At 34.8% G+C, this 144,179-nt stretch overlaps 8 protein-coding genes and 2 long non-coding RNA genes across 14 annotated transcripts in view; 6 read left to right on the top strand and 4 right to left on the bottom strand.

Annotated features, from left to right (window-relative positions):
• Positions 1-2,663: 2,663 nt before the first annotated feature.
• On the bottom strand, positions 2,664-5,166 carry LOC109052680 (GTPase IMAP family member 7-like). The gene is made up of 2 exons (XM_019070099.2): positions 5,160-5,166; positions 2,664-3,775 (listed from the first exon to the last, which is right to left on the bottom strand). The coding sequence occupies exons 1-2, from the start codon at positions 5,164-5,166 to the stop codon at positions 2,664-2,666; spliced, it is 1,119 nt and encodes a 372-aa protein (XP_018925644.2).
• Positions 5,167-24,292: 19,126 nt separating this feature from the next.
• Positions 24,293-39,757, bottom strand: LOC109053418 (hippocampus abundant transcript 1 protein-like). Of its 3 annotated transcripts, none has more exons than XM_042733297.1 (12): positions 39,458-39,757; positions 37,458-37,556; positions 36,096-36,158; positions 35,883-36,010; positions 34,510-34,624; positions 34,179-34,397; positions 29,806-29,922; positions 28,779-28,850; positions 26,930-27,042; positions 26,675-26,772; positions 26,260-26,420; positions 24,293-25,299 (listed from the first exon to the last, which is right to left on the bottom strand). In XM_042733297.1, the coding sequence occupies exons 1-12, from the start codon at positions 39,542-39,544 to the stop codon at positions 25,087-25,089; spliced, it is 1,485 nt and encodes a 494-aa protein (XP_042589231.1). In that variant the 5' UTR covers positions 39,545-39,757; the 3' UTR covers positions 24,293-25,086. The 3 variants fall into 3 exon arrangements, with proteins under 3 accessions (XP_042589231.1, XP_042589232.1, XP_042589230.1); XM_042733298.1 differs by having other exon boundaries at positions 24,293-25,302; positions 26,266-26,420; XM_042733296.1 differs by having other exon boundaries at positions 24,293-25,302; positions 39,458-39,739.
• On the top strand, positions 39,694-45,827 carry LOC109089546. 2 transcript variants are annotated; one of them, XR_006155787.1, is made up of 4 exons: positions 39,694-39,831; positions 40,471-40,543; positions 40,801-40,858; positions 42,684-43,205. It is a non-coding gene; the product is annotated as an uncharacterized LOC109089546 (long non-coding RNA). The 2 variants fall into 2 exon arrangements; XR_006155786.1 differs by lacking the exons at positions 40,801-40,858; positions 42,684-43,205 and adding an exon at positions 45,522-45,827.
• Positions 45,828-49,745: 3,918 nt separating this feature from the next.
• On the top strand, positions 49,746-64,275 carry LOC109065171 (spindlin-Z). 2 transcript variants are annotated; one of them, XM_019082183.2, is made up of 6 exons: positions 49,746-49,902; positions 55,358-55,628; positions 55,725-55,773; positions 57,995-58,248; positions 60,165-60,398; positions 62,171-64,275. In XM_019082183.2, exons 2-6 carry the CDS (start codon positions 55,577-55,579, stop codon positions 62,368-62,370), a joined length of 789 nt encoding a protein of 262 aa, XP_018937728.1. In that variant the 5' UTR covers positions 49,746-49,902; positions 55,358-55,576; the 3' UTR covers positions 62,371-64,275. The 2 variants fall into 2 exon arrangements, with proteins under 2 accessions (XP_018937728.1, XP_042589229.1); XM_042733295.1 differs by lacking the exon at positions 49,746-49,902 and adding an exon at positions 50,025-50,260.
• A 2,062-nt stretch (positions 64,276-66,337) lies between these two features.
• LOC109065167 (nucleoredoxin-like protein 2) lies at positions 66,338-68,841 on the top strand. Its single transcript, XM_019082181.2, has 2 exons — positions 66,338-66,908; positions 68,360-68,841. The coding sequence occupies exons 1-2, from the start codon at positions 66,619-66,621 to the stop codon at positions 68,445-68,447; spliced, it is 378 nt and encodes a 125-aa protein (XP_018937726.1). The 5' UTR covers positions 66,338-66,618; the 3' UTR covers positions 68,448-68,841.
• A 3,792-nt stretch (positions 68,842-72,633) lies between these two features.
• Positions 72,634-77,102, top strand: LOC109065168 (BPTI/Kunitz domain-containing protein-like). Its single transcript, XM_042733294.1, has 6 exons — positions 72,634-72,793; positions 74,506-74,700; positions 74,785-74,949; positions 76,313-76,378; positions 76,543-76,621; positions 76,739-77,102. Exons 1-6 carry the CDS (start codon positions 72,721-72,723, stop codon positions 76,794-76,796), a joined length of 636 nt encoding a protein of 211 aa, XP_042589228.1. The 5' UTR covers positions 72,634-72,720; the 3' UTR covers positions 76,797-77,102.
• A 3,222-nt stretch (positions 77,103-80,324) lies between these two features.
• LOC109054637 (myosin-IIIb-like) lies at positions 80,325-120,001 on the top strand. Its single transcript, XM_042732045.1, has 19 exons — positions 80,325-80,582; positions 80,788-80,853; positions 80,927-81,057; positions 84,602-84,704; positions 96,617-96,719; positions 96,866-97,022; positions 98,182-98,284; positions 99,227-99,352; positions 106,245-106,353; positions 106,431-106,547; positions 114,170-114,270; positions 114,842-114,928; positions 115,433-115,498; positions 116,673-116,786; positions 116,992-117,103; positions 117,344-117,387; positions 117,595-117,657; positions 118,712-118,831; positions 119,891-120,001. The coding sequence occupies exons 1-19, from the start codon at positions 80,481-80,483 to the stop codon at positions 119,999-120,001; spliced, it is 1,935 nt and encodes a 644-aa protein (XP_042587979.1). The 5' UTR covers positions 80,325-80,480.
• A 262-nt stretch (positions 120,002-120,263) lies between these two features.
• LOC122138763 (SH2 domain-containing protein 4A-like) lies at positions 120,264-129,953 on the top strand. The gene is made up of 7 exons (XM_042733293.1): positions 120,264-120,409; positions 121,520-121,611; positions 123,368-123,538; positions 123,618-123,736; positions 124,971-125,152; positions 125,934-126,023; positions 129,716-129,953. Exons 1-7 carry the CDS (start codon positions 120,366-120,368, stop codon positions 129,936-129,938), a joined length of 921 nt encoding a protein of 306 aa, XP_042589227.1. The 5' UTR covers positions 120,264-120,365; the 3' UTR covers positions 129,939-129,953.
• Positions 129,954-142,270: 12,317 nt separating this feature from the next.
• On the bottom strand, positions 142,271-143,327 carry LOC122138616. The gene is made up of 2 exons (XR_006155700.1): positions 143,270-143,327; positions 142,271-142,571 (listed from the first exon to the last, which is right to left on the bottom strand). It is a non-coding gene; the product is annotated as an uncharacterized LOC122138616 (long non-coding RNA).
• A 295-nt stretch (positions 143,328-143,622) lies between these two features.
• LOC109054646 (chronophin-like) overlaps positions 143,623-144,179 on the bottom strand; it is a 4,123-nt gene continuing 3,566 nt past the window's right edge. Inside the window, exon 2 of the mRNA XM_042733291.1 lies at positions 143,623-144,101. Coding sequence (XP_042589225.1) covers positions 143,776-144,101 — 326 coding nt within the window. The 3' untranslated portion in view covers positions 143,623-143,775. The remainder of the gene's footprint in view (positions 144,102-144,179) is intronic.

The raw sequence follows: 144,179 nt of genomic DNA, 5'->3' as shown, positions 1-144,179 counted from the left end.
GGTCTCTTGTTTCTCATTTACCTCTTGACAATACCCCATGGATTCTCTATGGCATTCAGGTCTGGTGAGTTTGCTGGCCAGTCAAGCACACCAACACCATGGTCATTTAACCAACTGTTGGTGCTTTTGGCAGTGTGGGCAGGTGTAAAATTCTGCTGGAAAATGAAATCAGCATCTTCAAAAAGCTGGTCAGCAGAAGGAAGCATGAAGTGCTCCAAATTTCTGGGTAAATGGGTGCAGTGACTTTGGTTTCAAAAAACACAATGGACCAACACCAGCAGATGACATTGCACCCCAAATCATCACAGACTGTGGAAACTTAACACTGGACTTCAAGCAACTTGGGCTATGAACTTCTCCACCCTTCCTCTGGACTCTAGGACCTTGGTTTCCAAATGAAATACAAAACTTGCTCTCATCTGAAAAGAGGACTTTGGACCACTGGGCAACAGTCCAGTTCTTCTTCTCCTTAGCCCAGGTAAGACGCCTCTGACGTTGTCTGTGGTTCAGGAGTGGCTTAATAAGAGGAATACGACAACTGTAGCCAAATTCCTTGACATATCTGTGTGTGGTGGCTCTTGATGCCTTGACCCCAGCCTTAGTCCATTCCTTGTGAAGTTCACTCAAATTCTTGAATCGATTTTGCTTACAATCCTCATAAGGCTGCGGTTCTCTCAGTTGGCTGTGCATCTTTTTCTTCCACACTTTTTACTTCCACTCAACTTTCTGTAAACATGCTTGGATACAGCTTCTTTGGCAATGAATGTTTGTGGCTTACCCCTTTTGAAGGGTGTCAATGATTGTCTTCTGGACAACTGTCAGATCAGCAGTCTTCCCCATGATTGTGTAGCCTAGTGAACCAAACTGAGAGACCATTTTGAAGGCTCAGGAAACCTTTGCAGGTGTTTTGAGTTGATTAGCTGATTGGCATGTCACCATATTCTAATTTGTTGAGATAGTGAATTGGCGGGTGTTGGTTAAATGTGAGCCAAAATCATCACAGTTAAAAGAACCAAAGACTTAAACTACTTCAGTCTGTGTGCATTGAATTTATTTAATACACGAGTTTCACAATTTGAGTTGAATGACTGAAATAAATTATGTGTGTGTGTGTGTGTGTATATATATATATATATATATATATATATATATATAGATATATATAATATCTATATATATATATATATATATATATATATATATATATATACACACACATACATACTGTGTGTGTCAGTGTGTGTGTTTATAAAGAATCAGAGTCAGAGTATATATATAATGAATATTAAGAAGTGTGTGTGTGTGTGTGGAATATGAAGAACTTTTTTATTCATATTTAAATCATCTGAATTGTCATATTTTCCATGGCGATGAATGCAAATGTTACAGGAGAACTCCAGTAAAGACCTCTTTGAGTTGAGTGAACGACATCTACTGGACAAAGTACATCCAGGTTGTGAAGAAAATAATATAATTCACAATAACTCAGAAACATACTAACATCAAACTCACCACAGATAAAACAAACCTAGTAACAATAAACAAAATGCCCATGAAAAAAATATGGAAAAAATTTATTTAAATTTTTATTTTTAACTAAACACACTTTTTCATGAAATTGATGCAGAATATTGCACTGTTTAAAACAAATGTAAAACAAAAAATAAACACAATGTGCACTGTTGCAGAATATCATTTTATCATCATATTTCACCCCTAATGCAATGCATGCTCCCAGAAGAGCACCGATCACCACTCCTGTTGATGAACAATTTTCTCTTTGCTCTTTCTCGTTGCTCTGCTGGAGGCACATTCTAATTCTTTTTAATTTCCTCTTGATTCTCTTTCTCCAACATCTGAAGAAGCTCATTGCTGCAGCAGCCATTCTCTTCCACCATCTTGTCAATGGTCTTCAGCAGATTTTTCAACTGAACTCTGTTGCTCTTGTTCTCCCATATACAGTTATTCCAGTATTTGTTGTCGATGATGTGACAGTGACCTCCACATTTATCAACCAGCTCCTGTACTCTGCAGGACTATGGCTCTCCAGGACAGATGTTGGTCACCCTGGAATAGTCAATGGTGGCATAGGGGGTGAATTCGAACACATCTTGGGATTTACGGTAGTCAATTTACTGGTACTTGCGCCATTATTTAACACTCACAAAACCCAATCTTGTGTCTGTGTTGATTATCATCGGCTCTTGTCTGCAACCTTGTGCTAATTTGTGCTGCTTTTGGTAGATTGCGTTGGTCATTACGGAAATGTGCTGTATGATGCTGTAGATCAGCAGAACTTTCCACTCCCATCTGAGCTTTTATTATGTTTGTGCATTCATGCTAATTTGCCCTGATTAGCAAATCTTGCCCATAGTGTTAGAATAGAATACCATCAAACTACTTGTAGCCTAATAAAGGAATACATGGAACAGCAGTATACAGTGTGTGTGAAAAGAGATAATATAGTCTAGTTAATATAATATAACGTATCTGGACCCAGGATTTTTACAAACAAATTAAACAAAAATGTGACTTTTAAACTAATAATTTTCAGAGACAGATATAGGTTTTAATTAGTTATACCAACTGAGTCAAGAAAAAAATCTATACAAATAAATAAGGAAAAAAGCAAACCGTGAAAGACAACATGACAGATTTTCACATCAATTTGCCTTTATGTCTTTAGAAGCAACAGAGACTAAATCTTGTACCTTCTCATTTACATGTAAGGCCTTTGCATATGTGTCTGCTACTGCTCTCGTCACTGAATCATTGACTGAATCAGCTTCCTCTGCTGCTTTGTATCCAGTAACTCCTCCTACAACAGCTCCAACAGCTCCTGCAAGACACAAAGCTCCACCTGCTGCAGTGATTCCAGCCCTCAGATAAGACCCTATTTCACACTCTTGTGTCATATTTTGTGCTGCTGCCCTGACTATTTGTATCACTGCTTGAGGGTTCTCTGGCGTAAGTAAAGTCACAACTGATCTCACTACAACATCAATGCCTAGAAAAGCACCCATCAGTGTTCCTGTAGCCACTCCAGCAAGCCTTTTTACATATTCTTCATGAACCATCTCCTTAGCTTTTTCTCGTATCTCTTCTGGAGACAGATTGACCGCAGATATATTCTTCTCATCCTCTTGAATGTGTTTCTCCAGCTTTTGAAGAAACTCATTTGTGCAGCAGCCGTTCTCTTCCACCATCTTGTCAATGGTCTTCAGCAGATTTTTCACCTGAACTCTGTTGCTCTTGTTCCCCCATATACGTTTTTTCCAGTATTTGTTGTCGATGACGTGACAGCGACCTCCACATTTATCAACCAGCTCCTGAAGCTGTGAACTGTCCTTCACAAACTCTTTGATGGTCTTGCCTTCTAGTTGTTCACCAAAAGTGAATAAGATCACTGCGTGTTTTAAGGCGTCCTTATGCAATGTGTTCAGGAATTTCTGTACCACTTCATTATCGTGTCTTCCGACCTTTAGAACAATGATAAAGGCATCAACCACAGGAGCGCATTCAATCAAAGATTTAACTATCTCAGATTTTGTCTCCGCGTCATTATGATCCATGTCAAAGAATCCAGGTGTGTCAATCACTGTGATCTTTCTGCCATGAACCTTCCTCTGCCTTCTTTCACAGTGAGCTGTAACAGAATTCGCTGAAACTTTAGGGATAAACATTTTTTCTCTGAGAATTGTATTTCCAGCTGTGCTTTTGCCATCTCCAGTTTTCCCCAAAAGCACAATTTTTCTCTCTGGCTTAGACACCTTTGCTGTTTGAAAAAGAAAAATATTACTTACACAAGACTTTAATTTGGCTTTTGATACTTTTTTTTTATTGACAGTTTATGTGTGTATGTCACTCTAAAAAAAATGCTGGGTTAGTTTTTTTCTAACCAACTGCTGGGTTGAGTCTGTTGGGTCATATGTTGTGTTGTTTTTTCCAGAGCTGGGTAGTTTTTGTGTTAAATGGTTGGGTCAATCTCACTGACTGCTGAAACTATACACCCCTTCCCCCTCCCACGAAAATACCCAGCTGCTGAGTTACATTCAGAGCATGGGCTTTTTGCGTCCTCTTCAGGAGAGAGATGTTCTCAGTTCTGACGATTTTTTGCACTTCTTCAGTGAAATAAAGGTTTGCATAAGTTGTATTCAATCTATAAAGTCTTTACTGTGCTGTAAATTATATTATTTTACACAACACAACATACAGGGACTAGATGTCATTTCACAGGACAGAATTGCCTTTTGCCTTGCATAACATAAACAGATTTTATCATAATACTGAATTTAATTTATTTTGATGTTAAAATGTGTTCTTTAATCTCTATACTATAGCAACCACCCCGAGTACCTTAGCAATTGCATAGCAACACCCTAACAACTGTCCCGGAGACCCTAGCAAATGCAAAGCAACACCCTAACAACCACCCCAAGTACCCTAGAAACCATATAGCAACACCCTAGCATTCACACCAGGAACCATAGCAACCACATAGCAACACCCCCAAGTATCCTAGCAACCACATAGCAAAACCTTAGCAACCACCCTGATTACCATAGCAACCATATAGCAATACCCTAGCAACCTACCTAGGAACTATAGCAACTACATTACAACACCTTAGCAACAACCATGATTACCCTAACAACTTTGTAGCAACCCTAGAATAAATCAAACAGTCTGTTTTTCTGTCTGTCTGTCTTTCTAATAGACTGTATTGTCTTCAAAACATTCAGACTTCAATCTTTAAAACTATTTCAAACTGAAAATAATTTCAAAATGAAAACCATCAAACTTTTAAAACTTTCTTCTTTGGCTTTCTCAAGCGAACTTCAAAGTTTGTTTTGACAAACGTTTTTATCTATTATGAATGTTCATATATTGATTATTGCTGCTGCCTCTAATAAATCTGTTTTTGAATTATTTATTTATTTATTTTTATTTTCAGCCCATTTTAAACCAGCAATACATTTATTTTTAAATAATAGTTGAGTTAAATAAAACAACCCAGCATGTTGGGTAAAAACATTTAACCCAAACAGCTGGGACAAAACAACCCAGCATGTGTTAACCCTGTAGTTTCTGTCAATATAAATGCTTGTACATTTATTTGTACATGCACTGTATATTGCTACACAATGATATGAACTTACATCCCATTGTCCTTAATATCTGCTTATGATGTCAGTGTCTGTAAGGCAAATAATATTTAGGTTATTCTTGACTTTGGGCCCACAACACATACACCACATTTTCCGTCACTTGTCAAAACTGTGTAAATGCAATGAAAACTCAAATGCCAATAAAATGTTTCCATTTAATTTATAATCTCATAAATGTAATCTACAAATAATTAAATACCTCCAGATATGTATGGTCTGTAAAAGTTTTGTGTGTGTGTAGTACTTATTTTGTCTTATAGAAAGAGTTTGGCAAACTAAGTCAATTAGAAGCAACTAGTGTCATTCTCCTTTTTTAGCATATATGCATAAGTATTAAAACTACCTAAATTAATTTAAAATTAACCTATTATGAAACTGAAGTTCCAGGTGGTATAAGACGTTAACAATTTAGCCCAACTCACTGGCCATTTAATTTCCTAACAGCTGTGATTTGTAGGCTATAACCACAAATAAAAAAAAATAAAAAAATTAAATGAATTAATTAATAATTAATTAAAAACAAATGTTGCAAGTCATGTATAACTGTTTCAGAGAAAATGTACACACTATTTAGCACTGATCACTTTACATTTAAAATTAAAATCGATATTGATAACTAACTAACTAACTACAGTGGGCATAGAGTGGCTTTAGTACAACTGCGAGCATGATTTCACCAAGTACAACATGTTCACAACATGTTCAAACAACAGTCCAATCAACCAATCAGAACTGAGGGATACCTTTTCAGGAAATACCTGTTTTAGGCTTATGAGGTTAGGTGCTGCTACACCCTTGTTAATCAGCTATCATTTCATACCAATTTTAGAAATAAATGATGGGTAGGGTTAGGTTTTGGGGTAGGAATTGGGTTAAGTCTGTATTTTTGGACAATAATGTTGATCCAGGATCAACCAAAGATGTTGGTCCAGGAACATGTCATGTCTTATGGCGACCTTAGTACAACACAGACCCTCCCTGGATCTGACGTCGCTCCAAACTCTGATTCTTATTTGTTTCATATTTGCTTTAGGCCTCTTGGTCGCCTCTCTGAGCAGTTTCCTATTTCATCCAATCAGAAGAGCTTTACTGCCAAGTATGCTTGCACATACAAGGAATTTGTTTTAGTGACATAAGCTTCCAGTACACAGAGACAAAAAGACACAGACCAAAAAATAAAAAAAATAAAAAATTCCCCTATGTAAATATAAATAGACAAATATTGAAAAAAACAATCAAAAAAAGAAATAAATTGCATGTACAGTTGTGCTATAGATGACCGAATGGAATAGAACAGAATGAGATGCAGGGATGTATTAGGATGGAGGTGGTGACTAATAAATATAAGATTATTGGTAATTTTTATTGCATAAGTGGGGAACATTTAACTGTTCATAACGTAGATTGCCTGGGGGAAGAAGCTGTTCTTGTGACTGGCTGTCCTGTTATTTGCGACTCTGAAGCACCGGCCAGATGGCAAAAGTTCAAAAAGGGGATAACTTGGATATGAGGTTTCTAGAGTGATTTTCTGAGCCTTTTTCCTCACTCTGGATGTATACAGTTCTTGAAGGGTAGGCAGGGGAGCACCAATAATCCTTTCAAGATAGATTATTGTTCTAAGGATGGATTATTGGATTATTGTACTAAAATGGATTATTGTACTAAGGTCGCGATAAGACATGACACGTTCCTGCACCAACATCTTTTGTTGATCCTGGATCAACATTACTGTCCAAAAATACAGACTTAACCCAATCCCTTATTATTCTACCTTCTCAAGATGGTGGCGCGTCCACACGCAGCGACTTCTCTCGCTCCCCACAGAATGGTGTTTTTGTGTTTTTTGTATTGTGATTCGTAGTGTTTTTGTACATCTTCATCGCATCTACTTGTCTTTAAGCGCACATACAGCGGTGCGTTTCTGCTGGATGTCGGCAGAACCACATTTTTAGAGTTAAACTCCGCGAACCCGGAAGAGCTGCGGGACCTCTATCTGCTCCGGAGGCCTACACCATCACCGACCCCCACTACTGCATCTCGCCCACAGCGGAAGCGCCACAAGCGGCGTGAGAGGAAGCAGAAGAGGGGTAACGGCTAACCCACACAAGCCAGCTATCCCCACCATCGTACTGGCTAATGTATGCTCTTTGGACAATAAACTGGACTACAACCAATTACTACGTTCAACTCAGAGGACTGTAAGAGACTGCTGTGTTTTTGTGTTCATGGAAACATGGCTTAGCAACAGTGTTCAAGACGCTATTATAATGAAGTGCTTTGAATAGCTAGTCATGCACCATATCAAGTCTGATACCCCCCCCCCCCCCCCCGGACCTCTTCCAGTTTGCATATCAGTCCAACCGTTCGACCGATGATGCCATCGCAACTGCTCTCCACTCAACACTCACACATATAGACAGAAAGGACTCATACGTCAGAATGCTGTTCATAGACTTCAGTTCAGCACTCAACACTATAATCCCTCAATAGCTCATTCACATACTGGTCCAGCTGGGGCTCAACACTTCACTGTGCAACTGGCTGTTGGACTTTCTGACTGGAATACCTCAGGCAGTACGGGTCGGCAGCAACACATCCAGCACCATCATACTGAACACTGGGCCTGCAACGCGTCCTGCTGGAAGACTCTACAATGGATAGTGAGAGCAGCTGAGAAGATCATTGGTGTCTCTCTCCCCTCCCTCCAGGACATTTACGGAACCCGTCTCACCCGCAAAGCCCTATGCATTGCAGGTGATCCCACACACCCGTCACACAGCTTCTTCAGTCAGCTGCCATCAAGGTGGAGACTGCGGAGTCTCCAGGCCAGGACCAGCAGATTGAAGGACAGCTTCATTCATCAGGCTGCCAGGAAGCTGAACTTGCTACCGAACTTTTTTTGCACTACAGTCTTTTTATCTGCACTGTTTGTTCACTTCACTGGTTTGCACTCTATCTGCCATGTGCCTTCCGCTGCTTTATTTAACTTTATTTTTATTTTTATTATTTTTTTACATGCCCTTATTGTATAGTTGTATTTTATATTTTATATTTGATCTAGGTTTTTAGGCTCTACTGTTAGTGTTATCTGTATGCACCATGGGTCTGAGAGTTACGCAATTTCAATTCTCTGTATATATGTACTCTACATGTGGACGAATTGACAAAGCAGACTTGACTTGACTTGACTTGACTTCAGCAGTCCAAACCATACTCTGTAGTCTTCTGATGTCTGATTTTGTAGCTGAGCCAAACCAGACAGTTATTGAAGTGCACAGGACAGACTCAGTGGCAGGTTAAACTTCCTCAGCTGGCGAAGGAAGTACAACCTTTGTTGGGCCTTTTTCCACAATGGAGTCAATGTGATTGTCCCACTTCAGGTCATGAGAGATGGTGGTTCCCAGGAATCCGAATGACTCCACTGCAGCCACAGTGCTGTCTATGATGGTGAGTAGGGGTAGTGCAGGGGGGGTTCTCCTGAAGTCCACTATCATCTCCACTGTTTTGAGCATGTTCAGCTCCAGGTTGTTAAGACCAGACAGCCATCAGCTCAACCTCCTAGATGAGACCGATGACTGAAGTGTCATCTGCGAACTTCAGGAGCTTGACAGAGGGGTCTTTAGAGGTGCAGTTGTTGGTGTACAGGGAGAAGAGCAGTGGGGAGAGAACACATCCCTGAGGAGCACCAGTGTTGGTAGAGCGACTGTTTGACATGAATTTCCCCAGTCTCACTAGTTGTTGCCTATCTGTCAGAAAGCTGGTGATCCACTGACAGATAGAGCTAGGAAGAGAGAGCTTGGTCAGTTTGATCTGGAAGGCTTTTGGGATGATGGTTTTGAAAGCCGAACTAAAGTCTGCAAACAGGATCCTCACAAGTCCCTGTTTTGTCCAGATGTTGCAGGATGAAGTCATCCACGGATATGTTTGCTCGGTAAGCAAACTGCAGGGGGTCCAGTAAGGGTCCAACACTTCATGATGACAGTCGGTAGAGCCACAGGTCTGTAGTCATTAAGTTCTGTTATCTTGGGTTTCTTTGGAACAGGGATAATGGTGAAGCATTTGAAGCAGGAAGGGACTTCACACAACTGAAGAGATCTGTTGAAAATCTGTGAAAAGATGGGGGCCAGATGGTCAGCACAGGTTTTCAGACAGGCTGGTGTAACGCCATCTGGGCCTGGTGCCTTTCTTATTTTGTTCTTCCTGAAGACCTGGCGCACATCATCCTCACTGATTTGAAGTGCAGGAGGGGTGAGGGGGATTACAGGAGGTGTTAACAGTCGTGTAAAGAGATGGTCAGAACGGGTGTGGGGGGTTTCAAATCTACAATAAAACTCATTCAGGTCATTAACAAGTAGTTGATTTGCCTCAGTGCAGGGGGATGGTGTCTTGTAGTTTGTGATGGCTTTCAGACCTTTCCACACTGAAGCTGAGTCACTGGAAGTGAACTGATCTTCCGACTTTTTAGCGTAGCTCCTCTTAGCCACTCTAATCTCTTTATTCAGTGTGTTCCTGGCATGATTGTACAAGACTCTGTCCCCATTTCTATAGGCATCCTCTTTGGCCTGACGAAGATGTCTGAGTTTTGCTGTAAACCATGGCTTATCATTGTTAAAGGTTAAATATGTCCTGGTAGGAATGCATATAACCTCACAAAAACTAATATATTATGTTACAGTCTCGATGAGTTCGTCCAGATCGGTGGCCGTAGCTTCAAAAGCAGTCCAATCAGTGAGGTCCAAACAGGCTTTTAAAACCCACTCCTTCTCTTTACAGTCTTTACTACAGGTTTAGCAGATTTAAGTTATTGCCTGTAGGATGGTATAAGATGAACCAGGAAGTGATCAGAGAGCCCCAAATCTGCTCGTGGAACAGAGTGATATGCATCCTTTATTGTGGTGTAACAGTCATCCAGTATATTACTCTCTCTGGTGGGATATGGGAGATATCATCAGGAAACACTTTCACTGTTGTGCTGATGCAGTGTTGGGGTAGTTACTCAAAAAATGTAATTAGTTACTAGTTACTTCTGTAAACTGTAATGAGATTACTTTACTAGTTACTGCATTTGAAAAGTAACTTCACTACTTATGACTTTACTTTACTTTTTTAGGGCCCTATGAAATCCGTTTTATTTTTTCCCAAATTCCGTTTTTTTTTTTTTTTTCAAAATTCCGTTTTTCTGTTTAAATTTTTTCTGGGTTCCATTTTTTTCTGTTTTATTTTTTCTCAACTCCTTTTTAATGGTTCAATTTAATTGTATTAATCAAAAAGCATGTCTAATTAATTTAAATCATAACACCTATACATTTTCACAACAGTTTATTAAAAGTTTAACAAAAATTACATGTTTAAGGCCCTATGAAATGTTTTATTTTTTCTTTATATGTTTTATTGTTACCAAATTCTGTGTTTTAGCATGTCTAATTATTTAAATGCATGAAAACAATTTATACATTTTTTTCTTAAAATGGCCTTATTTTAATGCATGTAAATATGTCGATGACTTGCTGAAGTGCACGAAAACCAGCTATCTATGTATTAGACCCGGAAATAATTTCTCTCTCTCTCTCTCTCTCTCTCTACTGTATAAAAAGTACATTATATATTATTATGTAAAGTATAATATAATACACTATTATATAATATAATATGATATAATATAATATCGGCCCTATTTTAACGATCTAAATGCAAAGTGTGAAGCGCACGGTGCAGGTGTACTCAGGGCGTGTCCAAATCCACTTTTGCTATTTTAACGACAACCAGTTTAGACCATGCCCCCGGGCGCGCCAACTGTTTGTCCCTATTCTCTTAATGAGTAATGGGTGTTTCTTGGGCGTAACGTGCAATAAACCAATCAGAGTCTCATCTTCCATTCCCTTTAAGAGCCAGTTGCACTCGTGCCATGACCGATTTGCTATTTACACGGTGGAATTTGGCAAACGCAAAGACAGAACGCGTCTCCGAGATGAAACGGAGCTGCTGGTGTGCGAGCAAATAGATAACCTAATTCTGATACATGCGATGGCTATCCATTATGACATGTAGGCATTTTTATATTTAATTAGCCTACAAAAAATTCTTATGCATTGCAATCCTTTAATTGTTAATATTTGGCATGTTTGTGTGCTGCTGTGCATCCCTGTGTTTAATAAGCAGTGTGTACGCGCGTTGTTGACCCGCCTATACTAACGTGCTCTTTAAATAACAAGCATCGCATTGTGCCGGGTGTATTATAGGGCCCATAATATTGTATTGTATTATAGTTATTATATCCAAGTTGTCTGTCTTGAACGCAGCATTAGGTTAATGTCAATAAACTATCATTTACTACAATTAAGAGCCATTCTTTAAGGTGACATTTCAGCACTTGACAAACGGATAGCGTCTCCTAAGTAGCACTTAAAGCACAGCTACGTGCGATTGCTTTATGTGCATTGTTGGGAAACGCACGTGAAACAATAACGAACGATCGTAAAATTACTCGTAGATAACGTTCTTAAGCCCTAAGATCAATCTTTATCGAGAAACCCGGCCCAGGACTTTACACACAGGCAAACACAGCTTGTGTAACGCAGGAAAGTGCGTTCCTATAGTCTAGTAAAGTAGTGTAGTTACCAGTATTATTAGTGTAATTCGTTACTTTACTTCATTACCCAAAAAAGTAATATACAGGTCCTTCTCAAAAAATTAGCATATTGTGAAAAAGTTCATTATTTTCCATTAATGTAATGATAAAAATTAAACTTTCATATATTTTAGATTCATTGCACACCAACTGAAATATTTCAGGTCTTTTATTGTTTCAATACTGATGATTTTGGCATACAGCTCATGAAAACCCAAAATTCCTATCTCAAAAAATTAGCATATTTCATCCGACCAATAAAAAAAAAGTGTTTTTAATACAAAAAAAGTCAACCTTCAAATAATTATGTTCAGTTATGCACTCAATACTTGGTCGGGAATCCTTTTGCAGAAATGACTGCTTCAATGCAGCGTGGCATGGAGGCAATCAGCCTGTGGCACTGCTGAGGTGTTATGGAGGCCCAGGATGCTTCGATAGCGGCCTTAAGCTCATCCAGAGTGTTGGGTCTTGCGTCTCTCAACTTTCTCTTCACAATATCCCACAGATTCTCTATGGGGTTCAGGCCAGGAGAGTTGGCAGGCCAATTGAGCACAGTAAATACCATGGTCAGTAAACCATTTACCAGTGGTTTTGGCACTGTGAGCAGGTGCCAGGTCGTGCTGAAAAACGAAATCTTCATCTCCATAAAGCTTTTCAGCAGATGGAAGCATGAAGTGCTCCAAAATCTCCTGATAGCTAGCTGCATTGACCCTGCCCTTGATAAAACACAGTGGACCAACACCAGCAGCTGACATGGCACCCCAGACCATCACTGACTGTGGGTACTTGACACCGGACTTCAGGCATTTTGGCATTTCCTTCTCCCCCCAGTCTTCCTCCAGACTCTGGCACCTTGATTTCCGAATGACATGCAAAATTTGCTTTCATCCGAAAAAAAGTACTTTGGACCACTGAGAAACAGTCCAGTGCTGCTTCTCTGTAGCCCAGGTCAGGCGCTTCTGCCGCTGTTTCTGGTTCAAAAGCACACGCCTGTGCACGGTGGCTCTGGATGTTTCTACTCCAGACTCAGTCCACTGCTTCCACAGGTCCCCCCAAGGTCTGGAATCGGTCCCTTCTCCACAATCTTCCTCAGGGTCCGGTCACCTCTTCTCGTTGTGCAGCGTTTTTTTGCCACACTTTTTCCCTTCCCACAGACTTCCCACTGAGGTGCCTTGATACAGCACTCTGGGAGCAGCCTATTCGTTCAGAAATTTCTTTCTGTGTCTTACCCTCCCGCTTTGAGGGTGTCAATGATGGCCTTCTAGACAGCAGTCAGGTCGGCAGTCTTACCCATGATTGCGGCTTTGAGTAATGAACCAGGCTGGGAGTTTTTTAAAAGCCTCAGGAATCTTTTGCAGGTGTTTAGAGTTAATTAGTTGATTCAGATGATTAGGTTAATAGCTCGTTTAGAGAACCTTTTCATGATATGCTAATTTTTTGAGATAGGAATTTTGGATTTTCATGAGCTGTATGCCAAAATCATCAGTATTAAAACAATAAAAGACCTGAAATATTTCAGTTGGTGTGCAATGAATCTAAAATATATGAAAGTTTAATTTTTATCATTACATTATGGAAAATAATGAACTTTTTCACAATATGCTAATTTTTTGAGAAGGACCTGTAGTTACTGTAATCCGTTACTTTGTAACTCGTTACCCCCAACACTGTGCTGATGATACTCAGCTCTATATTTCTTCGCGGCCCGATGAAACATACCAATTTGAAAAACTATAAGAATACATAGTCGATATAAAAAACTGGATGACGAGTAATTTCTTACTGCTAAATTCTGAAAAAACAGAGGTGTTAATTATAGGACCTAAAAAACTCTGCATGTAATAGCCTAGAAAGCTGTCTAAGAATTGAAGGCTGCTCTGTCAATTCTTCGTCATCAGTTAGGAACGTAGGTGTGCTATTTGATAGCAACCTTTCCTTAGAAAGCCACGTTTCTAGCATTTGTAAAACTGCATTTTTCCATCTCAAAAATATATCTAAATTACGGCCTATGCTCTCAATGTCAAATGTAAAAATGTTAATCCATGCGTTTATGACCTCAAGGTTAGATTATTGTAATGCTTTATTGAATGGTTGGTTCTGCACGCTTAATAAAAAAAAAAATCCAGTTAGTCCAAAATGCAGCAGCTAGAGTTCTTACTAGAACCAGGAAGTATAACCATATTAGCCCAGTTCTGTCAACATTGCACTGGCTCCCTATCAAACATTGTATAGATTTTAAAATCATGCTTATTACTTATAAAGCCCTGAATGTTTTAGCACCTCAGTATTTGAACAAGCTCTTGTTACATTATAGTCCTCCACGTCCGCTGCATTCTCAAAACTCTGGCAATTGGATAATACCTAGAATATCAAAATCAACTGCGGGCAGCAGATCCTTTTCCTATTTGGCGCCTAAACTCTGGAATAACCTACCTAACATTGTTCGGGAGGCAGACACACTCTTGCAGTTTAAATCGAGATTAAAAGACCCATCTCTTTAACCTGGCTAACACATTACACACTAATACGCTTCTAAAACACAAAAACAATAAAATATATTCAAACATCATTAATTATCTAAACTGGAACCGGGAACACTTCCCATAAAACCCGATGTACTTGCTACATCATTAGAAGAATGGGATCTATGCTAATATTAGTCTGTTTCTCTCTTATTCTGAGGTCACCGTAGCCACCAGATCCAGTCTGTATCCAGATCAGATGGTCACTGCAGTCACCCGGATCCAGTATGTATCCAGCCCAGAGGGTGGATTAGCACCTAGAAAAGACATCTACAGCCCTGAAAGACAGCAGAGACCAGGACAACTAGATGAGCCCCAGATACAGATCCCGTGTAAAGACCTTGTCTCAGACGACCACCAGGACAAGACCACAGGAAACAGATGATTCTTCTGCACAATCTTTGCTGCAGCCTGGAATTGAACTGCTGGTTTCATCTGGTCAGAGGAGAAATGGCCCCCCGACTGAGCCTGGTTTCTCCCAAGGTTTTTTCCTCCATTCTGTCACCGATGGAGTTTTGGTTACTTGCCGCGTCGCATCTGGCTTGCTTAGCTGGGGGCACTTAATTTACAGCGATATCATTTACTTGATTGCAAATTATTGCACAGATACTATTTAAACTGAACTGAGATGATGACATCACTGAATTCAGTGATGAACTGCTCTTAACTGTTATTTTGCATTATTGACACACTGTTTTCCTGATTAATGTTGTTCAGTTGCTTTGACACAATCTGTTTTGTTTAAAGTGCTATTTAAATAAAGGTGTCTTGACTTGACTTGACTTGACATGTAACATGCTGTCTGAATTTTGGCAGTTTAAGGAAAAGATTTGCTTTATTAAAGTCCCTGAGAATGATTAAAACAGAGTCCGGGTGTTGTTGTTCTGTCTCTGTGATCTGATCAGTGAGTTTCTTTAAAGCTGAGCTCACGTGCTCTTGCGGAGGTATGTAAACACTCACAAGAATGAACAAGTGAAACTCCCGCAGCGAATAGAATGGTTTACAGTTAATGAAGAGTGCTTCTAGATCAGGACAGCACATCTTCAACACAGTTACATCTGTAAACCACCTTTCATTGATGTAAAAGCATGTCTCGTCACACATGATTTCCCCGTTGATTCTTCATCACATTCTGCTCTGAACGGCTGGAAACTCGGCAGATGGAGTGCGTTGCCCGTTATGGCATCATTCAGCCAGGTTTCCGCGAAACACAGAACAGCAGAGTGTGAGAAATCTTTATTTGTCCGAGAGAGCAGAAGTTTGTTAGTTTTGTTGGGTAGAGAGTGGATATTCGCTAGACGGATGCTAGGCAACGGCATTCGAAATCCGAGCTTCCTGTGCTTCACAAGAGTGCCGGCTTGCTTCCCCCGCCTGCATGTCCTGAAGCATTTGATCAGCGCCGCTGCTCCACCAACTACAATGTTCAGCAAAACATTAAAATAATCGAAAAATGGTAGGATATTTTGTGGTGTGTTCTGCCGAATGTACAGCAGTTCATCCAACTTAAAACTTAAAAAGAAAAAAAAAAAAAAAAAAAACACTAAAACAACTGCAGAGCAAAGCACCATGGCTGCCATGTGCGGCACCATCTTGAACTAGTGATTTGAACAGCTGATTTTGGAAAATGACAAAGAGTGGTCATTGTGTGGATGTGACAACAACATCACAAATTCTCCACAAATGTGGCTTTTATGGGAGGGTTGTGAGAAAAAAAAGACACTCCTCAAAAAAGGCCACATGCAGTCAGACTGAGCTTTGCCAAAACACACCTTGAAGATTCTTAGGCAGGCGGTCCACAAACATTCACCATTAAATTGAACTGAACTCAAGCAGTTCTGCAAAGAAGAGTGGGCAAATACTGCAAAGTCGATATGTGCAAAGTTAGTAGAGACAAATCCTAACAGACTAAAGGCTGTAATTAAAGCAAAAGGTGGTTCAACAAAATACTGACACAAAGGGGTGATCCTTTGTCCAACTGTTTTTTCTTTTCTGACATGTTGGTGTTATATCTTTCACTTGGATGTTAGAAGTTGGACTGAGTAAATACAGCTGAATAAAACAAAAACTGTGTCCGTCTACATTTCAGGCTGCAAAGCAGCGAAATGTGATTATTTAAAAGGGGGGGCGATTCTTTTCCATACCCACTGTAAATAAATAAATAAACTTTAATTAATTAACAGATCATTTTTCCTCTTTAAAGCACAGGAGCAGTGGTTGAAGGATGTTTGTCAAATCATGAGCCTTTTTGATGCTTTTGGTCTCCACAAAAGGGCTGACAAATTACACCAGGCTTATGTAATGCGTGTGACTAAGACATATGGCTAATATTCAAATATTGTTTCCAAATAACTAATGACATCTAAACCTGCATCACTGAACAGAGAAAACAAGCAGTAGTAGATACAAACAGAAGAGTGGACATGATATACAAAAATCAGTGCAGTGGTGTACACAACAAAAACACCAAAACAAAAACAAAATAAAAAAACATGTAATAGACTCATGAATATGCTGAGCAGGTAAAAATGATTACTGTATGCTTAACAATAATGTTACAGTAAAGTGCCTGACTAAGACTCTAAGACTAAGAAATCACATGAAATGCAGAGAAAATAGTTAATAACTTCATACAGTTTCCTTTTTCATGTGTTGACTACAACTTCTCATTAAAATAACTTAAATTGATTCCTGAATTAGTTTGTTGTGGTTCTTTGCTGGAATGACAAATGGTAAAAAAGGTCTGATAGTAAAAAATATTAAATTGAGGTGGTGTTAAATATTAAATGTGAAGTACTCACATTGATCAGAGTCAGCTCAGCAGTTGTCAGAGCGTCAGTGGGCATCAACTGAGTTTTACATTTAGTTTCTTTTGAGTTTTTGTATGTTTTGCCTGCATGCAAAAGATGTTACTTCAGGAAGGAGCTTTTCTGACCTGTTAAGTGTTCAATGACAGAATTAAAGAGATAGTTCACCCAAAAATGAAAATTGTCATCAATTACTCACCCTCATGTTGTTCCAATCCCCTTAGACTTTCATTCACCTTTAAAATACAATTAAAGATATTTTAAATTATGTTTTATTAACAAGGTTCAGGAGGAGCATGATCAGATAATCAATGAGTCTGACCCAGCTGGAGCTCGTCAGCTAATTACCTTCACACAATACGGGTACATATACAGCCAACTTACCTCTCTTCCACGACGGTCTTCCAGCATGATATAAAATGTAGGTCGCGGTGCATGGCTAACCAAAGTAGACATTACTTCTGCTTTTCAAGGTGATGCCTATCCACCCAGACTTTTGGCATTTATTTGGAATTTGCTGGCAAGGTAAACTGTATTTTTCAGAAGGCCTTACTTTTGGATGCAAAACAGCCCCAAAATTTTCGATACGTTATCAGAAGCCATTTGCTGGATTCTCTCAAACAATTACTCCATTCACCATGTCATTCATCTGCTCAACGATTCCCTAATCATCTCACCTCACAACACGACCCCAGCCGCAAATATCTTGATGGTCCAAAAAGTTTTTGCCAAGCTGGGGATTACCATCGCTCAGGAGAAAACGTCTGGGCCAACAAAATCCATTGAATTTTTGGGCATCAGTTTAGATTGTGCCAAATTCCAGGCCTCTCTGCCAAAAAAAAAAAAAAAAAAAAAAAAATCGACATAATAATTCTAGTGGCTTCAGCCTTAGTAGAAAGCCGAAATTGTTCTAAACGTGAGCTTCTCTCTATGATCGGTCACCTCAATTTCGCCCTGTGCATAATTCCCCAAGGCCACCCTTTATCTCGCATCTCCTCACACTCGCATCGTCAGCACAGGGTCTAGAAGAACAAATTACCTTAACTCACGCATGTCGCCACAAACTTAGCTTATGGTTAACCTTCCTTAAACAATGGAACAGCATTTTTTTTTTTTTTTTACAATGACCTTGTTTCTTCCCCCAATGACATTCAACTGTTCACCGATGTGGCTCCCTCCGTTGCTTTCGGGGGGTTTCATCAAGGTCGTTGGTTCACGTCTTCTAGGCCCCCTCAGCTGTTAGATGCTCCTCAGTCCTCAGCACTATATGAGCTCTATCCATTGGTAGTCGCCGTTTTACTGTGGGGGAAAGATTGTTTGCAAGCAGCATCTTAGTTCACTGCGATAATGAAGCAGCTGTCCACTGCTTAAAGGCCTTTCTCAATCCCCTGCTCATTTGATACTGCTGCTGCAGTGCCCTACTGTTTTGATACTGCTGCCGCAGTGCCCTGCTTAAATTGATAGCCGTGCTCTCTTCAGTCACAGTGAGAGTCCCTCACCTGGCCTCCCATTGTGCTCCTTATTCGGCCCTTCGTGCACACTCCACTTTTTCTTCACAACATGCATATTTTTGGAGGGCCACTCACAATTTCTATCTGGCTCATACCATTAGCTTCTTTTGGGGACTTCTCTGGGTTCGGGCTCCATCCCGAGCTCGGAGCCCTCCCTTCAGACAGCACACCAAATATGCTACTAATTGTTCTACCATACTATGTAATTGTGAACTAGTGAAATTATGTTTTATTAACAAGGTTCGGGAGGAGCACGATCAGATAATCAATCAGTCTGACCCAGCTGGAGCTCGTCAGCTAATTACCTTAACAAGCACAATGCAGATACATATACAGCCAACTTGCCTCTCTGCCATGACAGTCTTCTAGCATCCTGCCTCCAGTCCAAAACCTCACTCTTAATCTAATTTCATCCCATTCTTAGGATGTGGGGGGGGGGTTCTCTGGGTTCGGGCTCCACACAAGGCTGGGTATGGACTGGGCCATCCAGAAGTTCTGTGATATATGATGGTATATGATGATGCTGTCTGCTTAATAACAAATGTTATGCATCTGAGACTTTAATAATGTGACTCAAATGGCTTGTTTCATCTCCAGCTCCAGTCTGAAGTCTAGCCTCACAAACCGAAACCTTTTCAGTCAGGTGTGTGTGTGTGTTTCTGCAATGGGGATGTTAATTTGAGTGTGTGTGTGTATGTGTATATGTATATGTATATGTGTAGTTTATTTTTATATATATATATATATATATATGTGTGTGTGTGTCAGAGGGATTCTGAACACCCTGAAGATTATCTTTCTGATAATGACTGTACATTATCATGCTTCTTCTATAACTACTTACCAAATAGATTAATTAAATAAATAAATACATGGTCATGAGATAAATTGATATAACATAAATGTTCATGGTCCCTTTAGAAGATGTTTTGAAGCTAACGATTTATACCAAATGTGGGCAGCTGTGACCTAATGGTTAGAGATTTGGACTTGTAACCCAAAGGTCACAGGTTTGAGTCTCGGTGCTGGCAGGAGTTGTAGGTGGGTGGGGAGTGAATGAACAGCGCTCTCTTCCACCCTCAGTACCCATGGCTGAAGTGCCCTTGAGCAAGGCACTGAACCCCCAGTTGCTCCCCGGGCGCTGGATATAGCTGCCCACTGCTCCGAGTGTGTGTTCACGGTGTGTTCACTTCTCACTGCTGTGTGTGTGTGTGCACTTGGATGGGTTAAATGCAGAGCACCAATTCCGAGTATGGGTTAGCATACTTGGCAAATGTCACAACTTTCAAATGTAATGGTCAAACGAAATCCACATTTTGGACATTTTTACTGTAGTACTGTAGTTCTTTTCACTCTCGGCTTCATGTAGATCACAGTTCCTGCAAGTGTTTTCAATGGCAGTAGTGTACATGCGGTCAAGAGGAAATCTGGGTTTTGTGGTGCCAGTATTCCTCTGTAAGGTTGTGCTTTAAAAGCGGGACCGTCCCGCGCCGTATCTTCCTCCAGCGTGGTGTCCTGACACGGCAGATAAACACACAGCTTTCAGGAAACAGCGAGAGGGCTTCATCTGCTCAGCTTTAAGACAACGTGAACTGAACGCCTTCAGGAGCAGCAGTCCTCCCAGAATGCACTGCACACACTATCAAACATACTGCAGATCCTCATTGTCCTTCACAGGCGTTAAAGGGCTTTGTGTCACCATTTACCCCCCTCATGTAATTTCAAACCTCTGTGAACCTTCATCCCATGCTGTTCTTTCCACACTATGTATGACCCTGCACAAAACCAGTCTTAAGGGTCCATTTCTTGAAATTTGTGTTGTATACATCATCTGAAAGCAGAATAAATAATCTCTCCATTGATGTATGGTTTGTTAGGAGGACAATATTTGGCCGAGATACAACTATTTGAAAAATCTGGAATCTGAGGGTGCAAAAAAATCTAAATATTGAGAAAATCATCTTTAAAATTGTCTAAATGAATTCTTAGCAATGCATATTACTAATCAAAAATTAGGTTTTGATATATTTACAGTAGGACATTTACAAAATATTTTCATGGAACATGATCTTTACTTAATATCCTAATGATTTTTGGCATAAAAGAAAAATCGATAATTTTGACCCATACAATGTATTGTTGACTATTGCTACAAATATACCCCAGCGACTTAAGACTGCTTTTGTGCTCCAGGGTCACATTTAATATGACTTATTCGCTGTGTTCCCAGTCTTCTGAAACCACGCCGTATTGTTTTGATAATTGGTTGATTAGCATCTCATCACCTTTTTTAAAGAAACTAGGATTAAAATTCCTTCTCATAGGCTATTTACTGAACAAAAGTGTTTCTATTTGTAGTTTTAGTCACATGATCGGCGTGCAAAACGTCCAGCACTGGAGCATTTTAGATCACCTTTCAAAAGAAGAAAATCTCTTTAAAAAAAGCAAGTTTGCCATTTAATTGCAATCCATATATGCATATAATAGTATTTAAATCACCGTAAAAAGAGGGGTATTTTAATATATAATGAGTTTCTATGTGTTTTCATGATTTCATGGTGCTTTTTCATATTTGTAATCAGTCCATTTTCATTGCATTTAAAAGAATGTGACGTTCTGCTGTTAACTTTGAATTCTGCTGAAGTTCTTCTTTTGTGTTTCACAGAAGGATGAGATTCATACAGGTTTGAAACGACGTGATGGTGAGTAAAAGATGACAGAATGACCATGGGGTTGGCTGAACTAACCCTTTAACCGCTCATATAGTGTGGCTCATCATAAAAGACCATTATAAACCAGTAACCAGAGGTGATTCAGCTGTGAAGTGTAATTGCATCGTCAGACCTGAGAATCCCGCTCAGTATAGTGTGCACTAGAAGCACACAAGGGTGAGAGTGAGAACATTCTCCAAAAGAATCACACATTGATGTGACCTCTGTGTTGGACACATGCAGCTGATGCATAAAAATACATGATGTAATCCATTCACTGCTCCCGAGAGAAAGAGCATGTCAAAACTACTACTATAAATATTAATTAACTACACAGATGTGTAATAGCATGCACAGTGTCTAAAAATGTTCTTGTGTGCATTTGAGCTTGACTTCACAATCTCAAAGACGTCTGTAAAAACAGGGGCCAATATATGAAGGAATTTTCTGTATTGATTTTGCACAGGTGTTTCTGCAGAATTTTGAATTGTGCTGTGTTCAGGGTTTTATTTTTATTATATTATTTTTTTTCTCTCGTGGTGCAGGATACTTTAAGGCCCATTTACACCAAGGGTGAAAATTATAAAGTTTAAATAGCTAATTCAGATCTTTCAGAATGACTTTTCCAGCTGATAAACAATCAAACATTGCGGCACATGATTATAATAAACAAAATGGTATCGTTATGTTCTTGCTCTAGAATAATAAAATAACCTTTAGAATAAAGTGTATATAGGCATAATGTTCTATCTTTTGATACATTTATGGTTTTATTGTCATATTCTAACCTTTACAGTCTCTGCATGTACATGGAGAAAGAACATTTTGCATATGCTGCTTAACATCTTTGGAGGTCCATGAAGAAACAACTGATCTGAATAAACGCAAGTAAACAAGTTGATGTTGCATTGTTCGTTTAGATGGGTACAACACTGATCTAATAAATAGTGATGACAGTGCTAGTACTTTATCAATGTGAAAACTAAACCAATAGAGTTTTGCTGGTAATTTCCTAATTAAGTGAGTGTTTTTTTGGACGGTAGCATTTACATCATCACTAAACAGAACTGCATCTGAGGTATTTAGATACTGTGCTGAGGTTATTCTGATGAGATCTCAAGGGTTCAGCATGATCTCTGAGACATCAACACTGCCATCCAGAGGAAATCTGAGGACTCGAGTGATGATTTCATATGCATTAAAACACCAAGGAACCTTTGATGACTTTGCATCTGTGTTTTATTGGGCAGGAATTTATTGCACTTTGATTTGACGACATTTTGAAATTAACTCCTCATCTGATTTACAATAAATGATCACACATTTGGAATATTTATAGGTGTGAAAATATTTCCATGCATGGTCATTTACATGTCATTTAAATGTTTGTGGCTAAAGACTGCAAACAAGTTGATAACATGGCGCTCAATGTGATTTTGAGAGAATTGCCTTGGTACACCTAGACACTTCAAGAAATTCCAATCACCACATACAAACATAATCATACAACAACCTTTCAACACTTCAAAAAATATCAAAAACCAAATAAATCAAAATCATGTTACACTCAGTGATTCTCAGAATTCCCAGAATGCAAGTAGCGCGACAGCGCCATCTAACGGTCAAGAGAAATAATGCAGAAGAAACGCATCACGCATGACTTAGTATTATTCAGTTCCCCCTTTTTAATAGATTCCCACAATACATGACAATAAATAGGCTACATAAGGATCCCTGTACAGTTCATCTTCATCAGCTGCTCAATGTATTCAGACTACAAATGAACATGTTTTACACTTGAGGCACCTTGTGTATCCCATTGAAAGACACACAAATACTTAAGTTCAGAAATGAAAAGCGAAAGTTATTCTAGTGAACGTGCGCAACGCTTCTGACGATCGGTTGATCTTATTTGGAGCGGCACGTTAATTGTTCCAAAAATATTGCAGGTCTGGCAACATGTACAATACTAAAAAAACCAAAAATAACTAATATATAATACACGCTAAAACACACGTTAAAAACTGCCGTCACAAACTCAAAACCAAAAAAAAACCCAAAAAAATACACAAAAACTACGGCTGAGCCGTTACACACGTTCCGGAATCGCGCCATAAATACACAACAGCGCAATTTCAAGCATAAAGTTTCACGTCGCTGCATTATAAATATGACTGAAATAATGCAAACACATGGAAAAAGACTCAAGGGTGGAGAATAAATGATGGAAAGCAAATATTCAGATACGTTCACGATCTCTGATTGACAGGTCACCGGGTTCTGAATGGAATATCTGCCGTATTTGTATGGAATACAGCAAGTGGAGGAAATGATGCGCACGTGGAACAGGAAATGAGCACGGGTCAGTCTGATGATGACCTCAAACTCTAATGAGATGCTCTACAGTGTTCTTCGCACAAAATAAAGAAAGAGGCTTCGGAAATATAAAGCATCACTCTGGAAATTCATACGGGTGTTCGTGCAAAACAAATCATCAGCTTGGAAAACGTTCACTGTGTGAGAAGATATGGAATTCGTGAACGAAATAATGATTTTTTTGTATGAATCTTGGAAAAATCCTGTATTCAAAATGGATTGTGGCTATAAAAACAAAACAAAAAAAATGCAGATAAAAATATAGTCAGGTCGAATCTAACCTCCACAAATGAGGTAGTTGGTACTTAGATTATGTTGGCTGATTTTTAATAAATACGAATTATTCTTAAGGAAATATATAAATATGGTTGAGTAAAATAGCTTAACAACTGCACTTTGCCATTTCTGTTTTCCAAAGTAAAAATGAAGGTAAAATTTCAATTGTACAAATGTAATATTTTAAGCAATACTGTCATTTTAAACAGCCATGTTTCTCAACATGAAATGGCATTCGCAGTCCATTTTACTTCTAAATTCAATGCCATTTTTGATCTCTACTGCATAGAACCTTTACACACACACACACACATACACACACACACACAGTTCAAGAATTTCACAATCAAGCCGTGTCCGAAACAACTAACTAGCCTAGAAGAACTACGTTAGCCTCAGTAACCGCGCCACAGCGCTGGTGCTCTAGTGTTTCGGGTTTGGTTAACATCGCCACAAATACTGTTCATGCAACCAGATGCATCTCTAATCTATTAAAACCTTGTCATACGCCACAGGATATGTGACTTTAAGGCTTCAGTCGCTGCAGTATAAAAATACTGTGTATTAATTCGGGTGAATTATTTGAAATCTGTTTAAAATCACAGGAAATGTGATTATTTTTCTTCATGCAAATAAAGCCTGTTTTTAGGAGGGAGAAAATGTGCTTGAAAATAATGTCTAAAAACAGGCTTTATTTTCTTCTTCAGGTTGTAATGGCGTAAACCATGTTTTCATGAAGTTCACCCAGTTTTTCTTCAATCTCACGACAGCAACGATAAGCGTCAAGCCAAACTTTACTGCACTTTGCCCAAATATCTATATACGTAAAGAGCTTTGCGTTTAAGCTCAATCAAACCGAACGCATCCCACCTCACTGATCGAGCCCTTAGTGTGTTGAGTCATGTTAAACACTGTAAAAACGCTTAATAAAAAAGCTTCTGAGTTCAAAACCAATAACCGTTTTGTCATAAACAACCAAAAAAAAAAAAGAAACACTGCACGCTCTCAAATGTTAGTCGCTGACAGGTGGAGGGTTTGCGATGTGTTGACGCCCTTTTCATTTTTTTCCAAATGTGATTCAGTCTCAGAGTCAGACGTTGCTGTCCTCCAGCAGCGGTTCGAAGTCCTCGTCGCTCCCCGGCAGCGGTGTGTTGGTGTGAGCGCCGGCCAGGCTCGCGCTGCTCTTACGGGTTTGGCAGGGCGTTGCTGGGGGCGTGGGGTGGTCCGGGATGAAGAGAGCGACTACAAACGCCACCACCACAGTACAGGCGCCCAGGAGGAACGGAGGACCGGGGATTAAGGTCTTCTACACAAAAAAACAGGCAGAAAGTAAGTGGCATTAGAGGAAGTCATCAAGGATTTATGACACTGTTTGAGCTACTGAGTGAGTATTTACTTAGATATATAGATCATACATATATTAAATGAATATATCAAGTATTTTCAGCAATGTAAGTAACGTTTTTGATGAGTCTAGTTTATTTGCACAGTGTATTTTCAGTTTAAATAAACATTCTAATAAATGTTGTTTTCCACTATAATTAACGTTTGTTTTTTTACTTACATTTTTCATTCTTGTTCTGAAAAACATTTATGATCGTTATAAGATTTTACTTATATGCTGATGCGAAATTAGATATTTTTATAATTAGAATTTATAAGCGTTCAAAAAATTTTTTTACAGTAAAAGTTTTTTGCAAATATGGCAAATGTTATATTTTTATTATATATGATTTTACATTACATTATAAAGCAAAAGTTTTGCACAAAATAGATAATGTATAGTGAATCTATAGTAGATATGTTATTTTTACACATACACATACACAGATATATACTTTGTACTTTAGAAAAAAACACACATACGTATACATAATTTTTATTTGTATTTTTATATTTATACCTTAAAGTGATTAATTGAAATTTACATTTAAATTTAGTCATTTAGCATAATAAATCACCAAAATAAACTTAAAATGAACACAAAAAAAGAAAAAAAAATAAAAAAAACACATAAAAAGTCAATCAACAGATTAAAAATAAAAAGCTTTTATAACATCATTTATTTGCTCTTAAGTCACCTCAAAAGTAAATCTTTTATCATTTCAACCAAAGTTACTGTAACCAAATAGGTTAAAAAATTCTATTAGAAAAACATTTTAAGCATTAAAATTGCTGTGCGTGGAGTGCCTTTGAGTCATGATGCAAATGAATCACTGAATCAATATTTTGAACTGATTCACTAAACCAATTTGAAACTCACCTGTACCTCTGGTGAGGTCTGTAGAGGGATGGCGTAGTCGGGCTGGATGGAGGTGATCCCGCTCAACTCCACATTAAAGAGGAAGAAAATGAAGCCGTACAGCGCCGGACCCAGACCGTTACAGAGCCCCCGAATCCCTGTTATCATGCCCTGAACCAGACCTGAGGTAACACAGCACACACAGATGGAAAAATGGCTTTAAATTACTAGAAAAGTGCTATATAAATGCAACAAATTATTATTATTATTATTTAAATGCCTCAGATTTTCACTTAGAAGGCAACATGAAACAAAAATGTGTACTTTCTGAATACAAGTTCCTGCTCTCATAGTGCACAGTTCATTAATGGTTTTTCTTCAATCCTTAAAGTTTTGAACATTTAAAATCTTGAAGTTATCGCATGTAAGAGATTACCCTGTTTATCTGGATCTGCGCTGCGCGACACTAAAGTGCTCACTGCAGGGAACGTTATGCTGGACATGGCTGCCACCGCGCCGGCCGCCCACATCATCCTAAACAAATATAACATCAGACATCAACAAAAAAAACACACACCTCTACACAATAAAAACAAAAAACAAGTAACTCACTCTCCCTAAACAAAACAGACCATTGTTCTGTAATGTTTGCAAAAGCAGGTCACTTCTCCTGATCTCGATGTTAACTCACCACGGCTCGGACCCCAAACCGTACCAGGCCAGCTGGAGAATCTGGAAACCCAGACCCAGAAGAACCGTGTTCTTGTTCCCGATGGTCCTCATTAATAAAGTCAGAAACAGCGTCTGTAGGGAACATAAGAATAAATAAGCGTATTTGCTGAACAAATAGTCGTTTCATACCAATTTTGGGTCCAAATTCTTGAGCACGTCACACTTTCTCACAAAATATAATGCATTTTGTTGCATTTTTGTTTTTGACGGCCAATTGCCGTCCAAATCATTCTTCATTTACAAATTAAAGCCTTAAAAAAGGCAGAAAATCTTACGTTTATAGTCATGGCATTAAATGTTGCATGCACTGCACTGCAACCAAAAAAACATCTTCAGTGTTTTTGTTTTGTTTTCCAGTAGAAACATCCTTAAATCAGGGGACATTTACTTTAGATGCAAAATTAAGATATGCACTTTTGTTTTCTGAGAAACTAAAAAGTGATTGCAAGCTTAAAACGAGAACAAATATCTGTGGATGGAGAATGAGAACTTGTTTTCCCTTTAAATTAAGTGAATTTTTCCGAGCCCACTGGCAGATATTTGTTCTTGCTGTAATTTCATTTTGATCAATTTCTCAGAAATCATGACTTGTAAGTTGAATTGTGTCATTTTGCATCTGTTTTCATTTAAGAATCGTTAAGACATTTGCCCTGAAAACAAGACAAAGATACTCAGGAAGAACAGCTTTGTTTGCAGTGTCATCCGAAGGTAGAATAAAAGATATTCCCATAATAGTTAAGCTTTATAATCAAAAAAAAATAAACAAAAAGTAAAAAATATCTATATAAAACTTCTAGTTATCAAATATTACAACTCATTATTGCCAGCACAAACAATTACATCCAAATAGACATTTACATCTAAAGATCATATTGACAAATGATGTTCCCTTTAATTTATTCATTAAACTTGTGTCCTAAAAAGGTCTTAGATTTATCTTCATGAAGCCTGCAGAAACCCTGCTGTGCAATTATCAGCCCATTTTCACATGTATGACATTAATTCATGCCTACTTCTGATTTTAGTGGCCAGAAAATGCAAACATAAGCATGTGTTTTGGGTGTTTTACTAAATCCAAACAGGAAAAAAGCTTATTTATTCATAAACTTGTGTTTATGTAAAGTTCTTTGACATTAATTGGAGTATTTGAATATATTTTCCACTCTTTTGCAGATCTTAAGTTAAAATATACATTATTTTTTTAACATTAAAACCAAAACGTTTAACATTCAACCGCTTTTGTTATTTTGATAAGTGCATCAAAGCTGATACATATGTATCATTTAAAAAAAAAAAAAAAACTTAATTCTTATTTTGTGGAAATAAAATGTGTTCTTTAATATTCAAATAAAATAAATATATATTAAATATAAACACACACAAAAATTAAATATATATAATACACAAACACACAAAAAAAATCATATTTATAAAAATCAACCCAACATCACAAATCAGCCGACATTCATCAACACTCATTTGCAAATCAGCAGACATTGGCTGTTATTGTTTTTATACTGAAACATCGTGTTTATTGCTGTGTCGTACTGAATCAGAGCAAAGCTGCTAGAATTCAACTAGCTTGTTGTGGGGCTAAAAATAAAACCCCTCCACTTAAATAAACCAGCTAACACCATGCTATCTGCTCATTACAGCCCTGCCTATATTTCATTACATTTACCACTGAACTTTTAAAGGAATTAAATTCAATTAGAAAGCGTTTGCGAGAGCCACTTTCACGAGACGCCTCGCCGGCTCAACGACACGAGTAATAAGGCAGAGTCAAGAATATTGCCTCAATTAAATACCTGCGCCAGGATGGAGAGGATTCCCACCACGCCGATGAACACCGCGATCGTTTTGGGCGAGAAGTTAATGACCTGAGAGACAGAGAGAAAGAGCCGCATCACCATCAGTCTGCACCAGCGCACCTGGATCCAGTGAACTCTGTTATATCCAGTAATGAACCGTCACTGAACTCAACTCAACGCTCAGACAGGGACAAAACTAACAATCAAACCGACGAGTGTGTGAAATAAATCCAAGCTATTATAAGTAAATCCAAAAACTAAAAAAAAATAAGGAAAAAAAAAGGAAAAGGTAAAACTACTATTATTAATAAAGGTCCATAACATCACAAATGGTGCATTAACTTCATTGATTATCTATTCATCAAAGAATCCTGAAAAATAAAATGTATCAGTTTCCAGAAAAATATTGTGCAGCACAACTGTTTTCAACATTGATAATAATCTAAAAAAAAAAAAAGAAAAAAACTACAGTTTATATTTTAAAATGTAATTTCAGAATATTACTCTTTTTAATTTTAGTCGTACAAATTCCTATTTCAGCCCTATCTGACTCTTTTTTCCCATTTTACTGTACTGTTTTTACTGCAAACCCCCTAACACACTGCAGCAAAACTTTTAGAATGATATTTAAAAGAATTTACAAAAAATAAAAAAAAAATAAAAAATTACAACTACATTAAATAAAGCAAACTTTGTTGGTCATCATGCAGAAGCAGTATGATTAGTATGATAGTTGTTTTTATTACTGATTCTTCTTGTTTAGTTAATTAGAAGCATGCTGCAGCTAAAAACCTTCCAGTCATTTAGTTAATTAGAAGCATGCTCAAGCTAAAAACCTTCCAGTCATCACTATGCACAACAAAACAAGACACTAAAAAACAACACAAAAACAGAAAAAACTCAACAAAAAAAAAGCACCCTGCAGCATAAACCGCTAATGACAGTTTAATGGAAGCTTTAATCGGAAACATTAAATATAGAACCTTTACATTTGTTCATTAAAAACCAAGAATAAACAGCTTACCTGTCGCAGGTAGAGGAAAAAGCTGGAGTACTGGCCCGCCTCGGGCAGATAGGACAGAGAAATGACTGTGATACAGATGAGCAGAACGGTCGTGTCCTGTCCGACTTTCCGCAAAGACTGTGAAGAAACACAAAAAGCATCAATAAAACATTCAGTAGCTCATAAAACTGAAATGAAAAAAGTTGTTTTGTATAGTAGTGTTTTATTTTAATCATCAGTACGAAGCAGATATTATTTTTCCCATTTAAACTACTGATATATTCCATCCTGATATATTTAAATCAGGATGAATGAGAGGTAAAACTGAGTGTCATCAGCATAGCAGTGATATGAAAAGCCATGTTCCTGAATGACAGAACCTAGTGATGCTATGATAATTATATTATATAAGTGGTCCAAGAACAGAGCCCTGAGGCACATCAGTAGTTAGATGTTGCAATTTGGACACTTCACCTCTCCAAGATACCTTGAATGGCTTCAATAACTGAGAGCAAGGCAATATGTATATAATTATATTATATGTGACCCTGGACCACAAAACCATGGGCTGGGGTATATTTTTAGCAATACCCAAAAAAAACATTGTATGGGTTAAAATTACCAATTTTTCTTTCATGCCAAAAATCATTAGGATATTAAGTAAAGATCATGTTTCATGAAGATATTTTGTAAATTTCCTACCATAAATATATCAAAACTTTAATTTTTTTTGATAGTATATGCATTGTTTAAGAATTCATTTGGACAACTTTAAAGATGATTTTCTCAATATTTAGATTTTTTTGCACCCTCAGATTCCAGATTTTCAAATAGCATATTTGATATTTGAAATATTAGCATATTTCATCCGACCAATAAAAGAAAAGTGTTTTTAATACAAAAAAAGTCAACCTTCAAATAATTATGTTCAGTTATGCACTCAATAACTTGGTCGGGAATCCTTTTGCAGAAATGACTGCTTCAATGCGGCGTGGCATGGAGGCAATCAGCCTGTGGCACTGCTGAGGTGTTTATGGAGGCCCAGGATGCTTCGATAGCGGCCTTAAGCTCATCCCAGAGTGTTTGGTCTTGCGTCTCTCAACTTTCTCTTCACAATATCCCACAGATTCTCTATGGGGTTCAGGGCCAGGAGAGAGTTGGCAGGCCAATTGAGCACAGTAATACCATGGGTCAGTAAACCATTTTACCAGTGGTTTTGGCACTGTGAGCAGGTGCCAGGTCGTGCTGAAAACGAAATCTTCATCTCCATAAAGCTTTTCAGCGATGGAAGCATGAAGTGTGCTCCAAAATCTCCTGATAGCTAGCTGCATTGACCCTGCCCTTGATAAAACACAGTGGACCAACACCAGCAGCTGACATGGCACCCCAGACCATCAATGACTGTGGTACTTGAACACTGGGACTTCAGGCATTTTGGCATTTCCTTCTCCCCAGTCTTCCTCCAGACTCTGGCACCTGGGATTTCCGAATGACATGCAAAATTTGGCTTTCATCCGAAAAAAAAGTACTTTGGACCACTGAGCAACAGTCCAGTGCTGCTTCTCTGTAGCCCAGGGTCAGGCGCTTCTGCCGCTGTGTTCTGGTTCAAAAGCACACGCCTGTGCACGGTGGCTCTGGATGTTTCTACTCCAGACTCAGTCCACTGCTTCGCAGGTCCCCCAAGGTCTGGAATCGGTCCTTCTACCACAATCTTCCCCAGGGTCCGGTCACCTCTTCTCGTTGTGTGCAGCGTTTTTTTTGCCACACTTTTTTTTCTTCCCACAGACTTCCCACTGAGGGTGCCTTGATACAGCACTCTGGGAACAGCCTATTCGTTTCAGAAATTTCTTTCTGTGTCTTACCCTCTCGCGCTTGAGGGTGTCAATGATGGCCTTCTGGACAGCAGTCAGGTCGGTAGTCTTACCATGATTGCGGTTTTGAGTAATGAACCAGGCTGGGAGTTTTTAAAAAGCCTCAGGAAATCTTTTGCAGGTGTTTAGAGTTAATTAGTTGATTCAGATGATTAGGTTAATAGCTCGTTTAGAAGAACCTTTTCATGATATGCTAATTTTTTGAGATAGGAATTTTGGGTTTTCATGAGCTGTATGCCAAAATCATCAGTATTAAAACAATAAAAGACCCTGAAAAATTTCAGTGGTGTGCAATGAATCTAAAATATATGAAAGTTTAATTTTTATCATTACATTATGGAAAATAATGAACTTTTTCACAATATGCTAATTTTTTGAGAAGGACCTGTATAAATGAAATCAGTTAAGGAAAAGTCAAACAATAGTCATCTATAACAATAGTCATCAAATAAATAAACATATATATATATATATATATATATATATATATCTAGTATATATATATATATATATATATATTTTGAGACTATTGTTATAGATGACTATTGTTTTGACTTTTCCTTAACTGATTTCACAATTATTGAAGGGCACTATACTTTTTAAAATGTATAATTATGATGTTGAATACATATATCTATTTTTTTTTATTTTTTTACATAACATCATAGTAAAAATAAATAAATAAATTCTTTAAAGGGATAGTTCACCCAAAAAAATTTAACTATGTCATCATTCAGCCTACTCAAACCTAAATGACTTACTTTCTTTTGTGGAACATAAAAGAAGGTATTTTGAAAACTGTTGGTAACAAAGCTGTTTTGGTTACTAATGACTTCCATTGTATGAATAAAATGATCTTCTTTTATGTTTCATAGTTTATGTTAGGTCGTTGTAGCATAAACATTTACAACGGGTAAAATAAGTATTGAACACATCACCATTTTTCTCACTAAATATATTTCTAAAGGTGCTGTTGACATGAAATTTTCTCCAGATGTTGGTAACAACCCAAATAATCCATACACACAAAGAAAACAATACAAATAAGTTCAGAAATTAAGTACTGTGTAATAAAAAGGAATGACCCAGGGAAAAAGTATTGAACACGCTTACTGAAATTTATGTAATATGTCATACGAAAGCCTTTGTTGTTAATGACAGCTTCAAGATGCCTCCTGTAGGAGAAAGTAGTCGCATGCATTGCTCAGGTGTGATTTCACCCCATTCTTTCACACAAACAGTCTTCAGATTTTGAAGGTTCCATGGGCCTCTTCTATAAACTCTAATCTTTAGTTCTTTCCATAGATTTTCTATTGATTTCAAGTCAGCCATTCTAGCAGCTTTACTTTCTTTCTCTGAAACCAGTTGAGAGTTTCCTTGGCTGTGTGTATCATATCATTGTCTTAATGAATTTAACATCCCACCCTCCATTCATATAAATTAATCCAGCCACACACAAACATATTATGTTTTGATGTGACCATCCAACTTCAAAACAAAACATGTAGTTAATTATGGCATCCAAAGAGCACAATTTTGGTCTCATCTCACCAGACTCCAATCTCCCACACATTCACATCCAAATTATGAAAAGAAAACCATAAAAATCTTAAACATGCTTCAACATTCCATCAATACAGCAATACATCCTTGAGTGCTTAACATTTTTTTACAGGCCACAGCGATTGAGTGCATTACTTACTGTTTTCTTTGAAACAATTGTACCTGCTAATTTCCAGGTACTTTCTGAAGCACTCCACAAGTGATCCTTGGCTCTTAGAAAACTCTTCTGATCATTTTTTTTCACTGCTCTGGCAGAAATCTTGCGAGGAGCACCTGGTCGTGGCCGGTTTATGACCCCAACAGTGCTCACTGAAACATTCAGAAGTATAGAAATCCTTCTGTAGCCAATGCCAGCAGTATGTTTTGCACCAATAAGGTTGTGTAGGTCTTGAGAAAGCTCTTTGCTTTTACCCATCATGCATTGTTTCTTGTGTGACACGTTGGTAATGAGACACCTTTTTATAGGGCATCAGTTGGGACTAAATCAGCTAATATTAATTTCCACTGACTAGTGGCAGTATTGCTTTCTAATTACTGATAGATTTCAGCTGGTGTCTTGGCTTCCCATGCCACTTTGCACCTCCCTTTCTTCATGTGTTCATGTTCAATACTTTTCCCCTGGGTCATTCTACATAATCTGAATTTATTTGTATGTATGGATTACTTGGGTTGTTACCGACATCTGGTGAAAATTTCATATCAACAGCACCTTGAGAAATATATTTACTGAGAAAAATGGTGATGTGTTCAATACTTCTTTTACCCGCTGTATGTGTAATAAATTTTATGTTGACTCAAATAAAATATTCTAAATAAACTATTCTAAATGTAAAAATATAAAAACAAAAAAAAAAAAAAAATAAAATTTAAAGTTATCTTTTCATAATGCTTACATATCATTATACCAAATAATAAAAAAAAAAAAATAAACAAGTGGAGAATGCTCCTTTAAATCCTTACAGTGAAGGGGTCGGCCTGCTCCCAGGAGATGGGTGCTCCCAATGTGTTGAGTCTCATCTTGTCTGGCAGGGACTCTGGGACGGCCAGCAGGATGAAGCAGATGTCGGCCAGAGAGATGAGAGTCGCCAGCAGCACCACCAGATTATCTCCGTAGCTGGCCGACAGGTACGCGCCGATGGCCGGGCTGGTGACCAGACTCGCTGCGAACGTCGCCGAAACCTGGAAGCGTATAGAAATATAACTCGCCCATCAATCCTCACAAACAAAACCGAAAACACTTCAAGAAACTCACTTCACTGAGACTCTGAGATCTGTCCAAAGAGACACTTACGAGTCCGTACGCCGTACTCCTCTCACGCACGTCCGTAATGTCTGCGATGTACGCGAAGATTACAGAGAAGGTGACGGAAAATGTGCCGGACACTGATATCATGGCAAAGTACCACCTGAAAACAAGTGAAATATAAGATGAACTAAGAGATCCCTAAATGTTTTCCAATGAATTTCCATAAACTTTTCGGTATTGGATTATTGGATAAAACATAAAAACAACAAAACATAAAACAAGCATAAAGATTTCAACATCACCACCACTGGTGAGAAAAAATATATTTAAAAATATATATAATTTTTTTGTATTATATTTATATATAATATATTTTAAATACATTAAGATAATTCTTAATGTTATATAATTTAATAAAAATAAAGTTATCAATTATTACAAATATTATATTAAATATATATTATATATTAAATATATATTATGAAAATATAAAGTATAAAGAAAACATTAAATATTGTATAAAATACACAAAAATAAAAAATATATGTTAATGATTTAATATATTGAATTTTAAGTATAATATTTACTTAATATTTAAAGTATATATATAAAATATTATATTTATATATAAATATAGATTTTTTATATTATATATATTTTTTAAATACATTAAGATTAATAAGAATAACTATTACAAATGTATTAAATAATATATAATAATTATTAATGTTATATAATTCAATAAAAATAAAGTAATAAATTATAACAAATATATATTATATATTTAATATATATATTATAAAAATATAAAGTATAAAGAAAACATTAAATATTGTATAAAATACACAATAATAAAAAATATATGTTAATGATTTAATATATTGAATTTTAATTATAATATATACTTAATATTTAAGGTATATATAAAGTATATAGAGGTATTTAAAGTGTATATATATATATATATATATATATATATATATATATATATATAGCAAAAAGTAAATGTTATACAATCATAATTAAAATATATAACTTTTATAATGATTTTTATAAGTCAAATAAGTCACTGTATGAAATATACAATCCAAATAAATTTGTTAATTTAAGTTTAAATATTATTTTGTATATAATATACATTATTATTATATATTAATTACGATGTATATAATATATATATATATATATATATATATATATATATATATATATATATATATATATATATATACACACATTTATTTAGTAACTTTTCAAGTATAAAGTAAAAATTATTACAAATATTTTACAATCATAACTTAAATATATCACAGTATAAAAATCCCTGATATTTTCATGTCTTCCATGTTTTCTCTGCAAGTCACATCATCTGAACCCAAGGTATTGCATCGTCTGAGGTCACGTGAGGACACTCTTACCATGGACTGAGTCTCATGAGCGGGATGGGCGCACACGTGAAGAACACGGTAACCAATAGAAACGATCGTCTGCCCCACACGTCTGACAGAGCGCCAATTAACGGAGCGCTCATAAACGACAGCAGACCCTGACGAACCAAAGCAGAAACATCTCCGTGACAATAAAACCAACACAGACGAACTAAACCAGTCCAAAACATTCACATCACGTACCTTCACTCCCTGAATCAGGCCGTTTATTAAGAACGTGTGTTTGGGGAACGTTTCATGCAAAACCTACAAATGAAAAATTCACATTTCAACAGACAGATCAAATATAATACATATATTTCTCAAAATTAAAGGTGCACTGATGTGTATTTTTCCCTGGTTCTTATGTGCCTTCACAAATAACCAGCATTATTTAATGTATATACTACTATATATTATTTATTTATTAATATCTATCATTCACACACATATATTTATTCATCAAAAAAATTATTAATAATATTTACCTTTGCCATTTCAATTATATTATTTTTTTTTTTTTTTTTCATTCTATGTAGTGTAAATGTATTTTTATTTTTTACTTTTCGTTTGTCATTCGACCTAAAATGATTTATTTTAGTTAACTGCCAAGGCCACATTTACAATTTGAAGTTAACTTTTTTTGAAGTTTTAGAAGTAATGTTTTCAACTAATATTTATATTTTATTTCAACTTTATTCCAATTATCAAAACATATATTTAATTGTTTTGTTTTCTGTAATAACGCTAAAAGCCAGCGTGCTTTTGTCATTTCTGTCATTTTTTTTTTAAAAATCTAAAAGCTTAAATTTACTTTTTATTTCAATTTAATTTTAGTACTTCAACTTAAACTTATTTTATTTCAATTAGCTGCAAAATCAAATTTTCACATTTTAATTTTTTTTTAAATTTAAAGTAAAGTTTTTTTTTACTTCAGTTTTATTTAAGTTACTGGAAATGATTTTTAATAGTTTAGTTTTAGTTAATATAACACTGCTAACTGATAGTGATATGCTTTGTCATGTTTTAATTATATTTTTATATTTCTATATAGATTTAATTAATTTTTTATTTCAGTTTAGGTTTTAGTAATTTTAGTACTTTAAGCTTATTTTATTTCAGTTAGCTACAAAATCATTTTTTTATTTTTTTAAGTTTAAGGTAAAGGTTTTTTTTACTTCAGTTTTATTTCAATTAATGGAAATGATTTTTAATAATTTAGTTTTAGTTAATTTCAGCTTGCTGCAAGGCTAATTTTGTATGAATACGTTTTTTATCCTATATTTATATTTTATTTAGTTCAGTTTTACTTAAAATACTAAAAAGGTTTTTAATAGTTTTAGTTAACAGAATTCTTAAATTTTGTTCTTATTTAAAAAAAATGTAAAAGTTCAGTTCTTTATAAAATGTTCCAGAAATATTACCAAAACAAAACAATGTTCACTAGTCTCAACCCTAGATTGAATAGTGGTCTTACACCTTACACTGACACCTTCTGGTGCCAAAAATAAAATAGTGCAACTATAATTGAAGCATTAATCCTGAAACGTAATTGAAGTAACTCACGGTGAGCATCGGCGTGGTCAGGAGACCCCAGGCGAAAAACTCCAGGAAGATGACCACAACAGCATGATAGACGCTCGGCTTCCCGATGCCCTGCTGGACCTGCGGCATCACACACATAAACAGCTCTTTATTAATAATGCTAAGCATAACAGTGAATGACCGACTCCTCGGCTTTCAGTGGGACTCGTCTCATTGCTATTCCTCCGGGACGTTTGGACACAGAAGACGAAAGAGATTCAGCCGTGCCAAACTCTGTTCACAGCCTAATCTCTCAAAGAATCCACTGTGATGCTTAATATGCACTCGCAAGAATGTCTTATGAATGAAAACGTGAGTTATTAATGTCATTTAATCTCATTTATACATGAAGCAGGAAACACAGAGACGTTATTTGGCTGAAAACAGGACACTTGTTTCTCAGCAGATAGTTTGGGACAGACGTTATGTAACGGACAACATTTACCTCTCACTGGAGTGCTCTGAATCTTTCATGGATCTGTGAAGCTTTTTAAGGCTCTATGAGCACTTCTTGGGTAATGTGATAGAAAAGCTTCAAATATACATCAATAATGTAAACAAAAAACAAAAGTAATATGTGAGTTGCATGTATGAATTTTAAACAACATCATGTGCTGGTTTATGTATATCCTCTTTTAATTATTTTAGTTGTTTTGCATGACTGTGTTTAGAAAAAGAGTAGAAAATTGCATTTTGTAAAAATACATTTCAAAATCTTTATTTATTTTTTTTGTACTTCCAGAATAATTCAATTTATTATTAAATACATATACATGCATTTATAAAAAATAAAATAAAATACAAATTATATATATATATATATATATATATATATATATATATATATATATTATCTGTGTGTTTGTGTGTGTATTTTATATTTTGTGTGTGTGTGTATATACACAAAAAACATTTTTGTTTATTTTATGCATAAATATATATTTAAATGTGTTATATATATATATAACTTTATAATTAAGATATTTATTTTAGATTTTATTATAAATGCATGTATATATAATTATTATATAATTATTATAGATATATACTTTACTTATATGTGATAGATATATAGATATATATATATCTGGTGTTTGTGTGTATGTTATATTGTGTGTGTGTATATATATACAAAATACATTTTGTTTATTTTATGCATAAATATATATTTATGTTTATAGTTATTATAGATAAATAACTGTATGTGCATACACACACACACACACACACACACCACACACACATATATATATATATATATATATATATATATATATATATATATATATATATATATATATATTTATAAAAATAATATATATTTATATATTGATAAACTACACATATATAGCTGAGCAAACAATCAAATTAGTAAATAAATATTTGTAAATCCATTAAATGTCTTTCTGGAAGAATTAGTTCTGTCTGAAGCTCAACAGGATGCGCAAATGACATCACAGACAGTAAGTGATGAATGAATGAATGAAGATTCCGGCGTCCCCATGACAACAGACTGCGCGCGCGCGTCAGATATAGGTGTTGTGTCCGCGCGCTCGCGTCAGTTACGTAATAACCAACAGCGTCGCTTCATTATAGCATTAGCGTCACCTCACCCTGCTAAAAACCATCGATATCGCGCATGACACCTATCCATACACTGTGAGAAATGATATAACGACCTTGTTATAAAGAAAATTCAATCGCAGTTAAAAAATACCGAAATGATGTGATTGTCAGCTAACGTCGGCCGAGGCGCTAAGAGCGCTCCCGCGCACGTATGTAATACATTTTTGCTCATACATGCGTACTATAACGCAATAAGCCATATTAATACACATTAAATTACTGTAAATGTTTTACGGGTGTCACCGTAGCTGTTATCAACAGAAAAACACAGGCGCTCCGGTGAATGAATGAATGAATGAATTAGTCTCAACGGCGCGGTGAACTCGACATGTTTGCGTCATGCGTGTTATTCTCACCGGATTGTCATGCTTCATTATGATCCTCTTGACCAGCACAACTCGGCTGGTGTGTTTAGGGTCTTTCTCGCCCATCTTCTTCATCATCTCATCACATCTCACGTGAGGAACGTAAAATCCGTCCTGCTGCGTGCATATCTGCGCTCCGCCGCCTCCTTCCAGCTTTACCGATGAGTACAGCCGTCCAACCGGACAAAAGAATCAGTTCTGATCGGTTATTTTCATGCAGTATCAAGCAGACTGTAGACGGATGAAATGGTGCCGCTGAGCCGTGTGTTACGTGATCGCAGTGCGCAGAACAGCGCCGCCGCGCGGTCAGACTGAGAACAGCGAGCAGCTTCAGGTGATGCTGTAATACAGAGAGAAAAAAAAAGGTCTGTTTTTATCAGATCATGCTTTCCCTTTTCAGAGAATGTTACCTAGGCTTAGACCAGTTACTAAAAACTAATAATATAAATAAAGTCTGTTTGTTCACATATGAAGAGTTCAGATACAAAAGTGAACTCCTGAAATTTCAAAAATAAAAATAACACATACAAAAGTGCAGTATGAAATTTTGTTCTAAAATGAGCATTTTTTTTTGTCAGGCTCCTGGAGGTCCAGTAATTTCACTTTAATGGCAATGATTCTTTTCATTGCCGTTAGTGCAAGTGCAAGTGCAAGCAATTTCTGCATATAAATAGTATGCCACATAGAAATAGAAAACCATGTTTCAAATCTATTCCATATTTTTATTTTTTATTTAAAAGTGTCTTTGCTGTGTAGCCTGTGATAAAGACCTTTTATCAAATGTAAAGACAGATTAGTGGTTCCAAAATATAGTTTTATAGTTATCAAGTCAGAAATCAGTCTAGTCAGTTTAATATGAATAGGTTCAAACTTAACTATTTTAATGGCTTGCATCAATTAAGTTGGTAGCAGATCTTTAGCATGATGAGGTGAGTTCATTCTGCTTGCAGATGTTTATGTAATGCCCTAAGGAGAAAAATAAACATTACACTTATCATTTACAGATGTGGCCATGCGACGACTGAAGCTGGAAATATCGCTTTCTTGTTTGGAGGAGCTTCCAGCGTGATCACAGAGGTGTGTGAATCCAATAAACCGCTGCAAACTGTTTTATTTCATTATTTATGATTTTAAACATAGTGCCTGTGCAACTGTTTTTTATGCTTAGGACGATCCTCCAGTATATCTGAATGGCTTTTACATGATTACAGATACCTTTGGTGAAATATTTCACTGCTGACACATACGTGAATGTTTGTTGCTGATGCATTATTGATTTCATGGTAGTCTGCATCTGTATTTATAAGTGTATTTAGCTTCTAGTTATCTTTTAGTTTCACCTGATCAAGTTACATGCGAGCTGATGCCTCAGAAAGAAGGACACACTTTATGGTAATAAGAGAGTTCATATATTAATATTTAAGACTAAAACCTCCACTGTTCAAAATTTGGGGTCAGTAAAATGTTTATTTTTTTTTTTTAAAGAAGTCTCCTGCTCACCAGGGCGGCATTTATTTTTGATCAAGGATACAGTAAAAATAGCGTAATATTATTACAATTTAAACTGCATGGTTTCTATGTGAATATATGTTAAAATGTAATTTATTCCTGTGATCAAAGCTGAATTTTCAGCCTCATTACTCCAGTCTTCAGTGTCACATGATCCTTCAGAAATCATCCTGATTTTTCTTTTTTCTAATTTCTTTATTATATTTTACATGTATGTTTTATTTAAATATTTCAACATTTATTTAATGATGTAATTTCTAGTATTTTTCCCCTCCAGATGATGCATAGTGATGCATTTTTAAATTTAAGCTAACCTGAAATACCACAAATACAAGAAACAGAGAGCAAATTATAAACAATAATAACAATAATAAATTTTTTAATCATATGAAATATCATTGCAATTTCAAATAACTTTTTTCTATTCTAATACGCTGATTTGCTGCTCAAGAAACATTTCTGATTATTATCAATATTGAAAACAGTTGTGCTGCACAATATTTTCGTGGAAACTGTGATACATTTGATTTTTCAGGATTCACAGATGAATAGAAAGTTCAAAAGAACAGCTTTTATTTAAAATAGAACTCTTTTTTTAACATTATATGATCAATGTAATGCACTGTAGTGTCTGTGTTGATTGTAAACTGTCCCTTTTAATCATTTTAATGCATCCTTGCTTAATAAAAATATAATTTCCTTTACAAAAACTTCAACAGTAGTGTGTATGTACATTAAAAAACACTTCATTTTGATAATAAATCAGAAGTGCATCATCAAAACACACTTTTCTCTTTTAACTACAGGAGCTCTGCCTTCAGCAAGGTCAATACTGAGCCCACTGTAGATTAAACTGTGTAGAAAAACATCTAAAAGAGCTTATAATGTAACTTAAGTGGACTGAGTGATTGTTGGAAATGAAGCGGTAATAGAGCTGTGTTTATTGTGTGCTTTTCCTCTTTCCTCTTCTTCTTCTGCTTCTCTTCTGTAGATGTGGTTTTATTTTATTCTTTCTTTCTTCCTTTTTTTTGAAAGAACTGAATACTTTTAATCAGCAAGGATGCATTGATCTTATCAGAAGTGAGAGTAAAGACATTTATAACGTTACTACAGATTTCTGTTTCACACAAATGCTGTTCTTTTGAACTTTCTATCTATCTGTGAATCCTGAAAAATAAAATGTGCCACTATTTTCACAAACATATGAACTGTTTTCAACATTGATAATCAGAAATGTTTCTTGAGCATATTAGAATGATTTCTGAAGATCATGTGACACTGAAGACTGGAGTAATGATGCTGAAAATACAAAAACAAAATGCGCATCACAGAAAGCGGCATCAAATTACGTTATTTAACAGATATTCACATAGAGAACATGCTATTTAAATTGTAATAAATTTTCACAATTTTTATATTCATTCATTGTTCACCCTGGTGATAATTACAACACAAAAAAAACACAAAAAAAAAAAAAAAAAAAAAAAAACCCAAACAACTTAACTCAAAAATTTTGAACATTTGAGCAAAATAAATAATCAATTAAAAAAAATGTGAATAAGTGGAATAATCAGCACATAAATGCCACAGTTGCAAACTTAGTTTTGAAGTTTAATTAATTTAATTTAGAAAAAAGTTCAAGTATGAGCAAAAGTAATAATGAAGTTTTACTTAAAAATGATCTCACTTTTAAAATTTTTTGATTCAGGATATTTACTTCGGAGGAACCATCACTAATCCAGATGGAGTGATGTCATCAACAAATGAAATTCACAAATTATGCATCTGTGTGTGTGTGTGTGTGTGTGTGTGTAATGTTGGTTGGTTTTACATACAGTACCTTTCAAACGCTTAGACTCTCGACTGTTTCTGATCATCACAAAAAATCTAAAGGCTTTTGCTTAAATGACTGACATTTATATGATCATTTTTAAAAGGAGAAGATATTGAACGGAAGCATCATAAATGCTCATGTTCCTCCTTCAATAGTGTTTAAAGCATCCCATGATGCACCTCGTGAAGTTGAATGAGCAGAGCTGGAATATAGACAAAGTAAAAGTTCATTTTTATTTTTGTCACATTTTAATCACAGATTTATTCCCAGACTAACGTTTGTGTGATTACAGCGTTTCCAGCACTTTACTATGGAAGCCCATTTCCACTAGGGATAAAAAAAAAATTAAAAATAATTGTGACTGTAATTGTGTAATTGTAATTGTGACTGTTTTTAAATGTGAGATTATGTCACATAATTTTGACTTTATAACTCACAAATGCAAGTTTATATCTCATAATTCTGACTTTTTAACAGACAATTGCGTGTTCATATATCGCAATTCTGAGAAAAAAGAAGTCTGAAAAATTGAATTGTGAGATAAAAGTCTCAATTAACTTAAAATAACTTTTTTATTCAGTGGCAGAAAAAAGAGTCCATGTTACTAATATTAAATATATATATAAAAAATAATCAGATGAAGAATGAGTTAATGTATTCAAATATTTGAATGCAGTGTTATTTTAGTATTATTTATATTCTACTATTGTATTTATTCATATAATATTTATGTCTAGTTTTCATTTTCATTTTAATTAATTTTTTTATTCATTTTGTTATGGGCTTTTTTTTTTTTTTTTTTTTTTTTTTTTACATCTTAAACTTATTTATTTATTTTTATTTATTTGTTTTTATTTTATTTAATTTTTAGGTTAGTTGCGACATTTCACATTTTCTTTTTCTTTCTTTCTTTTTTTTTTTTTTTTACATTTTTGAATTAAAAAAATATATATATTTCAGCTTCATGATCATTACCAAAAACAATTTTTAATAGCTTTACTTTTAGTTTATGATAAACATAAGTGTTCAATGTCTCAAATATAACTTTATTGCTTTTAAGTGAGTGTCTTTCTTCTTGGCTGCAGTTTTATGTGTTTGGAGGCAAAATGAAGAGCAAGATTTTAATGACTTGAAAATAATGAAATGAATAAACCAGGCCAGGTAAATACTGTAAATACAGTCATCTGTATTCAGCTCTTCTGAGTCTGATCCATGATTGCTGTGCAGTGATGAAGGAGATTTTGTCAGAGTTTGGACTGCAGGGTGTTTCTCTGACTAAAATAGTTTTCATTAGCAGTTTCTCATGAAAGTAACATTCTGCTATTCAAATCATTTCCACTTGATCAGCTTCGCCCCGACAAAGATTCTCATCATGAAATAGGAGCTGAGTCAGTCTCCAGTGACAGTGAAGAGCTACAGGAGTGAAAACATTCAGGGGATTGACGTCACACACCTCCATCACAATCAACACAGACACTGCAGTCACATACACTGATCACAAGTGACAGAAAAGACAGTTAGCATGTTACAGGTTTCAGTTTCAAATAAGTGCTGTTCTCTTGAACTGTCTATTCATCAGAGAATCCTGAAAATAAAAGAATCATGGTTTCCACAAAAATATTGGGCAGCACAACTGTGTTCAACATTGATAGTATTCAGGAATGTTTCTTGAGCAGCAAATCAGCATATAAGAATGATTTCTGAAGATCATGTGACACTGAAGACCAGCACTGGGTAGAGTACTTACTTAAAAAATAAAATAGAGTACTTAAATTTTTTTTTTTTAAAAGCATTAAAAAATGTATTTCATTATTTGATGTCAACATCATGCCATGCAATAAAAGATTACATTACTCCAGGGATTTTATTTTATTTCATTTATTTAAAAATTAGGGAAAATCAATAAATTATGATTGATTTACTGCCATTGTGGGAATAATTTTCAATCATGTAATCCATAAAAAAAGGAACTGTAATCTGATTATAAGCATTTTAAAATTTAATTTTGATTTCTTAATTATTGAATTCTGATTAATTAATTTTATCCAGATTATATGTTACTACCCAGATGCTGAAGAATGGAGTAACAATGCTGAAAACTCAGTTTTGATCACATGAATAAATTACATTTTAACATATATTCACATAGAAGACACTTATTTCAAATTATAATAATAGTTCAGAATTTTACTGTGTATTTGAGCAAATAAATGCAGCCCTGGAGAGCATTAGAGACTTCTTTCAAAAGCATTTAAAAATCTTACCAACCCTAAACTTTAAACAGTGGAGATTTTAGCTTTAAATATGAATGAATATATGACTCTTTAGATGCATCATTTCTTTATATGTAAGGAAATATATGATTTTGGAACCAGTGCATCAAACTCATGTGGTTTTCATCCAGGCGAGCGTTCATTAACAAGATCCACAAAGCTTTTGCCATGTTAGATGAGGAATTACAAAAAACTAAGGTAGAGATTATGCCTGGTTGTTTATTTCACATTAACTGTCTGAAAAAATCATCTTATTAAGCAAAACTGAATCTTCTCTCATCTGAAGCAGAGAAAAGGAAGCGCTTGCTCAAAACCAGCATCTGCTGAGAAGGAAACAGGTGCTGCTGGTCAAACTGATGTCATGCGACTGCGTTTCTTGGACGTGTTTGTTCTTGTTCTTCACAATGACTAACGAAAGCTTGCGGTTGTGATTGGACAGGAACTTCAGGACGTGCTGAAACGACACAGGTCTCAGAACGAGGCGAGAACCACAGCGAGAGGAAGGAGCTTGTAAACTGAAGGCGTGTGACCGCAAACATTCACTTCAGACACTTCAGACACCAGCTTCTTTAGCTTCCAGCAAATAATTTTAGTGCTTTCATCTTTGAACAACTGTTTTCATACTGATTACATTCACTGATTGTTGATTTATTTGTTGAACGATTTTTTTTTTTTTTTTTACTTTTTGCATGAATTATTACTTTAAATAAAATGACATGAATTCATGTAAATACACACACACACACACACACACATATACATATGTGTGTGTGTGTGTGTGTGTGTGTGTGTGTGTGTGTGTGTGTGTGTGTGTGTGTGTGTGTGTGTGTTTTCAGTGCTTTTTATTGTTGGTAGTTAAATAAAATGTCAAATAGACTATAGTGCATGTCATATATTATATGTTATATTATTTGCATAGTATACTATTTATTAATATTTTCAGGTTTTATTTTTAGATTTTTAGTTTGCATTTTACTTTCAGTTCAGGTTTTAGTTATTTTGTTATGTGCTTCATGTAATTTTTAGTTTTTTAACATTTCTATTTAGCTTTATTTCAGTTTTTGTAATTTTAGTACTTCAACTTATTTCAGTTAGTTGGCTGAAATAAAAAATATTATTTTTAATATTTTTGTTTTTTATATAATTTTTCTGATTTCTCTTTTATGTTATTTCTCACTCTGTATTCTCTGTATATATATAAGAAATTGTCATAGCGCATATATATATATATATATATATATTTACATTACATTTACATTTAGTCATTTAGCAGACGCTTTTATCCAAAGCGACTTACAAATGAGGACAATGGAAGCAATCAAAAAACAACAAAAGAGCAATGATATATAAGTGCTATAACAAGTCTCAGTTAGCCTAAACACAGTATACGTAGCAAGGGCTTTTAAATAATATAATAAATAAAAAGAAAACAGATAGAATAGAAAAGAGATAGAGCAGCTAGTGTTAGAGGTCTTTTTTTATAATTGTATAATAAATGAAAAGAAAATAGATAGAATACAAAAAGATTAGAAAGGTAGTTTTTTTTTTTTTAATAGAATTAGAATAGTGAGTGAAAAAGTTTAGAGGGTCAAATAAAGATGGAAGAGATGTGTTTTAAGCCGATTCTTGAAGATGGCTAAGGACTCAGCTGCTCGGATTGAGTCGTGCAGGTCATTCCACCCAGGAGGGAACATTTAATTTAAAAGTCCGTAAAAGTGACTTTGTGCTTCTTTGGGATGGCACAATCAAGCGACGTTCACTTGGCAGAACGCAAGCTTCTAGAGGGCACATAAGTCTGAAGTAATGAATTTAGGTAAAGGGGTGCAGAGCCAGTGGTGGTTTTGTATGCAAATATCAATGCCTTGAATTTTATGCGAGCAGCAATAATAAGCCAGTCAAAAATTAAAAAAATATGTATTAAATGTATTCTTTTCGGCTCATTAAAAATTAATCTTGCTGCCACATTCTGGATTAATTGTAGAGGTTTGATAGAACTGGCTGGAAGACCTGCCAAGAGAGCGTTGCAATAGTCCTGCCCGGACAGAACAAGAGCTTGAACAAGGAGTTGTGCAGCATGTTCGGAAAGAAAGGGCCTGATCTTCCTGATGTTGAATAAAGCGCCTAAATGTGCCTAACTTGATGGTGAAATTGTGATGAAACGATGGGTTTGCTGGAACCACAAGCAGTTCTGTCTTGGCAAGGTTGAGTTGAGAGTGATGGTCCTTCATCCAGCAAGAAATGTCTGTTAGACAAGCTGAGATGCGAGCAGCTACCAATGGATCATCAGGATGGAATGAGAGGTAGAGTTGAGTTTCATCAGCATAGCAATGGTATGAAAAGCCATGTTTCTGAATGACAGAACCTAATGATGCTATGTAGACAGAGAAGAGAAGTGGTCCAAGAACTGAGCCCTGAGGCACCCCAGTAGTTAGATGTTGTGACTTGGACACTCACCTCTCCAAGATACTTTGAAGGACCTATCTGGTAGGTAGATAAGTATTGAAGATTTGGATTCCGCTCTTGCCAGTCTTAGGGCTTCAACAACTGAGAGCAAGGCAGTCTCAGTTGAATGTCAACTTCTGATTATATATATATATAATGTTTAAAAAAAAAAAAATCTAGAAATACACTTTTTATCTGATTTTTGAGCCAAAAGCTAAAATGCATTTTTGCATGAAATACTCCTTTAAAAGTCGATTTCGAGTGAGCCGTACCTGAACGAACAGTGATTTTCTCACACTGTAATGAATGAAATCGTCTCATACTGAACTGATTTTATGCGTGGAGAGACTGACAGCTGTTTAACATTTCAACATGCAGGTCTTTATTTACTGACTGGGTGTGAATCTTCCAGGAGCAGGAGAGGCAGAAAGAGGAGCAGCGTAATATCCAAAAACGCAGTGAGCAGCTCCTGTCCATTATTCAGCAGCTCAAAGGCATGTGAAGACACTGTCTCCATGGCAACCGCAGAGAGAGGCGGCCCGAGTTTAGTTTGGAAACAGTGAGATTATTGATGCCACTCCCTTACAGAGAGAGATTTGTGTTCATCTGTGGGATGATGATTTGCTTATTCCACTGTGTGTGTGTGTGTGTGTGTGTGTGTGTGTGTGTGTGTGTGTGTGTGTGTGTGTGTGTGTCTGTGTCTGTGTCTGTGTTCTTTTTCTTTTTTTGCGTGTTATCTTTATCTTTTTCTTTTTATGCATCATAATAAATGCATCATAATAAATGTGTGTGTGTGTGTGTGTGTGTGTGTTAATGAACGTCACACACATTAGATGACCTCATTACCAGAGATACCTGTAGAGCACAGGATGACTTGTGACGCGTGTGAAAAGATAAACTGAGGTTTAACAGCAAGCTCCATGTCGTTTATTTTCATGTTTCTCCACAAGCTTGTGTTTAATATCAGATGAGAGAAACTCAGGTCACTGCCCAGATATCAGTTATGAAAATATGGTTGTCCAGAATTTATTTATTATGTAATAACATTAAACTTTTTTTTTTCCTTTCATAAGATGCTGCTATTCAAAGCAACTTTCAAAACAGGTAATTTTAATTACAGACTAAAATATTAAAGTAATTAATATTAATTACAGAAAAAAATGACTTTATGTCAATTTAATGAAAATGTATTGCATAATAAACATATAATATGCGAACCTTATACAGTCAGTCCCAAATATTTATAATCTTTTATATTTTTAATGATTCTAGAAATAAACTTTTATCTAACCTTTCACAGTGAAACGTCTATAAAAATAAAACACAAATACAAAATAAATATATAATATGACTTTAATATGCATTTATATATTTATAAATATAGAAAAATAATAACTGGCTACACTGAATTCTTATATATATATATATATATATATATATATATATATATATATATATATATATATATATATATATATATAAACTATATGACAATTTTACAAAAAAATTACATAAATATACTTTTAAATTTTTAAATTTTAAATTAAATTCATAATATACAAACTTTATACAGTCAATCCAAAATATAAATAATTGTATAAAATATAAATAATTGTATATAATTATGTATATTATTAACATAATTACTTATAATTAATAATTATGTTTCATTTTTCAAGTACACGTTTTATCTGATGTTGTCATCTTAATATTCGTATTTCGTGTTTTTAAGATCTCTTACAAAAGGCAAAAATAAAAAAGCAAAAATCTGAAATCCTGGTGTATGAAAATATTCATAAAATCAATTAAAGTAAATCTTAATAACAAATCTTAATAAATATCTTGATACGTAATATTTCATCATACATAGGATTTACCTATTTATCAAAGAAATATTATTTGAGTGAATATTTCTTTATTTTTAAAAACCACACGAAACTTTATGCTATATAAAACAGATTACGTAGGCTATTGGTGAATTCATAAAGTAATTTTCATTTCAAGTATAGCACCGTGCAGGCCTTCAAATTACAGACTTTATTGTTTATTGTCAGTGGGTTTTTGAGGGGGACAGTCATGTCTCCCTACTCATGTCGCAGTGCTTGCGCATGCGCACACATCCTCGCCCAGCCGCGCCGAACGCGGCCGAAGAAAGCCGATGAGAAACGGTCGGTGGCGCACTATTTGGCAGGAAGGCTTCGCGCACAGCGCCAGCGGAGCACTATTTGGCAGCAGAGGAGGGGAGGGCGAGAGCTCGGCCGCATTCGGGGCCGCCTGCGCTCATCAAACGCTGCTCATTGAACACACAGTGAGGCAGAGCTGGAGTGGAAATATTTTTTTATGCCGCAATATGCGTGAATTTCTAAAATAAACCCGGGGTAAGCGAGCATCCACGCCACAAATGCCACATTTATGCATTGCACTTGAATAAAAAAGCGAAATGCGACCAGATTGAGCTAAGAGCTGCAGTGCAGGGAGTGAAGGGGGTTTCGGGGCGACGCTTGATCCAGACGTTTCTGCTGAAAATGTGTTTCTTGTGCTTCCTTTGTTTCTGCTGCGGGATTGTAAATAAGAGCTTGAGCCAAAATGGCGGCCGCAGCCGTTGAGCTAGGAGCTACTGCGCCGCGTTTATCCACACGCTTTTATAATTCAGCGCTCTTTTATGCCTTTATCTCCCTCTTGGATGATTTGTATGCAGTCGTAGCATTTAAGATGAGATCCCTGGCTACCTCGGAGGTGAATATGTAGCGTTAAATGAAGAGAGCTAGCGAGATGGAGTCACTTAGCCAAACAGATTTGAATGTTTCTAACGACAAATTGCGATGTTGTGTTCACGAAAAGCGCGCTAATTGCTCTTTTCTGTTTTGTTTTGATCCCTAAATGGCTAAATACGGTCTGTATGCAATGTAATGCCCTCTTTAGTCCTCCATGTTAGCTGGTGTCTCTCTCTAATGCCTTTTTTCTTCAAAAAGGATGCTTTTGTACACATGCAGGCTGTTATTAATGTGTGTATATTTGGTCGTTTTCACCAAAACCAGGCAACTTGCAGTGCTGCTTGTCATCTTGGCTGTTAATGGCATCCCTGAAACCCAACCTGGCCAACTGATCCCACTGCATTGTTGAAGGATCTGGCCAAGGTCTTGTATTCATCAGTCCGATCTGATGCTCAGTGAGAAACTCTGGGGAGCAGTTTCATTTACGCCTTTCTTTAGCTTCTGAATTGCACTCTTATTGTAAACCAACCGCTCCAGATAAAGCGAAACACAACCATATATATGTAGTTTAAATGTATAATGCATGTGCAATTTTATTTGTATATCTTCACGTATCATTATGGCATTTATAATTTGCCTTTTGCATCCTTTCCTCGGTTTCAATCGGTCAGTTCCACGTTTTGAATACTGTTCAATAACACCGTTTTTCTGCATCATTGAGCTGTAAATTCCCTGCTTTAACCCCTTAACTGTCACCCCCCATTTTTTAAAATAGGCATTAAAGTGCACTATCCAAACTTAAATTGTTGTATTTTATGAACACTTTGGAATATAGACCTAAGGTTGGTGTCTTTTTAAAGAAGAAAATTAGCAGATTTTGTCAAGAATTAAAGTATCAAAAAGTTATAGAAGTTTAAATGTACTGTAAATAAAATGCGCTATATTCGTTTTATTTTATTTATTATAAATATTTTACATAACAGGTTTTACTCTAAAATTGGTATAAAATTAAAGCCTTGTGTCTAAATAAGTTATGTTCCAAATTTGAAGTTGATATGAAAAAAATTGAGATTCCTGTGAGATTTTATTTCGGGCGTCATACCACAAACAGCCACTGGGAGCCATCAAAACTCCTTTGAATTTTGTTTAATGAATTTTTCCCAAGATTTCTATGTGAATTTTACTTCAATACTCAAAATAACCACCAAATATGGAATCCTGAGACTCAGACCTTTCCAATGATATGTTTGTTGCCAAGATTATAAAACGTTTTGATTCTAAAAGACTGCATTTTGTAATATGACACTTGACTCCGCCCACTAAGGGGGAGGAGACCGCCATAAGATTTTAAAGTACCATTTCCATGGTAACGCAATGTCTGATTTCAAAATGGTTTTCACAGGATGAATCTTGAGCTTCTAAGCTTTCAAATGATATATAATTTATGATGATTACTAAAAGTTAAGGGGTTGATTACTTAACAGATAAGGGGTTAATTGCATTCAGGACTGTCAGATGGCGTCATTATAGCAGCCACTGGCCAACATTTGATACAGCTCAGTACTTTTGCCTCTACAGCCGAAATCTATTAGATTCTCATACGCTGGAAAATGCATTTATTGCATATACAGAATTGCTCCATCATCCACGCGCAGGTCTTTAACACAACACCATCGAGTTCAGTTATAGTTATGAATTAGACAGCATTGGAGATTCGTTATTATGAGTGTAGGTTTATGTAAAATATAGTTAACTTCAACCACAATATATTAGCCAGGAAAAAGTGTAGGCCAAACCTTTCTGGGTCTAGTTTCTCCTCAGAAAATAAGAATTATTTTGCTTAAAATGATTGCAGTTTTACTCTAGGTTTTAATGTAAAAACACAGAACATTTAGCGTATTTGTGCATGCCTTTAATTGATGTTGCATTGAAGTAAAACAATGTAATCCAGGAAAAATACTGTAATTTAGCGCAAGAACCTAAAGAGAGCCACCATTCAAAATAATATACTCGTGCGGATACACTTGAAAGCAAAACTTAATACTATTTTTTTTTTAATTATTGTATGTTGGGCTGAAATGTCTTTGTGTTTTTGTCAATTTCACCCAATGTTATGAAAAATACAACAGCGGAAACTGAAATAAGAGTTGATTTACAAGATGCATTTTAAATATATTGAGGACAAAACATTACAAAAATACTCTGGTCAGGTGTCTTAATAACTCTGGCATCATCTCTAAAAGTAACATGGCAGGATGTCTTAAAAAAGGAGGACTGACCTTGAGTTAATGTTCCTGTCTAGCTTGTTATTTTTAATGGCAGTTGCAGACTGTAAAAGTGAAAATGGAAGAAGTCTTATTTGAGTCCCGTTGTGCCAATAAATGCATGTTCTGGTGTATTTTTATGCATTTTAGACATTTTTAAAAAATATTGCAGTTGGATTGCACTAGGTCATGTTCATGTGCAATGGACTGTTTTCTAAAACATGTTATGGTTTTGATTCTGTTGGATGGTCTGGCAGAATAAATGAGTTTGCTGATGTGGTGTAAGGAAGCCCTGAGCTCCTGCGCTCGTAGCGTACTCCTGTTGTGTTGTATAACGGCGTCTGCTTGGCTTCCTGAATAATGCAAGTCTCATGTCATGGCTCATCTGCTCTGCTTTCTTTGGTGTTTTGAGTGTTGGGACATCAGGTGGGTGCAGTTTTTCATCAGCGGTCACATATGAGCCTATTTACCATGTCTTCCTTTTTACGTTTCAGGATTCAGCTTTTTAAGGATTAGGTTATTGTCTGAAATAGGATTCACAGGAATGGTTCACCATCCAGAAATGAACATTCTGTCATTGTTTTCTCACCTTCATGTCGTTCCAAACCTGAGTGACTTTCTTTGTTCTGTGGAACATAGAAGAAGATAATTTGAAGAATGTTGGCAAGCGAACAGTTTGGATTTCCATTGACTTCCATTGCATGGATGAACAATACAAATGTGACCCTGGAGCACAAAACCAGTCATACGTGTTTGAAATTGAGATTTATGCATCACCCGAAAGCTGAATAAATAATCTCTCCATTGATGTATGGTTTGTTAGGAGGACAATATTGGATATAAGAATGGAGATACAACTATTTGAAAATCTGGAATCTGAGGGTGCAAAAAAAAAACAAAATATTGAGAAAATCATCTTTAAAGTTGTTCAAATGAAGTTCTTAGCAATGCATATTACTAATCAAACATTACGTTTTGATATATTTACAGTAGGAGATTTACTAAATATCTTAATTGAAAATGATCTTAATATCCTAATGATTTTTGGCATAAAAGAAAAATCTATAACCCATACAATGTATTGTTGGCTATTGCTACAAATATACCCCAGAGACTGAAGACTAAGTTTGTGCTCTAGGGTCACAAATGTCTTGTTTGTTGTTCTCCTCATCTACAAAGCGCTTTGAAAAAATGCATGTAATTTGACACATGTGGCTCATTAACATGAAGGTTCTTCATTATAATTAAATGGATAATTAAAGCGTGACTTTGCATTCCCTGAGCATTTTATAAACGCTTAAGGCAAGACACCACAGGTGAATAGAAAACTAATAGATGTTACCATTCTTACACAAACAATTGCAAACAATTTTGTGTTACAAGTTTTCTGAAACGTTACATTTAAATATGAAAAAAAAATATATATATATTTGAATGTGCACTAATTTGAATAAATCTGAACATTGGATAAAGCCAGGTTCAGAATTCTTGTTTGATTTTGCTGAAATCTTTTTATCACTCCATAAATCAGAAAATACTGTGAACAGCCAGGTACATGTACAAATACAATTTTACAATGTTTTTAGGAATGAAATGTTATATAAACCATTGTGAATGATATACGAACAAACCCCTTTATAAAAACCTTCAGAAATAAAATAGATATGAATAAAACTCAACATTTTGGTGTAAGTGTTACTGACGAGGATAAACAAACTCATAGTGTGAAAATTACATAAAAAGAAATAAAATAAAAACTTGAAAGTGTAACGTCCAATTATAAAATGAGGCGAATGAAATATGAACAAACCCCTTAGTAAAAACCTTCAGAATATAGATATGATTTAAACTGTAAAAGTTGGTGTGTGTAATGCTGCTGAAATGGAGAAAAAAAACTCATTATGAGAAAATATCTCTTAAAGATATATATATATATATATATATATATATATATATATATATATATATATATATATATATATATACTAAAATTGAAATCTATAGACACAAAAAATAGATAAAGTGCAATAAAATCAATGTGAATGAAATATGAACAAACCCCTCAGTGAAAACCTTCAGAATGAAGATATGAATAAAACTGTTGAGTGCTGCTGAAGCAGTGAAACAAACTAATTCTTAAAAAACATCCTTTAAAAATATGCATTGTAATTAAAATCTATAATGCAAATTAAGTGCAATAAAATAAACCTTTTTTTTTATGTTTTCTGAAACAACACATAAAAAGCCAGATAGACCAATATTTGAAAATTGACCAGTGCATGAAAAATGTATTTGCTTGTAGTGTCTTGCCTTAAAGGGACAGTTCACCTAAAAATTACAATTATCATCATTAACTCACCTTCAAGTTATTCCAATGTATTTCTCTTCTTCTTCTTCTTCTGAACATAAAAGATATTTTAAAGAATGTTGGTAACCAAACACTTGATGGTCCCCATTGACTTCCATAGTATGGAAAAAATACTATAGAAGTCAATGGCAACTGTTTGGTTATCAACATTCTTCAATACATATATTATTTATTTATTTATTTATTGTGTGTGTGTGTGTGTGTTCAACATAAAGAAATTCCTAAAGGTTGAACAGCTTAAGGGTAAATGACACAATTAAAACTATCCATTCAGTTTAATTGTTTTTTTTTTTTACGTTTTCGGATCACACTTACTATTTATTAATATTTCACTTAAGCGTCATGAAGTTGTTCTCCTCAGATATAAATCACATGTAATGTGGCTCATTAACGTGGAGCTTCTTCACTCTTATGGAGTTAATATGTGATCGTTTACATCCCCAGAGAGTTTTCTAAACGTTTAAGCTGACGTTCTTGTATTTTTTAGGTTGCTGGAGCCCTACTGAGGGAGGTCTGGATCAGTCCCCATCTGCGCGGGCCCTGAGAGGGCGACCCGTCAGACGGGCATCGGGCGAGCACCTTACATGCCAGCATTTTTTCTTTTAGGTTGAATCCCCTCTCCCCGATACTCTTTCATTCATCAGGAAGAGTAGAGGATATTTTGACCCTAGTGCGGCAGCCGGGCTGCTCCTCCACACACAGATGAATGAAGACCCCATTCGGGAAGAACGCGGCCCAGAGATCCAGAGCTGATGCAGGTCAGAGCGCCGCTTTGATTTCTGACGAGTCTTCTGAAGATCAGTGTCTGGAATGTCTTTTTAATAATAACCATGTTTGCTGTGTCTGTGATTGAGGGCATGCTGGTGTCTCTGCAAATATGATGAAGAAAAAGAACTCTCATAAGTAAGTTTTCTTTTGATTGTGTTGGGAATCTTAATTATTTAACATTATGTTATGCTCATATTGATAATAATAGGCCCTATAGCAATAAAATTTAAAGGGGTCATCGGAAGCAAAATTCACTTTTACGTGCTAGAAGGGTTTCACGATGAACTCGGCTAAAGTTTACGTCTCTCAGAGAACTGCTGCTCACCCCACGGAAGAGAGGGGCGGAGTCAGCAGAGCTCATTAGCATTTAAAGGAACATCCAACAAAACGGCTTGATATGAACAGAGCTGTTTTTGACAATAGTTTACACTCCCGTTGAGAAATTCTAACCAAAGTATGTTATAGACTTTTCATTAAGACCCTAAAGAATCATATCAGCTTGTGGAAAATAGGCATCCGATGACCCCTTTAATAATCATTTTATTTTCTTGTTTTAGTGCGTGAGTTATATTCTATTATTAATATTTGTAAAAAGTTACTCTCATAGCAATCGTTATAAATATTTATGCATTAAATTATTATAATTTTTAGAGTTGAATATTGAGTAAAGATTTTTTGTGTGTGTGTTTTAAGGCTGAATGTGTGAATTTAATTAATATTCTATTATAATATTAATATTATAAAAAAAATCATATTGATCATAATAAATATATTCAGTAAATAAATAAATTCAATAAATAACACTTCTGAACCATAGTTAAATTTTAAGATGTTTGTATTTTTTATTTGATTGTGTATTGAAAACGCAAATATGAATTAAATCGTTTAGTTCATATTGAATGCAATAATGTTTTTAATAATAATTATCAGAGTTAAATATTAGGTAAAGCGCCTTTTTTGTTGTTGCTTGTGTTTTATGGCTGAGTGTATAAAAATAAATTATATATATATATATATATATATATAAATAATATATATATATATATATATATATATATATATTAGGGCTGTCAAATGATTAATCACGATTAATCACATCCAAAATAAAAGTTTTGTTTACATAATATATGTATGTGTACAGGGTATATTTATTATGTATATATAAATACACACACATAAATTATATATTTAGAAAATATTTACATGTATATACATTTATATATTTATATTCTTATATTTTATATTATATATAAATATATTTAATATATAAAAATAACATATTCTTCTTAAATATATACATGCATGTGTGTGTATTTATATATACATAATAAATATACACAGTATACACACATATATTATGTAAACAAAACTTTTATTTTGGATGTGATTAATCGTGATTAATCATTTGACAGCCCTAATATATATATATATATATATATATATATATATATATATATATTAAATGTTTTGTCCATAGTGATCATAAATTACAATTCGGAATATTTTTTTTTTTTCTTATCATTATCAGAGTTGAATTTTAGGTGAAATACAATTCTGTATTTCATTTGTGTAGCAGGATTGAACACTTGAATACAATATATTTTAATTATTATAATATATTAATATTTTTACAATTTTTAATTCATATTGATTGTAATAAATATATATTTAATGATAATAATTTTCAGAGTTTTGTAGATGCTCATGTTTTAGAGCTGAATTTATAAATATGAATTATTACATCATGTTAATATTTTTTTAATGTTCAATTCAATTTGTGAAATTATAAATTTTTTATCATTATCAGAGTTAAATATTAGGTAAAGTATTTTTTATTTAATTTGTGTATTGGATTGAACACTTAAACATGAATTGTTATATGATATTAATATTTTTAAAATGTCATTATTTATAATAATAAATATTAACATGGGTTAATTTAATTGCTTGTTTTATAATTTTTATATACTGTATTATTATTATTATTTTAATATTTTTAAATATTAACCTCATATTGATTATAACAAATATAACATTTTTGAATTTAATAGTCATTATAATTACTAATTTATAATGTTAAATGTTAGTTGAAGCATAAAATTGATTAAAGATCAAAGCTGAAGTGTGTAGTTATTTAGTTAGTTAATTATTAAATGTTAAAATATTTCCTCTTTGTTTAGGACGAGATCTGTAAGACTATCCCAACCAATGCCATCTGGATCAAGTGTTGTTGTTTTTTGTTGTTGTTGTTGAAAGGATGCCCTTCACCTTGAAACTGATTGAGAATTCAGCGTCTGGGGAATGTAAATGCTCTAATTTCAGGGCGATGTTAATGCTAATGTTGATGATCTGACAGGAAACACAAAAGCAGCGTAGGCCCCACCAAAGCAGTGGCTCAGCCGCGGAGGAACATCGTGGGCTGTCGCATCCAGCACATCTGGAAGGAGGGCAGCGGCGCGGCGTCGCAGTGGAAAGGCACCGTTCTAGACCAGGTGCCCGTCAACCCCTCGCTCTACCTGATCAAATACGACGGCTTCGACTGCGTCTACGGCCTGGAGCTGCATAAAGACGAGCGCGTGCAGGGACTCGAGGTCCTGCCAGACAGACTCGGTACTCGCTTTACTTCATTCACTGACAGCAGACAGAAAGAAGAGTACAAACCAGTTTAACTGAGCTGCATCGTTAGTGACTGTTAATGCAGCGATGAGCAGAAAATACATTTTAATTATGCAATTATATTATTATTTTTAAAATGTTGCTCATAATAAACATAACATCTATGAATTGGGCTGAATGTGTGGATAAGCATTTAATTATTTTATTAGTTTTTTGTAGTTTTGTCTTAATATATTATATATATTTTTTAAATGTTGCACTCATATTGCTTATATTATAACATTTATACATTAGTAGTTAGGGCTGTCAAAATGGTTAAAAAAAACTAAATTTGAATTTTGGACTTAAGTATTATCAATATTCGAATTATAATTCTGCATAATTTCAGTTAGGGGGATAAAAAGCTTTTGGCTTCTCTCCTGAGGCCATAAGGGGGTGCATCGAGCAAAATATTACTAATGCATGTTTATTCAAAGCAATAAAATAGCAGACTATCTTTGAAAAAAGTGCATAATGTTTATAAACCATATATAATTTAACAATTAAACAATTAGAAACAAAACAGCACCATGCATGTATGTACAGTTCAATACAAAGGACTGAAAACCAATCACAAAAGTAGGCTACTTTCTTCATTTAAAAACATGAGATACAGTGGGATGGTTAAAAACTAAAATAAAATCATTATAACATCTCTTTTAAAAGTTAAACTTACATTAATTTTACATGGCTTTCTAAACATGTGACTCTCTTGAGCGAGACGTGATAGATGTCCCTCTAGAAAATGCGATAAATATGCGTTCTGTGTGAACGGCTTGGTTTCAGTCGTTCTCTTCTCAGCATTGATGTTCTCTTTTTCGCAATATTTTGAATGAACAACATAGCAGCGCCGCATCTAGTGGCTTCAGCTGGATAAGCTATGAAAAACATTTAAATGCAACGACTCTTGCATAATTGCACCTAAAATTCTAATTCAAAATTTTTGCTTTTTAATATGGAATTTTATTGTAAATTCAACGAATATTCGAAATTCTAATTTTTTTTGTTTTTGTTTTCTTTTGTAGTTGTAGTATTGTATTAATCATTTTATTTATTAAGCTCATACTTAAAATTACATTTATAAATTTAATAATGATAATTTTCAGATTGGTCTGAATGTGCGAATATGAATTTATTATTATTATTGTGTTCATATTTTTTAAATGTTGCACTCATTTAATTAATTTAATAATTATAATTTTCAGAGTTAAATAATAGGTGAAGCATCATTTTTCTGATTGTGTTTTAGGGCTGAATGTGTGAATATAAATTTTAAATTGTGTTAATACTTTTTTTAAAAAATTGCACTCGTTGCTCAATAAATATAACATTTATTAATTTAATAATTATAGTTTTCAGAGTTAATATTAGGTGAAGCATATTTTTTGCTTGTATTTTAGAGCTGACTGTGTGAATATGATATAATTTAATTATATTAATATTGCACATCGCAAATAATAATTATAATGTTCAGAGTTAAATATTAGGTTAGGTAATTATTATTAATATTATATTAATATTTTTCAAATGTTGCGCGCCTGTTGATCATAAGAAATATTCTTAAACACAAGCAATTAAAAATGTCCTTCATCTAATATTAAACTCTGATTCATCATCAAACAAACTCTTCTGGAGTTGTTGAATCTGTTCAATTAAATTGTGTTGAAATGTTAATGCTGCATTAAGCTTACAGAGACTTGTTACAGAGCACTTGCATATCATTGCTCTTTTGTTGATTTTGATTGCTTCCATTGTCCTCATTTGGATAAAAGCGTCTGCTAAATGTAAATGTGAAAGAATTTTCTTCGTGCACAGCTATAAATCATAAATCAGGAGTGAATTATTGGACTGTTGTCTCGTGTGTTTTTCAGCCTCGACGCGCATCAGCGACGCTCACCTGGCCGACACCATGATCGGCAAAGCCGTGGAGCACATGTTCGAGACGGAGGACGGCACTAAGAACGAGTGGAGGGGAATGGTTCTGGCCCGGGCGCCCATCATGAACACGTGGTTCTACATCACGTACGAGAAAGACCCGGTGCTCTACATGTATCAGCTGCTCGACGACTACAAAGACGGAGATCTGAGGATCATGCCGGACTCCAGTGAGTGTCTTTTAAATGCTGTCTGCTCTTTACATCTGACTGGTTGAAATGTGTAAGTCAGGGCTGGGCAAACTTTTGACTCGAGGGCCTCGTCAAGTTTTCCACACCAAGTGAGGGGCCGCATAATGTGTGTATGACAAATGATTAGGGATGTAACGATTAACCACGAGCTGGTTAAAAATCGATTCAAATATGTGACGATTCAAATCGAATGAGATGCTAAACAAATCGCGATTCAATTAGGGGGAGGAGTTTATATGAATGTGTGTCTGAGTGGAACTTACTGTCTTCAGAAAAGTTTAGATGCTATTTTCTTCTTTTCATCTTGCCACAGTATAATGCATATTAAAGTTCATAAGTGCAGTGCTGCTTTGTTTACAGCAGAAACCAAGGAAATGCTTTAAGCTCCACCTGCCGCAGTGTTCATAAGTGTTTTGTTTAATGTGTGCATCTCTCAGAAATCAGAGCTTGGCAAGAGTAATATCACCTATAAAATAATACATCATACACATTCTATTATTTGTATATATTTAAAAGGCAATGATTTAAACCTTAGGCTATGATATGATGCGAATAAATCTAAAAAGCACAGCGCGCTCACCAATCAAACAGCCGCGTTGCGCATCAGTCTCTCAAACACCAAACCAGTTCTCTCTCAAGACTACGCTAATAATCAACTCAAATACAGATATGTTTTCTACCCGGCCTACATGTTTGCATCTTTATCTTTTGCTGGTTTGCGTGGCACACACACATTTGTTTAGGGAAGTTCAAAAAAAGTCTCGCTCAAAGAGTTCTGCGTAATGAAAATGTGTGCATTGAATTAATTCAGTCGCGTTCAAACGAATGTTTGTCATGACATCTTTCTGCTTGCATGATAAATATATTTTTAGAAATGAATAATTATTTTAGTTTAACAGGGCATACTTGTTCAGTGATAACTATGAAAAAAAAAGACAGTCATAACGGTCTTATCAATAAACTGTACAACATTCCACTAGGTTTTATCCTGATGCAGATACGAATAATTTTGTGACTGTTACAGATACAAATACAGATCCAAATACTGGTTGTGACATGAAAATGTAAACATGTAATGTCATAATTATAAAGTTTTGACAATTTACATATGTAATTGTTGCATTAGGCTATGAATTAATAAGCGTTTATTAATAACAACTATTTCATGTCTTTTCATTTACAGCATGAACCACGAGTAGTCGAGTAACTATTTTTTAAATAAGAAATCGACTAGCAGAAATCAGTACTCATGCAACCCCTAGTGTGTGTGTGTGTGTGTGTGTGTGTGTGTGTGTGTGTATTTATCATTGTTATGGAAGCTTGTATGTACCAAGGGGTTATTGCAAATTTCTATCTTAGAATGTATTCTTTTCTCCTAACAGTTCTTCTAAAAAATATATATGGCTTTTAATTTTGAGTTTATATTCAGCAATTTTGGCTAGAATAGCAAGGGAGAAAAAGACAGAATTGTGCGATTAAAATGTCACAGCTACCATCCCTTGTCAGGAACAAGCCTTCATAATATTTCACAGAATTCACAAAAACGATGGCAAAAAAATGAGAAAACTGAGATTATTAACTGACAAGGCTTTTGGTAGTTTTTTTCTGAAAAGAAAATGCAATTACATTCTGCTATTTGTATTTTATTTATTTTCAGTGTGTTATGGGATGTGCATTTAAATTAGTCTTTTTTTTTTATCATTCAAAGAGTGATGTCTGTCTCTACTAATGATGGTTTGTGTGTGTTTCAGACGACTCGCCCCCAGCGGAGCGTGAGCCCGGAGAGGTGGTGGACAGCCTCGTGGGGAAGCAGGTGGAATACGCCAAAGAGGACGGCTCTAAACGAACTGGAATGGTTATCCATCAGGTGGAGGCCAAGCCCTCCGTCTACTTCATCAAGTTTGATGACGACTTTCACATTTACGTCTATGACCTGGTGAAAACATCGTAAGGCGGCGATGGGACGCGGAGAGGGGGAGGAGTTTCACCTAACCATGTGATCCACACAAACGTTGTTTGCCAAAAGTTCTCTCGGAACGTTTCTCGTAACATCTTTTGGAAACGGAACGCTGGATATTTCGGTGGATTACCGCTAGTCAAGTGTCTCTCATCGCTGTAGGATGGACGGACATCACATCCCCCGACATACACGTAGCTTCATATTTCAAGAGGTTCGTCTCGAGCATTTCCCATTCCTGTTGGTTGTTACGAAGACGTTCGTCGGGAAAATCCCGTCTGGCCGTTCTGGGATGTTAAAGTGTTCATCTGTTGGACTGTTACAGCTCCGTCTCGGGTTAAAAATTCAAGCTGGCGCCGTTCGCCGATCCTGGAAATGAAACGCGTGAGGCGTTTATTCTTTCAGACGTGAGAAACACGGCGGTCCTTGAAGAATGGGGAGCGTTCGGGACATCCTAAACCTCGTTAAAGTGCCAGAAGGTGGAGGGCAGGAGAAGATGTCTGTAAATAAGACATCTTTCTGTCCTTGACGTCTTTGAGTTGGTTGCCAGGTGTTTCATGTTTTATCCCTCCGTCTTCTGGTTCTCACCAGAATTGCACACAAGAGCTCCGCTGTCAGTGAAACGCAGGCTTTTGTGGCGTGAAACCCTACCGATTTGTTTTCATGTATTTTGTTTTCTTCTTTTTTTTTTATTATATGTATGTATCATTACCACGAGTAAACTCTAATGCAGCTTTCATTATTTTAAGCACTAAGTTGTTTTACTCCCCTGTTTGTTTTCAATGAATGAAAAATGTTTTTGCATTTCATATTTGGAGCGTTGATTTAACATTGATCTAACGTTGATATAACGTTTATTTCACTTAATTTACTTAATGGGCTTCTTAAAATGTATAAAATGCCCACTAATTGTATCATATTGCATAGTGTGGACATTTTCTCTTGGTGTAAATTAATGGGTTTTGTCTTAGCACATGATTTTGGCTCTTTAGCACTAAAAATCATACGGTTACCCAGTGCCCTGAAGTATTTAGAGATGTTACACAATACTAATCGCACAAAGTGTTTAATCCCGTACCGGTTAGAAAACGCTGACGCAATAACGGAGAAAGTATTCAGGAATTTCTTTGCAGTACCCTGTGACTTTTGCGTTGTTTTTCTTTCATCAGCCTTGGGGAGATTTCTCTGTCGCTTTGCCTCTCTCCTAAACATCTGTGCCTCGATATTGACTTTCATTTGTTTTATTTTCTTTCTTTTTTTTTACGTGTGTTTTGTCTGAAGGTTTGTGTGTTCCCATTAGACTTGTACGAAATGACCCGAAGGCCCCCTCCGAGGAATGTTACGTTGTTTGAAGAAGTCCTCACAGATGCATGTGTTTTGCATTATTTTGTGCTGCTTTCGGTCACAGCGTTCCTGTTTTCACACTTACATGAAGCGTGTCTCTCGTTCTCAAGCCGCTGTCGAATGCATTCGATGCACAACACTAGAAGGGTGACGCGAAGAAGTGCACAGGTCAGATTTCACTCCAAAATCAAATGAAAAAGTATTTCTTTCCAAGACATTTAAGCACATTTTTCTTCAAATTGTCATTGCCTAATGCAAAAATACATTAGTGCAAAGCAACATGTAATACATGTACACACACTTTTATTAATCACCAAAAATCTAAATCTTTCTCTAATGAATTAATGCATTATTTTACTTATATTTTTTGACATTACAGTAATGACAGTAGGGAGTTTAAACATGTTAATTGGCTAATAAATGGCAGTAAAAGTGTGTAATATTATGTGTTAACTGTCATGAATAAAAAACTATATATTTATATATTAGTGCTGTCAAACGATTAATCGGATCCAACATAAAAGGTTTTGTTTACATAATATATTTATGTGTATCTATTATGGATATATAAATACAGTATATATTACTAAAATAAATAAACACATATATATATACAAATCGTTAAAAATAATATAATAAAAAAAAATAAAAAAAAATATACAAAAAAAAAAAAAATGCATAAAAGTACAAACATTATATATAAATATATTTAATATATAAACAATATATTTTTCTTAAATATATACATGCATGTGTTTGTATTCATATATACATAATAAATACATAGTGTACACATATAAATAAAAACTTATTTTGGATGTGATTTATTACGATTATTCATTTGACAGCACTCATATATATATGAGTATATATAGATGTATGGATATAGATATAGATATATGTTTCATGTAAATCATATGACTTTTTTTTTCATGACAGTTAACAAATATTTTGGCATTTTCATGATTAATGGTAATCAAAATGAAAAAATATTTTAAATTGTTTCTATGTCTATTACCACAAAATATTATGCATAAATTTTTTAACATTTTCATATGTATACACAACTGTTAGACGTTTAAGATATACATATGAAATTAAATATGCATATCTAAAAAATCTAAATCTTAAACTTTTTCTTATGATTTTGGGGTGAAATGTGAGCTGGACATTTCCAGATGTTTTTTTTTTTTATTTATTTTTTATAAGCAGTGCATAAAGATATTCGTGATTCTCCATGTTTTGCCCTTGAAACCTTAATGCGGGCGACCCGCTCGGCCTACCAAATAAAGCAGCGGCCCGAACGCAGAGGTCAAGCGTCGTCCCGGGACCGTTGATCTACTTTCCCTTTCCAAACAAGAGCTAGGTGACTTTTGCGAGGCGTCCCTCGCATGAGCTCACCGTCGCTAGAGTCGTGGACATCGGACGTGTCAATATGCAAACGGATCCCCTCGGAAAGACATACTCATGGGATTGGCCTTTTTTACATGTACCTACTGTAGTATTGTACTGTGTTTTGATGTCAGGTCGACGTGGGAAGTTTCAAAAAGATAAAAAACCGACGAAAACTAGACCGTTCTTTTTGCATGATACGAGTAGAGTTGTTATCGTACGTTAGTGTGATGCATGTGTACCTGTCTTTTTATTTCGGCTATCCGTTCCCTAAATGAAAGTTTCCGTTTATTGGGTTGCCGATTGTGACGTTTCTGTTCTGGTTTTTGAATCCATTTCTAAGTAAAAAACAAACGTTAACTAAGTACTTTATTTTCTGCTATGCTCTGTAAGAACAAACGCACTGGTGTTGTGTGGCGTGCCAATCTGAGGCAAGAAACCAGTGTTAAAACAGCATTTGAGGGATCATATACTTTTGACACAGTTCTGCTACAGAACAAACTTACTACATTTCTATGAAGAGTGCCATAGCTATTTAATGAAGAAACCGGCCTTACGTGACAAAATCGGGACGAAATCACATATGTTGAGCGGGCTAATGTGTGCATGTATTGAATATCGCATATCTAATTCAAGCGTGTAGATATAGAATTAGAGCAAACGCACACTTTAAACTACGTGGAGAGAATTGAACGTATGGTCCCTTTAAGATGCTGTTGCTCTTTAATTACTTTGTATAAAAAAAAGAGAAAAGATGACAAAAATGCAGTGCAATTTGATGATTGTCGCAGATACATGTATAGATCAAATTTCATGTTCTTTCACGTATAGGTAAATGGCTTCTATTGGACCGAATCTGTTTTTTGTTTTATCTTTTTTTAACATGTAGATAGTTCATTTTATTTTCATTTAAGTATAAACACATTTTAAAACCTGTTACTTAATTCATTAAGTAATTTTTATAATTATAATGTAAGTCTATCCTTATAAGATTAAAAAAAAGTTAATGTGAATGTGTGTGTCTGAATCTTTATCTGAATGTCTCTTTATGCCAAGCCAAAAAGTCAGAAACAGTATTTAAGATAAAATAAATTAAACGTTTATTATTATTATGTATTCATTATAAAAAATAAGAAAAACATTTAAAAAGTAATATTTAAATTGGGTTTTGCAACTCAAAAATTCAAAATGTCTCAGTTATATTATCCTTAAAATAATTTATTGGAAAATACAAGCTCTATTCAAAAAGTTAAAAACGTTTCGATTCTCAAACATTGTATTAAGGTAATGGCTAATATTAATAATTAACGTGACCTGAGATCTTTAATAATGGTTGAATCCGGGCATCGTTTGGTTTCTGTAGGCTACTTAATTTATTTTTACTTTAAATAATGTATTTAAGGCTAATTAGAACTTTTTATAATTGGTAAAACTTTTTTTCAATAGTTTTTGAGACTTGAACAGTAAGTTAGGCGCTTTCTCCAGGTGGACAGAAACTCCCGAGCGATGGTCGAGGTGTTTTCAGTGAATAAAGACGGAGATCTGGTGGATCCAGAAGAAGCGCTCCGGAATAAAGTGGTGGGTCTGTATTTCTCGGGCGGCTGGTGTCCTCCGTGTCGAGACTTCACCCCGCTGCTGTGTGATTTCTACACGGAGCTGGTGGAGGAGAGCGAGCCTCCTGCCCAGTTTGAGATCGTCTTCATATCCTCGGATAAATCCACAGAAGACATGGTGGAGTATTATCGTGATATGCACGGGGACTGGCTGGCGCTGCCCTGGACCGATCCCTACAAACAGTGAGTTGCATTGCTTTTAGATGCATTCAAGAGTTATTGTGCATCTGCCACAGTAACCTTTCATTACAGCTTTCAGTCTGTCCCTGATAAGAGGTTTAACACACACACACAGTTGGAGGATTATGTTATAAATAGACAGTCTGTGTATTTTCACTGCAAGTCTGTGCCATTTTATTGCATTATTCAGGTTATGATAATATGGGAATAGCAGGGAATTTTAAAAATGTGATTTTCAAGCCTGGAAAAGTCATTTAATAATGAATTACTATTGCATATAAAATAAATAGCTCTAATTATGCTCAAATCTAAAATATGTTATGCACTCTGTAAAATTATTTTGTAATTATTTATAAAATTTAATCCAAGCAAGTTAAAATTCACTGGGCAAAAGCTGTTGAACTCTGTCGACATGTTGTCTAAATCTTCTTGAATTATTTTACATGCAGCTTTTATGATTTCATATTAAATTGAAACACTGGAAAGGTGACTTGTTGATCAATCTACCAACTCTCTGTAGATATAAAATATATAAAAATAGCTATTATTACTTATATTATACTTATATAATATCAGTCGTTATAACTTAACGACTGATATATATTATTATCTATATCTATTACTGATATATATTATCATAATATATATATTATTTACTATTTAAATAGCTTTTCACTTTTTTGCATTTGCATTATATATTTTACATTGGCAACAATTTCTGTTTGGTCAAAATGATGGTTCCTTTGACTTGCTTTTTTGTATTTAGATTTTATTGTACCGTATTTAACTTTGTATTGCATTATACATTTTAAATGTAAAATATGTATACACTTTAAATATATAAATTGCAATTTATTACTATATATTTATGGTTACCAATATAAATAAACATGTTGTTATTCTGTTTTTTTTTTGGAAAAACAGCATGGAAACCTTAAATCATGATCTTGAGTGTATGTATGCTAATATAATGTTTATTATATAAAAATTGCTATATATTGTAATATCAGTCAATATAAATAAAAATTATTATATTGTTAATAATTTTGAAAAACTGCATGAAAAACAAGGTTTTTATTATTTTTAACTAGAATTTTTTAGATGGTTTTGTACTGTATTGTACTTTTTTTTTTATTGCATTACACATCTTAAATCAAACAATATTTACTGTATTTTACTATTTTTACTATCCATCTCATTAAAAATTTAACATACCAAACCAACTATTTATCGCATTAAAAAAAATTTTGTTTTATTGCATTATCTTTTAAAATGGCAACAGCTCCTGTTTGGTCAAAATTATGTCGATTTGAAATAAATCAAATTTAAAGCTGTTTCAGAAAAAAAACATGATATGATGTTATATTGCATTAAATGTAAACTAGCTAGGAAGCATAACTCTGTGTTGTCAGTTGTGTGATCTGATGTTGACGTGTTTTCTGCTGTTTTTCCAGCGAACTGAAGAAGAGATACAGCATCACAGCCGTACCGAAGCTGGTCATCGTGAAGGAGAATGGTCAGGTGATCACAGACAAAGGCTGAAAGCAGATCCGGGACCAGGGTCTGGTGTGTTTCCGGAGCTGGCTGGAGGTGGCTGAGAATCACGTGGAGCTTCCAGTGAACTCACAAGGGCTGCTGAAAGCAACACTGAAAAGAGCCAGAACTTTCTTATGCAATTGTGTGCGAGAGCTGTAAACGTGTCTTTTCAGGTCAACAACCCACACGACTAGTCAAAAGTTAATAAATGCAGTTTTAATATTATTTTTAAATAATGTGGTAGTGAGCAGATGTGTCCAAACTTTTGACTGGTGGTGTCTTTAAAGGAATAGTTCACCAAAAAACATTTACACAACCTCAGGTCAATCCAAGCCTAACCAATGTAGATGAGTTTGTTTCATCATGAGAACAGATTTGGAGAAATGTATCATTGCATCAGTGTCTCAGCAATGGATGCGCTGCAGTGAATGGGTGCCGTCAGAATGAGAGTCCAAACAGCTGATAAAAACATCACAATAATCCACAAGTAATCCACACCACTCCAGTCCATCAATTAATGTCTTGTGAAGTGAAAAGCTGTGTGTTTGTAAGAAATGACATATTTAACTTCAAGCTGTTGCTTCTGGCTAAAATACAAGTCCATAATCAATAATAACACTTCAGTGAAAAAGTCCATATGTACCTGTTGTCTCTCACATCAAAATCCAGCCACGTATTTGTTTAGAGCTGATTTGGCTTGTAAACGCTGCTTGATCTGTGCAGATTTCTCTCCTGATTAAGACATCTTTTCACTGGAAGAAGCATTATTACAGATCGAGGACTCATATTTTAGGTTAAAATGTCTTGATGGATTTGTTTATTTTGTCTTCTCAAGACATTAACTGATGGACTGGAGTGCTGTGGATTACTTGTGGATTATTGTGATGTTTTTATCAGCTGTTTGGACTCTCATTCTGACGGCACCCATTCACTGCAGAGCATCCATTGCTGAGACACTGATGCAATGCTACATTTCTCCAAATCTGATGAAGAAACAAACTCATCTACATCTTGGATGTTCTGAGTGTGATGATATTATCAGCTAATTTTCATGTTTTCAGAATGCTTTTGCTACTTATTTTCTGTACAGCTGCTTTTATAAGAATCTAGTTATTTATATAAATATGTACTCGTTGATATATGTATCTGAGCATATTCTCTCATATTCGGTGAAGAATAGCAGATGTTTACTGGTTCTGTTGTTACGGTACATCAGAATGCTTGCTATTCCTCTGTGTCTCATTAAAACTCTTGGATGGTCCTTCGAGAGTGTTTTTCCACAGCACTCAGTTCCCCGTCCGGATCTGTTTTGCTTTCAGTTGCAAAACACGCGCTGAAGCCATTCCATCAGTGTGTCAACACTGATCCGACTAATGAGGGAAATGAACTGTGGGGTTCTGATTGCTCATATCTCAACTATACCTGACTAAGCAAAGCGTTTAAATTAAGATACGACATTAAGATGAAAATATTGGCTGTTTCAGGTAAGAAAACTATTAGTGAATAATAATGAATTATAGGCTACCTGTGTTTTAGAACATATTATGATATTTATGAGACACCACATGAAAAAATTATTTTATTACCTTTTTTTAAGTAGTTTAATTATATTTAACTTTTTTTTACACTATAGAACTCTAAATATTCACTTCTATAAATAAGATTCTATTGAAATAATTACATTTTTTGTTAACCTGGCAATACAAAAAAAAAAAAAAAAAAAAAAAAACATGACCACAAATTAACCATGTTTTTGCGGCACTAACCATAGATTTACTCTGGTATTTGTAGAAAAAAAATGTTGTTTTACATAACACACCAAAAACAAACAAAAAAATATGGTTAATGTTCTTATGGGATTCGTATGTGAATCTTTATTTTCTTTTTGTTTTGTTTTTATAACTGTTCTGCCTTAATGGTTTGATGTTTTGTGTTGTTTAATATGAAAGAAAGAAAGTGAATCGCGATCCGCGCTCCGAAGTTCCAATATAAAGTTCCGAAGTCCCGATCTGAATCAAATGATTCGCGATCCACGCTCAAATGATTCGATTCGCGATCTGCGCTCTGAAGTCCCGATTCGCGATCCACGCTCAAATGATTCGATTCGCGATCTGCGCTCCGAAGTTCCGATCTGAATCAGATGATTCGCGATCCACGCTCAAATGATTCGATTCGCGATATCCGCTCTGAAGTCCCGATCTGAATCAGATGATTCGCGATCCACGCTCAAATGATTCGATTCGCGATCTGCGCTCCGAAGTCCCGATCTGAATCAAATGAATCGCGATCTGAATCAAATGATTCGATTCGCGATCTGCGCTCTGAAGTCCCGATTCGCGATCCACGCTCAAATGATTCGATTCGCGATCTGCGCTCCGAAGTCCCGATCTGAATCAAATGATTCGATTCGCGATCCGCGTTTCGAAGTCCCGATCTGAATCAAATGAATCGCGATCTGAATCAAATTATTCGATTCGCGATCTGCGCTCTGAAGTCCCGATTCGCGATCCACGCTCAAGTGATTCGATTCCCGATCTGCGCTCCGAAGTCCCGATCTGAATCAAATGATTCGCGATCCACGCTCAAATGATTCGATTCGCGATCTGCGCTCTGAAGTCCCGATTCGCGATCCACGCTCAAGTGATTCGATTCCCGATCCTCCCAACTAACTACCGATCTGAATCAAATGATTCGATTCGCGATCTGCGCTCCTAAGTCCCGATCTGAATCAAATGAATCGCGATCCACGCTCAAATGATTCGATTCGCGATCTGGGCCCGATCTGAATCAAATGATTCGCGATCCACGCTCAAATGATTCGATTCCCGATCTGCGCTCCGAAGTCCCGATCTGAATCAAATGATTCGATTCGCGATCTGCGCTCCTAAGTCCCGATCTGAATCAAATGAATCGCGATCCACGCTCAAATGATTCGATTCCCGATCTGCGCTCCGAAGTCCCGATCTGAATCAAATGATTCGATTCGCGATCTGCGCTCCGAAGTCCCGATCTGAATCATACGATTCGCGATCCACGCTCAAATGATTCGATTCGCGATCTGGGCCCGATCTGAATCAAATGATTCGCGATCCACGCTCAAATGATTCGACTCGCGATCTGCGCTCCGAAGTCCCGATCTGAATCATACGATTCGCGATCCACGCTCAAATGATTCGATTCGCGATCTGGGCCCGATCTGAATCAGATGATTTGCGATCCACGCTCAAATGTTTCGATTCGCGATCTGCGCTCTGAAGTTCCGATTCGCGATCCACGCTCAAATGATTCGATTCGCGATCTGCGCTTCGAAGTCCCGATCTGAATCAGATGATTCGCGATCTGCGCTCTGAAGTCCCGATTCGTGATCCACGCTCAAATGATTCGTTTCGCTATCTGCGCTCCGAAGTCCCGATCTGAATCAGATGATTCGCGATATGCGATCCGATTGGAGCGCTTTGAAACAGTGAATCATTTTGCGAAGCATTGGTTTAACATAGCGATAAATAATGTATTATTTACATTATGTATAATGTATTATTTAGCAGAATGAATGTTTTGTCGTTTGTCCTGTGAACATGATTACAATTATTGTTAAAGTAAATTATTGTTCATCAGAATTAATACAAATTTTAATTACAATATTTAAAAATGTATTAAAATATTAATATCAAAATAATTTTTTATGGTACTGTGAACATTAATATTTAATTATTAAAATAATTTATTATTTAATAGGAATAATAAAAAAAATTAATGCAATGTTTAAAATATTATTAAAATGGTAATTTAATATTTATCAGACTTAATGTTTTGTTGTTTGTCCTGTGAACGTAGGACTTTATTTCTTTTTGTGTGTTTCTGAGTAGGGTCTTCAGGAGAAACAAAGGGCAAATGAGACATTGCTTGCAATTCATTTCAATTAAATGTCAAATGTTTTCAAATTAAATATGTTTATTGTATTACAAACTTCACCTATGCCTCATCCCTCGGGCCCAAATGAATCATTTCTCAGTTTTATGTGCAATCATGAACAGGTTTCTGGGAGAATAGTTAGTTTATTTCAGTTTGAAACTGTGCAACGAGACCATAAGAGAGTCATGGACAGATTTTATGGCAGAAACTGTCCTCAATGTGAGAGGAACACACCCTGATCATAAAAACTGAGCTGATAAGAGGGTCTAAAGGACACGAGCCGGACTCGAGCTGAGCTAGTCGTGTAGAACAAGCAGCTGCTGGAGCTTCACTGGAACAAACCCAGTCCAATCTGAAACATACCACCATGAGGAGATCGACTCTGTGTGTTCTGCTGCTGGCGCTTCTGGGGCTCGGAGGCCTTTCTGCTTCATCACCGGGTGAGTTCTGTCATTTCTGGATGCTGGACAATATTGATAATAATTCTAATAGACATCCCTGCTGCCTTTTTAACAATTTATGCACTGAAATTCAAAAATTTGGACACACATTCATTCTTATATATGGCAGGATAAATAGCTAGAGAACTACAATTTATTGTAAAGTAATGAATTTGATCTATTTGCTAATTATTTTATTTTAATAGCCTTAATGACCGTTCTACGATTACCTATAAACACCACACATTTGATCATAATCTGTGTTTGAGGATATATATGACCATCAGGGAAGTGAAACCAAGTTCATTAAATTAATTCACAATATACACACATTTATTTTTAAATCTTATGTCTAATGTGCTGCAAATGTCTCTGATTGAGCTGTTTTCATATTACTTTTTAATTTTTTGTTTTCATTTATTTCAATATTGTAATTATTAAATGAAATGTTTTTTAAAATAAAATAAAATGTAATGTCAAGCACACAACAAATTTTTAAATGTTTAAATTATTATTACAATAATAATATTTTTTACAAAATAAAATCAACCTTATTGTCGAACAGAACAAATATTAAAATTATTATTAAAATAATATACTTTATTGTCAAACACAGAACAAACATTTAAATATTTAAATTATTATTAAAATAACTCTTAGTTAAAAAACACTGTCAAATACAGAACAAATATTTGAATTATTATTAAAATAATCTTTTTTTAAATTAAATAAACTTGTCAAACACAGAACAAGCATTTAAATATTTAAATTATTATTAAAATAACTCTTAGTTAAAAAAAACGCTGTCAAATACAGAACAAATATTTAAATTATTATTAAAATAATCTTTTTTTAAATTAAATAAACTTGTCAAACACAGAACAAGTATTTAAATATTTAAATTATTATTAAAATAACTCTTAGTTGAAAAAAAAACAGTCAAATACAGAACAAATATTTGAATTATTATTAAAATATTATTTTTTTAAATTAAATAAACTTGTCAAACACAGAACAAGTATTTAAATATTTAAATTATTATTAAAATAACTCTTAGTTAAAAAAAACAGTCAAATACAGAACAAATATTTAAATTATTATTAAAATAATCTTTTTTTTAAATTAAATAAACTTGTCAAACACAGAACAAGTATTTAAATATTTAAATTATTATTAAAATAATCTTTTTTTAAATTAAATAAACTTGTCAAACACAGAACAAGCATTTAAATATTTAAATTATTATTAAAATAACTATTAGTTAAAAAAAACTGTCAAATACAGAACAAATATTTAAATTATTATTAAAATAATCTTTTTTTAAATTAAATAAACTTGTCAAAAACAGAACAAATATTAAAATAGTTGTCATTAAAAAAAATCTTTTAAAAATCAACTATCATCAAATACAGAATAAATTTTGAAATAATTATTAAAGCAGCTTAATTGTCAAAAACAGAATATTTCGATATTTAAATACAATTATTATTAAATACAAATAAAATAAACTTTATTGTTAATTATTATTAAAATAATACAAATGTATTTAAAAAATAATAAAATCAAGCAGCTTTACTGTCAAAATGCAACATTTTAAAAAATATTTTATATTATTTTTATGAAACTAATTGCGCGTTTAAGCAGGAGCCTTTAGAAATTAAAAACATTTAATGAAGTTAATGAGATAATAACGATTCACTTGTCTTTTTCAGACCCACGGTGCACAGAGCCCAGAGATGAAGGAGAAGGAAAAGCAAAGCTGTTGAAATATTTCTATGATGCACAGTTACAGTACTGTGCTCCGTTCTTCTATAAAGGCGCACGCGGCAACAGCAACCGCTTCGACAGCGATCGAGAGTGTGTGAACGCGTGTTCACCCAAAGCAGACGAAATCTACCCGGAGGAGGGTAAATAACTAGTGCATGCTGCATTCGTTGATTTGACATGAGATGAGTGACTGATGCTTCATGCGTTTCCTCCGTGTTCCTCAGATAAGGTCTGTTCTCTGCCGAAGGACGAAGGCGCGTGTTTCGCTATTCTTCACAAGTATTATTACGACAATGAAGCGAAAATCTGCCGCACGTTCTTATATGGAGGCTGCCGAGGAAACGGCAACCGGTTTGATTCTCGAGAGGATTGCCACAAAGTGTGTCTAGGTCAGTTCAAGTCTCATTTGGTCAAAATAAAGGTGCTTAATTAAAAGGCTCTTCACAGCGATGCCATAGAAGAACCATTTTTGGTTCCACAAAGAACCATCTTTTTTTTTTTTTTTACCTTTTTATAATCTAAAGAACCTTCTTTCTCCACAAAGAAGCCTTTGTGAAACAGAAATGTTCTTTAGATAAAACATTAAGAAAAAAAAAACACCAAAAAAAAAAAAAATGAACCACCTTTAAATCAAATTAAAAATCACATATTATTACTTACATATGAGTACATAAAATGTACAGAATAGTACCAAAAGTGTATATTTTGAAAGAGTAACGCCCTTTTTTTCTGACAGTGCACATGGGTTAATAATCAAGCCGTCAGTTTCACTGGAAGTTTATTAGTTGTTGGTGCATGTCTTTGCAACAGTTTAAACTTTGGATATGTAAAGCGGGGTTTTTCTTTGAAGATCGCAGACATTTGGTGGTTGTAAGTTGTTGTTCTGTAACTTCCCACACGAATGAAACGGATAAAGCCTCGTTTTAAATGTTAAATAAACACAAAGAACCACAAAGAAAAAGAGGATGTGCTAAACATTACTGTTATAAAAAAACATTAGATGGTAAATTGGGGCTTTTTTGTGAAATCATGACTTATCTATCTATAAGGAGCTTTAGGATCAGTGTTGACAACTGCTCTTAATTGAAAGTAGCAAAACTGGTGGCTAAATGTCACTAGATGACGTCATAATGGCAAATTCGCTGATGAATATAGATCAGATGAGAACTTAGATAAGGTTTGTCCAAGAAGTTGCTATATTTGTCATTAAACTTTTGAAAAAAAGGAGTGGAGAAGTTGCTAAATCTAGCTACAAAGTTGCTAAACTGGCAACAATGTTTAGGATACACTACAGTTGAAAAATACAATGCAAATACAAAGTTGAAGAAATGATACATTGTGACACAAGGACACATTCAATTGATTAAAAGTGACAGTAAAGACATTTACAATGTTACAAAAGATATCTATTTCAAATAAATGCTGTAAATGCTTTCTATTCTTTAAAGAATCCTGAAAACATTGATAATAATCAGAAATGTTTCTTGAGCAGCAAATCAGCACATTAGAATGATTTCTGAAGAATCGTGTGACTGAAGACTGATGCTGAAAATTCAGCTTTGAACACAAGAATAAATTATATTTTACAATATAGTCACATAGAAAACATCTATTTTAAATGGTAAAAATATAAGATGATTTCTTTTAAGTTTTTCATCATTTCCTAAAATGTTCAGCAGCATGTTCGGTGTGTGTTCATGTGTTGTCCACTAGAGGACAGTCTGTTCTGACTGTGTGAATGTATTTTTACAGCACGGTCAGGACGGCTTTTGGGAGCTGCAGACCTGCCAGACCCTGATGAGAAGACTGTTAATGCCGGTAAACTCACTAACTATTTATATTTTCATATTTGAAGTGTTGCTACTGTTGTGGTTTGTCCTAAAAGCTCTGCTGATGCTGATGCATTCATTGCATCAGTGCATTAAAAAGCCTTTATTCAGGAGTCCATAACATGTTTTCATAATGCCTTTTTCCTCTCTCAGGGCTGATTGTGGGTGTTTTGGGTGGGATTGTGTTTGTTGGTGCTGTCATTTCTGCAATTGTGGTGTTTGTGCTCCAAAAGTAAGTATCAAGTGATGAAATTTTGACAGCAAAATGCCCATTTACAGTCATTTTCCCCTGTTTAAACTTGATCTTTTTGAGAAAGTATGTAAAATTACTTTTTTTTTTCATTCATAGGAAAAGCAAGAAAGCAAAACGAAAGCCAGTGCCGACATCTGATATCGAAATGAAATAGATCTTTGTTCGCAACATTTGTCTGTACATATGTCATTAGTGCTTTTGTACCATTTATACAAGTCCCGTGTGAACAGTAAGAAAACAATTGGGTTTAAATGATGCATATTATCAGTGACTGTGATCATGTTTTGTTTGAATAGAAAGGTTCATCAATGTAAAGCAGTTAAATACTAAAAGCAATCCTGTTTTTTAAATATATATTTGATGGCAGATATCTGATGTTTGAGTTTCACAGATGTACCTGATCAAATGTACTGTACTTATTAAGATGATGTAACAAATAAATCATAACTTTTCTGTTTTATATTGCTTGTTTTTTTTAACAAGAGATTGTATTAATACAATAAATCAAGACCAAAAATAATAAAGACCAAAAAAAGTTACTGTTTTTAAAATATATATTTCATATATAATACTGTATATTATAAAATTGTATATATAATATATTAAATATATAATATTAATAGTAGATTACATTCAAATAAAGGAGCGGAATCTTATTTTAGTTCAGAAGTGCAAATAGCTATTTAGTTATATTTATTTATTTAGATATTTTATAATTTACTGTCTTATAATATTCTAATAATTAGTCAGAATTATTGTTAAAAATAGAATAATTTTTATATATATTATATGTATGCAGGTGATAGGCAATTAAAGAAATTGCATTGATTAAAATAAAATTTAAGCCTGTTTATTTCTAATGGTCACATGTGAAGGCCTGTGACTTCAAACATTCATTGATTAGATCATAGAGGAAGTGTCTAATTTACCCATGATGACCTGTTTTCATAAAATACATCACAGCTTATGAAAATCATTAACCGGTATTGCATAACTACTAGTGTAACTGGTCCATAATATCCGCCATGTACTAGTGATGTGTGGCGTGTGGATAAAATGCCAAAGATTAAAAATTCTCCCACTGAAAAAAAAAAAAAGGCATTGATCCACCATTAATCTGAATGCATAAAGGTTACAGACTCACTTCAAAACTACTGCAGTGTTTTGTTGTTGTTGTTGTATATATTATGCCATATACAGTATTAGTAATATACTATTATAGCTTTTAATTTTTATTTATATTAGTTTTCAGGTTTTTGTTGTGGTTTAGTAATTTTGTTATTTATGTGTACTTTTTTCATTCTTATTATTTTTTTTTAAATATTTATATATATATATATATATATATATTATAGTTTTGTATATATATTTTTATAATACATTGCTAATTAACGTTTAAGTTAAGTTTAAGTCATCTCATATTGATATTTTCTATAATGCCAGATTTATTTCAATTACTGAAAATATGTTTAGAATTTTAGATATTAGAACTACAAGATTAAGATGCCTTTAAATTTTATCCCCATAAATCTCATAAAGACACGTAATAAAAGCAATTTAAAACACTAAAAAATACTAAAAACTTACTATCTTAACGTATCTCCATTTCTGTTAAAATAAAGTCATACAAGTTTGTAACAATACAGGTCCTTCTCAAAAAATTAGCATATTGTGATAAAAGTTCATTATTTTCCATAATGTAATGATAAAAATTAAACTTTCTATATTTTAGATTCATTGCACACCAACTGAAATATTTCAGGTCTTTTATTGTTTTAATACTGAATACTGATTTAATACTGATCTCAAAAAATTAGCATATCATGAAAAGGTTCTCTAAACGAGCTATTAACCTAATCATCTGAATCAACTAATTAACTCTAAACACCTGCAAAAGATTCCTGAGGCTTTTAAAAACTCCCGGCCTGGTTCATTACTCAAAACCGCAATCATGGGTAAGACTGCCGACCTGACTGCTGTCCAGAAGGCCATCATTGACACCCTCAAGCGAGAGGGTCAGACACAGAAAGAAATTTCTGAACGAATAGGCTGTTCCCAGAGTGCTGTATCAAGGCACCTCAGTGGGAAGTCTGTGGGAAGGAAAAAGTGTGGCAAAAAACGCTGCACAACGAGAAGAGGTGACCGGACCCTGAGGAAGATTGTGGAGAAGGACCGATTCCAGACCTTGGGGGACCTGCGGAAGCAGTGGACTGAGTCTGGAGTAGAAACATCCAGAGCCACCGTGCACAGGGCGTGTGCTTTTGAACCAGAAACAGCGGCAGAAGCGCCTGACCTGGGCTACAGAGAAGCAGCACTGGACTGTTGCTCAGTGGTCCAAAGTACTTTTTTTCGGATGAAAGCAAATTTTGCATGTCATCTCGGAAATCAAGGTGCCAGAGTCTGGAGGAAGACTGGGGAGAAGGAAATGCCAAAAATGCCTGAAGTCCAGTGTCAAGTACCCACAGTCAGTGATGGTTCTGGGGTGCCATGTCAGCTGCTGGTGTTTGGTCCACTGTGTGTTTTATCAAGGGCAGGGTCAATGCAGCTAGCTATCAGGAGATTTTGGAGCACTTCATGCTTCCATCTGCTGAAAAGCTTTATGGAGATGAAGATTTCGTTTTTTCAGCGCGACCTGGCACCTGCTCACAGTGCCAAAACCACTGGTAAATGGTTTACTGACCATGTTATTACTGTGCTCAATTGGCCTGCCAACTCTCCTGACCTGAACCCCATAGAGAATCTGTGGGATATTGTGAAGAGAAAGTTGAGAGACGCAAGACCGGGATGAGCTTAAGGCCGCTATCGAAGCATCCTGGGCCTCCATAACACCTCAGCAGTGCCACAGGCTGATTGCCTCCATGCCACGCCGCATTGAAGCAGCCATTTCTGCAAAAGGATTCCCGACCAAGTATTGAGTGCATAACTGAACATAATTATTTGAAGGTTGACTTTTTTTGTATTAAAAACACTTTTCTTTTATTGGTCGGATGAAATATGCTAATTTTTTTTAGATATTTTGGGTTTTCATGAGCTGTATGCCAAAATCATCAGTATTAAAACAATAAAAGACCTGAAATATTTCAGTTGGTGTGCAATGAATCTAAAATATATAAAAGCAAGCAGCAATTACCGGGGTTCAAGCACTTTAATGAACTTTTATCACAATATGCTAATTTGTTGAGAAGGACCTGTATACTGTATGCGACCCTGGAGCACAAAAGCAGTCTTAAGTAGCACGGGTATATTTGTAGCAATAGCCAAAAATACATTGTATGGGTCAAAATTAAAGATTTTTCTTTTATACCAAAAATCACTAGGTTTTAAAGCAAAGATCATGTCCCATAAATTTTCTACCATGATTAGTAATATGCATTGCTGAGAACTTTGAAGGCGATCTTCTCAATATTTAGATTTTTTTGCACCCTCAGATTCCAGATTTTCAAATAGTTGTATCTCATCCAAATATTGTCCTCCTAACAAACCATACATCAATGAAAGCTTATTTATAAATCTTATAAATCTTAAAAAGGCAACAGATTTACCCGTATGACTGGTTTTGTGATCCAGGGTCACATATAAGTGATTAAACGGTGACAGAATTATAATTTTGGGGGAACTATCCCTTTAAATGTGACATTGTGATGAAAGGGTTAACTGTAGCGTCTATTAGCTGAGGGCGGAGAGAGAGAGACACTCAAGAAGCGTGGAGAGAGAGAGAGAGCGCGAGCCGAGTCAGCCGCTGCGTGGACGCGACGGAGCGTGCATATAAACACTAGCTTTTGTTTTGTGATGCGAGACGGTGAGATTTTAAGTTCACGAACAACATTAGAGTCGAACGATGGATCTAAAGCTGCCCGAGGATCTGGCGAATCTCTCCGAGCTGGACGAGAAAAGTTTGCTGGAGGTGTTAACTGGACGCTTCACACAGAACCTCATCTATGTGAGTAACGCGCACTAAAACCGAGTAAAATGAGCTAAAAACACCCCACATCAGCGAGAGTCCTGAATTAAACCAGCTGTGCTTTCTGGAGATGATAAAACAACGAGCTCTTGTTCTCTGGGACAGTTATTATTCCCTGACTGTATGTAAATACTGCTTTATATCACTGAGATATGACTTATAATTTATTTTTATATATTTACAGACCTATATTGGAGACATCTTGGTGGCTATTAACCCATTTAAATATCTTTCAATCTATGAAAAAGAGGTAAGAATGTGTTTCTTTGGCTACTAAGGAGATCTGTGACCAGAAGACATGTAAACTGGTCTGTCCTGTGCAGGTCTCTGAGCGTTATAAGTGCCATGAGAAGAAGTCTTTGCCCCCTCATATATTCGCTGTGGCGGACCGGGCGTATCAGTCCATGCTGGGACGTCTGGCCACGGGACCCAAGAACCAGTGCATCGTCATCAGGTCTGTGTTACGATCGTATAAATTCACCAGAGCCGGTGGTTTCTCCAGGAGAGCATGTCTGAGGTTTATTTAGAAAGTCTTGATGGTCATATGGTGACACGTGTCAGTACAGTATGAAATTTCTTGCTCAGTCATGTTTGTTTTTTCGGTGAGACGTGCAGAGACTAGACCAGCATTCCCTCATATTTTTGACATGTATCAGATAAAAGTCCTCACGTCTGTTTCGTTTTGAAACACAAGCAGAACCTTATCCACACACTGTTATTTGTGGAAGACTGTTTCTGCCACAAGAATGGAAAAAATAAAATAATTTTTTTTTTTTTTTTTAATCACACTTTTTTTTTTTTTGGTTTGGTGAATTCATATTTCACAGTTTTGACTTTTCTACCCTGAATTTTGAGTTTATTTTGTGCAATTACTTGTTATATACTTCAGTTTTCACCAAAAAAAAATTCATCAGAATTGCGAGTTAAAATATTATTATAATAATGTAAAATGTGTCATGAATAAAGGGAATATATGTGTCAAAAAAACTGAATGAATTTTTTTGTTTTTTTTGGAATATATTGTAATTTTTTTTTCTGCCATGGAATAATAATTTTTTTTTTTCTGCCATGGAAATTTTTTTTTTTTTTTTTGTTTGAATATTTTGTTTTTTCTGCCATGGAATTTCTTTCTCACAGTTGTTTTGTGTCTCATGATTACTACCTACTCTTCTCAGAATCATAATTAATCAGATTATAATTATTTAAATTCTCAAACTGAACAATAAAAATAATCCTTATTTATAAATTAAATTCAAAACTTATATCCCAATATCAGTTCATAATATATATCATATCGTGATCTCACAATTCAGCCAGGGGTTGTTTTTTTCCTCAACGACAAAAAAGTCTGAATTGAGAGAGTTTTTTTTTTTTTTTTTTTGAAATCTCTTGAAAAGCAAGCTATCATAGTTATAAACTAATCCCTAACTGAGATCAAGGCAAGCATGTTTTCATAGACAGGGTTTAGCCTAAACCAGGGATTAGGCCATAGTTCAATTAGACATTTATAATTTTTTATAAACCCTTAGGAAAATCATAGTGTGAATTTTAAGACTTTTTTTTTTCCAAAGAAAAAATATCTGTTAAAACTTTCAAACTATGAAAAGAAAAAATAACATTTTCAAAACTTTCAAACTGTCAAGGCAAGCATTCAGAGTTTGTACTGACAAACTATCCTTGTCTAGTTTCAGTTTCGTCCGGTTTCAGACTAACCTCGAAAGTTTCAGATGGATTTCAGTTCCTGCATTCCTCCATAACTTAATAGTATAGTTGATAGCTGTACTCTTTGCGGTATCATATTTAAGGTTTTTCCTCCGTGCAGCCTTCCTCTGGGACTCTGCACTGCTGCTTTAACATCAGAAAGGTCGGCCTTAATGTATTTTTCAGAAATGGAGCCTCACTGTAAATTTCTCGGACGTATTCTGTGCACTGATAGGGACAGAGCAGTGCTGAAGACCATCAAAAGACAAAAAGTTGGTTTTGCTTCTACAGTCACTGGGCAACAGACTCTCTCTGATCATGTAAACCTTCAACAGAGCTCAATGATCACCCTTAGAAACCATACAGCCGTCCATGAATGAGTTCAGTACCAGTGCAGGGAGGCTGATAATCACCCAGACAACTGGGACAGAATGCTTTTAATGTGTACAATGACAACACAACCATTAACATATGCCTGTGTCATCAGCTGCTATATTTGGAAATATTAGTGACTGTATGATGTTTGATGTTATTGTAGCTCCCAAGACAATATAAATCGACTTTGAAATCAGATCAAAAGTCATGCACCTTTTTGTGAAAAATATTGATTAGTTCCAGACTTTGGAGCTCTTAAAAGCTGTCAATATCATCATATTGTAAACAATTTTGTATTGTAAAATAAGAATAAATGATATTATATTATTAATATTTTGCATAGGAATGGATATTAAAAATGAAGCCCTTTTTTTTGTACCATTACGTTTTGTTGTTGTTGTTTTTTTTTTTTTTTTTTTTTTACATTGAATTGTGATATTATTTTCATTGTTTTCAAGACAATTAGGTACGGAAGAGGATTAGGGCCAAGCAATAATAAAAAAATAAAACCATCTCGAGATTAAAGTCATTATATTGCTAGATTAAACTCGTTAAATTTCGAGAAAAAAAGTCGAAATACAATCTTGAGAATAAAATTTGTGAAATATCGAGAATAAAGTCGTTGTGTTTCGACTCGTTAAAGTTCGAGAAAAAAAGTCGAAATACAAACTTGAGAATAACGCATTACATTACACGCCTTTAATGGCAATGCCGTACGGTTTTAATTTATCATAGCTGTCCAAGTGCCAGAGTGCATTTGGGTGAAGCCAACGATAACCTTGCATTTGTCCCTCTGGTTGTCATTTCATGTTGGACAAAAGCGAGTAGCCTACATCGCGCAAATTGGACTGCTTTTTTTCTTCTAAAAAGACCTAGCCCTAGCCGCTTGCAAATTCACTTTAAAGTTCGTGTGCTAATTATTATTGTGTCATAATTAGCTAAGTTTGATAGTAGCCTATTTCTTTGTTACTGGATATATAGGCTATGCAATGAACAATGATCGAATGCGTTATTCTCTACATTTCATTTCGACTTTTTTTCTCGTAACACAACGACTTTATTCTCTCGAAATTAAATGAGTTTATTCTCAACGATTATTTCGACTTTTTTTCTCGAAATTTAACGAGTTTTTTCTCGAAACAAACGACTTTTATTCTCGAAATTTAATGAGTTTTATTCTCAAATTGTATTTCGACTTTTTTTCTCTCGAATTTAATGAGTTTAATCTCGCAATATAATGACCTAAACGTGAAATAAAATACACAAAAAACTAATTAAATTAAAAATAGTTTCTTGACTCAAAATAAAACAAACAAAAAAAAAATAAAATAAAAAAAAAACTCAAATAAAATAAAAATATTATCTTGATTCACTAAAATAAAAACATAACTTAATAAAAAAGAAATAAAATATAAAAAAAAAAAAAAAAAAATATAAAATATATTTAAAAATTAAAACATGTAATACAAAATTACTAAAAGTTAAAATGAAAATGTAAAAAAACTATAACTTTAAGTTAAAATAAAAAACAAACAAAAATAAAACGAATAAAAATGTACAAAAAAAATAAAGCTTAGAAAATAGAAAATATAACAAATAAAGTGAATAAAAATGTATATATATGTATATACGCACATAGTATTTATTTATTTATAAATACTAATATACTAATTTATATTAGTAATATACTCATTTAATTGTTCATCAAAAGATAAAATATCTGTGTCTGTACTGTTCTTAATTGACATGAAAATAAAGTTCAGATATAGTCTTCTTTTGATTCTGGTGTAAATATGATCTGGACGTGTTTTGGCTCTCTCTTCTTTATTTACTCCCCCTTCTCCTTCCCCCACCAAACAAACCATTATTTATTAAAACCACAACACTAACAGTCTGATATGTTGTATCCATTTGTCCCGCAGTGGTGAGAGCGGCGCGGGTAAAACCGAGAGCACCAAACTGCTTCTGAGACACATCATGGAGCTGTGCAAGGCCAACTCACAGCTCGAGCAGCAGATCCTGCAGGTACTGCATTTGAATACAGCCACCAGGTTTGCACAGATTAGGACTGCAATGAGATGCATTCAGGTGGTCGGGTGTTTGATTTACACACAGGAAGTTGAAACTGCGCTCCACCCTCTCGTGTGTGTGTGTGTGTGTGTGTGTTAAAGGCACATGTGTGGTTTCTGAGATATTCAAATGGAGGTATATGGGGTGTGTTTAATTTGTTTGTTATAATGTGTTTTTAGGAATGGCTTAAAGAGCCCATGTAGTCAAACTTGGACTTTTGTGGCTTTTAGTCCGTGTCTATTAGTGTTGAGGTCGTCTCGGGGATTCTGCAGGTCTTAAAAAGTCTTAACTTGCTCTTCCACAAATTACAGCCTTAAAAGGGTCTTAAATCAGAGCAGAAAGTCTTAAATTCATAGTATTGCATCAAATGTGACATGCACTACAAAAAAGTGAATGTCTTCCTTAGAATTTTTGTTTTCCTTTCCAATACAAATATCTAAACATCCTTAAATCAAGATACATTTGCTTAAAATGCAAAATGAAGATATGAAGTCTTGTTTTCTGAGAAATTGCTCAAAATGAGGTGAGTTTATGCTTAAAACAAGAAAAACAAATGTCAGTATGTCAATAGGGAATGAAAACTTGTTTTTCTTTTGAATTATGCTGATTTTTCTGAACATATACTTATTCTAATCATAAACACAAACTCACTTTAACATATACATAATAAAAAGAAAACTAGTTTTTTTTTTTTTTAAACATTTTTTTTAAGGTTTATAAACAACATAACCAAAAAACTAGAGAATACTGTGGAAGTACATCACTTTTATTTTACATTGTCAAAAGGGTATTCATAAAGTCTTACCATTCCTTCATAAAACCTAAAAAAAAACCATCTTCATGCTAGTGTAAACCTAAAAGATTTAGCAAATATGCACATGCAAAACCTTTTTCTTCTAGTAAAATGCACAAAACAAAATTAATTACTCATCTTGCAATTGAGGCGTTTTTATCCAATCAAATGCGTTTTAGAATGAGAATGCCCACTTATAATAATAATAATAATAAATAAATAAATAAATAAATAAATAAATAGCAAATCAGGCTGTTTTCTACATTTACATTTAGTCATTTAGCAGACACTTTTATCCAAAGCGACTTACAAATGAGGACAATGGAAGCAATCAAAATCAACAAATGCAAGTGCTATAACAAGTCTCAGTTAGCTTAACGCAGCACACATAGCAAGGGATTTCTTTTTAAATTATATAAAAAATAAAAATAAAACAGAATAGAAAATTAGAGCAAGCTAGTGTAAGAAGCCTTTTTGCTTTTGTTAATTGTATAATAGATAAGAAATTATAATACAGAAAGAATAGAGAAGCTAGTGTTAGTTGTTTTATTTAAAGCAAAAGGCTCTTTAATGCATCCCTCTTAAACTTGGTATAAAAATACTCAAGCGATTTCATGTGGCGTCTGAAAATATGTGGGTGCGACAGCAATATTTTTGAGCATCTGTCTGTAATTTGAGGTCTCTGGTTGGTTTGAGGAACAGATGTGCATGGTAGAGGTTATTTCTGCTTGGTACTTCCTGGTTGGGTGTAGTGTTGTGATTTGATAGCAGTTGGCATCGTACTTATCTTCCGCCATCTGACCGGCTCAGATCTGTAATCATAGGCGATAACCAATACTATAAAACACTTTTCCATGCTGTCATGTTCACGTGGAAAGTCATCATCATGTCTGCTACTGCACCAGTGTAAACATTACAAAACTCCCAGGTTCCACTGCACACGTCACATCTTTCACATTTCAGCAGCAGGTTGGAAAATGTTAATGTCGATTGCACAACATAGTCAAAAAAAGGTAAAAATAAAAACACAAAGTGTAAACTAAACAAGTTTCCTGTGTTGCTTCAGATCATTGAAACTGACGTTATTGTAATATGCAGTTTTTGGCACATCACCACTTCTGATGAAATGAGAGAGTTGCTTAAGTTGTAAATGACAATGTGTTTTTGAGTGAGCTCACTTCTGAAAGCCCCCTGATGATTGGTTATTTTGAAAGGCAATATTTATTGATATCTGATGGGTTGTTCTTTGTAGCTACTGTGATTGCTGTGATTTTTTTTTTTTTTTTTTTTTTTAGCAGAGAGCATGAGAAATAAAGTATCTCTTCACTCTGTTTACATACATATGCAATTTAACAGTAGATCTACTTTACATATGTTTACAAAGATCTACAACTCTCATAAACAAATTAGTGTTGTCATAACATTTTCTGTTTTGATTGTGGGAAGGTTAAAGGGATACTTCACCCCAAAATGAAAATTGTGTCATTAATCACTTAGTCGTTCCAAACCCGTTAAAGCTTCGTTCGTCTTCGGAACACAATTTAAGATATTTTGGATGAAAACCGGGAGGCTTGTGACTGTCCCATAGACTGCCAAATAAATAACAGTGTCAAGGTCCAGAATATTCACTGTAAACCATGGCTTCACGGGGCTTAATGCTTTTATAAAACTGTTATTCTATATACGTAGTAAGGTTTCACAAAGTAAAACGGAGCAAATAAAGTGTAATGATATTAATAAAAAACGTATTCTTCCTCAGAAACAGTTGTGGTTCCAACAAAGTGGTTGCCAAGCAACACACAAACGTAAACAAAGGTGTATGTTTGTAGAGTAATTTACAACAGCTTCGAACGCGGCTCAGCCAATCAGAATCAAGGACCGGAACTATCTGTTTTATAAGTTAAAACGTTTCATCTTTAGGCTTTCCCATTTGCGTTATTTGAACATTATAACTATTTTGGGAACTATTAAAGGTTTTTGCATATTGTTGGTGCTTCAAACACTGACATCATTGTGACGTTCAAACAAATTTGCACAACATTGGGGAAATGTTTTAGTGGTTAATCAATATATTGCCATATTATCAGGTGATATTTGACAGAATTTTTTCTGTTTAGCCGATAAGTGTTTTATTTTGACAACATTCAGTAAATACACATTTTAAACAAGTAATTGAATTTCTAATAAACATTTCATGTTACAAACTTATAAAAAGTATACATCTGTTTATTAGATGTTTTGATTTTTGTATTTATTTCTAATTCTAAATTTTGTGTGTGTGTTATACACGCACACACAATCTTTAAATGATTAAATAGAAATATAATTGATACTGTATTTTTATATATAAATATAAAATAAATTATAGTATTTAGAAATTAAGCATTGTTGATATTAGGGATGTGCGGGACTAGTCGACTAAACAGTACAGTTCCTACTAGTGGACACTGAAAACAATAGTCGATTACACGACAGAAAAAAACAAAAATGATTATCATTAAAATTACCATCATTTTATGTTACTAACAAATTCCCATTGTTACATTTAAAACATTTTAAATAAGTTAAAATAAAACATTTGAAAAATAATACATTATTTTTAAAAGTGTGTTGGGGCAGGGCGTACATTTTTACTACCTTCGCATGAGTTTTCTTCGTGTCAGTTGTGGCGAGCTCAAAAGTGACCATGACGTTGTGGGATCTTTTTGTTCGAAGAAAACTGAAAAGTTTTGTGTTAACTGCGTCAAAAAAATTGGCTTACCATAACGGGAGCGATGCGTAATCATATTCATTATAGGCACGTAGCTGTCTAGCTTATAGCCGAAAATTCTCAATCACTACAGCCCGCCGCTGCTTTTGTCTATCCTCGACGACCCACTTCAAGGTGCTGCAATATCCAGATGCTTCCAAATTCACTTTTGTTATCTCTGTTTTTTTCAAGTGCAGGAATATATTTCCATCATGTTTTAATGCACATGTTGAAGTATCGAATGAGAACCGAGTGATGGAAACGCCAAATTTCGAATAAAAATCCCTTAATTCGCAAAAAAAGTTTTACGCTCGCTTGAGGTGGTTTTTGACTTGTGCGAAAAAGGATTAATGTTAATAATAGGAGATGGAAATGCATTTTTTTTTTTTTTGCGAATAAATTCCTCTAAGCGCATATAAAAAAAAATATTTGACTTTGCGCTATGAGGCGGGATAAATTGACTAGAAGCAGACTGCATGATCTCGTTCCACAGCATCTGAAATGTTGTTATGGTCGTTCTGAAATACCTGAGCAAAGTCTGTCATCTAAGTGTTTCTGTATAATGTCTTACACGACTGCGTTCCCAAACAGCAGCATGCATCCGCCTCCGAAAGCAATGACATCATTTATTGTGTTTTGTCTGCTCGCTCTGAGGCGCAAGTAATGTATCATATATGAAAATTAGCCCGACAAGTTTCTCCTAGTTTTTTTACTGATGACAAAAAAAAAAAAACTACTAGTTTAACAGGAAGTGACGATTTTGTTCTCTTTGATGCGTTAGATGGAAACAGTGCTTGTTCGCAAATGTTTTAGGGCTGTGCGATATGGACAAAAAAAAAAAAACTATTGCGATTTCGTTGATCAATTTTGCGATTTCGATTTTAATCACGATTTTGACACACAGAGACATGCTTTACAGTCATACATGCATTCAGTATGAATTTGAAACATATTTTCAAAAGAAAACCAATTAGAGCTTTATCAAAAAGTTGTAACATGTCTCTAGAACAGACATAAGTCAAAATAATCACTAAGTAAAGGTGTTACAAAATGTCTAGACCAGTGGTTCTCAACCCGCGGCCCGTCACGAATTCAAATGCGACCCACGTGCTGAACGCAAAAGAAATATAAGCTATAGCCTAGCCTAATGTTTTTATGTAAAATAATTTTGTTTTGTTTTTCATAGGCTATATTATTTTCAGACATGAGCAGATACTCACATAACGCGTCTAATGAACATTTACAAGCGCGCACTTTGGCAGAATTCAATATAAATAGTCATCAACAGCCATTAGTTAAAATTGAGCATCAGAATGGATAAATCTGTTTTTAAGGGAGAAAAATTAAATATGGAAAATGCCAGCGAAGTAACGCATACAAACAAGAATAGTCGCAGTATCAGAAGTGAAAGAGAGTGCTGGACTTTCAGCATCAACTTTCGGTTTGCCCCGCCACTGATGTTCAGGCAAAAGGAAACACCCATACTACACAGCAATCATCCTTAATTGGAGAAATGTGGCAAAACATCTCTGGAGAGAACCTCATATTATTAAATTCGAAAGTGCTTTCCATATTTGGATCAACATAGGCTACATATGTGAGCGCACATTTTCTGCAATGTCGCGTGTCAAGTCATGCTCCCATGCGCGCCTTACAGACTGCATCTTACAATCACAACTTCATTGTGCTGTTACTCCTTTCGAGCCGAATTTCACAAAATTGGTCAGCTCCCGACAGAATCAGGTGTTTTATTTCTGGAGAGCAAATTTTTTTATTTATTTCAATGAATGTAATCGATTAGATATCATAATATTTAGGCTATAATATTATAAATCAGGTTGGTTTGTATTGGTGAAGTAATATGTAAATGATATGCGTGCGGCACTCGAGACTTGCACCATAGTGTGGCCCGGTGGAAAAAAAGGTTGAGAACCACTGGTCTAGACATATGCCAGTGCGTATGGTATGTGTATGCTGTGCAGAAGCAGCAGCGAGAGCGCATTATTGTAACACAAAAGCATATTAAAATAATGCGCGATCGCCAATCTCTCCGCTCGCACGCAGATTTCCTTTGCTCTGACCCAAAACCAGACGTGCGTGCTCAGATACACGATGGAAAATCGTGCTATGAAGCGATTTAGAAATTGCGCACGCTCAAATCGTGATTTTATGACGATTTCGATTAATCGCACAGCCCTAGTTTTATGTGATATTCCAATTTTGCACATAGGCTAAGTTAAATTCGCAACTTTGTATGGAAACCCTAATCGCCGGTGATGTATTTCTTTTTGGTCGTTTTGTTTTTAGATGATGTAGCCTACATAACGTAGTATGTTTTTAAAAGCCGTTTTAACGATACCCCATTATCAAAGTCTTGTGTTTTAATATGTTGGCTGACGTTAGCTTTATGAAGATGAAGAATTCCGTCAGGCTATCGATTGATTTTTCATTGTTCTGCATTTTCTCAGCTAATATTAATAAATAAGCATTGGCTGACGTTAAGTGTGTTCTCTTCTTTTTTTTTTTTTTTTTTTTTTTTTTTAACGACCGCCTAAAACACGATTAAATGACGATAACGCGAGGCAAGAGTACGGCATAATTGTGACGATTTTTGATCGCAGAGATTCCACAATTGAGTATTTCAAATACAGTATATAAAATACATGCACAATTTTATTATTTTATTACCTTTTTACCTTTTTTGTTTCTTTCCTTAATACAAGACTACCATACTAATACAAAAAAAAAATTCAAACTAAAGCCAAACTCACCCTACTCGCACACTCACAAGCCCTATATCAATATGTGATTTATATCATCACAAATATTGATTTGTAATTAATTTGTGTGTGTAGAAATTCCTACATAAACAATTTATAAATCTGTTTATTTCACAGATTTTTTTATTTTTTATCAAATTTCTTTATTTATACTTAAGTAAAATAAATATACATTTAATTGCAGAGCCTGATGTTATATAGGCCTATATCTGCTTTATATAGACCATCAGCCACCATGGTCTCTTAAATATCGCATTGGACAAAAAAAAAGTCTGCGTTCGTTGCCCACTAAAATGTTAATACTAATGCTAAAGCATAAGGATTAGGGGTGGAACGGTTCAACTTTTTCACGGTTCGGTTTGTATCACAGTTTCGGTATGGTTCAGTATGTGCTATGTTTATGGAAAAACTATACTTTCAAATAAAAAAAAAAGAAAAAAAAAAGAATCTGATTGTAGTATTTACATGAACCCTAAATAAAGTGATCGGGTTGATGTACGGGTTTATATGTCACAAGCTTCAAATCGGAATAGATGTTTTTTTTTTAAATTTTTTTTTTTTGTGTTTTTTTTCTTACATGCGCACACTGTACAAATAGTGAAAGTTCAAGTTTCAATTCAAGTTTATTTGTATAGCGCTTTTTACGATACAAATCATTGCAAAGCAACTTTACAGAAAATTAAGTTTCTACAATATTTAGTAGTAGCTTATCCGTGATGACTGTCAGTTTATGTGCATATAGCAGAAATGTTCAGAAAAATCAATAAAAGACGTAAACAAACAGACGATTAACACTATTAACAGCAATTATGCAATCAAACATATAGCAAAATGTGGTAGTTCTGTATGTTGTCTCTGGGTTAGCATCATCTGAGGTCCTCTGAGGGGTTGGCATCATCTCTTCTCAGGTGTTCTGGATCCAGACTGGAGCTTGTGTAAATCCTAGTTATCACGGGATGTAAATCCCAGCAGAAACAGAGAAACAAATAGAGACATCATTAGCGTAGCTGCTGTCCCAGCCAAGTAAAATTAATTAGTTTAACCCAAGCTAAAGAATAATAATGCACATTTGATCAGATATAACTGCAGTCCAAAATTGTGAGATGCATTATTTGAATGCTTGGCCAAAGAGGTGTGTTTTTAATCTAGATTTAAACAGAGGAGAGTGTGTCTGAACCCCGAACATTATCAGGAAGGCTATTCCAGAGTTTGGGAGCCAAATGCGAAAAAGCTCTACCTCCTTTAGTGGACTTTGCTATCCTAAGGTACTATCAAAAGTCCAGCGTTTTGTGACCTTAGAGAGCGTGATGGATTGTAGTGTGGTAGAAGACTAGTTAGGAACGCAGGAGCTAAGCCATTAAGGGCCTTATAAGTAAAAATATTTTGTAACTGATACGGAAGTTAATAGGTAGCCAGTGCAGAGACTGTAAGATTGGGGTAATATGATCATATTTTCTTGACCTGGTAAGGACTCTAGCCGCTATCTGTAGCTTTTTTTATTGAGGATGCAGGACAAGCACCTAGCAGTGCATTACAATAGTCCAGTCTAGAGGTCATGAACGCATGAACTAGCTTCATGACATACAGATAATATAGTTTCTCTCTCTTTGCACATAATAACCACCCTCCTACACGCAGAATGAATATTTACCCATTTATGGATAAATATACATATAAACCGCTGTGCTGTGCTGCTCATTTATCATGCAAAAAAAAAAAGCCCCTCCCCGCACCCAAACCGGGTTGCCTGTGGCTGAGTATCCAAAACAAGGTTGTCCTGCTCCACTTCACAGTTGCCGAGTGAAAGGAGAGTTTTATAATGACAGGACGCGCATTTATACAACACTTTATTCAAAGTGCGTCATAATGTTATTTCTTCGTCATTGCACATGCTCAGTCCTTTCAGTTTCATGGTTCAAACCGATCGAGTGTTTACACGCACTCTCAATCGTATTGGAAAAGGAATAAACCACCCCCTTCAATCCCTTCGAGCTCAGTCGGATCGATTAAGGTGTTTACATGAAGGCTTTTCAGTCCGATTGAGCCTTCAATCTGATTACAAACGGATTATTTGGTTGCATGTAAACGTAGCCAGTAGCCACTGAATCATTCATTCAGGAGATAGTGAAACAAGTCTTTATGAATTGAGACACTGACTTTTATATATTTATTTAAATTTTGCTCAAATTAATATATTTTTTAAAGACTTAAGCAATGAACATTTTGTCAAAACCACTAGTAAACTGTTATTTTGTTTAGTTTTCTAATCTTCTTTCTTCAGGATTGTGAGATAATCGTGACCTCCAATTTATATATATATATAAAAAAAACATGATTGTCAGTTTATCCAGAATCGTGCAGTTTCTAGTTTACATGTTGTTTATTCCTGCATATAAAAGATATATTATATTATATATAGATATATAATAGAAGTTTAATTTCATAAAGCACAAGTTGATTTCAAAATGCTCCTACATTTTTTTGCATTTTGTGTTTTTCAGTTGAATAAAATACTATTTTTCCCTATATATTTCATCGTTGAGGACTTCTTTAAGAAAAGTCTTGTCTCGTCTCGTTCTTGTGAACCCAGTCTCGTGTCTCGTCTCGTCTCATGGGATAGGTGTCTCGTCGTCACACCCCTAACATTTACGCTTGAGCATTTCTTAAAGGTGAAGCATGTACTTTCTGCATCACTAGTCCCTGCAAATGTAACACAAACAAGTTTTTAAACAGGTTTCCCCGAACACTTCATCTGTCAGACATCAGTCAAATATTTAGTCCCACTTCAAACTCTCACTGTCAGGTAAGCCAAGATGTTGACATGTCCGAGAGTGTTTCCAAACCTTTACAAAAGTGTATGAACATTTTCTCACAACTGGAGCATAGGTTGCCAACTTCACGCTCAAATGGGGGTCAAAGTGTATCACGTCCTGATCGGGTAATATAACAGCAAGATCTCCCTGAGTCACACCAGTGCGTGAAGCAGTCTGGCTTATGCAATGCTTTAGAGAGTCAAAGTCACTTCCTAAACTTCTCAGATGTCTGGGGGAGATCAGAGAGACATCTGAGAAGTTTAGGAAGTGACCTTGACTCTTTAAAGCATTGCATAAGCATTGCATGGCCCCCATTTGCACATCAAGTTGGCAACCTTTGCTCCAGTTGTGATTAAAATGTTCATACAGTTTTGTAAAGGTTTAGAAACACTCTCGAAAATGTCAACATCTTGGCTTAACTGACAGTGAGAGTTTGAAGTGGGACTATCTATTTGTCTGACTGATGTGACTTCTCTTTTTTTGCTTTTGTGCTTCCGTATAACACATTTCAACATCCTGTTCCTACCATGTGTGATGTGCTTTAAACTGTGAGACTGTTATCTTGAAAAAAAAAACCTTCTGTTGTCACACTGCTCTTGCCCTCTGAAGTGGAATAACTTTAAATCTGGAGATTGATTTGGGCAATCTAAGAATTTCCATTTCTTTGCCCTGATGGGTATTTTGGGTCATTGTTGGTTTCTGTGTGTCGTCATCGAATGCAAAACTCAGAATGCAGAAGCAATGGGTATAACTGATATCACAGATTCCCTGCTTTTAATATCTGAAGAATAATGCAACAGGACACAGCTGATCACTTAGAGAGACGTGAGGCAACTGTTTCAATACTTATGCTAACATCACATAGTGGGATGAACTCTAAAAGTGCTGATCTTCTTAGCTGGTGAAACATCTATGTGTTCAATCACCCAATAATAAAATGTGACATCCTGTAGTTTGGTCTCATATTAATTTTTTAATCATATTTACAGATTACTTGACTCCACAGCAAACAGGACAATTTTGTCTTTACTGTCCCAATACTTATGGAGGCATTTATACGTGTGTGTATGTATGTGTGTGTATATATATATATATATATAATACATACATACATACATACATACATACATACATACATACATACATACATACATACATACATACATACATACATACATACATACAGACACACACACACACACACACACACACACACACACACTACCGGTCAAAAGTTTGGGATCAGTAAGACATGTAATGTTATTTTATGCTCATCAATGCTGCATTTATTTGATTAAAAAAAAAAAAAAAAACAGTAATCTTGCAAAATGTTATTGCAATATAAAATAATGGTTTCTATTTTAATATCCTTTAAAATAAAATTTATTTCTGTGATGCAAAGCTGAATTTCCATCAGCCATTACTCCAGTATAAAGTGTCACATGATCCTTGAGAAATCATTCTAATATGCTGATTTATTATCCCACTTCAAACTCTCACTGTCAGTTAAGCCAAGATGTTGACATGTCCGAGAGTGTTTCCAAACCTTTACAAAAGTGTATGAACATTTTCTCACAACTGGAGCAAAGGTTGCCAACTTCACGCTCAAATGGGGGTCAAAGTGTATCACGTCCTGATCGGGTAATATAATAAATATATAAAATATACAGTTGTGCTGCCAAATATTTTTTTGGAAACTGCGATACTTTTTTCAGGATTCTTTGAATAAATAGTTAAAAAGAACAGCATTTATTCAAAATATAAATCTTTTCTAACAATACAGATCTTTGCTATCACTTCTTAACAATTTAACACATCCTTGCTGAACAAAAGTTTAAATTTCTTTCAAAAAAATAAAGAATAAAAATGTACTGACCCCCAGACTTCTGAACTGTAGTGTATATTGTTAGAAAAAGTTTCTATTTTAAATAAATGCTCTTCTTTTTAACTTTTTATTCATCAAAGAATCCTGAAAAAAAAGTATCACAGCTTCCAAAAAAAATATTAAGCAGCCCAACAGTTTCCAGCACTGATAATAAATCAGCATATAAGAATGATTTCTGAAGATCATGTGACACTGAAGACTGGAGTAATGATGCTGAAAATTCAGCTTTATTATCAAAGGAATAAATTAGATTTTAATGTATATTAAAATAGAAAAACGCTATTTTACATCACAAGAATATTTCACAATATTACATTATTTTTCTGTATTTTTGATCTAATAAATGCGGCCTTGATGAGCAAAAGAAACTCCTGTAAAAAACATTAAAAATCATTCTGATCCCAAACTTTTGACTGGTAGTGTATGTATGTGTGTGTGTGTGTGTATGTTTATAATGTGTATATACATGTACACACATTTATTTATATATATATATATATATATATATATATATATATATATATATATATATATATATATATATATATATATATATATATATATATATATATATATGTATATATGTGTATATGTAGTGTATATGTATATAAAAAAATAAATGAAATAAAACAATTTAAAATGAAATAATGAATGAAGTTTATCCATTTTAATCATGTGTTGATAAGAAAACAAATGATAGTAAACAATTTAATGTTGTGTCCAAAACATATTGCCGTTATCTCAACCAGCTTTGTATTGCATTCTGGGATGCTTTTTTAAAGCAAAGCTTCCTATATCTATGTTTAGATTCTGCTTGACATGATTGCGTCTTGTTTTGTTTAAATAGGTGAACCCACTTCTCGAGGCCTTTGGAAACGCTCAGACGGTCATGAATGACAACAGCAGTCGCTTCGGGAAATACATCCAGCTCCGCTTCCAGAACTCTTCAGGTTTGTTTACGACAGACAGAAAAGATAACGCTCTTCCCACTGACCGTAATTGAGCATATAACTTCCGCTGGGTGTGTTTCTAGACCAATAAATCAATTCAGTGTTCTTTGATTTGAACTTTAACCTCAGTTTCTGTGTTTTTGTAGTCAAAGGGGCCAAAATCAACGAGTACCTCTTGGAGAAATCCCGTGTGGTTCATCAGGATGAGGGAGAGCAGAACTTCCATATCTTCTACTTCATGTTGGCGGGCATCTCGACGGAGGATAAAGAGATATACGGCCTCCTGGACCCCACGCGCTACCGGTGAGTCACTTGTGATGTCATGTGCTTTTGAAGCCAGATCAGCAACATTGTTTACGATGCACGTCATAGATTAGCATCTTACTCATGGAGAAACTATTTGTGTCACGGACGTCATGTTTCTTAGTACAGCATTCATTGTGTAAAAGGACAATACAAAACATTGTCAGGTGATGCAAAGATCTGATTGGTTCAGACGCATTCGAAAACACTCAAGGTTGTGCGTTACAGTGATTTGAACAAGTTCACAAGAGCACGAGTTCTGTTCAATAAAAATATTTTTTAAAAGTTTACAATATTAGGCTAATATACAATTTAAGTAATTAAATTCATTGTTAACCCTCCGTTTTTTTTTTATTTTTTTGCATACAACATTTTACTTACAAAACATACTTCATTTGCATTGGAAACTGTCATTTTAATTTCATACATTTATAGGTTTTAAAAATATTTTGAATCTTTATATTTTCTATTTTCATCTTGATTTTAGCAAAAGCTTTATTAACTTTGTTTTTTTATCTTTGTATTTTTTGTTTATATATATATATATATATATATATATATATATATAATATATATAGATATATATATATATATATATATATATATAATATATATAGAAACATAACACCTCTATTGCAGAGACGAAAATATATAAAAATTAAAAATTATGAACACTTATACAGCTGTATAGCATTAATCGTATTATATAGAATTAATAGTATTTAATATATACTTTATAGCTATTTGTACTTGTGGTAAAGAGGCTCTTCTTTTTGTTTTTGTCTGGTTTTCAAACCCTTTTGAGGGTAAAATGGGTTTCTCATCCTCTGAATCTGTTGCCAAGGAGAATTTGCTGTTTCTTCATATATTTTCACAGTAAAAATTACTCAGTTTCTCCACATTTTACTTAATTTCTTTCATTTCAAATAAATGTCTTGTTTTATGTATTTGATATTTTAGTCTTTGACAAGCTACAATAGTTTTTTGTTTTTACCTGCTTTTTTGTGTTGATTTTCAATGAATTGCATGAAAACCTGTGTAACCCATTTCACAACTGTATTCACCAAATATTGTCTTTTCAGAGCACATCTGTTTGTGTATCAGAATTTTGCATATAAATCATATTCCTGAAAACCTTGCATCTTTTTGCTCTTGTCAGTTATTTGAATGGCAGGTTTGGGCAGGAACACATGGTTCAGGCCTGGCGTGTGAAATATGCTGAAGTGTGTAATGCCATGGACATGGTGGGATTTGAGGAGCAGGTAAGAGCAAAGCCTTCCTTGTCTGTGTCCTGTGGTTTGAAATGCTTTTGTATAAAATTTGCTCATTTAATAAGATGCTACATTATATACTAGTGCTTTAAAAAAAAATTTTTTTGCACCACAGTACCATAAAGTTAGAGTTGTTTAAAAATGGTGCAAAACCTAACAGCATTTGCAATGCATTTGTTCAGTTTTTGTTTATAGACCAGGGTTTCTGCAGGCCATAAATAGCAGTAATTTGCCCCTTCCACAAATTAAGGCCTTAAAAAGGTGTTAAATCGAAGCAGAAAGTGTTAAATTGGCATTAGCAATAATGCATCCAATTCAAAACATTAATATTTGCCTTACTATTGTTGTTTTGTTTTCCAGTACAAAAATCTAAACATCCTTAAGTCAAGATACAGTTACTGAAGATGCAAAATGAAGATATTAAGTCTTGTTTTCTGAGAAATTGATCAAAATGTAGTGAGTTTGTGCTTAAAATGAAAACAAATAAGGGGAATGAAGACTTATTTTCCCTTTGAATTAAGCAGATTTTTCTTAGCCTATCGGCAGATATTTGTTCTTGTTTTAATCAAAAGTTTCTTTATTCATTGATCTGTTTATCATAAAACATGTCATTTTGCTTCTCAAGTAAATGCATTTTAAAAATCTTTAGACATTTGCACTGGAAAACAAGACAAAATTACTTGAGGAGGAATGCCGTGATCTAAAGCTACAATAAAAGTTATTTCTATATTCTTGTGGTTTTGGGCAGAGAGATTTATATATATTTGGAGATCTAAAGCGTGATGGAGAACTTAAACTGCGAAGCGTTGATAATACAAGACGTTGCTATTCACAGGCCATACAGACCTATTGTGTGCCTTTCCTTAAATGTTCTTAACTTGGTATTAAAGTTACCTGCAGAAACCCTGATAGACATTCACATCTCGTTTGTAGGAAAAGGTGGACATGATGACTATTCTAGCAGGCATTCTGTCTTTGGGGAATATCACCTTTGAGACAACAGACAGTGATGCTCTGAAGGTATCTGAGGCATCACGCGGTTGGTTAAAAGCTACTGCGGTGAGTTTTCTGTTTGTTTCTCACAGCACCCCTGTCGCAATTCACAAGTCGACTTGACACACAGTAGTGCATGCGACAGCTCTCAACCATTGTGAAATGTTTTTCTGACACCAAACATTCAGAAGTGCTGTTTTGAGTGTGAAAACTTAGCAGAACATGCGGCGTAGATGCATGAAATATATACTGTCAGCCTGTGTTTTTCATAAGCATAATGGGTGGTGAAACGCGGCACTGTGTTCATTTACACATGAGCACCTCATTATCCATCTGTGTTTTTAGCATCTATTTAGCAGTTCATTTAGTCATTTATAACTTTTGGGAATGCAACACACCAACCGTTTTCCTAAACTTCTAAAGAGAAATGCTTATAAACCGGCTGTTGCCTGCCAGAACTTTTAACTTAGGACAGCTGTAAATATTAGCACTGTTGTACTATAAAGTAAAATGTATTTTATTATATTTATTTTACAGTGAAATGTTACAATAGTAATTTCTTTTTGTTGAATATTTTTTTTAGCAATAACAATAACGTCAACAAGAATAATATTAATAATAATAAATATTATTATTTTACATGAAATATTATAATAGTAATATTTTGTTGTTAGGGTTAGGGTGTCGCTCATCAGGTCAGTCATCAGGCGAAATCGATGCATAGATTCAGTACACAGAGTCTAAAACTGATACTCAAGTACTGGGCATTGGGACGAGGATACTCAACCTGACCGGTCTAGTGCAACACCAGAGACAGCCACGTCATGCAAAGCTACGAAAAGTAGACAAATCTGGACTGTCGATCATTATTGGGATCTGATGTGGTCCTTCTACTATGCCACTGAGGCAGGCATGAAGGCAGCCAAGACAAGAGGGACCTACACAATCTGGCGCCGACGGAACCCAGATATGGACCCAAACAAGGTGAATACACAGAGAAGAAACATCGAAGCAAAGAAATGGCTAGCAGACACTGAATTAGCATAGATCAAAGCTAATGTCATCAGGCGCATCCAACAGCAAATGCGAAAGCCAGAGAAAGCTAGCACCGTGGATGAAGAGCCAAGTGGGAGTTCCTTGGAGAAAGAACTTGCTGGAGATCAACCACAGCAAGAGCTGAGAGCATCACTGAGGATCAGCATCAAGTGGATGAGACGACTGGAGTTGACCCTTCAGTTGTTGCTCCCAAATCAGATGATGCGAGAGTCCAAGAAATAAAAACCGGGATCCGAGCGAAGCTGCTTGAGTTAGAGAGTGTTGCCATAAAGGACAGGAGGAGACTCAAACGTGTAAGACGAAGCAAGGTGCTGGATCAGAACATTGAGATGGCCAACCAGACCCTGGTTAACATTGCAAGGGAATATCCTTTGAACATCACAGAGCTCAACACACTTGAGTATGCAGCAGCTGCAGTCATTGCAGACAAGATGAGGGATACTCCCAAGAAGGCAAGAAAAGAACCACTGTGGAAGAGAAGGCTTCTGCAGAAGGTCAACCAACATCGCAGGATCTTTACCATCTTCAACAAGCTCAAGCTTGGAGTCACCAGCAGGCATGTCAATAAACTGATCAATCGTACACTCAGATTGGCACGAATGGACTACAGTAGACTCGAGGAGTTCAAGATGAAGCTACAAGTGAGGGCTCAGCGGTTGCAAAGGCACAAAGAATGCCAGCAACAGTTCTATCAGAACAAGCTGTTTAAAAGGGGATACCAAGAAATTCTACCAGCTTCTGAACTAACAGCAAGATGCCATATTTACAACCAGCTGTTGAGACATTCTGGCGCAGCATCGTTGAAGATAATGCTAAACATAAAAAGGAAGCATTGTGGATCAGGGATGAGGAGAAAGCAAACCAAAGAGTAACACCGCAAGCATGGACTGAGCTTACTTTCACTGACGTGCTCAGAATCATCAAACGAGCACAGAAATGGAAATCCCCTGATCCAGACAAGCTGCAAAACTTCTGGCTCTTCTTGACAAGAGCAATGAACGAAGTTCTGCAAGACCCAAGATCCATCTCTGAATGGATGACGACTGGAGTCACATTTCTTCTCTAAATGAGCAAGCATCTTAGAGATCCCAAGAACTACCGTCCGATAACCTGCCTGCCGACAATGTACAAGCTTTTTACAGCAGCCGAGAAGTGTCCGAAACGGTATACGACCACTTGCTGACAAACAGCATCCTCCCAGATAAACAGAAGGACTGCAGGAAGGGAGCCAGAGGATGTAAAGATCAGCTCCTCATTAGCAAGATGGTGACTGAAGATGCCAAGAAACGCAAGAAGAACTTGAGCATGGCCTGAATTGACTACAAGAAGGCATCTGATAGGATCCCTCACTCATGGATCTTGGAAGCTCTAAAGATCTATCGCGTGAGTCCCACCATCATTCTGTTCATCAAAGCATCAATAAAGGAATGGAATACAGAGATTCACCTTTTCCACCAGAAAGGCAGCATCAAACAGGGAATCTTTCAAGGTGACTCACGGTCACCCTTGCTTTTCTGCCTTAGCCTCATACCCCTCTCGAACATGCTGAGCAGGCAAGGTATTGGATATTTAATTGATGACAAGAACATTGTGACCCATCTGTTGTATATGGATGACCTCGATCTTTGGTAGAGATGAGAAGCAGCTCAGGCAGGCAATGCACATTGTCAAGACATTCAGGGACGACATCCGAATGGAGTTTGGACAAGACAAATGCACAACTCTTGTCTTCAGAAAGCCATAACATCCAGCTGAGCGGAGGTTCATCCATCAAGAACCTTGAGCAGGACAAAGTGTACAAGTTCCTGGGCATTGACGAAGGCGATGGTGTTCAGCACAATGAGATGAAGAGTAAGACTGCTAAGGAGTACTACTGACAGGTCTGCTTGGTACTTAGGAGCAAGCTCAGTGCCAAGAATAAGATCAGTGCTATCAACAGTTAAGCAGTCCCTGTCCCCACGTACAGCTTCGGCATGGTGGACTGGAGAGTAGAGGAGATCAGGAAGATGGACAGGAAGATGAGGAAATTGCTAACGATGCATGGTATGCACCATCCAAAAGAAGACGCAAACCGATTAAACGTCAAGAGATGCGACGGTAGATGTGGGCTTATTGAGCTTGAGTCCGCGTACAACATCGCCATCATCAGTCTTAGCAAATACATTGAGCGAGGTAACAATAAGCTCATGAAGATGGTGAAGAAGCATGAAGTCAGCAAAACCAAGTATTCCCTGATGAAAATGGCGAAAGGAGATCCACAAACACTATGGACTCTTCCCAGACAAGAGGGAACCCTAAAACCGTCGATGGAAAGCTGAGCAGAAGTTCTCTGGATGAAGGTGAAATACTGAGAGAAAATATTGAACGAGATTGGATCAAGTGTGTGAAGGAGAAGGCTCTCCACGGCAAGTTCTTCAAATATCTAAATTAGCCATTTTTAGACAAGGAAACTAGTCTAGCTTGGCTCCAAAATCCCAGCCTGAAAGGATAAACGGAGAGCCTGATCATCGCTGCCCAGGATCAAGCACTTAACACTAGGTACCACCAACGCAAGATCCTCAACCTGCAGGTCGACAGTAGATGTAGAATGTGTGGAGTAACTCAGGAAACAATGTAATTTCCGGTTGCTCCACATATAACAATGTCGCAAGCTATATCCATTGGACAGTTTGCAGAAGTAAACACAGATGAATGTACCATCATGTGGGACAAGGATGTGTTTACCGACTTGACCATCAGTGCAAACCGCCAAGACATCATTGTCCGTAACAAGAAGGACAAGATGTGTTTACTCATTGACGTCACGATACCAGTAGACCACAATATAGTGGAGAAAGAGAACAACAAGCTCATCAAGTACAAGAGCCTGGGAATCGACATCAGCAGATCCTGGAACACGAGAACACAGATAGTGCCAGTAGTGATAGGAGCCCTGGGATGCATTAAGAAAGGTTTCCACCGATATCTGGATCAGATCCCAGGGAAGCCAAGTGCCTTTGAAGCTCAGAAGATTGTGTTTTGTGGGACCGCACACATTATACGCAAAGTACTCTCTTAGAGAGGAACTCCCAAGTACTCTGGTTGAGTCCCGGATGATAACCGAGAGAATCTCGAGATAATAAAAAAATTATAATAATAATTATTATTGTCTTTGATGTATTGATATATAATCACAATAAATGCTGGCAAAATTTTAAAATAAAAATTTTAACTTAGGACAGCCTTGAATATTAGAATTGTTGTACTGTAAAATAAAATTATATTATTTTTATTTTACATTTGAAATACTACAATAGTGATATTTTTGTTGAATATTTTTAAAAAGTAATAATTGTTATATTTATAATAGTAATGATAGTAATAATTATTATTAGGTGCTGATTTGATCTAAAAACAAAACCTCGATTAAATGAACACTTTACCTCGATTACGTTTATTGAAGGATTATTTTATTTTATTTATTTATTTATTTTTTTTAACCATTAAAGGTTTGCACTGTAAATATACTCAACTAGTAAAGGTGGTATACTTTTTTCAAATGAAAAAGTGCATTTCTTATCTTTTGTGATTTTAAAATAATTGAAGGAAATAAACTATTTATGGTTATCTGTTGAATATTTCGAACAGTTGAAATCAAAGCACTTCTTGAAATGAAGACGTCTTATGAAAAAAGTCACTTTCAGTTTTATTGTAAAAAGCAAGGTTTCTAAAAAAGAAAACAACTTAAATTTTTAGCAAACAAAATAAATGAATATTGCCGTGTCAAAAGTAGAAAATAACCAGCATCTCTTGCAAACAAAATACATTTTAAATAATGCAATGTCAAAAGTAGAAAATAATAACTTGCATCTCCTGTAAACAAGTGTTTTAAATAATGAATGTAAATAAAACTATAATTGGCTGAGATACAACTATTTGAAAATCTGGAATCTGAGGGTGCAAAAAAATCTAAATATTGAGAAAATCATCTTTAAAGTTGTCCAAATGAAATTCTTAGCAATGCATATTACTAATCAAAAATTAAGTTTTGATATATTTACGGTAGGAAATTTACAAAATATCTTCATGGAACATGATCTTTACTTAATAACCTACTGATTTTTGGCATAAAAGAAAAATCGATAATTTTGACCCGTACAATGTATCAATGAATATTGCTACAAATATACCCCAGCGACTGCTTTTGTGCTCCAGGGTCACATTTGTTTTCTGGTCGAGCAAGTGAAAACGGTGCATTAGATCAGATGTAACATCACACGTCTCCTTAATAACACACATTTGAGGAGCTCTGCTGGATGCACAAACTGAACTAACACTTATTGCTGGAGGTTTGTTCACATCACTGACACCAAACCACGAGCAGCAGTATTAGTGACTCTTGGATTAGAAAGCCCGCACATGCACCAGGGAAGAGATGAATGGTAGCCTCGAGCAGCCTGCTGTTTAATCAGGTGAATTATGGCCTGTGTGCACACAAAGAAACTCTTTTAAGGGCAAACTGAAGGAGGTGTGGATCCGCCTACATCTGGCCTTTTACGATAAGACACAGAGTGCCCCGAAAGCCCAGAAGTGCCTATATTTAGACTCTATTAGGTCATATTACGCGTATGGGGCAGTTAATAGTAGTCCCTGATGCAGGATGATTTCCGTATATCAAATCTACTGACTTCAACTTATGGACCGGATTGGACACATTAGATCGGATGTCTTTTGCTGTACCAGTGTATACATGTCCACAAACGGCCTCCAGAATATAAACGCACAAATTGGCTTGACCTTTCCTGAGTGACATTTATGTCTTGGTCACATTTGGCTAGTCATTGTTCTTTTTGAAATGGCAGGGTCTGTTTCTTTTGTGTGGTGTTTTTCTAGTGTGTTTTTTTTTTTTTGGTAGCATAATTCATTCCTTACAGTGAATCTTGACACTAACCTCAGGAACGTTTGCAAGTTTTGGGAGAGACTAGGGCTGTACGATTTGGAGGAAATTTTTTTTTTTTAAATTTTTCCTGATTAAAACCATTTAATATGTGATTATGAAAGTTTTCTGTGCTTGTTTGTAGGGGTGCACAATTAGTCCAGAATTATGGGACTATTTCAGTATGGCTATAAAATAATAATAATAATACTCAAAGCTAAAAAAAAAAAAAAAAAAAATTTAGTGAAATATTACATTATTATTATTATAATTAATATTATTATTATTATTATTATTATTATTATTATTATTATTATTATTTTATGAATGTATTTCAATTATTCATATTATATTTCATGGTAATATTGCTTATTTTGTTTGTAAATATATTTTTTTTAATTTGTAATAGTATTATAATAATAATAATACATTATTGTAAAACTTTTCAGTAAGGTTTCATTAAATGTATTAATAAATTTTTACATCATTTATTAACCTTTATTAATATTAGTTAATAAAACTGTTCACATGTACATTAATGTTAACGGGTACAACTTTTTAATTTTAGTACAGTATTAGGTTTCGGAATACATCAAAAATATCTTATGTTGAGCAAAGGTCTTAAAGGTTTGAAATTAATGACAGGATTTTCATTTTTGGGTGAACTAACCCTTTAAAGCTTCTTTTTTTGTTCGCTTGTTTTTAAGCTCTTTTCGTTACATATTTGGGAAAATGGTTGTGTTTTCAAATGCATGTTAAAGGGATGCATTTTAAATGCATCACATGTAAATGAACACAGTACCGCTCTTCACACTAAAACATACAGCACATATTTTTACTTAATTCAGTTGCAGCCTTTGTGATTTGATAATTGCACTAAGCCAAATCACGATTTCAAGTTTCAGTTGTTTCGTGCAGCCCTAGAAGAGATGCATTCTTCTTGGCAAAAACATGTGGCGAAACAATTGTGTGTGTGTGTGAAAGCAGGGTCAGTTTGGCGTTCAGGAAGAGGATTTACTGAAGAGTCTGACCTGCACCACATCAGTGACGCGAGGAGAAGCCATCCAGCGACTCCACAACCAGCAGCAGGCTGAAGGTGCGGCACAGTTTCACTTCATTAGTGCGTCTGACACCCTTCATATCGATCACAGAGTGTGTTATATGTTCATTCAGACGCCAGAGACTCCATCGCCAAAGTGGCCTACGGTCGCGTGTTCGGATGGATCGTCAGTAAAATCAACGAGCTGCTCGCTCCTAAAGTAGACTGTGACGTGGAGCTCAATGAAATAGGTAAGGAATGCTGTGACTGAAAAATTAGTCTCTTTTTATCTGAAATGAGGCTGAAATAAAATAAAACAAATATTAGATGTAAAACTTAGGTGAAGTGCTAAAATTAAAAATAAATTATAGTAAAAAATAATAAGAATGACAAAAGCGCATAACAAAACAAAAATTGCTAAAACTTTAAATAAAATTAAAATGAGACCTGAAAATATAAAAACAGGAAATCTAATTCAAAATGTTATTGAAAGCTATAATAGTATATAAATAATAATAAATAACACTGGCTTAATGATAGTTTTTTCAACGGCTGACATACTATAATAATTATTATGAATAGTTAATCTAAATGACAGTATTTTTTTTCATCTGTTTTCTTTTTATCTTCATCTGCTGACAAGTCTGTCATTAGATTTTAGAACTGACAACATTTAAAGAGGTCATATGATGTTGCTAAAAAGAACATTATTTTGTGTATTTGGTGTAATGAAATGTTTATGTGGTTTAAGGTTAGAAAAACACATTATTTTCCACATACTGTACATTATTGTTTGTCCTCTATGCCCCGCCTTCTGAAAAGCATCGATTTTCACAAAGCTCATCTCTCTGAAAAGCGAGGTGTGCTGTGATTGGCCAGCTATCCAGTGCGTTGTGATTGGCCGAATGTAACGGAAATGTTACGCCTCTTAACATACTGTGATCCAGCCAGAGCGACGAGACAAAACATAAAACCCATTATAAACGTGATATAAACATGATTTATAGTCGTGTTTTCTTTTGGAAGCCGAACAAAGTGGTTTCGCTTTCACAGTTAAACACACAGCGTCTATACGACATGGCGGCGGCAACAACAATAATACTACAACGAGAATAAAAGGATGCCTTCTTTCTTTGCGTGAACATCTGGGCGGCATTATGCAAATCTTCCCACATAGTGACGTAGACATGTTGGGGTGTGTTAGAACGAGCCATGAAGAATATCTCTTAGGATTTGAGACTTTAGTCTTTGCAACTTCACAGATCTTCTTTATTCACTGTAGGAGCCATACATTTGAGTTTGATTAGTCTTTTGATATTTCCTCCTTTTCTTTCTACACTGTTGGTATGTGCACGTGCATTAGTGACGTCATTGTTACTGCTGGGTGTCACCGGGGGTGTGGTTGTGTCTGTATTAATGCATGTGTGCTCACCTGTGTGGGGGCTGGTGTTTGGATTATGGCTGCAGGCGTGAGCGTGTGGAGAAACTTTTCTGTCGGACCGGGGGTTTTGCCGGGGGCTTATCATCTTGCGTGTTCATGCACGCGGTGCTGACGGTTATCTTTGCACGGCTTATGAATCGCATCAATTCAAAGTAAGTGTTGGTTTCTTGCTAAGCTTGTCGGAACATGGAAAACAATTTAAAGACCGTCACAATCATGTGCAATGGTGTTCAAGAGTGACGCAGTCTTCAGTGCTTGTAAACCACATAGTCTTAGCCTGCTGTGGCTTTGGATAGTTTTTGAATTTTATATGCCCAAATATTTGTCGACAGAAAATTTGTTGAAGCGCGGAAACGTTTTGCTGGGATAAATTGGATGTCTTGAGATCGTTTCAAAGTTGTAGCTGGTAAACGACTAGAAGTGAAATGCCACTTGTACTCGTCGGTGAATAGCCCATTCATTCACAAATCTGCTGTTACGATGCTTATTTGGATCATCACCGTTCGCTTTTATTAAAAGGTACACGTTATAAAACGTGGCGAATTGTTGTCCCCCCCCCCCCCCAATGACGGAATGTAGTCCCTGCTAGCTCAGCGGTACTTTCGCACTAAGGTGGCATTTACTGGTTTGTTTGTTTTGGGTGCTTTTGGTAGTGTTTTGGTTCGTGCGGCAAGCGGGGGTGGGAAGCATTGTGCTTGGGAGGTGCCGCCCCGTAGTTCTGGTTCTAAGACCGGTTTGTGCTGGTTTCTAGACTATCGGCTATGTTGGAGGTACATAAATAACAACCGGTCATAGTATGCACAGAAGACTAGGGTTTTTGGTTTAGCTTAGCCTCCCGTGGAATTAGGGGGAATCTCAAAGAACAACGCATTGTACCTTGTTCACGGGGAACACACAAGTTATAAAAGGTCGCGGGCTGTGTTTAGTGTCACTAGCGGATATATTTGTGATTATTGGATTGTTTGTAAATGAAGGAGTTGAATGATACCAGGTCAAATGGATTTAAAAGGACCAAATAGACCACTTTACACCGTAGGGCTTTGAAATATAAATTGAAAAAAGCTCCAAGAAGAACGCGATGAGTTTTAAACTAAGAAAGATTAAGAGGTTGCAATAAGCGAAATTAAAGATCTTCAAGCAAAGTGCGACTAATGTGAGGAAAATACGGTCATGTGCTTGAAAATGTTATATCGAGCTTGTTTAAATGAAAGCAAGTTCAATCTTCATGGTGTTGTGGTCCCTATGCTCCCCACCTGACAGAACAAGGAAAAGACAAAAACTGCTTGGTTTGGCAGTGTGAAGAACATAAAAATTGGCCTTTGGTTTACGAGGAGACAAATGAATGCGTTGCTGGATGGCACCAGACATATTAGAGGAACCAGCGTTGTCTACCATGTTTAGGATTCGTGTCCAATGATGCAGGAGACGTATTATCTAAAATTAGTGGAAAAAGGCAGTAGAAGTAGAAGATGATCTTAAGACCAAGGGATAGTGTTTCTACTGTGTCAGTGAGGTTCAAAGAAATGCAGTTCAGTGGCAGCGTATGGTAAATTTATGTCCATTACATCATCAGCTAGATATTAAGGGATGAGGCTGGAGGACTGCGGCTCTTGATGGCCCGTCACAAAGGCTGCTGAACTTCAGAACAATTGTTGCCGGAGGAGCAGACCGCGAACTGTTGAGGAGAAAGAAGGAGGAGCTGGACCTGGACAGGAAGCTGGCAGCATCTAGGCTAAAGTAAGTGGTTCAAGGCTTCAGAAGGATTCTTGTGGGTCTTAACATTCTGTGAAATCAAGACGGGATGAATTGAATGAAAAATCCTATTTGAAAAAGAGGGAAAATGAAACACAGTTAAGCCCATGACGCGGCAACACTTGTGCCTGAGTCCAACACTCAACCATCGGGCTGCAGAGGCTGGGTGAGGGAGAAAAGCTTTGTTTCGACGGTAATAAATGGTCTGCCAGCTCAGTGCGAGGCCCTAAGACAATAAAAAGAATCACAGTGAAGCTGATGCATGGCCCACGTCTGGGGTCTGTTGTGACTCGGGACTGTCCATCCACTGTGGTTTACTCTGGCCCGCGGACTGTTGACTGGGGGTGGTATGTCCACCACTCTGCCAGAAAGGTGCTTACAGTGACCATAGGTACCAGCAACCTGTGAACAAAGTGGATAATTCTGATCAGCGTTTTTCTTCAAATTCTTGGAAAAGGCAAAATGGAAGTTACATCTTTATTGGTTTGAACAAACAGTCGACTTGGTTCTCACTTACCTAAGCCGAGGTGACCTACAAAGTTTTTGACGGAGGATCCATTGCAGTATCAACCTTCATAAGAGGATTTGAACCATAAACATTGAAGGAAGAACACAAAGTCAGAAGGACTGTTTGTATTACCTCGACAGTATTACAGAGGTCCGCCCCAGGCGGATTTGATCCGAAGTGTCAAACATTCTGCCTCCATCTCATGGATACACTAAGGCCCAAGTCACTACTTCAGGAGCATTTTGGCGATTCCATACAAAGTAGCCTATGCCTCTATGGATAGGATGCTTTTATGGCCGATGGTTTAAAGCTTAAAAGGTCAGTGCTTAAGAGCCTATAGTGTATTGTTGCAAGAAGTTGCAACTTATGGGATGAATTGAATGAAAAATTACCTGAACGTGCTGAAAAAGATGGAAAATGATTGTGGAAAAGCTGCCTTAAAGCTGCGGGATCATTGGAGAAGTGCGGCCTGTGATATTCAGGAGAAGTGTCATCAGAGATGCTACTTTTCGGATATGTGGGTGTGAGGACCAAGTCAAGGTAGCAAGGACCTCTTTTGGGAAAATACAGCTACACCCTGCGACAGGAGGAAAAAGGGATTAAAAATGGTTTAAGTCTCACTCTCACACTAGGTCAAAGGCTAGGGCATAGTTTTTGCCACTGCTGTTAATACCCGCGAGAAGAAGAAAGTGGGTCTGGGGATAAATTTGGAGAAGAACTCTCTAGTGAAAGTTGTTTGGTTTGTGAGCTGGGCATTCGTTAGATGTCTGCTTCTTTTGGATAAACGTAAAAGGGACCCAAGATGAAAAGTTGTCTTTTTGAAGGAGCACGTATGTGTTTTGATGCTGTGCGTGGGCACATGAGTAAAGATGCAGGGCAAACGTCTCTAATATGTCGAGTATGCAATTATAGGCACCCCACATTGTTGAATTTCACCCAAGGCAAAACAAAAGAGTTCGGATCAGGCCATGGTGGCTTGGAATTTGCCAGAGGAGGTACTGTGGTGTCTATTCAGTCCAGTGGCTTTGATGGGGCCGGGTTAAACGACTGTACGCTTTCTATCTTGCATGTTCAAGGTGAATCCAAAGGGGACAGAGACCTTGGTCACAATGCATTTTGGATCGGGGGAGTACCGCCTCGTTCTGTACAGAGCGATCAGAAACCGGCTCAATCTTACAGGGAAGAAGCTGGGAACCTCCTGAGAACTATGGGACAAGAGAAGGTGGGGGTAGTGATAAGCTGTAAGGACTTGGAAGTTGCCAGAGGTTGGGTTCGGACAGCTTTTGTTGACCTTCCTGAGATTTTTACTCAAAGGAGCATGCCTTGTTCATAGAGGAAACTTCCATGCTCGAAGACTTCAAAGATGGCTGCAACTGAGGGAACATTACAAATACCACAGATTGATGTGTGTGGACCTGTGAAAGCAGGGTCAGTTAGGAGTTCAGGAACGAGGACCATTTACGGTGAAGAGTCCGAGACCAATGCAGTGTTTGCACGCTGACATCACAGTGATCTCAGCGAGGAGAAGCCAAACTCCAGCGAATCAACTGGTCTGTCACAACCAGCAGCTCAGGCTGAAGGTGCGGCAACAAACGATACTTCACTAATCAGATAGTGTGGAACAGTCTGACTTAATAAAAGGCGTTTGACCTGTCTTTCATATCGATCTGTCTGGGATGCCTAATGGTTATGCAGGAGGGTTCAGTGTTGTTATATGTGGGTATTACACCACAGTCATGACGCCAGAGTGGGGCTACTCTTTGAAACTCATCGCATCACACATTTGTGGCCTACGGTCGTAAGTGTCGGATGGATCGTTTTTTTTTAAGTAAAATCAACGAGCTGCTCGGACTAGTGGAAGTACTAATCATTTGTAGACTGTGACGTTGGAGCTTCAATGAAAGTGCTTCAGGTTAACACTGTACTGACCATGACTGTGACTGAAAAGGAATTAGTCTCTTTATCTGGTGACTCCTTGTGTGTAAAGAGGATTTAAGCTGAAATTAGTAAAATAAAACAAAGAGGTGAAAGATTAGGGATGTAAAGCGTGCTTAGGGTGAAGTGCTAAAGCCCACCACTTAAAAGTGAATTATAGTAAAAAACTCAATAAGAATGAAGGCAAAAGCGCCCTACAACACCAATTTTTTTTTTCCCCCCGTATGGAGCTGACTGCTGCGGTGGTGGCTAGCAAATAAGTTGTGGAGGGAAGGAAACTTGGACCTAAGAGTCACTTTTTGGGAAAAAGCACTTATGAAATGAGACCTGAAAAATATCAAAATCTAATTCAAAATGTTATTGAAAGCTCGTGATAATAGTGCGGGATATAGCCTCCAGAGGTGTTAATAATTGCTAAATAAACACTGGGTCCTGAGTTTCTTCATGAGCCTGATAGTTGTTGGCCCAAAACCGGACCCTGACTCATACGGAGGTCAGGGCGTAATTATTGCTCATAAATAGTCCAGTAATCTAATGAAAGTATTCTTGGGCTTCATCTGTTTTCTTCAGGTTTATCTTCATCTGCTGACATCGCAAGTCTGTCATTAGATTTGGTAGCAACTGAACGCGCTACAGGTCAGATGGAAGGTGTAAAGAGGTCTGTATGATGTGGCTAAAAAGACATTATTCTTTGTGATTTCGGAAGAACTATTGAAGAAAGGAGAGTGTGTAAGGAGGACGGGCACCTGAAATCCTGATGTGTTTCCTAGTGGTTTAGAGCGTAAGTTGAAAGCAAAACCAAGCAGTTTATTGGATTTTCCAATCTTATTTCTTACATTACACAAGAAACAGGTCATGTTATGTCCTCTATGCCCGCCTTCTGAAGAAAGCAGGTGTGTTATCTCGATTTGTCACAAAGCTCATCTCTTACTGAAAACTCCTGATGAGCGAAGGTGTGCTGCTGGATTTGGCAATCCCAGCTATCCACATGTGCGAGGTTGTTGATGGCCTTCGTAACGTGCTATCTCAAGACTCAGACTTCGTGGAGAGAAGGCGGCGAAGGTAGAGGGATTACGCCCAATTACAAAAAAGCATCAACATCAAGACTTGTTGATCCAGCCAGATTTTCTTAAGTCGGCCGTTGTTGCACCAGGACTGTTGGTTGGGGAAAGACGCTGGGCGTCGCTGAAAACATAACATGTCGGATTTGTTCCCCATTCCTGGAAACGTGATGTAACATTGATTTCATAGGTTAGTGTTTTCTTTTGGAAATTGCCTGTTCCGAACAAAAAAGTGGTTACGGATAAAACTAAAACCAGTTCACAGACAATAACTAAGTTGACTTCTGCAAACCACAGGGGCAGCGTCTATGAACGACATGGCACGGCCGATTTGATTTCAACAAGGTGGTTTGTTGGTCAATGTATACTACAATTTGGGGGGGACGAGGAGCCATAAAAGGATGCCTTCTTTCTTGTTGCGTGAACATCGACGTCATTGGTACTGGCACCGGGGGTGTGGTGCCTCTATGCATGCATTTCCCACATGTGTGGGGAGGATTATGGCGTAGATGATGTTTTCTGGGACCGGGCATTATCATCGTCGTGTTACTGAACGTCGAGGTAGCCGGATGAAAAGATCAATTCTCTTTGAATTTGGGACATGGACTGTTAGTCTTTGACAAGTCTTCACAGATCTTAGCTTGCTGCGGCGTTGATGCCGCAAGAGCTTGACAACACTCCAAAGACAAAGGAGCTATTTTTTAAACAAAGGAAGTTCATGCTAAAATAATAATCTTGTAATGGTGAAATATTTGCAGATTTATCAACCTATCACAAGTGAATACCTGCAGTTTTCCAACATGAGCGATCCCTTGACCTTGACAATACAAAATAACACTGTACCCAGTGTTTAGTGCAGATATTACAGTTTTCCTGCATTTTTTTCCTCTTTATCAGACTGAATGTAACCAACCTGTAACCGCTCAACACTTTCTGGCTGATTGTTAAATGCCATCTTTGTCAGCTGGATCATTGCATTTTTATTTTTCCATCCAATCCAATCTATTTTATTTTATTTTATTTTACTCCTGAGTAAATGGTAGATAATTAACACTGTTCTTGCAATGACAATATCCTTAGCTGTTATTAAAATCTCAACTAACATCCATTTCTCTGAAACTGAATAGAAAATTCTTCTTATTTTGTACAGTTATTATTTACTTTCTCTCGTCACAGGAATCCTTGACATCTTTGGTTTTGAAAACTTTGCTGTGAACCGATTTGAGCAGCTGTGCATAAATCTGGCTAACGAACAGCTCCAGTATTTCTTCAACCATGTAAGTCCTTCATAGTGCTTCGTTATGAGTTTGGTATTTGTTTAGAAAAACATACAAAGTTTGATTCAAGTCTCCGTTTTGACTATGTGGTAATCCATTAAAAAATACTAGGCTTTTTTGTTATATTGCATGTATTTGTACATCTAAAAGTTAAATAATTTAAATCTATTAAAATTTTAAATGCATTAAAATGCTATTAAAACTTTAAACATGCATTTGTCCCAACTTCTTGGAGTGTGTTGCAGCCATCAAAATGTGTTTGTTTACTAAGTGAAATCTTTTCTTTGTACTTATGTGAGTTAAATGAGAGCTAAAGAGAATGAACAAATCACAGATTCTTGATTTCATTGCTTTTTACAGAACGTCCCAACTTTTTCAGATTTGGGGTTGTAAAACGAATCGGTCATTTAACTTTATTTCAAATAAGGTCTTGAAGAAAACCCAAGGCAGCAGATGTTATGAACCATTAAATGCCACATTCGGTCACAGTCACAGGCAGTTCTTTACAACAGGACGTTATTTGCCACTTCATGAATGTAATAATCACATTTTCCATGTCGTTTCCCTCCAGCACATTTTTCTGATGGAACAGAAAGAATATAAAGAGGAAGGCATCACATGGGAGACCATAACCTACAAGGACAACAAACCCATTCTTGTACGTCTGTGTTCAGAACCGTTTTCACCCTCCGTGATTATTGTGCACTTTTTCCAACTCTTTTTTTTCTTTCTTTTTTTTCCCCCCATTTTCGTTCTCTCTGACTCCAAAAATAACGCTGAGCTCTGCGTTTGGCAGACGGCCGTGTGGTAAATCCCAAACACAGGAAGTGCTGACAAAGCAAGACGCGTAGCTTTGAGAATCTCTCAAATTTCTGCATGTTTTCTGACCTAAATCCTTCGGCGCGCTGCTGAATGGGAAGCTTAACGAAACCTGAAGCTTAATTTCACTCTCACGTGAGAATCCTGCTCTGTAAATAAAAACTCTGCTCTGTAATTATGGATATTCAGCAGCTGCCTGATTGGAAAGCTGCATATTAAATGTATGTCACGTTCATATAACATCCAGCTTTGTATCCTGTGGTGTAACATGAATCTGAGGCCTGTTTAGCTTGTCAGCATGGAAAACTCGTTCACCCATGCCAGGTTTGCTCCTCTGTTTCAGGACCTGTTCCTCACCAAACCCATCGGGATTCTCTCACTGCTGGATGAGCAAAGCGCCTTCCCTCAGGTACACTGGACGGGGTTGCTTGCTAAAACCTGAGACACAAAAGAAAGCATGGTGCCAAGTCCTCCAGAGGGCCAAAATTACATTTATTAGTACAAATACAAACAACCAAATTTTTTTTTTTCTTACATCATTTACGTTTATGCATTTAACTGCGTCTAACAACTATCTATACACCAAAACATTTTATAATTGAATATATTAATTTTCTCTAAGTATTGCAAGTCTTTAAAATTTTATTTAAAATATTTTTTCAATTCATATGTGTGTGTATATATATATATATATATAATATATATATATATATATATATATATATATAGCATATATATATATATATCTATATATATATATATATATATATATATATATATATATATATATTTTATTTATATTTTGTATTTATAATATATAAAAATAATACCCCATAAAAACATTATTGTAAAAGCAGGGTTTTTTTCACCTCAAAAACTGTAATAATTTAAATCAAGTTTTTTTTTTTTTTTTTTTTTTAATTAAGTATTGCAGTCTCTTTAAAATTATATTTAAAACACTTATTGTTATTATTTAGAATTATCTGGAAATTGAGTAATTTTTTTATTACAAAATTTTTTTTTTTTTTTCATTTTTATTATTATTATTATTATTTTTTTTTTTGTATTTTACACACTGAAGGACAAAAAAAAGCTTTTACAAATTGAAGGAAAAAACATTATTTTATCTGGTAATCTTCCATATTTGTACACTTAAAAAAAAAAATAAGAATTTAAATTATATAGTATAGCAGTCTCTTTACATTTTTTTAATTTATATTTCACTTTTATTTATAATTTACCTTTTTATAATTTGCATTTTTATTCATAGCTTATCTCATTTTAAATGCAGCTTTAAATGCTGCATCTTTCTAGTTTTTCTTAACTGGAAGATGAAAATATATTCTGTGATCAACAGCTCACATAAAGCTCAACTTGTGCTGAACCAGGAACAATTATTTTAACAGCCATTGAATTAAAGCTAAGCAACAATTTCAGAGTCAGAGTTAACATTAATTGTGGACTATGTAACGTTTGTTTACGGTAATGTGACTGCATTTGTTGTTGCGAGAGTAGAGAATCTCAAACATGTTAAATCAGTATTTATAGCAAACAGCATGTGATGATGATTTCTGCACCCACAGGCCACTGACCGTGATTTTGTTGACAAGTTAAACAGCAAATTTAAAACGGCTCCCAACTTTGAGGTTGTACGAAACCACACCCCTCTGTTCACTATTGTGCACTATGCTGGGAAGGTGAGTGTGCACAAGCATCGTCATCACTGTTACCTAACAATTCACTTGATCAGTGACTTCATTCAGATCTACAGTGAAATTGTTGTGCTGGTTAATAATTAAATGATTATGCTTTTTTTTCCCAGAGGGGACTCATTAAAAGGGTGTTTTTCTTCATAATGTGTGCATTATTCCTGCATGAAGTGTCTTTTTGTGATCTGTTCAGGTGCAATACAATGCAAGTGGATTTCTTGAGAAAAACAGAGACACAATACCAGCAAACATTCGCGAGCTCTTCATCAACAGTGTCACTCCTCTCCTCAGCGTTCTGTTCGCAGGTCTTTAAATGTTGTTTTTATGGTATTTGCATTATGTTTTAATTTATTACAATGTTTTCCCCAAAGTATTTTTTCATAATAATAATAATCATCATCATCATTTTATTTAATTTTTTTAATTAAAAACATTTGATGTGTTAAAGTGAAGGTCCTTAAACATCAAGCATTTGTTTGTAGTTTCCCCATGATCATTTGTTCATTATTAATGTTATATAATGCTTTTTTTCTTTTTCTTTTCAGCCACAATTTCCCGAACAGGCACACTAATGCCGAGAAAAGCCAAGGTACTGTACATCTAAGATTTTTTTTTTTTGACATACCAGTTAACTTTATTAGAGTCTGTTAAAACACATGATGTGATATTTCCCAGATACCTTGATAGGCTGGTGTTTGAACATATTTATAGCTGTATAGATGACAAATTACTCTCTTAACTGTGATTAATTCATGCAGCGTTTCACCACATGATCATGTGTGCATTTTAATTCTAGTTACAAGTTGCAGATGACAACTTTAACTCAACCAGGAAGCAGTCCGTCGGCGCACAATTCAAGGTAAATCTTTTATAGTTATGTTTTATGTGTCGGTTTATTTAATGCTTTTTTTCATTTTCCCAAACAGGCACACTAATGCCGAGAAAAGCCTATTAATTTTTTATTTTGCATGTATCAGAAATATTAAATTGATTAATCTCACAAAAATATTTCTGTGGAAGCTTGTTTCTGGCACAGAATAAATAACAAGAATTGTGACCACTTTTCTCACAATTCTGTCTTTTTCTATAAACTGCATGATATAAATTTAGAATTGCAAAATAAAATCATGATATAAAATCAGAATTGGAACATATAATCTAGATATAAATAAGATATAAATTTAGAATTGCAAGGTATAAACTCAGAATTCCGAGACTTAAACTCAGAATTCCGAGACTTAAACTCTGAGATAGAATTCCAAGATATAAATAAGATATAAATAAACTTACAATTCTGAGATATAAAATCAGAATTGCAAGATATAATTTAGATATAAATAAGATATAAATTTAGAATTCCAAGATATAAATAAGATATAAATTAGATATAATTTAGAATTCCGAGATATAAACTTACAAAATTTTGAGATATAAAATCAGAATTGCGAGATATAAATTAGATGTAAATAAGATATAAATTTAGAATTGCAAGGTATAAACTCAGAATTCCAAGACTTAAACTCAGAATTCCAAGATAAAAATTGAGAATTCCAAGATATAAGCTAAGGATTGTGAGATATAAACTCAGAACTGCAAGATATAAACCAGCAATTCTGAGGAGGACAGTCTGAATTCTTAGACATACACTTCTTGTGAGATACAAGTGAGAATTTAAGAATTGAGAGATAAAATGACCTTCATTTAATTATTACCTGTATTTGTTTATTCTGTGGTGGAAACAGGTTTCCCTATCGTTCACCTCATAATGAAGATAAATGATATTTTCCGAATGTGGAGTCTATTTCTTGGATCGTTTAAGATCTTTTGCATTGATTGTCATGATGATGAAGCACTGACATTCACTTGTGCGTTTATTTAACAGCCTTAATGTCTGCGTGTTGTTTTCCGTGCAGCATTCTCTGGCTGTCCTCATGGAGAAGATGTTTGCGGCCGGTCCGCACTTTGTTCGGTGCATCAAACCCAACCGAAGCAAGCAGCCCGATCAGCTGGACAGTAAACTGGTGATGGATCAGGTGGGTTCAGCTGAGTCACTGTTTAGGCCTCTCGTAGTTTCCACAGCGGAGCCAAATGCGTTCTCAGATTTTCCTGCCCTCCGGTGGAGTCTGAGCTCTGTGAGCTCTACTTAAACCTGGAAGCCTTTTAATGCTGTTATGATGGAGCTCAATCCAAATCCCTCTAATGATACAGTGGCTGCTGGGTTTGTGTTTAAGTGCCAATATGGACTAAACACTGTATTAAGTGATTATCTTGTTGGAGCAGCCAGTTGTTCAACTATTGTTCTCTGTTCTCAAAAAACCTTGTTCTCTGTAAAATCGGTCCGTCCTGCTCAAATGAACTTAATGACTCTGTTCATGTATGTTTACACACAAACCGCAATTAAGTCACATGGTCAGATGATGTACAGCCATGGAATGTAGAGTTTTATTCAGTACATAAGCAGTGCTGTTAAACACTACAAGACTGTGCAACACTGACACCTCCTGGAAAATTGTGGAAGTGCACTTTGCAGCATATAAGAATCATTTATATTATGTATTATATAATATGGAATATCATACATGTACGTACATGCATATATTTTTATATTAAATATATATTTATATATTTTAAATATAGATTTTATAAGATTATATATTTATATATATAATAAAAAAACTATTATAAAATTTATATTTTAACATAAAATCTAAAACAATAAAATATACAATTTATTATTATTATTATTATTATTATTATTATTATTATTATTAAATATTTAATTTAAATATATTTATGCATGTATTATAATTTCTATATACTATATAAACATACACACACACACAATTTAATCTAATTTTGTGCACACACATGTATAAAATAAAATGTATAATAAAGAGTATATTATAAAATTATAGATTTATTATAGTTAAAAAAAAAAAAAAAAAGTACAGTGTGAGGGTGAATGAATACTGACCGAACAGTTTAATTTTTGTGTAATCTCCCTTTAAAAGTGACCTAATGGCACCTTTGATAATCTCAGTTGTCCAGTCCATCATATTTGTGTTCTGATGGTCTGTTTCCATCCTCTGTAGCTAAGATACAACGGCTTGATGGAAACCATCCGAATCCGGCGGGACGGTTTCTCGTGGCGTCCGGCGTTCAAGGAGTTTTGCAGACAGGAAAACATGATATTCACTCAGTAAAACATACATCATATTACCCCGCTACATCAAATTACCTACAAAGCACAGGAAAAAACACATTTCTGTCCTATAGGTACAACACTCCTCAAACCAAACCACACCCCCTACAGAACAAAATCAGAATAAACAACATAACAATAGCAGCATCAGAGTTGTGTTACAGTAATGTGCAACAAAAAGCACAGGAAAAAAGTCCCCACCTAGATGGATGACAATGTACTTTTGTGAAAAACAATGCGCTATTATAAAAGATAATAATAGCAGATTTGACAAATGTTTAAACTCACATGAGGGGAATAACCTCCCTATTATTTGTTTTCATTAAAATGCATTGTTTTGTTTTGTTGTTGTTGTTTTCAGTTGCATGTCGATCCTGAACAGCACTGAACTCTCTGGATGGAAGTGTGGGTAAGTTTGAGCATGTTGCAACCTGTTTAAGTCATGAAGTAAATTATATACATTATCAGTGGTATTTGAAGCATGCATTACTGTTATGATTGTTCATATGATGGTGTAATGATTTGAAGAAACCCCGAACCACTTACATTTTTATTCTGATATTTTTTTCTTATTTTTTTCTGATATATTCTTACATTTATATCCTGTCAGGATAAATTTAAATATAGAATTGATCAAAATGTAATAAATAATAATTAAATATAGTACATAAATTAACTATTTAATAGTTTATTAATATATATATAGTACATATATAAATACATAGTGTGTGTATGTGTGTATAAAGCAGTTAAGTTTGTGTGTAATATGTTAATATATATAATATATAACATTTTAAAAAATATTTATTTAAAAAGAATTTTAAAAAATGTAAATTAAAAATGTTTTAATTTCACAAAATTCAAATAAAAATATAAAATGCGTCAAAATGTAATAATAACAATAGAATATAACACAATATAATAAATATAAGTATTTTATAATTTATTAAATTATTTAAAACATTTATGTGTGTGTGAGATAATTAATAATACATATATTAGATATATTTAAATTTTACATGATTATTTATTTTTTTTACATTATGTAAATGTATTTATTATTATTTTATTATTTATTAAATATTATATGTATTGCATAATACATGACATTTTTAAATATTTTATGCATTTATTAAATAATTATTGGAATATTTAAATATGTGTTAAATACACATTTACTGCCACAATGCCAATGAGCTTGAAATGAAAAGCAATGTTTATCTTCTGAAATGGGGAAGAAAAAAAATTAAAATCCATAATTATCTACTCGCCCTCCTGACGTTATAAATCAAATGCTACATTCATATTCACACAATGTTTAAATCTAGATTTCGTAAGACCTGTCAGGGTGTTCAGGTTTGTTATGTTGTCACAGGATCTAACATGTATTCATTTTTTTAACTTGGCTTGAGCATCTGGTGATAAATTAATATGAACGGATATATTAGATACTTTAATGGCTCACGTAGTATTGACTAATCGAGCAAGTCACAGCAGTTCTCTTGTGCTGCTCTTTCAGGTCGTGCCGGTTGTTTTTTAAGTATTGGCACCAGGAAGAGTTGGCACGTCTGCTGGAGAGACTGGGACGAGCGGCACTAGTCATTCAGAAGAGTGAGGAGCAATTAAACCCTCTTGTTAATCGATCTGTAAGAGTATATTAAATACACCGGAGCTCACATGACTGCACATGACAGCTCTTGGCTCAAAGTTTGAGTGTTTTATAGCAGCCTGAAACACCCCTCCGAAAAACACTCATAAAAACACTCATCAGAGCAAGTTCAGACGTGAACTTTCTTGGCTATGTGGCTTGTGTAAATAATGGCACAGAATGAATGGGGAGGGTATTATAAAACGTCTTCTGCCATATATTGTGTAGTTGTGTATTTTCCTCGTGACATTCACTCGTAATGTCAAGGTTTGTTTCATCAAAGGCCATTATGATTGTTTTCCATCCTCTGACCCATAGTTATAAAGGCTGTTTTTGTGACTGTACCTTTAAGACTTTTGTATGTAAAGGGCCTGTTATGATTTGTAGTTCACATTATTGTTGGTAATCAGCACGAATCAAGTCGCAGAGTACTGAATTTGTGTTAAAATTTTAATTTGGGAGGTCGTACACTATTTAAAAAAGTGTTTATAAAAAATGTAAAAAATTATATAACATTTTAAAAATGCATTATTAATATTTATTTAATATTTAATAATGCATTTGTTTATCAAAAGCACTGTAATATGTAATATTGTTAATATTTTTACAAAATTAAAAAAAAGTTTATTTAAAAAAATAAATGTAAATGTAAATTTAAGTTTCAGAAAATTAAAAAAGTAAAATAAAAGTAAAAAATAAATTTTATTAAAATGTGGTTGTAATAATATAATATACATTACCTAAGTGTGTCTGTGTAATATGTAGAAATATTATATATTTAATTATGTTAGTTATTATTTATTTTTTTATATTATGCATAAATGTATTTATTATTTGTATTTTAATTTATATTTTTATCATTTTATCTTTATTTATTATTTTATATGTATTGCATAATACCTTATACTTAAATATTTAATACATTTATTAAATAAATAACGGAATATTTAATATTTAAATATCTATTAAATACACAAATTTAAAAGAACCGTTTTCTATTGTAATATATTTTAAAATGTCATTTATTCCTGTGATCAAAGCTGTATTTTCAGGTTGCGCTGCTTCCTATTTTGGTGGAAACCATGATACATTTTTTCCAGATTTCTTTAATGAATATAAAGTTCAAAATAACAGCATTTATTTAAAATGGAAATCTTCTGTAACATTATAAATGTCACGTCATTTTGATCAATTTAATGCGTCCCTGAGGAATAAAAGAAGAAATTGCATTTTTAATTTAATTTATTTTTTTTTAAAAGATGCACAACTGTTTTCAACATTGATAATAATCAGAAATGTTTCTTGAGCAGTAAATCAGCACATCAGAATGATTTCTGAAGAATCATGTGACACTGAAGACTGGAGTAATGATGCTGAAAATTCAGATTTGATCACAGAAATAAATTATATCTTACAATATATTCACCTAGAGAACAGTCCTATTAAATGGCAAAAATATTTCAGTATTTTTCTGTTTTTACTGTATTTTTGATCAAATAAATGCAGCCTTGGTGAGCAAAAAAACATTTGAAAACAATTCATAATTTTTCTAAATCTTTTGACTTGTATTTTCACATTTGTCTCTGTATAATTCATTGCCTCAGAATATAAAGTATTCAGTCTTAAGTGTATTCCTGTAAACATGATTTGTGCTTGTTTTCGATGGGTTTTGTGTCATTGGAGTGTGTTTAATACTTGACAGCGTCTGTTGTTGTGTAGATTACCGCGCTCGGATCTGCCGGAGGAGGTTTCTGTCTCTGCTGGCGGAGATACGGCGGCAGCGGCAGGCTCAGCGGGAGAGAGAGGAGCGTGAGGAAGAGGAGGAGAGGAGGAGACAGCAGCTGGAGGACGAGAGGAAGAGGCGTCTGGAGCTGGAGCAGGAGAACCTGCGTAAGAACTGTGTTCACAGCAGCTCCGGTGCTGATGGCAGTGGCGTGTGTTAAAGTCGTGTGTGTGTGTGTGTTTACAGGACCGGTGCCTCTGCCGAGGAAGAAGAAGCCGGAGCCCAGGCCGCGCTCGGTGCTGAACACCCTCCCGAAAGCACCGCATCTTGCACCTGTACCGCGGCCCCGCAGCAAGCTGTTTGAGGTGTGACATCAGTGAAATACTACACCTGGGTTTATCAGATTACCTCCTCAACCTAGCAATTTAAAGATTATTTGTGTGTCAAGTCACTTTTCTAGTCTGTATTAGAGCTAAAAACATGTTTCATGCCCCATAATCATCATCATCATTCATATATTAATTCATATAAAACACAGTGTTATAAATAGTAAGCAGTCAAATTTATTTTAATAATAATAATTACATTCATACAAAAAATATTATTATTAAATTGAAAACGTTTATTATTATTATTATTATTAATAATAATGTATTAAAATTATTAATACATAATATTTTTGTATGTTTAATGTTTATTATTATTATTATTGGCGGTCACATTTATATTATTAGTAAATTATTACGTTTATATAAACAATAAATAAAATATATAATAATGGTGATAATATATTGAAATAAATTATAATATTATTAATAATTTTAACATAATTAATACAAAATGTTTTTATAAGTTTGCTATTTATTATAAGTAGTCATATTAATAACAAATACATATTATTAATAAAATATAAATACATACTTTTATACAAATAATACATAATATTATTATTATTATTATTATTATTATTATTATACATGATACTATAATTATTGGTTTAATTAATTATTGGTTTGGTTTTAATTTATTACTATACTAAGCAAAAAATAAAATACAAAACACAAATCTAATTATTTATTTCGTTTTTCACCTTAAGTTTAAAGTCGACTTCAAACCAAAACTGACCTCATTTACTTTCTTAAAATGTGTTTATCACGTTAATTTCTTTGTCACCTGTCACATGTTATTTCGTTTCTTCGTCACCTGTAATAAGCAATTTACAAAAGCTTACATAATTGAGAAATACTATTATTTAACTTAATATATTTGTTTTTTAATTTTTTTTCACATCAATCATTTTCATTCATTTCTTTTTTTTTTTTTTTTTTTTTTTTAATATTCACAACATTTATCTAAATTTATATTTTTTATTTTTTATTTTCATAAATAAAAAAATTTAATTCATTTAAACATTTACTTCAAATAAAACTAAACTAAAATGTTGCCTTGGTAACTAGCTGAAATAAAATATTTTTATGCATTTAAACATTTATTTTATTTCATTGTTTTATGGTTTGTGTGTTGTTATGGTTTTAGTTCACCATAATAACCCTGACTTTTAAGTCTCATACTAGTTTTTTTGTTTTATCTTGTGGTCAGGCGACTCCGTTTGATAACGAGCTGAATGCTTCTCTGATGCTTCAGCCGATCGATGAAGAGCGAATGAAAGAGAAACACCTGAAGAAGACCAACACCATCCGCTGGTTCAAAGAGACGCAGGCGAAAGCTGACCTCAGAGACGGAGGCTTCCCCTGCTGGTTCCACGGCATGATCACACGCAGGTCAGCTTCATCACACACACAAAAAATAATCAACACACATCAAAAAAACAGTCACCCCATTCAATAAAGAAAGACACCTCATTCAAAACGAATCAATTAAATGAATGATTAACAAACGAATCAAAAAAACAAATAATTCACTCACTTGTCGCCACCTCCTGGCGGATTTAGTTTAATTTTTAGCGTATAATTTTAGTCAGGAGCGCTTGTCCTCCTAATTAAAAAAATTTGGGAGCACCTTCTGATCAATAATCAAAAATATTAATACAAGGTGGCATTTAACTCCTTAAAGTGACTTAAAGGAGTATTTTCTTTTTACTTTTATAATGGCATAATTTTAATCAGTCAAATTCAAAACTGTATGATTATAAGCTTTTTAAAAGTTCTATTTAAAACCAATAATTAGAAGAAGAATAAGACGAATAAGTTACCAATCATATGAAATTAGTATTAATAAATTAATTTATACTACAGAGGGAGCACAGAAGAACACAAAAGTGGCTTGTAGGTACATTGCAATTAAATTTATTATGAGGAGATTAATGTTTTTAAATATAAAATTTCGAATACAGAAATATTAAATGTTTTAAATAACTGAAATTATACGCTACATCACTGATTTTATCACTGAATCATTCATTCAGTTGATTCGTTCGAACGGATGAATCATAAAGTAACTAACAAAATGAACTTATTTATTAAAAAACCGAAAACCTAAAAATTTAATATTCTGAATATACAGTATGTAAGATATGCTGACTGTGTAACCTTGCTTTCTCAGACAAGCAGAAGATCTCCTGATCGACAGACCTCTGGGCTGCTTCTTGGTGCGTGTGGGTCAGAGCCGGGAGGGTTACACGCTGACCTTCAGGTGCGTTCTGTCTCAAAATCAGCAGACTAGTCCACAGATAAAGATGCTAAAACCACTACAAAAGCACCAGCAGTAGTATGAGGTGTGCTGCATATTTCAAGCTGAAGTTAAATTGAATTGAAATTAAAGTAGTTATTCACTAAACAAGACTTATAGTACATGAGTTAAATCAGCTTATAAAAACCTGTTTATAGGGTTTATATGCATCTCAGCTAACTGTATCTTCATACTGTATGACTATGTTTATCAGGTTTTGTTTTAAACAGTTATTTTGTCAAAAAAAGGACTATGAATGAAAACAATAAAATTTCAACATAATTTTTTCCAGTTTTTTTGTACTAGTTACTATTATTATTAACAATGTTTTATTTATATTTAATAAAAATTTTATGTATTCTTACTATTAATAGTAATAAGTAGTGTTTTTATGTAATACCCTTAGCTATAATCAGTTAAGACGTAGTGTTTTTTATATATATATATCTATCTATATATATCGTATAAGTATATATATATATATACGTATATATATCTATCTATATATATATCTATAGATATATTAGATATATGATATATATCGTTATATATATATATATATTATGTATATATAAAGGTGTATCGTGTGTGTGTGTGTGTATCTGTGTATAATACAGGACAGACCAAGAAGTTTGGAAAAAACATTTACTATTTGCTTAAATAGTTTTTGAAAGAAGTTTCTTCTTCTGCTCATCAACGCCTGCAGTTATTTTGATCAAAAATACAGAAAAAAACAGTAATATTGTGGAAATATTATTACAAACTATAAAATCATAGTTTTCTATTTAATATACTTTACAAAAATAAAATTTATTTATTTCCTGTGATGCAAAAAGCTGTAATTGTCAGCATCCTTACTCCAGCCTTCCAGTGTCACATGTAACATCCAGTCTATCACAGATCAATTTATAAACTCATGTCTAATATTCTGATTACTTATGAAGTGTTGGGAAAAACAGTTCTGCCGTGTCCTAAATATATTTGATGAATAAAAAGGGTTAAAAAAAGAACTGCATTTATTCAAAAATAATAAAAAAATTCTATTATAATATATATTCTAAATAATATAGTTTTCTTACTAGTCCACTTTTTAGATTATCAATTTAACACATCCTTGCTGAATAGAAAGTATTGATTGTTATTTAAAAAAGAGGAAAGACAACAAACAAATGTTACTGAACCGCCATCATTAACTGACCAGTTAGTGTATATTGTTATTAACTAAATATTTATATTTTAAATAACTAGCTTCTTTTTTTTTTTTTTTTATTTTTTTTTAACTTTTTTTAGTCAATCAAAGTATCCTAGTAATAAGTGGTCACATGTTCTGAAAAAATATTAAAGCAACGCGCAAACTGTTTCCAACTGTTATCGCTAATCAAATCATCAGAATTAGAATGATTTCTAAAGAGACATCATGTGATAATGGATCCTAAAATGTCAGCTTTGCATGCGACCAGAAATAAATGATAATATTTAAGTATAATAAATTACAAAACAATTATTTTAAGTTGTAATAATATATCACAATAGTACATTTTTTTCTGTATTTTGTGATATCAATAAATGGCAGCTATGATGAGCAGAAGGAAACTTCTTTCAAAAAACATTAAAAATAGTAATGTTTACAAACATACTTTGGTTCTGTTTTTTGGGCTGTAACTGTTATGTATATGGTGTATATATATATAATATACTATATATATATCTATATTTATTATATATATATATCTATATTATATATATATATTATAGAGATATATATCCATCATGCAATATGTCCATTAAATATATGAATGTGGATCAAAGATTCTTTCATCAAAGTTACGTACAATATTTTATTCTTATTTCATTTTTCAATTATTTATTATTATTAATATTCTTATTTTATTCATATAAAAATGAATGCTATTATGTAATGATATAATGTAAAAATATTTCTATTAATAGTACTAATAAATACTAGGGGTTGCATGACTACTGATTTCTGCTAGTCGATTTCTTATTTAAAAAAAATTCAAACTCGGATTTACTATGTACTAGTACTGTTTGGTTTCATTGATACTGTAAATGAAAAGAATGAAATAGTTCTTATCCAATAAACGCTTTTATTCACTACATAGGCCTATATGCAACAGATTACATATGTCAAATTGGTCACAACTTTATAATTATGACATTCCAGTTTTTCCTTTTCATGTCACAGACCAGTATTTTGTTATCTGTGCCAAACAATCACCAAAACGGTTATGATTACGGATATTCTCCGTCTGCATTCCGGATAAACAACTCGAAGTAGTGGAACGTCGTACAGTTTTCGCTTGATAAGACCGTTAGGGGAGCTGGTCCAATAGTCTATTTTTTTATTTTTTCATAGTATGATCACTAGAACCAGTATCCCTGTTTAAACTAAAATAATTATTCATTTCTAAAAATATATTTATCATGCAAGCAGAAAGATGTGGAGCAAGAGAGAGACTCTTTGTTCTTGTCATAGCATAACTATTTGGTGTTTTAAACCTTCGCAGCGTATGTGCGCGAGAGCGATCCATGTGGATCACCAATAATCAAAAAAAATATATACTTTCAAACATACTGATAACTAACGTTAAAATATAAAAATTACTTGTATGTATAACAGCTTAGTTCATATATAGTCGAGACACAAACTGTCAGATCGCACGTCCCTGTGACAAAACTTTCCCGCATCTGCGCACGGGAAGTTATCAGTCTCAAATGGTTCTGAAAAATCCAGTTCAACGCGCAGAAAATCAATAGTAGATTTACAGTTAAAGGTCCAATAATTTGTAACAAGTAAATATGTTGGACATTAATTTTTTTTTTTAATTGAACATTCTTAAATATTAAAGTATTCAAAACAGGTACAGTTCATATATGTTGGAGTTAAAGGTGAAAATTGAAACGGATGCATCAGTCACCAGGAGCAGCTCTCGGGAGCGCGAGTCAGCGAATGAGGATTAAATCCTACGCTCAACGCCACATGAAACCAAGAAATGAGATGAATTCTAACCCTAACATAACTGTAATGCTTAAACTCCGTTATTGATGGGCTTGTTTACAATATTGCACATATATCAGGCCGTTCAGATTATTTTGTTAAAGTGGCAAAGTGAATAGCCCTTATATCTGGTATACGATTAACGTCGGTTTGTGTATGGAGACTTCTTCACGCGGCTACAGGCTCGAATCCTCATTTGCGCGCAGCGGTGTGTGTGTGTGTGTAAATGCAAGTGTCAGTGATGAAGGTGAAATAGCTTTGGCAATTTGATGGCCGAAGTATACTAGGGCCCGCCTAATAAAAATAATAATAATATTATCATTATTAAATAAATAATCAATAATAATTTAAGACATTAATAGGAGAATTGAGCCTACTATCGTCTTGACATATCGACAGAGACATCTGCTATCGTCCGATATTCTCCTGAAACTCCCTCCTGTGCTTATTACATTTATTAGTTTCATATCGTAGCCTAAGGTGTTTAAACACTTGTCTTTTAAATATATACAAATAATAGAACGTGTATGATGTATTATTTTATAGGTGATATTACTCTTGCCTAGCTCTGATTTCTGAGAGATATTTATAACTTGGTTGTATTTATCATATGTTTATGATTTATGGTCTGTATCAGGGGAGCTGATCGCTGTCGTCACTATATGGTGGAGATGCAGAGCAATGGGAAGTATGTGATTCTCGGGGAGGATCGGGCTCATTCCTCTCTCACAGATCTGGTGCAGTATCACACTCAGGTGGGCATCAAGCCCTTCATGGAGCTGCTGACGCTGCCCTGCGGTCAGGTGAGTGTCCTGCACTCAGTGTTGGGAAGCTTACTTTGTGTAAGCTACAGATTGTAAGAAGCTACAGATTACAAGTTACCCTGTCTAAAATGTAATAAATAGTGTAATTATTTCAATTACTTTAAGTTGCCAGCCACCGCCAGCGATTTTGATGATTTTCACTAAAATGTGATGGTCTCCAGTATATTTTGCTGAATGAATATTTGAATACGCACCAAAATAAAGATCAAAGCCTCTACTATTAAACAAAAAAATCTGTTTTATTTTAGCTCAAAGCATTAGTTTTTTATCAACACTTGAATATAGGTAGGTTTAATGTATAATTTTGAGCAAAATGGTGAGAAAATCAAATTTTTATCAAAAACTATATCTGGATAATATTCAGTACGATTATCAAAGCATAAATCCAGTACATCGCTTCCATCAACTCCTCCAAAGCTTGCACAGACATATACCACTTCCTGGATCATCATTTTACTCCATAACATGCAGCTTCATTATGCAGTTTTCATTTATATGCTGTCTATTGCTGATGATCGCATTATTTATCATATGCATCCTGTCTTACATAAGAAATTGCTCGTATCTCCGTCCTGTTCAGGTGTGTTTTTGTTCGGGAGGTTTTGTACTCGTTCAGAAGATGTGTAATAGCGCCCCTGAGTGTATAACAGTGAAAACACAAAAAGCTGTAAAAACTCATCAATGACGAGGAAAGAGTTAAAGCAATGTAACTGATTACATTTTAGTACTTTTCAAATTTCTAATGTATGTTTTCAAATGTTAATCATTTTGAAACATGTAAAGCAGGCAGGGTTAACCTCGCAGAACCCAACACTGATTACTGTCAGCCTTTCAAAATCCTTCATTACTTGAATTAAGGTTACAATCATTTAATTTTAAAGCACAGCCACCACAAGACTGTAGCACTTCGTTTTACTTTGAGATCGTTCTGAGCTTAAATACAGATTTAATATCATAACAAGAAATAGTTTAATAGCTATGAGACCGTTTTTGAAATAAAATCTTTGCATAGCTATGTCAGAAAACAGTGGCTTCTAACAAAGCGTTGAAAAAAAAAAACAGTTAATCTTAAAAAATAAAGCATATACATGAAAAAATAAAAGTTATCGACTGAGCATGTGTCCTAAACTCCTGAATCATTGGTGTCTCATATTTTAGCGCAGTCAATGCAATTTATGAAAGAAATCAATCAAATCTGTATGCATGTGAAAACATTCAAATGCAACCCCCTTTTGTAAAAATTTACATTTTTATAAGTAACTGTAATTTAATTACACATTTTTTCTCTGTAACTTTAACTGATTACAGTTACATTTATTTCGTAAGTTAAAAAATTCGTTTTAATGCCCCATTACATGTAAATGTTTTACGAAAGAGGAGTAACGCTGGGGTTTGTGTGTGGGGGGTGCAGATGTGTGATCCAGGAAAAACCCGACTAAATGAGGAGCTCAGAGCTATTTTGTTTACATCAATCCCTATCATCAGGAGGCAGTGGAGCTTTTCCCCGCTTGAGGACCCAGACATGGACAACGGGTTCACATAAACGTGCATTACAGAAATGCAAAGAGGCTTCTTCTCTCCGGCGCCGGGAGGGAAGTCTTCAAACCCAGAGTCCCACAAAACGCGCCGGGTCGCTCCAAAGTAGCGCATCTCTTGACCCGCCGCCGCAGACGAGTCGAAGCCCGCTCCGATGGAGCACAAGGACGACCTATCCGAGCCACGGAGAGAGCAGGACCGTTCCCCCCCGACCCTCTACCCCTTCCCATACGACTGGCCCCATGAAGAGAAATCCAGCAGATTCCAACAGTTACAAAAACCACACCCAATGCATACAGAGGATAACAGCTTGTCCCCCAAAATACCCCTACAACTTTACGTTCTTTTTTGCACATGAATACTCATATGACATATTTTCTGTATTTGGTCCAAGTGTTCAAGTGAGGATGAAGTCCTCAAGTGTGTGTCGAACTTTTCATTACCTGATGGGACACACTTGGTGTTATAAAAATGCTAAAGTGTTTACATAGCTTTATTTTTATTTTAAATACTTTGCATTTTATAATCAACTTCTAAATGTCCATTCAGTAGTATCTATAACATGTCACAATTTAATATGCGGTGCTTCTAATTAAGTGATGAAAAGCAGTTGCAAATGTAGTACAAAATAAATATCACCACCCATCTTTGCACCAATAAAATGTGCAACCCTTTGTTTTTCTGCCAAACTATATGTAATAATATCTAATTATTATATTAATATTTAACTTATATTGGAAAGGTTTCTGTTAACCCCCCGGAAAACCTTGCAAAAAACCCAACAAATTTGAAAAAGCAACAAACAATAGTAACAATAAACATCATATATACATCAAAAATCATCATATATACATCAAAAATCATCATATATACATCAAAAAGCTTTCCATTGCTGTATGGTTAGTTATGAATGGACAATATTTCGCCAAAATATGACTATTTGTAAATTTTAGCAATGCATATTACTAATCAAAAATTAAGTTTTGATATATTTACGGTTGGAAATTTACAAAATATCTTCATGGAAAATGATCTTTGCTTAATATTCTAATGATTTTTGACATAAAGGAAAAATCTGTAATTTTGACCCATACTATGTGTTTTTGGCTATTGCTACAAATATACCAGTGCTACTTACATTTATGTTTACATTTAGTTATTTAGCAGATGCTTTTATCCAAAGCATCTTACAAATGAGGACGATGAAAGCAATTAAAATATGCAATGATATGCAAGTGTTATAACAAGTCTCAGTTAGCTTAATGTATATGAGTGGTTTTGTGCTCCAGGGTCACATATAGGCTACAAGATTATAAACAATACATGTCAGGGGTAATAAAGATGTATTCAGATATATAAATGAAGACAATAAAGGCATTATTGTTTGATGTCGTTTCCAAATATATTTTAACATTGGTTCAGAATTTGGTATTTTTCATTCCATCGACTTTATTAATATAATAACAGGCAATGATTATAATAAAATAAACTATAAGACTATCTTTACCGTCGCGAGTCGGGATTCGAACTCGTGAAGCCCGAAATGTATTAACAGCGGGGCAGCTGTGGCCTAATGGTTAGAGATTTGGACTTGTAACCAGAAGGTCGCAGGTTTGAGTCTCGGTGCTGGCAGGAGTTGTAGGTGGGAGGGAAGTGGGAATGAACAGCGCTCTCAGCTTTCCACCCTCAATACTCATGGCTGAAGTGCCCTTGAGCAAGGCACTGAACCCCCAGTTGCTCCCCGGGGGCTGGATATAGCTGCCCCCACTTGCTCCGGGGTGTGTGGTTCACGGTGTTCATGGTGTGTTCACTTCTTCACTGCTGTGTGGTGTGCGCACTATTGGATGGGTTAAAATGCAGAAAGCAACCAATTCCGAGTATGGGTTACCCAAATGTCACGACTTACAACTTTCACTTTCAATCCACAACAAATCACCCACCATAATAACAACGACGCCAGCCTGACACCACGTAGGTTATAATTCATCAACACTTGTCTGAATCGCTGTGAAGATTGTGTCAGATCAACATGTGCAAGTGGAGACAGATGTGGGATCGTTTCAAAGCCTCGACACAATTTGGCACATTTGCTTCAACTGTTCTGCACATCACTAGATACAGTCCATCTAAGACTTTCCATTTCTTCGCCCTGATGAACTCCTCGACTGAACAGGCAGGGTGTTTTGGGTCATTGTCCTGATGCAATATGCAATACACTTTCTGATGAGTCTGGTGGCGTTTTATTGACTATTTAGGAGCCAAGATGGTTTTGTACCCTTCCATATTCATTCTGCTACTGTCATCACACATTAAATCATCATTAAAGTTGAGAGGGCTGTTCCAGAGACAGTCATGCATGACCATGCCATGACACCACCTCCACCGTGCTTTACACACGAGGTCATATGCTTGGGATCATTTGCAGTTCCCTTTTTTCTCCACACTTTTGCTTTCCCATCACTTGGATAAAGGTTAATCTTTGTCTCATCTGTACATAATAAAAGTTCTGAAACTCTACTGTCTCACCTTTGTGCTTTTTTCCAAACTCTAATCTTGCCTTTCTATTTTTGGTGCTTGTCAGAGGTTTGCATCTTGCTCTCCTGCGGACAGTAGATTGTCAGAGCATCACCCCAGATTTCTGGAGGTTGTTGGTGATTTTACAGACACGTATTTTAAGGTTCATTTTCACAGCTTTTATGATTTGTCATGATCTTAAAGTTTACATCCCTTGGCTCGTAATGTATTGTTTTGCCCTCTTGAGCATCAGTAAATGTTTTCACCTTTTGTAATAGTTGTGTATGGGTCCCTCAGTTATCCTCAGTGTGAAAAAATGGATCTCAAAATCAAGCTGTCAATGTTGGAAAGGGTTCAGATATGCAGAAGATGCTGGAAAACCAAAGAATGTGCAGGAGCTGGGGATTTTTCTGAAGAACAGCAGGCAGTTGAACTGCTCAGGACCAACAAGGGACTCATGAACAACTATCACAAAATAGAAAAACAGTCATGGGTCATATAGGAAATAATACATAGTATTAAAGGATTAGTTCACCCAAAAATGAAAATTATACACATCCTATGTGTATGACTTTCTTCTTTCAGATGAATCCAGTCGGAGTTGTATTAAAAAGTGTCTTTGGTCATCAAGCTGTTTAATGCCACTCAGCGGGTGTTGCATTGCTTCAGTCCAAAAGAAGTTAAATAAAAAGCGCCCATCCATATATATATATATATATATATATATATATATATAAAAAAAAGTCTCACACTGCTCCGGGGGGAGAACAAAGGCCTCCTGTGGTGAATCAATGCAATTTTGTAAGAAAAATACCTATATTCAAAATGTAGTAATCACTTTAATGTAGCTTGTGCCAACAGTTGTACACTGAAGCAGCTCCGGGAGCATGATGTATGAGGTCAGCTTTGAAAGTGAAAAAGTGACATGACATACAGCCAAGTATGGTGACCCATACTCAGAATTGGTGCTCTGCATTTAACCCATCCGAGTGCACACACACACAGCAGTGAACACACACACACACCGTGAACACACACCCGGAGCAGTGGGTATCATTTATGCTGCGGCGCCCGGGGAGCAGTTGGGGGTTCGGTGCCTTGCTCAAGGACACCTCAGTCGTGGTATTGCCAGTCCGGGACTCAAACCCACAACCTTAGGGTTGGGAGTCAAACTCTCTAACCACTAGGCCATGACTTCCCCTTTGCACATGCGCTGGTGAGTCTTGTGGAAACCAACGTTTGTTTACAGCAGGGGTCGGCAACCTATGGCACCCGTGCCAACAGTGGTACGCAGAGGGATAATCGCTGGCATGCAAGCAATAGGGAAAACTGCATACTGACGTACATTTTGAGGTAATAACTTCTCATAGTCACACAGCCTGTTAGGAGCTATAAACACTATTAAAGTGTGAGAATTAACTTGTGCTCAGCGGTCTAACAGCGCTTGTCAATGTCAAAATGACTCAGATGGCCAATCAAATTAAAGTAGGCGGGGTTTACTGTTGACAGAAGCAGAGCGCGAAACTTCAGTTTAACATTAAAGAGAGTGAGTTAAGGTGAAGCTGCAAATCATTTAATATTAATCAACTTTCAACAATTTTATGATAGAAATGTTAAATGACCGACAGCCATGTCCAGTGATGCAAACTACATGGCCATTTTGAAAGAGCGAGAGAGATGTGTAAATTGTCTGCGTTTTGTGTCTCTACAAACAATGAAGCTGAGTTTAGTTACTCAAAAAAACCTGAGATTTTTCCCCCTCATTGCTGAGAAATATGTAGCGATTCCGTATCGATTAATAAGTCACGTGGCAGCACTGAAAACTGACAACAAGCATCATTTAATCGATGCACGAGCACATCAATTAAAGTAGTGCATTAATATAGAAGGGTGATTAAACTGAACGTTACAGTGGTGTTCAGTACGTTCACACTGTATATCTGTTATTCAAGAAACACAGGAGGCCTTTTTTTACCCCCCGGAGCCGTGTGAGACACTTTTTTTTTTTTTTTTATGAATGGGCGCTTTTTATTTAACTTCTTTTGGACTGATGCATGCAACACCTAACCCTAACCCTAAACGAAACGGAGGTTTAGTATAAGCTGTAGACACGGTTCTAAAACGGCGCTGATGGTTTTACTCGTGATTAACTCTTTTCATAGCGTCATTCTCTGGTTTTTCCTGATGGTTTCATCCTTCAAACCTCATTAACCCTTTCCTGTGTATGAGTGATTGTTTGTTTGTTTGTTGGACTAGTTGGTGTTAGTGTTTAGTTAATAAAACTCTTGTGCAAAAATTACATGAGTTTCTGATTCTGCCTTGCAAAGTAATGTCCCTTTAGGATTTTGATCCTTGCTACATGCTCAGATGCATTATTAGGCTACTATAAGAAGGTTCTTTTCTGTGGCCAATATGGCAAATATCCTTTCTTAGAGCTTATATGAAATTACACTAAATGTTCGCTGGATGAACAGATTAGTTGATGGGAATTTAATTCTGCTACAGTTACTGCTGGCAGCTCATATAAATAATTGTAATTAATCAGAATCAATTGTAATTATTTATATACATTTCCCCTTTGGGCTAATTTGCTACAATATAGATATAGCCTTAATGAAAACCCAGTCCAGAGCATTCAGAAGCTCAGACTGGGCAGAAGGTTCACCTTCCAACAGGACAATGTCCCTAAACCAAGCAAGAGTAGCTTTTAGACAACTCTGTGAATGTCTTTGAGTGGCCCGGCCACAGCCTGAGCTTGAACCCAATCCAATATTTCTGGAGAAACCTGAAAATGTGTGTCTGAGAGGTGAGGAGAAGAATGGAAAATAATTGCCAAATGCTGATGAGCAAAGCTTGTCGCATTATACCCAAAAATACATGAGGCTGTAAAAGTGCTTCAGCTAAGGAGTTAAGGGTTTGAATACTTTTGCACAAAAACACTGTTGTCGTGAGAGCGAGTGAACCCTCAGCTGTAGTTCAGTTTCTGTTTTGCTCGTGATAGTAAAGCTGCGGTTGTTGAAACACAATCACACAATATTTCAGTGCTTTTGTGTAATAAACGGTTTTCCTGTCACTAAAGATGCCAGAAAAGCCTCATCTCTGCGCTGCAGGCTAAATGCCACCAAGTCCGTGCGAGCAGACGTTCTCATCTGTTTGTTCTTGTTCAGACAAAAGCACACTGAAGTGAACTGAATCTATTCACTAATCTGGAATTTTCCCCAGTGTTTCATGTCTTTTCAAATCCCATGTTTTTTTTCAGCACTTCCAGCAGAGCCAAGATCAGATCCAAGTCTCCTCCGGCAAAGCCTTGAGCTCGTGGAAGAGGACGGGTGAGTCTTTCTTCTATAAACCCACATCTTGAGCACAGTGTTCAACTTCATATCAGCTAAAAAAGCTCATTTTGACAAAATTATCATATGATTTGGAATATGTGACCTTGGACCTCAAAACCAATCATAAGGTCATTTTTTTGAAATTGGGATTTATACATTATACAATAAATAATCTCTCCATTGATGTATGGTTTGTTAGGAGGACAATATTTGTCTGAGATACAACTATTTGAAAATCTGGAATCTGAAGGTGCAAAAAAATCTAAATATTGAAAAAAATCATCTTTAAAGTTGTCCAAATGAAATCCTTAGCAATGCATATTACTAATCAAAAATTAAGTTTTGATATATTTAAGGTAGGAAATGTACAAAATATCTTCATGGAACATGATCTTTACTTAATGTCCTTAATATCTTTACTTGGCATAAAAAAATAAATAAAAAAAAATCAATGTTTTTTTTGGCTATTGCTACAAATATACCCCAGCGACTCCAGACTGGTTTTGTGCTCCAGGGTCAGAAATATCAAATCACCTACAGTTATGTTTTTCTCATTTTCTAGAGTTTCACAGCCTTAGATCTCATCATAAAAAAGAATAATGAATATGATAAGAGAGAATGGTGACTGATTGTACAGTTCAGAATGAATTATTCCTGTAATCGAGTGTTATTTTTAGGAAGTAAATGTTTTATTTATTGTATATTTGTCTGTTTCAGATGCGTAACACTGTGGAGATTGAAGCTACAGATGTTTTTGATGCTGCTATTTGTGATTTTATTTTATTAATTTTTTTTAGGTGTATGTAAATGTGACATTTTAATTTTGCTGTGGTGAAAACTTTTTTTACTTGATTTTTATTGTTGGTTGTAATGTTGTGTATTATTTAATGTAAATGATGTTTTAGGTGATTGAATAAAGGGTTCTGTTTGATACACTGCAGCTCTCCCGGAGTTTAAATGCATGAATGAATGAACGCTGAACTCTTGATGCAGATTGAATCCTGAATGCTTGGGTTTGTGTGTGTGTCGCTGGAGCAGATGATCATGTGTGGCTCTGATAGGAGGAGTTTAACGGCTGATATAAGAGTGTATCCGACTCTCAGATCCCACAGGATTCACAGCCAGACTCACTGATCTTCAGATGGAGCTCATAGTGTTCGGGATTTTACTCTCCCTCACCTTCAGCGCTGTTCAAGGTAATAATGAAGATTACTGCAAATAATAACCACTGTAATCACACTCATGATTTTTTTATTTTGTGTGTGTGTATATGTCTATGTATATATATATATATATATATATATATATATATATTATTTATATATATACATACACACATTGTTAATCTTATAGAGTGCATTAACTAATCTATTATAAATATTTTTACATTTATTTATTTTATATTATTTACATATACAGTACAGACAGCACATGTACTATTTTTACTGTTATTTACACTACAGGAATTAATCAGAAAATTGATTTATTAAATTTATTTATTTTACATTACAGGAATTAATCTCTTGGTCTTTCTAACAAATATTACTATATATATATATATATATATATTATATCATAATATATATATACTATATATATCATATAATGTACAACATATAAAATATATATATAAAAGTACACACATATTTTAATGTTAAAATATAAAATAAATTTTATTAATTTTATACTATAGGAAATTCTATTCTAACCATCTATTTTTGTGTAGTTTTTGTAAATTTTATCTATATATAAATATATAATAATAATATATATAATAATATTATATATATATATATATATATATATATATATATATATATATAAAACATTTACCAAATTTTATTAAATTGACTAAATAAATATACATACACATATAAAGCATTTTATTTTAATGTCCATTTCTCACTATATTAACTTTCAACTTAGCTTTTTGCCTCAATGAACTCCTAATTTGCTGCTTATTAAGTTCAGGGATCTAAAATATGGTCATGCAGAAAAAGGCATTAATATGTGCTTTATAAGTACTAATAAACAGCCAATATGCAGTTTGCATGCTAGGTAATAGTGAGAATTGGTCCCTAAACGTTTTTTTTTTTCCACTACGAGAGTTGATCTTTTAGTTGTATTTCTGGTGTGAATGTTATCAAAGGTGGTTTGTTTTTGGTTTTGGTTTTCAGGTGCCACACCCAAATGTTGCGTTGACACAACTAAGAAGCTTTCACTTGATATTCTGCAGAAAGTGACTAAATATGATGTGCAGACGAGACACGGCGTCTGCTCCATCAACGCGCTCGTGTGAGTTATTGATGATATGGGTTATTGAATGACGAGTTTCTGAAGGATTGTAATTAATGTGCGATTTCTGCTTTCAGACTGTACGCCAGTGACAAGCGATACTGCGCGACGCCCAGAATCGAGCGATTGCTGCAGTTCGTACTGAAGCGTAAGATGAAGAATGATGTGAAAAGCGCCTCTGCTGTTTGAACACATCTGTATACGGACAAACATCTGTCACACTCTTTCAGAAAACATTTACTCATGGATTGTTTGCATGTTTTTCTACGTCTTCAAATTCATTTATTGATCTTGCAAATGTAGCTGCATTTTGTACACATTTTAACGCTTTTATGATAACTGCTTTCTTTCAAAAATGTTTTTTCTGATTTGTTTCATGTATTATGTTTGTAGTGCTTTATAGAAAGGCACTGATCAAAATTATTACTTCAAGTTGAAAAGCTTGCCTTTCATTAATTATGATATAAAATAAATATAAATAAAATTGAATTAATAAGTAAATTTTTATTTTTTTTTTTTTTTTTTTTAATTTATGAAAAACAATCTTATGAAAAACAATGCTAAAAGACAAATGCTATTTTTGAAGGATCGCGTGACACTGAAGACCAGGAATATATTATAATATACGTTATAATAATACACTAATATATAACTGATGCAAAGATGGATTTCATCTTCAGTGTCACATGATCTTTCAAAAATAAAATGTGTATGTATATACAAATAATTAAAAAAAAACCAGGCACTGTATATATACATGTGTATATGTGTGTGTATACAAGAAACATTTGTAGTTTTATTAGATATATATAACTAACTATTACTAATAAAACTATAAATGTTCTTGTTCACAGTGCATTGACTAGTTAAATATTATTAAAAATATATATTAATGTTGAGATTTGGATGAACTGCATTTTATATATATATATATATATATAATAACAGTGTTAGTAAAATGGACTCAAGTTATTCTAACACAAAATTTTAGGATGCAATAGTTAATTGGCTAATTGCAACCAACTATATATATAATATATATATATATATAAAAAGTTGCAATTAGCCAATTAACTATTGCATCCTAAAATTTTGTGTTAGAATAACTTGAGTCCATTTTACTAACACTGTTAACAATAAACAAACCAAAAAAACACCTTATTGAAGGTTTGTTACTGAAACCTGTCGCATCAATCTACTCCAATAAATTTAATCATGGGCCGACAATAATAACGACAAGATACAAGGCATATTTTTATTTCTAAAAAAGTTAATTCACACCACATAAAGAGCATTAAATCCATCAAAGCAGTTTACAGTTGACTTCAGATGTTCATAATGGGCACAAAGTCAAAAGACAATAAACCATGACCAGAAATCACTCAGGATTACGGTTTTGTAATTAACCGACTACAATCCAAACCACAACATGATTTCATCTCATTCATGCGGGATGACATTGAGTGGTTTCTCACGGATGATTCTGGCACGTTAAGATTTGCAGATGTTTCATATTCAGTGGTTCGGCTTCATGTAAAGCTCAGAAACATGTGACATAATAACACACAGCTCTCAAACATCTACTACTCCGGTCAAAAAGGTCACTTTTGTTAATAAAGGCAGTTAAAACCCAATCAACAAACAAGTGAGCAGAGGTCAGACATTTATATCAAGATCTGAACATAAACCCAAATAATGATTCTAAATAAATACACATACAGTAGTTAGTCACTGCATTGATCAAACTGCTCTAAACTGTCCCATTCCCATTAACTAGACTTAACTAATCACTAATGCTGTTTACTTCATCATAACTCGTGTTCGAGTCGAGGGATGTTCGCTGATTGTCTTCTGAGCAGCTGTTGTTCTGAAAATACAGGACTGAAGCTGAATCTTTAACACACTCACTGTCTGATCCTTTCTTCACAATCACACTGTTAGTGGACTTCAAAACACTTTTGTTCTCTACATACTGCTATGGATTATACTCCTTCATAAAATGATAAGTAAAATAAAAAGGAAGGTTTAACTTTGTTATTGAAAGCTACTTTTGTTGAAGGGGAATTTCTTTTTATTTTACACTTCCTTAGTTTTTTTTTATTTGTTGTAAAATAGTAAGGAAATGTCAATTAAAATGAATGATGCACAAAAAAAATCCACTTGTTACCTTTTAAAAATCCAATTTAAGGGGATTGTATTTATTACATTTCGACAAAAAAAAATAATAAAAATAAAATAATATAAAAAATGAATTAAAATCGCCTTAAATATCATTACCTTTCAAAAATCGAATTAAATTTAATCGAATTTAAGAGGACTGTATTTTTATTACATTTCAGTAATAGAATAAAAATACACACAAAACAATTAATATACAATGATATACAATAAAATTCACTTAATATTATTACCTTTCAAAAATCCAATCAAATTTAGAGTAAAAAAAAAAAAAAAAAAAAAACACAAATAGAGAAATATTATCCCCTAAAATTTAATTATATTTTTTAATAACAACAAAAAAGTTTGGAAAATATATATATATATATATATATATATATATATATATATATATATATAATAATAAAATGAAATGGAAAAATAAAATCCCCTTAAAATATCACCTTAAAAAATTATCTTTTTTATTTTGTATTAATTTATTATTAAATTTTAGGGGATATTTGTTTATATATATATATATATATATATATATATATATATATATATATATATATATATATATATAAAATGAAATCCCATTAAATAAAACATCATTTACTCTCCCTCCAAACCCAGATGACTGTTTTTTTCTATGGAGCACCAGGTTGAAGCAGAATATTCACACGGGGGCATCAGGATGAGTGTCATTAAGATCAGAACGAGACAGAACGCTCATCTCACGCACGACTGCTTCTCACGACCAGCTCAACAGCATCCGTCCCTTTGAGCTGAGATTCATATTCAAGTTCATCTTCTTTAATATACTGCTCTTTGTCTGTTGAAAGCATGTGATGCATAAATGAGTCTCATCTGAGGAGCTGTATTTAGATGGAGCTAAACAGAGCTCAGCTCCATTACCTTTTAATAATAAAATCAAATCCATCAAAATATAAATAAACTTTCAAAAATAAAAACCACACAAAATGTATTAATTAAATATTTAATACTTGTTTGTATTATTCAAAGGGGGATTATATTTTAGGGGATTTGTTTATTTTATTTTGTGTTGTATTTTATTTATGAAAGGTAACTAAGGGAATTTACATTTCATTTTTCAATAAAATTTCAATTAATTTAATATTTTTTTCATGTTATTTGATATTTTATTCAATTACAAAAATATGAAATAATTAATAAAAAAATTAAATCCTCAAACAGAATTACCTGTCAATAATAAAATAAAAAAAAAAAAAACTTAAATTAAATTAAAACATTAATGAAATAAAACAATTCTCCTTAAATATTACCTTTTAAAAATATATAAATATATATATTTAAGTAGTATATTAAAGTAGAATTCTGTCATCTTTTATTAAATAAATTTGATTTGATTACATTTTAATTTAAGGGGATTGTATTAAATTAAATAAATAAATCCCCTAATATATAATTATTTAATATATAATAAAATAAAAATAAACTTTAAAATGAAAAAATTAATTAAATAAAAATTAAAAACCTATATATTCTTACCTTTCATTAAAATAAAATAAAATGGGAGAAATATGTAACCCTGGAGCACAAAAGCAGTCTTAAGTCTCTGGGGTATACTTGTAGCAATAGACAAAAAAACATTGTATGGGTCAAAATTATACATTTTTCTTTTATGCCAAAAATCATTAGTATATTAAGTAAAGATCATGTTCCATGAAGATATTTTGTAAATTTCCTACCGTAACTATATCAGAACTTAATTTTTGATTAGTAATATGCATTGCTAAGAACTTCATTTGAACAACTTTAAAGATGATTTTCTCAATATTCTGATTTTTTTTTGCTCCCTCAGATTCCAGATTTTCAAAATAGTTGTATCTCAGACAATATTGTCCTCCTAACAAACCATACATCAATGGAGAGATTATTTATTCAGCTTTCAGATGATGTATCAATCTCAATTTCAAAAACTTGACTGTAACGACTGGTTTTGTGCTCCAGGGTCACATATTTCTGTGGTGATTTCTTCAGATGTTGAGGAAGTGTCACTCCTCCAGCGCCTGCAGGAAGTCGGCCACAGACTCCATCACGTAATCAGGCGCGCAGTGCTTCTGCTGCGGCTCCTGGCTGTCTCTGTACGCGAGCGCCTCCTGCAGTGTGGAGACACCCGTCAGCGTGAGCACCGTGGTCAGGCCGCAGTTGCTGCCGAACAGAACGTCCGTCTCCAGCCGGTCTCCGATCATCAGCGAGCGCGCCGGGTCCAGACCGAACTGACTGGAGATGCACTCGAACATGAAGCGGCTGGGCTTCCCGATGACCGTGGCCTTCCTGCTGCTGGCCGTCTCCAGAGCGGCCGTGAGGCTGCCAGAACCTGCGTCACATTCATTTAGGGGGAGGAGTTTATATGAATGCATGTCTGAGGGGAACGTACTGTCTTTAGAAAAGTTTA

This window comes from Cyprinus carpio, chromosome B10 (assembly GCF_018340385.1).
Source record: "Cyprinus carpio isolate SPL01 chromosome B10, ASM1834038v1, whole genome shotgun sequence".
In the NCBI taxonomy this organism is placed as follows: Eukaryota; Metazoa; Chordata; class Actinopteri; order Cypriniformes; family Cyprinidae; genus Cyprinus; species Cyprinus carpio.
The sequence above is the reverse complement of the archived record's forward strand: the minus strand, read 5'-3'. Positions and strand labels throughout refer to the sequence as shown.

Bases quoted from the DNA above. Each gene is read 5' to 3' on its own strand.
- LOC109053418 (XM_042733296.1), bottom strand. From the start codon at position 39,544: ATGATGAAGAAGATGGGCGAGAAAGACCCTAAACACACCAGCCGAGTT. The intron at 37,557-39,457 runs GTGAGAATAACA...GTGATGCCGCAG, and splicing joins TAATGAAGCATGACAATCCG to GTCCAGCAGGGCATCGGGAA. The intron at 29,923-34,178 runs GTAAGGATTTAA...GTTTCTTCACAG, and splicing joins AGCAGGCCGACCCCTTCACT to TCTTTGCGGAAAGTCGGACA.
- LOC109065171 (XM_019082183.2), top strand. From the start codon at position 55,577: ATGAAGACCCCATTCGGGAAGAACGCGGCCCAGAGATCCAGAGCTGAT. The intron at 55,629-55,724 runs GTCAGAGCGCCG...TCTGTGATTGAG, and splicing joins GAGATCCAGAGCTGATGCAG to GGCATGCTGGTGTCTCTGCA. The intron at 60,399-62,170 runs GTGAGTGTCTTT...TGTGTGTTTCAG, and splicing joins GAGGATCATGCCGGACTCCA to ACGACTCGCCCCCAGCGGAG.
- LOC109065167 (XM_019082181.2), top strand. From the start codon at position 66,619: ATGGTCGAGGTGTTTTCAGTGAATAAAGACGGAGATCTGGTGGATCCA. The intron at 66,909-68,359 runs GTGAGTTGCATT...CTGTTTTTCCAG, and splicing joins TGGACCGATCCCTACAAACA to CGAACTGAAGAAGAGATACA.
- LOC109065168 (XM_042733294.1), top strand. From the start codon at position 72,721: ATGAGGAGATCGACTCTGTGTGTTCTGCTGCTGGCGCTTCTGGGGCTC. The intron at 74,950-76,312 runs GTCAGTTCAAGT...GTATTTTTACAG, and splicing joins TTGCCACAAAGTGTGTCTAG to CACGGTCAGGACGGCTTTTG. The intron at 76,379-76,542 runs GTAAACTCACTA...TTCCTCTCTCAG, and splicing joins TGAGAAGACTGTTAATGCCG to GGCTGATTGTGGGTGTTTTG.
- LOC109054637 (XM_042732045.1), top strand. From the start codon at position 80,481: ATGGATCTAAAGCTGCCCGAGGATCTGGCGAATCTCTCCGAGCTGGAC. The intron at 84,705-96,616 runs GTACTGCATTTG...TTGTTTAAATAG, and splicing joins TCGAGCAGCAGATCCTGCAG to GTGAACCCACTTCTCGAGGC. The intron at 96,720-96,865 runs GTTTGTTTACGA...GTGTTTTTGTAG, and splicing joins CCGCTTCCAGAACTCTTCAG to TCAAAGGGGCCAAAATCAAC.
- LOC122138763 (XM_042733293.1), top strand. From the start codon at position 120,366: ATGTCGATCCTGAACAGCACTGAACTCTCTGGATGGAAGTGTGG. The intron at 121,612-123,367 runs GTGAGGAGCAAT...GTTGTTGTGTAG, and splicing joins GGCACTAGTCATTCAGAAGA to ATTACCGCGCTCGGATCTGC. The intron at 126,024-129,715 runs GTGCGTTCTGTC...GGTCTGTATCAG, and splicing joins GGTTACACGCTGACCTTCAG to GGGAGCTGATCGCTGTCGTC.